Source organism: Fundulus heteroclitus, chromosome 5 (genome assembly GCF_011125445.2).
Source record: "Fundulus heteroclitus isolate FHET01 chromosome 5, MU-UCD_Fhet_4.1, whole genome shotgun sequence".
NCBI lineage: Eukaryota > Metazoa > Chordata > Actinopteri > Cyprinodontiformes > Fundulidae > Fundulus > Fundulus heteroclitus.
In genome coordinates this window covers 43,841,188-43,963,154 of record NC_046365.1, presented here as the reverse complement: position 1 = coordinate 43,963,154, position 121,967 = coordinate 43,841,188, and the positions used below count along the sequence as shown (strand labels likewise).

General features: G+C 48.9%; 8 protein-coding genes across 17 annotated transcripts in view; 6 read left to right on the top strand and 2 right to left on the bottom strand.

The window, feature by feature from the left end:
* The first annotated feature begins 483 nt into the window (after positions 1 to 483).
* Positions 484 to 30,405, top strand: LOC105920162 (CSC1-like protein 2). Of its 5 annotated transcripts, none has more exons than XM_036137714.1 (25): positions 484 to 718; positions 8,031 to 8,248; positions 12,248 to 12,327; positions 15,800 to 15,838; positions 16,855 to 16,945; positions 17,483 to 17,520; positions 17,639 to 17,781; positions 17,871 to 17,933; positions 19,301 to 19,352; positions 19,500 to 19,608; positions 19,674 to 19,744; positions 19,820 to 19,900; positions 19,986 to 20,109; positions 20,208 to 20,341; positions 21,879 to 22,016; positions 22,200 to 22,353; positions 22,449 to 22,555; positions 22,712 to 22,798; positions 22,870 to 22,935; positions 24,116 to 24,278; positions 25,191 to 25,296; positions 25,366 to 25,533; positions 28,431 to 28,546; positions 28,618 to 28,701; positions 28,790 to 30,405. In XM_036137714.1, exons 2-25 carry the CDS (start codon positions 8,057 to 8,059, stop codon positions 28,988 to 28,990), a joined length of 2,607 nt encoding a protein of 868 aa, XP_035993607.1. In that variant the 5' UTR covers positions 484 to 718; positions 8,031 to 8,056; the 3' UTR covers positions 28,991 to 30,405. The 5 variants fall into 5 exon arrangements, with proteins under 5 accessions (XP_035993607.1, XP_035993606.1, XP_035993609.1 ...); XM_036137713.1 differs by lacking the exon at positions 15,800 to 15,838 and adding an exon at positions 13,092 to 13,130; XM_036137716.1 differs by lacking the exon at positions 15,800 to 15,838 and adding an exon at positions 13,092 to 13,130 and having other exon boundaries at positions 485 to 718; positions 28,793 to 30,405.
* Positions 30,406 to 32,598: 2,193 nt separating this feature from the next.
* On the top strand, positions 32,599 to 33,696 carry LOC105920170 (protein PET117 homolog, mitochondrial). Of its 2 annotated transcripts, XM_036137712.1 has the most exons (3): positions 32,600 to 32,781; positions 33,440 to 33,520; positions 33,581 to 33,696. In XM_036137712.1, the coding sequence occupies exons 1-3, from the start codon at positions 32,686 to 32,688 to the stop codon at positions 33,647 to 33,649; spliced, it is 246 nt and encodes an 81-aa protein (XP_035993605.1). In that variant the 5' UTR covers positions 32,600 to 32,685; the 3' UTR covers positions 33,650 to 33,696. The 2 variants fall into 2 exon arrangements, with proteins under 2 accessions (XP_012711139.2, XP_035993605.1); XM_012855685.3 differs by having other exon boundaries at positions 32,599 to 32,781; positions 33,440 to 33,676.
* On the top strand, positions 33,646 to 39,979 carry kat14 (lysine acetyltransferase 14). Of its 2 annotated transcripts, none has more exons than XM_012855684.3 (10): positions 33,646 to 33,921; positions 34,006 to 34,127; positions 34,200 to 34,321; positions 36,373 to 36,545; positions 37,046 to 37,471; positions 37,548 to 38,122; positions 38,233 to 38,366; positions 38,444 to 38,619; positions 38,716 to 38,906; positions 38,987 to 39,979. In XM_012855684.3, exons 1-10 carry the CDS (start codon positions 33,669 to 33,671, stop codon positions 39,158 to 39,160), a joined length of 2,346 nt encoding a protein of 781 aa, XP_012711138.3. In that variant the 5' UTR covers positions 33,646 to 33,668; the 3' UTR covers positions 39,161 to 39,979. The 2 variants fall into 2 exon arrangements, with proteins under 2 accessions (XP_012711138.3, XP_035993601.1); XM_036137708.1 differs by having other exon boundaries at positions 37,548 to 38,153; positions 38,192 to 38,366.
* Positions 39,980 to 41,892: 1,913 nt separating this feature from the next.
* On the bottom strand, positions 41,893 to 55,133 carry dzank1 (double zinc ribbon and ankyrin repeat domains 1). 3 transcript variants are annotated; one of them, XM_036137709.1, is made up of 20 exons: positions 54,958 to 55,133; positions 54,635 to 54,788; positions 54,389 to 54,536; positions 54,186 to 54,291; positions 54,052 to 54,103; positions 53,795 to 53,922; positions 53,644 to 53,714; positions 51,811 to 51,928; positions 51,557 to 51,736; positions 51,355 to 51,477; positions 51,088 to 51,249; positions 49,776 to 50,010; positions 47,658 to 47,761; positions 47,426 to 47,509; positions 47,227 to 47,332; positions 45,840 to 45,898; positions 45,696 to 45,773; positions 43,284 to 43,411; positions 42,596 to 42,670; positions 41,893 to 42,524 (listed from the first exon to the last, which is right to left on the bottom strand). In XM_036137709.1, exons 2-20 carry the CDS (start codon positions 54,774 to 54,776, stop codon positions 42,380 to 42,382), a joined length of 2,244 nt encoding a protein of 747 aa, XP_035993602.1. In that variant the 5' UTR covers positions 54,777 to 54,788; positions 54,958 to 55,133; the 3' UTR covers positions 41,893 to 42,379. The 3 variants fall into 3 exon arrangements, with proteins under 3 accessions (XP_035993602.1, XP_035993604.1, XP_035993603.1); XM_036137711.1 differs by having other exon boundaries at positions 54,668 to 54,788; XM_036137710.1 differs by having other exon boundaries at positions 54,635 to 54,784.
* A 286-nt stretch (positions 55,134 to 55,419) lies between these two features.
* On the top strand, positions 55,420 to 61,871 carry polr3f (polymerase (RNA) III (DNA directed) polypeptide F). Its single transcript, XM_012855688.3, has 9 exons — positions 55,420 to 55,629; positions 56,035 to 56,152; positions 56,670 to 56,737; positions 56,807 to 56,874; positions 56,946 to 57,058; positions 57,665 to 57,808; positions 60,701 to 60,808; positions 60,888 to 61,079; positions 61,188 to 61,871. The coding sequence occupies exons 1-9, from the start codon at positions 55,568 to 55,570 to the stop codon at positions 61,263 to 61,265; spliced, it is 951 nt and encodes a 316-aa protein (XP_012711142.3). The 5' UTR covers positions 55,420 to 55,567; the 3' UTR covers positions 61,266 to 61,871.
* A 985-nt stretch (positions 61,872 to 62,856) lies between these two features.
* On the top strand, positions 62,857 to 100,423 carry LOC105920174 (spectrin beta chain, non-erythrocytic 1). Of its 2 annotated transcripts, XM_036137706.1 has the most exons (36): positions 62,857 to 62,973; positions 70,486 to 70,712; positions 76,047 to 76,198; positions 77,788 to 77,961; positions 78,911 to 79,002; positions 79,076 to 79,156; positions 79,230 to 79,345; positions 79,426 to 79,538; positions 81,669 to 81,856; positions 81,936 to 82,053; positions 82,144 to 82,302; positions 82,397 to 82,699; positions 82,768 to 82,921; positions 83,080 to 83,950; positions 84,027 to 84,164; positions 84,245 to 85,001; positions 85,248 to 85,450; positions 85,585 to 85,675; positions 85,772 to 85,918; positions 86,390 to 86,653; positions 86,722 to 86,946; positions 88,153 to 88,242; positions 88,419 to 88,697; positions 88,778 to 88,908; positions 90,057 to 90,261; positions 90,337 to 90,711; positions 90,801 to 91,045; positions 92,803 to 92,941; positions 93,354 to 93,438; positions 94,159 to 94,355; positions 94,434 to 94,540; positions 96,284 to 96,335; positions 97,413 to 97,624; positions 97,700 to 97,873; positions 98,472 to 98,514; positions 98,707 to 100,423. In XM_036137706.1, the coding sequence occupies exons 2-36, from the start codon at positions 70,559 to 70,561 to the stop codon at positions 98,929 to 98,931; spliced, it is 7,059 nt and encodes a 2,352-aa protein (XP_035993599.1). In that variant the 5' UTR covers positions 62,857 to 62,973; positions 70,486 to 70,558; the 3' UTR covers positions 98,932 to 100,423. The 2 variants fall into 2 exon arrangements, with proteins under 2 accessions (XP_035993599.1, XP_035993600.1); XM_036137707.1 differs by lacking the exons at positions 62,857 to 62,973; positions 70,486 to 70,712 and adding an exon at positions 75,062 to 75,547.
* A 2,995-nt stretch (positions 100,424 to 103,418) lies between these two features.
* LOC118563248 lies at positions 103,419 to 106,095 on the bottom strand. Its single transcript, XM_036137705.1, has 3 exons — positions 104,593 to 106,095; positions 104,461 to 104,496; positions 103,419 to 104,363 (listed from the first exon to the last, which is right to left on the bottom strand). The coding sequence occupies exons 1-3, from the start codon at positions 106,077 to 106,079 to the stop codon at positions 104,297 to 104,299; spliced, it is 1,590 nt and encodes a 529-aa protein (XP_035993598.1). The 5' UTR covers positions 106,080 to 106,095; the 3' UTR covers positions 103,419 to 104,296.
* A 4,791-nt stretch (positions 106,096 to 110,886) lies between these two features.
* The window catches only part of LOC105920164 (echinoderm microtubule-associated protein-like 6), a 40,724-nt gene continuing 29,643 nt past the window's right edge, over positions 110,887 to 121,967 (top strand). The window contains 9 exon segments of the mRNA XM_036137704.1: positions 110,887 to 112,156; positions 116,591 to 116,750; positions 116,873 to 116,971; positions 117,044 to 117,112; positions 118,126 to 118,311; positions 118,398 to 118,533; positions 118,842 to 119,043; positions 119,132 to 119,269; positions 119,357 to 119,613. Coding sequence (XP_035993597.1) covers positions 111,960 to 112,156; positions 116,591 to 116,750; positions 116,873 to 116,971; positions 117,044 to 117,112; positions 118,126 to 118,311; positions 118,398 to 118,533; positions 118,842 to 119,043; positions 119,132 to 119,269; positions 119,357 to 119,613 — 1,444 coding nt within the window. The 5' untranslated portion in view covers positions 110,887 to 111,959.

Here is a 121,967-nt window from a genome sequence, read left to right as displayed (position 1 = left end):
GAGGGAGAGGGGAAGAAAGGAAGGGAGGAAGGGAGGGAGGAAGGAACGAGGGGAGGGAGAGAGGAAGGAAGGTAGGTCTTGGTCTGGACACACGTGTCTGGAAGGTTTTCTGTTTTGTTTTTTTTTTTTTACCTGAATAATCTGAATAAAACGTTTTCTAATAAAAATAGACAGTCATCAGAAAAGGTCAGTAAACAAGGTTTAATTGGATCTGAGCTGAGGACACGAGGTGAAGACGTGAGGACACATGAGGACATGAGGACACGATGAGATGTCCAGTGTCTCTCAGAAACACCCATCACACCCTCATGGCCGCCAGCGGCCCTCTTCTTCTTCTTCTTCTTCTTCTTCTTCTTCTTCTGCGCGGAGCCTATGGTTGTGTAAGTTGAGGGTGAGCCGCAGCCTGAAGGTCAGCTCCTGCTGCCCCCTGGCGGCGGCGCGGCGCCACTGCCCCGCCTCTCCTCCATTTTGCCTCCGACAGCCGGCGGAGGAGCAGCGGAGGAGCAGCGGCTGGCGGCGGACTCTCGGCCCGGTGAAGCACGGCGTCCCCCGGCGGCGTTTGGAGCTCTCTGCGGCCCGAAGCGGCTCTTCAGCGGGATGGCGGCGCCGCGGCCGCTCGCAGTCGGGACGGAGCGGCTTTTCTGAGGATTTGTTTATTTGACGGCTGTTTTCAGAGCGCAGCGGCGGAGGAGGCGTCGGTTCGGCTTCGGACGGTCAGGTACCGGCTTTGTTCTAATTCCCGGTGATTGGCTTTGGGCCGCGGTTCCGCTGATCCGCTCGGCGGCCGCAGCGGCGCAGGCAGGCCGCAGCGGCGGTCTCCCTGGCGGCCTGGTACCGCGGCTTCCCCGGCCAGCATCCATCCGGCCCGGTGGGGGGGGTTATATAATGTGTGCGCTGTGCACGCGCCCAGCGCGCGCCCATGTTCCTCCGCATCTGCGAGGACCACATCCACGCAGATCCACGCAGATCCACGCAGGTGGGAGATGTGCGGGTCTCTGCGGCTTTGTGTGGCGCAGCGGCGGTTCGGTTCGGTTCGGCGGCAGGTGCAGCGGCCCGCACGGCCCGCCGCAGGAACCAGGTCAGTGAGTCACAGAACCTCCAGAACCAGAACCGACACCGGGCTCGGTTCCGTCCTCTGGTCCCGGTCCAGCTGGGGCTGCAGGGCTTCCAGAACATTCCCGGGATGATGGGAGGAGATCCTCAGCATCCCGGTTCTGGTTCTGGCCCGTTGAGTCGGGCTGGCCTCCTCGGAACCATCGGAGCTACTCCGTGGGGTTATATTGGACCGAGCCGCACATTCTTTCTCATCAGAACCTCCTCTGTTGGCTAAACAGTCTGCAGAAAGAGAGCCGCTTCTTCCAGAGTGACAATGTTCTGATGGTCCAACTGGACCGGCTCAGGTCCAAAGCGGAGAGAGAACCCACCAGAACCTCTGGGAAGACGGGACGGGTTCTCAGTGGACCGGGTTCTGTCCAACTCAGGTCCAGAACAAACAACTTCCCTCAATCCCCTGGATCTGACGGTTAGGGTTCTGGACCCGGGTCAGAATCCTGGACCCGGGTCAGAATCCTGGACCCGGGTCAGAATCCTGGACCCGGGTCAAAATCCTGGATCTGGGTCAGAATCCTGGACCCGGAACCAGGTCAAAGCTAGGATGAAGGTCAGGAAAGTTGAAAAAGTTCTAACCGTCTCCAAAGTTGTGGGAAAACTTCCCGTTTCTGAAGTTCCCAGCAGACCCGCTTTGCTGGTTCTGACCCGGTTTGCTGTGAACGGTTCTGATGGAAGGTGAGCAGCTGATTTAAGGAACCGTCCTGCTTCCATGGTTCTGGTGATTTCCTTAATGACGACTTTGTTGCTGCTTATAAATAAAAACCTGAATATTTATAATTTAAACGTCTAACTTTTTGCTACTGTTAACTTTCTTTATGGAGAAAAACTTGTTTCCACATTTAAATCATTTCTCAAACTCACTTTTCACTAATGTAGGATTTATGTCTCGTATTATTCGTGTTTTTATCTATTATATTGCTTAACTGTCCTTTTTGTAATTTTACTGGATTCTTGTAAAGTATCTTTGAGACTTTAGAACAATGCTATACAAATAAAATAGATTATTATTATTATTAGTCTGCAGTATTAATGTAATGTTTTCAGACATTTGTAAATCAAATGTAGATGAAAATAATCCCAGAAAACAGACGTAAATAGTTAAATTGCAGATTAAATTGAACTATAATGTATTTTACACCCTTCCTGTCTAAACATTTTCTCCTGTTTGCCTCCAGGAGCAGTAACTAGTTAAACCAGCAACCTTTGCTGGTTTAACCCACTGAGCTATATAATACACTGGAGTGCTGATTAAGGTGAAAAACTGAAGTCACTGGCCGCCATCTTGCTACTCCCTACTCTCCCAGAATCCCACAGGATTTGGTTGCAACAACAAGCAGTTTTCTGGCTGTGTGAAAACGTTTCACAGGTAATTCTACAGTCAGTGGATGTACTAACACTATCAACTACTAGGAAATTAGCTGCTGAAATATTTTACATGTTATTCATATTAAATATATATATATATATATATATATATATATATATATATATATATATATAAGTATGTGTATATGTATATATTTATATATATGTATACACATATGTAAATATATGTTTTTGTATATTGTTATTTATATATTTATAAATGTTAAACATATATATTTAAATGAATAAAATGCAAAATATTTCAGCACATGACTTTCTCACTACTTGATAGTTTTAGAACATAACATAAAGTATATGGCATTTGACATTTTAAAAGTCTTAAGCCCCCCCTGAACATGAGAAAATCCTCGTTATTCGATGCTGTAGCGCACATATTCCCTAGTTACTGGGGGGAAATAGGGAGTACCAATATGGCGGCTGGTGGCTTCAAAGCGACTCGTTCTAACAGCGGCTATTAGCACTCCAGTGTATAATAGAGCTCAGTGGTTTAACTAGTTACTGCTTTGGAGATGTCAGACTAGCGGAACCACCGGGTTCAGTAAAAAGGTTAGTTAGTTAGTTAGTGGGTTAGTTAGTTAGTTAGTTAGTTGGTTAGTTAGTGGGTTAGTTGGTTAGTTAGTGGGTTAGTTAGTTAGTGGGTTAGTTGGTTAGTAGGTTAACGGTTAACCGTGACTCCTCCTACTTTAGATTTGTGGACTTTGAGTGAAGTCGGTGTCTTGGGAATGTTGCCAAAGCCAAACGGGTTCCTTCGGTTCTGTCTGCGGTTCCTTCACCTCAGGATTGGTACCTGAGCGGGTTCTAGGTTCCAGAACCTTTGGATCCAGACAGAACCTTTGGATCCAGACAGTGTTTGTAGTTCTGCGTTTAGTTTAGACTTTGAAGGTCTCCATCCAAGCTGTCTGGGTTCTCCTGTAGGAACATCTCAGCTGGGTCACACTCCTCTCTAATCCAGGAAGAGACGAGGAACGTTAGCTCCACAGCTGGAGATCAGAGTCCAGTTAGGTTCTCTGGAGGTGACTGACCAGAACCTTTGACCAGAACTTAGCCCAGTGCTGTAGTTGGAGATGTTCTCCAGTGGAGATGTCTGAAACCAGTCCACCTTCAGACCGTTCCCACTGACTGGGCTGGAACCGGACCTGATACCAAGACCAGAACCGGACTTACTAGGACTGAAGGTCTTGGTCAGTCCCGTTCTCTGTTAGAGAGGAAATTCAAATTATATTTTATGCAGAACCTTCAGAAGGATCTCCTGGACTGGATCAACCTTCTGAGCTGGTCCAGAACCAAACGAGGAACATCAGAACTCGTTCTTCACCACCGTCCATTCTTCTGTTTATCTTCTGGGCTCTGGCTCTGGATCTTCTTCTCATTCATGGTGGACCTTCACACTTTTCCAGGATGTCAGCTAGAAACCTTCCTGAGGTTCTGCTGATGTTCTGATGGACTCTAAAAGTTCTGGACCAGCTTGTTCTCCGTATTCTGGATCCGGTCCAGAATACAGAGGTTCTTCTGCAACTTTGCCCATTTCTTCCAAAGTATTCAGATCATTTCTGTAAATAATATAAAACTTTATATATATTCTTTGTACATTTCTCCACTTTTATTCATGGTTATTCATAATTGTTCCTATTATTTATTTATCCTGAATAAACTTCCGTCACTAGAGTCGCTGTTAACCAATCAGCTCCCTCTGTTCATGAGGATCAGCCAATCAGCTCCCTCTGTTCAGGAGGATCAGCCAATCAGCTCCCTCTCCTCCTCTCGTATCAGCAGCAGCTCTGGAGGCCTGAGATGCTCTGAGAACGAGGAGAACGTCTCATCACTAAGAGCAGCTTTCAGGTTGAGGAACCTTTCAGTCTGAGGAACCTCTCAGTGTGAGGAACCTCTCAGGTTGAGGAACCTCTCAGGCTGAGGAACCTTTCAGACTTAGGAACCTTTCAGTCTGAGGAACCTTTCAGTCTGAGGAACCTCTCAGGCTGAGGGTTCTGGTGAAAACGGGTTCTGCAGTTTGTCGGGTGTTCTCCTGGTCCGGTTCTTTTTCTTTGTTTTCCTTCTAGACTTTAAGCTGCTGGCAGTTCTGATCCGTAACTCTCTGTTTGGTTCTGGTCCGGAAGGTTCTAGGCCTTCTGAAGGTCCTGAGACGGACCGGGTCCAGATTTAGTCCCAGACCGGCTCAGCAGGAACCGGGTCGCCTGTCCCTGTCTGGTTGAGGTTCTGTTCTCCTGTTTATTATCTTTCACTGAGACAACAGAACATTTCAGAACCTTTTTGATGCCAGAGGGGAACCAATTAGTCCAAAATGAAATTAAATGGATTAATTTTTAGACTTCTGGTAAAATGGGTTCTTCTGTCAGAACCTTTGGAAAAACCCGAAGAATCAGTAGAGAACCAGATAGATCCAGGAACAGTTACAGGAACCATCTGAGTCCTCAGTCAGGTTCTGTTCAGAACCAGGCGTCCAAGTGTTGCTGGGAAACGGGTCTGTGGCGCTGATCGGACCTGCTGGGCCCGCTGCAGAGGAAAGGCTGACGGGTCGGGTCATGTGACGCTGCCTGCAGCGGCGCCGCCTGCAGCGGCCTGATAAAGCGTCTCTGCAGCTGCTGATTATTCACCACAGAACGCTGCGGCCCGGCCACGTGGTTCTGGAGGTTCTTCCCGTCCTACTGGGACGCACGGACCCACCAACACCTGGGCGTCCTTTAGCGGTTCTGTTTGGACCCGATCGGCCTGGTCTGCAAACCAAGCGCCACGGAGGCAAACTTTGGAAATGTTCTGGACCCAGCAGGACCACCGGGAAATGTTCTGGACCCAGCAGGACCGGTTTCTGGTGTTCTCTGTGGTTCTGAAGGTTCTGTGGTGCAGGAAGGACTTTGGATCCAGCAGAAACTCAAAGAAACCAGAGACTGGTTCTGTTCCTGTTCCAGCAGGACCAACCAGAACCACCAGAGTCCAGCCTGCTGGGTGATGCCTTCAGGGACCAGAAATTGTGGGAATTCTTAGTTTTGATGCATTTAATGATCAAACTGCTCTTTCCTGTCCAAGCTTCTCAGAACCGGTCTTTGATCCATTCAGCACCGCCAGTGACCAGAACCAGAGGCCGGCTGCACACATCTGGACCTCGGTGTCAGGGTAAAGGCTGCACAGGTATCGCCATGGCAACCAGCCTGTGACACCTGTTGCTGAAGGCAGCAACTTTTTACAGGTGATGAGCAGCAGAAGCTTTTCCTGCTCTAGTTGCCAGCGGCTGGAAGGACGACCCGTCACCCACAGTCAGATGGCGGTTCTGGAGCCGACCCGTCGGGTCAACAGAACCAGAGGTAGTTTGGGTCTGTGGACGGCGAGCAGCCTGGAGGGGAAACCCGCTGCTGACTCACTTCCTGTCAGCTGGTCTCAGGCGGCTTATCGTTATCTCCCAGCTGCAGACAGCAGGGCTGCGCTCTTCAACGAGTTCTGGTCCAATCAGAACCGTCTGAACCGATGCCGGACCGACCCGTCAGGCGGCAGGTTTCACAGGAAACCTCCCCATCAGCTCCCCCTGCAGACTGCTGGTTCTGCTGGTTCTGATGGGGCCCAGAGAGGAGCAGCAGCACCAGCAGAGCCCTGTTACCGGGTCGGAGCTGCAGAACTCTGAACTGTTCTGAATGCCAGGAGGAACCAAACAGAACCTGTGGTCAGCAGCACCACGTCTGGAGTCCAGTGCCAAGGCGGGCTGGTCTTCCTGTGTTGGGCCACAACCGTCCACGGTTCTGGAGCCTTGCAGCACGGATAACGCCTGCAGCCACAGACCCAGAGGTCCAGTAGGTCCAGTAGGTCCACACAGCCGGGTCCGCCCATCTGACCGGAAATGACGATCCAGAATCTGGTCGGTTCAGATTCCCTGGACTGGTCCTAAATGTTCTGATGCAGGTTCCCTCTTCTCTGCCCACGGGACCTGCAGAACTTCTCCAGTTCTTTCACCTTCTGGGGACGTGAGACGGTTCAGGTGAACCCACAGACTTCCTGTCAGGGAACCTCCTGTTCAGGCTCTGGTTCTGGTTCTGGGCTCTGGATCTGGTTCTGGGCTCTGGATCTGGGCTCTTGACTCTGGTTCTGGGTTCTGGTTCTGGGCTCTGGATCTGGGCTCTGGTTCTGGATCTGGGCTCTTGGCTCTGGTTCTGGGCTCTTGGCTCTGGTTCTGGGCTCTGGTTCTGGGCTCTTGACTCTGGTTCTGGGCTCTGGATCTGGGATCTGGTTATGGGCTCTGGATCTGGGATCTGGATCTAGGCTCTTGGTTCTGGGCTCTTGGTTCTGGGCTCTTGGTTCTGGGCTCTTGGCTCTGGTTCTGGGCTCTGGTTCTGGGCTCTGGATCTGGGATCTGGTTATGGGCTCTGGATCTGGGATCTGGATCTAGGCTCTTGGTTCTGGGCTCTTGGTTCTGGGCTCTTGGTTCTGGGCTCTTGGCTCTGGTTCTGGGCTCTTGGAACTGGTTCTGGGCTCTGGGCTCTGGATCGGCTCTTTCAGAACTTCTCATGAAGTCCTGTTGTTGATCTGGATGGATGTTTGGACTCGCTGTGATTCAGCAAAAAGTAATTCAGAAGGGTTTGGGTCAGAACCTTGACAGAAACTCAAGCTCCATGTGTAGGAGGGTAACCCAGAGCATGATGCTGCCTCCACCGTGTCTTACTGTGGGTGTGGGGTTCTGTTGGTGATGCTCGGTGCCGTTTCTGAAGCCAACATTGTTGTTGCAGTTTGGCCCAAATGGACCTCAGCGTCAGAGAGACCGGTGACCATGACCAGGCTGCACCATCTGTCATTAACAAACAGCCATACGGTTCTGATCAGATGGAAGCCGGCCCGTTTATGTTGGTCCAGAGCTTTTAGCATGAGCTACCTGCTGTCTCTGCTGGTGTGGGGTTGGCGCTGGTTGTGAGGGATCCGTCATGTTCTATGAGGACGGATGGATGGCCTGGACCTTCTGCTCCCACCTTCTCCATCCTCGTTCCCCACGACTCCTCCTGGCCGCCGCGCTGCAGCGGTTTCAGAGCTATTACCAGAGCTATTAGCTGTTAGCTCTGCTATTAGCTATTAGCAGAGCTATTAGCAGCTGGTCCCTGGTGTAAACGTTCACCTCTCCGGTCCCCACAAACAGATGCAGGATAAACGTAACGAGCAGCAAACTGACTACGGCGCGGTCACAGAGTAGATGAGAGGATGATGCCCACAGTCACTGCAGCCCAGACCTTCTGCTGTGGCGTCATCAGCCTGGAGGGATGCCAACCGTTTTTAGCTAAATTCAAGTGTCCCGTATTTTGCCTGCAGCCTGAGAACACGAGGTGGCGCTCCCTGCCTTGGTAAGCTAGACCTCAGCGTGGGCAGCGCTGTGGTTTCCTCACTGCTGCTTCAGCTCCTGGCCTTCTCTGCGTTTACTGCATCATTTTACAAATTACTACCACAGAGGATGAAACACTGACTTTTAAATTTCTCGCAGAAGATCACCTTAATTGGCCTTTTTAGCTTTTTGAACATAGCCAACGTGTGTGCTCTCTCTTCTGCAGATCCCCAGCAGGATGTGGCAGTGAGCATGCTCAGTGCGCTGATCGTCACTATGGCGTTACTGGGCAGCGGCCAGGCCTGCAGCGGTCAGGAAAACTGTGCAGCCAGCAATGAATCCAAAGACTACTGCTACTCAGCCCGCATCCGCAGCACGGTGCTCCAGGGGCTGCCGTTTGGAGGCGTGCCCACCGTGCTGGCCCTCGACTTCATGTGCTTCCTGGTAAGTTGGCCGAGTGGCAGCTCAGTCATGAAGGCGTTTGACCTGCAGCTCTGTCCGTGCTGCTGGTTCTGCGCTCAGACACAAGGACAGACTTCTTAAATAGCTTCAGCAGGTTAACTCTCTGCTGACACAGTTTGCCCACATTAAACGTACATCATGCAAGAATTAGAACCAAGAGATTTTATTGTCATTATCTGACCATAATAAACATTTGGTGAGAGCGTCACAGGTAACACGCAGAGGCCCTGAAAAAGCAGCAGGAGAGACTTATCAGGGGAAATATGGTGCAGTTGTTAATAGTTTATAAGCTACTCAGATAAAAAATAAAGCGTTCAAGTTTAATGTAGCAAACAACACTTCCTGAAAGGCTCAAAAGTCTGCAGCTAGTCCTCAGCTAGGACGCGTCTCCTCAAGGCCAGGACGGTTCAGAAACCTGCTGGGATGAAGAGTATGGCTAGGTACAGTAAGCATGCTACAGTCCATCAGAACCAACTGGGTCCGGTTCCTCAGGACCATCTCTCTATGTGTGAAGTCTGAAACAGGACCAGACATCAGCGTTACACCTACGATCCCCCAGAATGCATCTGTTCCCTCTGCATTACGATGCAGGAGAAAACCTCTCCAGATCACTAAAGGAGAAATAACAGAAACCAGCAGAGTTAAATCCAGTGTCCTGTATTTAAATGTTAGAATAATCGCCCGTCTAAAGCAACCTCAGACTGAAGAACTGGCTCTGCTAAATATAAGGTCATTATCAGCAAAAACACCTACATAAACACCTAAATATGGATGTTATGCTTCTAACTGAAACATGGTTGGATGACCAGAACAAATCACCTGGACTAACTGAAAGTTTTAAGTTAAAATAGAAAAGATTAGAAAGGCGAGGGGTTGCAGCAATATTTCATGATTCACTGAACTGGAAGAAAGTTTTCCTTAGAAAATTTGGCTGTTGAATATTTGGGAAAATTAGATAAAAGCCATAAACAAACTCTGATGCTATTTAAAGGTATACTATGCAACCGGGGTTGATTTTCCAGCGAGGCTCCCCCCAGAGGGCGAAAGTAAAAGTGCACTGTCGTAAAGATGCTCAGTTGTTCTGGTTTCTCCGTCAAACCAGGCGCTTTGGTTGTTTTGATCTTAGCAGACAGGCGAACGCAACGAAAAGTGGAAAAAACGGCAGTACAAACAATGACTAACACAGTGAAGGTATGAACATCAAGCTTCCCGCAGCGCTATCTTGGTGAGGCGGCCGCCTCGCCAAACTCGCGCTACCGCCTCGCCAACATTCAAAATAATAATAATAATAATAATAATAATAATAATAATAATAATAATAATAATAATAATAAAAAATAAAAAAAACTCAATATGCTTGCATGTTTATTTGACGTTAACACGCGGTTCTTTGTTGTTGCTTTCGCGCGTGCATATAGTGAATGGCAGGGCAAAAACACATGGAGTTCTCACCGTAAAGCGAGACTTCTGTGTGTGCGGGCCGTGAGCTCTTGCAATTGCAAGTGCGGTATTTCCCCCACAGACCCCCAGGGCGGCCGAGAAAACCTTTGTTCAACCTGAAATGACTCATTTAATCATCCAAAACGGTATGGAACACATTAATTAACTGAAAAATGTTGCATAGTATGCCTTTAAGAAAAAAAAGCCTTTTCCATGATTCTAACGAGCTTTTACTGTTTTATGCACTGATTTGGCTTTTTAACAATTGTGGGATGTTTCAACATCCCACAATTCAACATGTTGATGAGCTAAAAGATGCAGAAAAGCTGCGTGATAAACTTGATAACTTTGGTCTGACTCAACATGTAAACCAGCAACAAAAACAGTTGAGGACACAGTCTGGACTTATCAGCAGGGTGTGAATATTTCCACCGTCTCCGTAACCTGTCTGATCATTTCTGTTATCTTTGAAAGTAGAATCTCTATCAGGGCCTGCAGGCAATTTACCAACTAATTAATAGAGAAATCAAAAAACAATTAGTGGTTTAATCTGCTCATCCACACCAAATCCAGTACCATTGTTATCCTAAAAAATAAATGCAGAGTAAATGACTACATTTCAGCCGCTCAACTCTAAAAGCTCAGAATAAATGATAAATCAGTTTATCTCCTCCTTCTGTCTTGGTATCCTACCTACAACCTTCCTTAAACTCCAGCTTCTCATTACATCTGACCTGATCCACTAAATTCATCTCATCAGGGGTTTTAAAACCAGCACTTATTAAAAACATCTGGATAATTCACATCTGCAGAACTACAGGCCCATCTTTAAGCTGGCATTTATCAGTAAAGTTACTGAAAAGAAGTTTCAACAATTAATTAATTCACCTTCTTAACAACGACCAGCCGCTTTGATGTTCTCCAGTCAGGTTTCCTCACCACAGTACAGAGACCGCCCTGATCAAGGTGCTGGTTCTGATGGACCTCAGTGCTGGTTCTGATGGACCTCAGTGCTGGTTCTGATGGACCTCAGAACCTCAGTGCTGGTTCTGTTGGACCTCAGAACCTCAGTGCTGGTTCTGGTGGACCTCAGAACCTCAGTGCTGGTTCTGGTGGACCTCAGAACCCCAGTGCTGGTTCTGGTGGACCTCAGAACCTCAGTGCTGGTTCTGTTGGACCTCAGTGCTGGTTCTGATGGACCTCAGTGCTGGTTCTCATGGACCTCAGAACCTCAGTGCTGGTTCTGGTGGACCTCAGAACCCCAGTGCTGGTTCTGTTGGACTTCAGTGCTGGTTCTGGTGGACCTCAGAACCACCGTGCTGGTTCTGTTGGACCTCAGAACCTCACTGCTGGTTCTGTTGGACCTCAGAACCTCACTGCTGGTTCTGTTGGACCTCAGAACCCCAGTGCTGGTTCTGTTGGAATTCAGTGCTGGTTCTGTTGGACCTCAGAACCTCAGTGCTGGTTCTATTGGACTTCAGAACCTCAGTGCTGGTTCTGTTGGACCTCAGAACCTCAGTGCTGGTTCTGTTGGACCTCAGTGCAGCATTTGACCCTGTTGACCAGGATTTATTATTAAACAGAACTGAGTTGGTTCAAATCGTCCCTAAAGAACAGAGACTTCTTTGTGTCAACAGGAAACTTCTGACTCACACCTGAACCTCCATCTGAAGACAAAGTGGACCTTCTAGAACCTGGAGAACATTTCCAGGATTAAAGGACTGATGTCTCAGCAGGATCTGAAAAACTAATCCATGTTTATCTTGAGTAGAATCTGCTCTGCAGAACCAGAACCAGAACCAGAACCAGACATGGAGAAGCAGCATTTAGTTCCTATGCTCCACTGATCTGGAACAAACTCCCAGAAAACTGGAAAAGTGCTGAAAGCCTGAGTTCCTTTAAATCAAGATTAAAACACATTTGTTTAGGATTATCTTTGACTGTTCTAGTTAAACTGTTTTACTGAAACATCATTAGTTTAAGTTTGTATTCCAACTGTTCATAAAATCATTAATATTTGATTTTAGTTTGTATTTCCCTGTTTTATTTTGTTTACATTTTTATACATTTTATTCAATCCGTTATTATTCAGTTATTATTGTTCTATGCTTTAATGCTGTAAAGCACTTTATGTGTCTTTCTCCTGAAATGTGCTTTGCTAATAAACCTGCCTAATCGGATCAGAACCAGTGGAACCAGCAGCATGTTTGTAAACAGACCAGGAACTGGGCTGCTGCTTTATTGGTTCTCAGCAGGCGGCGACTTCCACGTTAACACGCTATATTTCTGGTTCCTGAGGTTGGGTTCCTGAAGAACCTCCAGAACAGAATCGTTTTGTGTTGGAAGAAGGAATGAGAAACGTTGAATTGGAGGAATAGCTGGAAACGAACAGATGAAATGAACATAAAGGAGCTAAAACAGGAGGTGTTTGATGAGATGTGGGACCCGACCCATTTCCAGAACTATTCTGCTGTTTCAGTAAAAGGAAAGGCTGTGAGTGTCACGTCTTCATGATGTCATAACGCTGCTCCTCTTCTTCAGGTACTCCTCTTCGTCTTCTCCATCCTGAGGAAGGTTGCCTGGGATTATGGCCGCCTGGCGCTGGTCACCGATGCCGACAGGTAAAGGTGTTCAGGAAATGAAGGCTGCCATTATTCATTGCTGTTTTCTGATCACTGCCCCCTAGTGGCCGCTGTCCTGTAGTCGCCACACGGGGCAGCGTGGAGCTAACTGTCCGTATCACACCTGTGAAGGTGTTGCTGTTGCTCTGATGCCCTCAGGTTAATCAGATAATCACTATTACCACTTATTCCTAAAAATACACGATCTGTTCGGATCGGAGCCAGAACTGGTTGAAATAAAGTTTAGTATCCACGCTGCAGGAAGAGGTTCTGGTTCTGGAGGACAAACCTGATCATAGTTACCAGACCTGGATGATAAATTCTGGTGGTCGGGCTCATGATCCATAGATGTTCAGGTATGAAGCGGGCCTGTTGGCGTGTTCAGTTCTGACTGAGGAACTACAGCCATCAGAGCAGCAGGTGGCGCCGTGGCAGAGCTCCAGAACCCAAAGTTTATTTTCTCAGCAGAAATAAGTTCTGTTCTTACAGCCGGACTGAAATAAAACCCGAACTCTACAGTCAGCCATTAAAGGGATGCTCCTGGTCTAGAACGCTGCTGGACTCTGGGAGGAAGACGTTTGGTTCTGATCCAGGACAGATGTTCAGGGTTCAGGCGTCCGGGTCCAGTGAGCCTGAAGCTGCCGTTCGACAGGAGAACATCTCTGGAGAACCATGAGCATCTCTGAGTTCAATGTTCTCCTGCTGCTTCCTGGACAGTAACTTCTGCTCATCTTCCTGTTTTGTTCTCCTTCTGCTCTCTAAAGATTGAAGAAGCGTTTCAGCGACCTGGAGGAGCGGGAATAGTATGTTTCTGTTTGGTTTATCCGCTAACACCTTCTCTGCTTCTGCCGCCTCCATTAACAGCTGCTGCACCTCCTCCTCCTGGTGTCTGTCTCTGCAGACGTCCTGCAGACCACTAAGAGTCATACTCCTGTTTCTGGCTCCGCTAACCCTCCGTCCTCCATGCTCTGAGTGTGTCTGTAACAGTGCAACAGGTGTAACAGTGCAACAGGTGTAACAGGTGTAACAGTGTAACCAGGTGTAAAAGTGTAACAGGTGTAACAGTGCAACAGGCGTAACAGTGCAACAGGCGTAACAGTGCAACAGGCGTAGCAGTGCAACAGTGTAACCAGGTGTAAAAGTGTAACAGGTGTAACAGTGTAACCAGGTGTAACAGTGCAACAGGCGTAACAGTGCAACAGGTGTAGCAGTGCAACAGTGTAACCAGGTGTAAAAGTGTAACAGGTGTAACAGTGCAACAGGCGTAACAGTGCAACAGGCGTAACCAGGTGTAAAAGTGTAACAGGTGTAACAGTGCAACAGGCGTAACAGTGCAACAGGCGTAGCAGTGCAACAGTGTAACCAGGTGTAAAAGTGTAACAGGTGTAACAGTGCAACAGGCGTAACAGTGCAACAGGCGTAACCAGGTGTAAAAGTGTAACAGGTGTAACAGTGCAACAGGTGTAACAGTGCAACAGGTGTAACAGTGCAACAGGCGTAACAGTGCAACAGGTGTAGCAGTGCAACAGTGTAACCAGGTGTAAAAGTGTAACAGGTGTAACAGTGCAACAGGCGTAACAGTGCAACAGGCGTAACCAGGTGTAAAAGTGTAACAGGTGTAACAGTGCAACAGGTGTAACAGTGCAACAGGTGTAACAGTGCAACAGGTGTAACAGTGGTAACAGGTGTAAAAGTGTAACAGTGCAACAGTATAACCAGGTGTAAAAGTGCAACAGGTGTAAAAGTGTAACAGGTGTAACAGGTGTAACAGTGCAACAGGTGTAACAGTGGTAACAGGTGTAAAACTGCAACAGGTGTAACAGTGCAACAGGTGTAACAGTGCAACAGTGTAACCAGGTGTAAAAGTGTAACAGGTGTAAAAGTGCAACAGGTGTAACAGGTTTAACAGTGCAACAGGTGTAACAGTGGTAACAGGTGTAACAGTGCAACAGTGTAACCAGGTGTAAAAGTGTAACAGGTGTAACAGGTTTAACAGTGCAACAGGTGTAACAGTGGTAACAGGTGTAACAGTGCAACAGTGTAACCAGGTGTAAAAGTGTAACAGGTGTAACAGTGCAACAGTGTAACCAGGTGTAAAAGTGCAACAGGTGTAACAGATGTAACAGGTGTAACAGTGCAACAGGCGTAACAGTGCAACAGTCTAACAGGTGTAAAAGTGTAACAGGTGTAAAAGTGCAACAGGAGTAACAGTGCAACAGGTGTAAAAGTGCAACAGGTGTAACAGTGCAACAAGTGTAAAAGTGCAACAGGTGTAACAGTGCAACAGGTGTAACAGTGCAACAGGTGTAAAAGTGCAACAGGTGTAACACTGCAACAGGTGTAAAAGTGCAACAGGTGTAACACTGCAACAGGTGTGACAGGTGTAACCAGGTGTGACAGTGTAACCAGGTGTGACAGTGTAACTGGTGTAACAGGTGTGACAGTGGTAACAGGTGTGACAGTGGTAACAGGTGTGACAGTGGTAAGAGGTGTAACAGTGCAACAGGTGTGACAGGTGTAACAAGTGTGACAGGTGTAACAAGTGTGACGGTGTAACAGATGTAAACAGGTGTGACATTGTAACAGATGTAACAGGTGTAACAAATGTAACGGGTGTGACAGGTGTAACAAATGTAACGGGTGTGACAGTGTAACAGATGTGACAGGTGTAACAAATGTGACAGGCGTAACAAGTGTAATACGTGTGACAGGTGTAACAGGTGTGACTGTAAACAGGTGTAAGAGTGTAACAGGTGTAAATAGGTGTAAGAGTGTAATAGGTGTGACAGTGTAAATAGGTGTAACAGTGTAAATAGGTGTAACAGGTGTAAATAGGTGTAACAGGTGTAAACAGGTGAGACAGTGTAAACAGGTGCCACAGTGTAAACAGGTGTAACAGTGTAACAGATGTAAACAGGTGTGACAAATGTAACGGGTGTGACAGGTGTGACAGTGTAACAGATGTGACAGTTGTAACAAATGTAACAGATGTGACAGGTGTAACAAATGTGACAGGCGTAACAAGTGTAATAGGTGTGACAGGTGTAACAGGTGTGACTGTAAACAGGTGTAAGAGTGTAACAAGTGTAACAGATGTAACAGTGTAAATAGGTGTAACAGTTGTAAACAGGTGAGACAGTGTAAACAGGTGCAACAGTGTAAACAGGTGTAACAGGGTAACAATGTAAACAGGTGTAACAGGTGCAACAGTGTAAACAGGTGTAACTGTGTAAACAGGTGAGACAGTGTAAACAGGTGTAACAGGTGTAACAGTGTAAACAGGTGTAACTGTGTAAACAGGTGAGACAGTGTAAACAGGTGTAACAGGTGTAACAGTGTAAACAGGTGTAACTGTGTAAACAGGTTTAACAGTGTAAACAGATGTAATAGGTGAGACGGCGTAAACAGGTGTAACAGGTGTGTGTGACTCACCAAGCCTAACGCCTCGCTCCTCTCTCCGCCTTTAACTCAGCCGCAGACGAGACACAGATAACTATGAGCCGGTGAAAAGGTAACGGCTGTGCGTAGCTCAGTGTGTGGTGACCCTGTGACGTGTTAGTCAGTAGGTGAACGTCGGCGCGCCTCGTCCGGATCCAGGTAGACCAAACCAGGCATTTTCAACTTTCCCGCAGCGTCACTGCTGCCTCCAGCTGCTGAACTAACCCAAATGTTCTGCATCAGGAGGAGCTGTGGCACGGACTGCCTGGCCCATTCAGCCGTTAGTCAGGCAGCGCCCCCATCTGGTCAGAAATGGGACAAGACGGCGCCGTTTATAATAGTTTATTCCAGGAGGAACCCGGTTTGGGTCCCCAACCACCAGAACAGTCTTGGTTCTGTGTGGAGGACCAGCGGCGCCGCTCCTCACTCCCCCAGATGGCGGCGCTGTTCTCTGAGGCCATTCTGGCACTCTTATCGGTACCGGCGTAAAGCAGCACTAAGTCACGTTTTAATGCATCTTCTACGTCCATCTGACTCTCTCTCTCTCTCTCTCGCCCCGCTGAAGGCAGCCATTGTTTCCTACAGTCCTATTTTCAAACGGTCCAGTAGGGGGCGCACCGTGTAAAATGACTTAGTGCTGCTTTAATTCACACGTCGTGATCCAGTGGTGGTTCTGGTTCTGGACTCAATGTCGCTATCTGGAAGATTGTCTCTATTTCTGGTGAATTTCTAAACTTTAACTCAACATTTTGGTGGCCTCAGTCTTTGAGGGGCTTGAGATTTGGTCAGTTTCGTGAAGATGAGGGGACCAGTAAGGGCTCAGTGAACACCGGCCTGTTGGTTCCCGTCCCTTCCTGGCGCTGGTTCTGAGATCCAGCTGCTGGTTCTGAGATCCAGCTGCTGGACTCAGCCTTGATGATGTAAAGCTGATGATGACTGGTTTCCATCACCCTGAAGCAGCTCCGTCTGTGTCTTCACCTCCTGTTAGTTATTGTTGTGTCAAGGAACCAGCTTTCAGACGTAGAGGTCAAAGGTCAGAGCGGCTACATGGTAGCATGCTAACTGTGTCCTTCCTGTCTGTTTTGGCAGCGTTGCCTCAGCGATGCACTCAGAGACTCCAGATCGCTACGAACGCCTCACCTCGGTGTCGAGTTCTGTGGACTTCGACCAGAGAGACAACGTAAGGACGTCTGATCCCTCCTCCTCCTCCTCATCTGCTCTTCCTCCTCTTTCATCTGTCAGATCTGAACATCCAGATACTCACAGGGATCTCCTGGTTATTCAGAGCAAACATCAGCACCTGGTTCTGAGTTCTGTCCAGGTTCTGATCTATTCTGGATCAGGTATCCGTAACCATCCAGGATGTAGCCTAGCCTTCAATAAAGACCGGAAACACGTAAAAGGAACGTAGCCTAACCTCCAGGCTAGCTGTTAGCTTAGCATAGGTTAGCTGTTAGCTTAGCATAGGCTAGCGGTTCATTCAAAGGCTAACCCACCCGATGGAAAAGCAAATGTTGAAGGTTCCACCAAAACTGGGGGGGGGGGGGGGTTAGTGCAGTGGAGGACAGGACAATTATATATATTATTTTTATTATTATTATTATATTTATATTATTATTATTATATATTATTCCCCCACCACCCCCCACCCCGGCGGGGCTGAAGCTGCTCTGCCTCCTCGTCTCGCTCTGATCCTAACAGACGCTTTCTCTTGCAGGGCTTCTGCTCCTGGCTCACGGCCATCTTCAGAATAAAGTAAGTTTGGACTCAGCAGCTTCTCTGCTTTTTGGGGCCGACCCGGTTAATCGGTGACCCGGTTAATCAGTGACCCGGTTAATCGGTGACCCGTCACCATGATCTGATTCCTCTCCAGGGACGAGGAGATCCGTGAGAAATGCGGCGAGGACGCCGTGCACTACCTGTCCTTCCAGCGCCACATCATCGGGCTGCTGGTGGTCGTCGGCGTCCTGTCCGTCGGCATCGTTCTGCCCGTCAACTTCTCCGGGGACCTGCTGGGTAAGGGCCGAGATCAGAACCGGCCCGCGGACTCTGATGGACTCTGGTCTGTGGGTTCCTGTCACATGACGTGTTTCTGGTTCTTTTAGTCCGAATTATCAGTGCAGATGCGTTCCTGAGCCGGGGCGCTCCTGGCCCTCCGTCCAGAGAAGGTAACGGTGACGCCGCGGGGCGCTAGCCGCTCTGTGGCGCTAGCCGCTCTGTGGCGCTAGCCGCTCTGGGGCGCTAGCCGCTCCTTGGCGCTAGCCGCTCCGTGGCGCTAGCCGCTCTGGGGCGCTAGCCGCTCCGTGGCGCTAGCCGCTCCGGGGCGCTAGCCGCTCTGTGGCGCTAGCCGCTCTGGGGCGCTAGCCGCTCTGGGGCGCTAGCCGCTCCGGGGCGCTAGCCGCTCCGGGGCGCTAGCCGCTCCGGGGCGCTAGCCGCGGGGCGCTAGCCGCTCTGTGGCGCTAGCCGCTCTGTGGCGCTAGCCGCTCTGCGGCGCGTAGACGTGCTCTGACTCTAGAAGGTGGTTCTAGACGTAGACCCGGGTAGAGCTGTGAGTCCAGAACCGGCTGTGGAGACCCGGTTCTGGTGAATCCTCACTGCAGGAAAACGTGTTTCTGGTTTCCCCTGGTTTAGTGACTACTTGGTGTTTCTACAGCGGAGGCCACAAGTTTACATACGCCACATGAAGTCTGAGGAAACGTTGTTCAGTCCGTCAGAACTACCATAATTATTTCTGCGTTCTACATGCCAGAATAATTCATCATCTTTAAACATCGTTTCCTTCAGGGTCAGAAGTTTACATACATCATTGTCAGTATTTGGTACTCTTTAAAGTTGGGTCAAACGTTTTGGTTCTGCTTCTCACAAAGGTTGGCAGGAACGTTCCTCCTGACAGAACCGGTGGAGCTGACCCAGTCTGGAGCCGCCGTGCTAATGTTCTTTTCTGGTGTATTTAGTGCAGCAGTTCCTCCTGCAGCACCACAGGCCCACAGCATGACGCCGCCAGCCGTGTTTCACAGCGGGGACGCCTCCGCCTTCCTCCACATGTAACCATGCTCGTTATGGTCTCATCAGACCACTGAAGCATTTCCCCGTCTCCTGCAAACGGATCTCTGATGCCGTCTTCCTGCTGCCTCCCCGTGTCGGTCCTCGTTTCACAGAAGCTGCCTCCTTCCTGAGCGCTGGGCCCGCCGGGCGGTCGCTGTCCACAACGGTTCAACAGATGAAGGCGGCGTCTTCATCCGAGGGGAACCAGACCACCGTTCTCTCCCTGACATCCTGATGTTCCTGTCAAAGAGAGGCCGAGTGGTTAGAGCAGCGTGCTTGTGCTCTGAGAAGGATGCAAGTACCCGGTTCAATCCCGGTTCAATTCCTTTATTCAGATTTCACGTCTGACAGCAGAACCGCCGTCTCTCGTGTGGCGTATGTAAACTTGTGGTTCCGGCCGTGACGACGGCAGCAGCAGGAATCTGGAGACTTAGTTCACCTTAAAGCCGCCTGTCGGGTTTTCCTACAGCGTGACGTGTTTTTGTTGCAGAGAACAACGCCTACAGCTTTGGACGAACCACCATCGCCAACCTGAAGTCAGGGTGAGTTGAAGGTTCTCCTCTCAGGACCGCTTTAGACGGGTCCATTTGGGTTTACGGCATAAAGCTTATTTAGCTCTGATCAGCCTGAGGTAGAAGCAGAGGTGATCGGATCCTGGTGAACAGAACCTGAACCCAAATGTGTTCCAGGACCAACCTGCTGTGGCTCCATACGACCTTCGCCTTCATGTATCTGCTGCTGACCGTCTACAGCATGAGGAGACACACGTCCAAGATGCACTACAAGGAGGACGACCTGGTAGGACCAGAACCTCAGCAGAACCTCGGAGCTTAGACCGGGTCTAACTTTGTTGTGTCTTGCAGGTGAAACGCACTTTATTCATTAACGGCATCTCTAAGTATGCTGAGGAGAGTCAGATCAAGCAGCACTTTGAGTACGTTCCTTCTTTCCTCTCGGCGGGCCGACTGGTTCTGATCCGCTGGGGTTTTAATGCTGTGTTGCTCTGCAGGCAGGCCTACGAGAACTGCGTGGTTCTGGAGGCGCGGATCTGCTATAATGTGGCCAAACTGATGGCGCTGAGCGCTGAGAGGTGAGTGTGTTCCTCTTCTGCCTTCTGGACCTCCAGGAGTTCTGGACCGGTTGTCTGAGCAGAACCTTTCCTGGTCGGGCTGCAGGAAGAAGACGGAGCGGAGTAAGAAGTTCTTCACCGACCTGATGGCCAAAGAGCACGTTCCCACCATGATTAACCCCAAACCGTGCGGACACCTGTGCTGCTGCGCCATCACGGGCTGCGAGGAGGTGACGTCTCTCCTTCTGCATGTGGCAGCGTCTGCTGGGGCTCAGCGGCGCTCAGCGGCCATGTTGGTTCTGTTTCATCGGGCCTGTTTTCCCCACAGGAAGAGGCTGTGAGCTACTACACCAAGAGGGAGGCTAAGCTGAAAGAGGAGTACAGAAAGGAGAAGGAGAAGGTCCACACCAAACCCCTGGGCATGGCCTTTGTCACCTTCCAGAACGAAGCCATGACCGCCATGTAAGCGCTGACCATAACCGTGACTTAGAGATATTCAATTCAGTCCAGCTTTATTCATACAGCACCAATTTACGTCATCTCAAGGTTCTTTCTAAAGTCAGACTCCATCAGATCCTCCAGGTTGGTGAGAAAGTTTCCTCTCTAAGGAAACCCAGCAGGTTGCATCAAGTCTCTCCAAGCAGCATTCACTCCTCCTGAAAGAGCGTAGAGCCACAGTGGACAGTCGTCTGCATTGTTGATGGCTTTGCAGCAATCCCTCATACTGAGCATGCATGAAGCGACAGTGGAGAGGAAAACTCCCCTTTAACAGGGAGGAGAACCTCCAGCAGAACCAGAACCAGGCTCAGTGTGAACGCTCATCTGCCTCCACCCACTGGGGCTTAGAGAAGACAGAGCAGAGACACAGAAAGCACAGAAGCTCACATTGACCCAGGAGTACTTTCTATGTTAGAGAAGACAGAGCAGAGACACAGAAAGCTCAGAAGCTCACATTGACCCAGGAGTACTTTCTATGTTAGAGAAGACAGAGCAGAGACACAGAAAGCTCAGAAGCTCACATTGACCCAGGAGTACTTTCTATGTTAGAGAAGACAGAGCAGAGACACAGAAAGCTCAGAAGCTCACATTGACCCAGGAGTACTTTCTATGTTAGAGAAGACAGAGCAGAGACACAGAAAGCTCAGAAGCTCACATTGACCCAGGAGTACTTTCTATGTTAGAGAAGACAGAGCAGAGACACAGAAAGCACAGAAGCTCACATTGACCCAGGAGTACTTTCTATGGTAGAGAAGACAGAGCAGAGACACAGAAAGCTCAGAAGCTCACATTGACCCAGGAGTACTTTCTATGTTAGAGAAGACAGAGCAGAGACACAGAAAGCTCAGAAGCTCACATTGACCCAGGAGTACTTTCTATGTTAGAGAAGACAGAGCAGAGACACAGAAAGCTCAGAAGCTCACATTGACCCAGGAGTACTTTCTATGTTAGAGAAGACAGAGCAGAGACACAGAAAGCTCAGAAGCTCACATTGACCCAGGAGTACTTTCTATGTTAGATGGTAATAGAGGATGATCTGCCTCCCCTGATGATGTCACAGCTAACAGAACACCAGACCAGGTGTACCTTCTATGAGGAGAAAAATGACAGAGAACTAAAAGTTAAAAGCCGGAATAACAACAAACAATGCAGATTGGAGAGCAGTAGGAGAACTGAGGTGAAAAAAGGAAACTCTGGAAATCTGTTTAATATGGGATTTAAATGACATGTCTTGGTCAAAAATAACACTAAGATTTTTTACTTTATTACCAGAGGCCAAGTTAATGCCATCCAGATTAAGTGATTGGTTAAGAAGTTTATTTTTTATAGGGTTAATATTCCAGAGGTGAAAAAAGGAAATGTTTCAAACTTTTGAGTTGGTCAGCTGACCTGCTGGGTTTCCAGAGGAACTGTGGAAAGATCCTGGAGGTGACGTGATTTGGTGCTGTAGCGGTAAACCTTCATCACAGCCATGACTCCTCCTCCTCCTCCTCCTCTCCAGCATCCTGAAGGACTTCAACGCCTGTCAGGTTCAGGGTTGCCACTGTCGCCAGGAGCCGTGTTCCTCTCAGTTCAGTGAAGTCCTCCACGTCCACAACTGGAGCGTGACGTACGCTCCTGACCCGCAGAACGTCCGCTGGTAGGTGCCCCGCCCACCTGAGACTCACCTGAGACTCACCTGAGACTCACCTGAGGCTCACCCGAGGCTCACCCGAGGCTCACCTGAGACTCACCCGAGGCTCACCTGAGACTCACCTGAGGCTCACCTGAGACTCACCTGAGGCTGAGCAGCCGGCTGACACGCTGTGCTTACTTCCTGCAGGGAGCACCTGTCGCTGGGCGGGATCTCCTGGTGGATCCGCTGCTTCATCATCAACTGCATCCTCTTCATCCTGCTCTTCTTCCTCACCACGCCGGCCATCATCATCTCCACCATGGACAAGTTCAACGTCACCAAGCCTGTGGAGTACCTGAACGTAAGCAGAACCCTCGGCTCCTCCGTCCTCAGAGCTTCTCTCTCTTCTCTCTGCTGCTGAGCTTCTGGTTCTGATTCTGTTTGTGTTCTGGACAGAACCCGATAGTCACTCAGTTCTTCCCCACCCTGCTGCTCTGGGCCTTCTCTGCTCTGCTACCCACCATCGTCTATTATTCTGCCTTCTTCGAAGCTCACTGGACCAGGTACCGCTGCTTCCTCCCCCCCCCTCGGGTCCGGCCCGTCTCGGTCCAGTCAGGCACCGGTGCATGAGTTCTGGTGACCGTAGCAAACGGCTCGGTCCAGTCAGGGCTTTGGGCCTGAAACCAGAACCGTGTTGACTCGTCTGTCTGTCCCTGCAGGTCCGGAGAGAACAGAACCACCATGCACAAATGTTACACCTTCCTGATCTTCATGGTTCTGCTGCTGCCGTCTCTCGGACTCAGCAGGTGAGAATCGTTTGGGGCGGCGCCGCTGCAGCGCTGCTCTGGTTCTGATCCGTTTCTGTCTCTGCTTTCAGTCTGGACGTGTTCTTCCGCTGGCTGTTCGACAAGAAGTTCCTGGCCGACGCCAAGATCCGCTTTGAGTAAGTTCTCCAAACATTTAGGGGAACGATTGACTGAGGCCTTGCGTTGCCAAGGAATGCAGCCAGTCAGCTGCTGCTAAATAGCGCAGCCGTCAAGGCCACATTCCTCCTAACAGCCCCGCCTACACGGAGTTCACGAGGCGCTGCCCTTCAACTGTCGAAGGAAGAGCAACAACATGGGGGAAAGAGGGGGGAGAAAAAAAGAGACAGATGTTTGCCAATTTATGCTCTCACCTATAAAGAGACAAACAACCGACACAAAAAACCCTCATAGCATGAAAAGCACAAATAACACAAGACAACATGTATGCAGAAGGTAAACATTTGAGACCTGTCGCGTGTAAATTCAAGTTTTATGAGTATCAGTTATGCGTGTGTGTATGGGTGAAAGTGTTTTATTTCCGTGAACACTCTCCAGAGGCCATTGTCCTCGATGTTATCAGCCGGCCCACAGTTCAGAGAAGCATCCTCAGGTGTCAGCGGGGGAGGGGGGAGTGGGGGAGAGTTCTGAGCTCTACGCTATAACAATCCAGTGGTTGATAGGGAGGGAATCCAAATATGTTATTTGTTATGAGACAAGCTGCACTGCCTTTCCTGTCAGCTTTAAGTCTTTTGCTGGCTCCACATAAATCCAATTTTCCAAATTATTGGGCTTTTTCGCGCTTCACTCCCAGATTTTATCCCATTTCCCCTTGAGTTCAACCACCAAAGTCAGTCTGCGTTCCAACACAGGCAGCTTTTCGGCTTCGCTCCATTCACCTGCCAGGTTTGTCCGTTCACAGCCATAGTGAGCGCGTCATGCAGCCGGCAGCCTGATCAAGGCCAAATGGCTCCGACATCCGCTGTATTTGCCGATACTTCAAAAATCCACAAAAACCAATGAGTAGAGATCCCAGTATCCTGAATCCAAACATGCAAACGTTTCAAACGTCCAGGAATAACAAAGTCAAAAGACGCACCGTTTTCCTCCAGGAATTTAGGATGAATCCCACAAAATGAGTCAAATCAGGACCTGACGGGTCCCCCTTTATGCTGCCTACCTGTCGAGAAAATTTGCTAATAGCAGAGCATGCTGGGAGAACTGAGACAGCTGAGGAGACGTTGGGGGTCAGGAGGTCTGAAGGCGTTCTGCTGGGTTCCATTCACGGTTCTCATGTTCTCACACGTGTTTTCCCTACAGGTGCGTCTTCTTACCGGATAACGGAGCGTTCTTCGTCAACTATGTCATCGCCTCGGCCTTCATCGGGAACGCCATGGACCTGCTGAGGATCCCCGGGCTGCTCATGTACATGATCCGGCTGTGTCTGGCTCGCTCCGCCGCCGACCGCCGCAACGTCAAGAGGGTGAGGCCGCCGCCGCCGCTCTGACGCGCCGTTTAAAGCGTCTGCCAACTTCCTGCTTTGCTTCACAAAGTGTCAGAGACGACAGAATACCCAGAATGCAGTTTGGAGACAAAGGTTTTTATCATTAAGGCAAACGAATCCAAAGCTGCGATTTGAGGCTTTCCAGGAGGAACGGCCTTATATGGTCATTCCTCAGCCCCTCAGTGGCATTCAGGTCAGGACTTTGACTAGGCCACTCCCAAGTCTTCATTTAGTTCGCCTTCAGCGATTCAGAGGTGGACCTGCTGGTGTTCTGCTGCAGAACCCATCCTGGTCTCAGCTGGAGGTTCTGAGCAGAGGTCAGAATGTGAGGTGATGCTCCGGACCTTCTCCTGGTCCGCAGCAGAACTCCGCTGATCGTTCCCTGAAAGGACCAGATGGACCGGGTCAGTCCACAGAACATTTTCCCAAAAGCCTCAGGGACCCAAACATGGCGGTGCTTCAGCTCAGCAGGGTCTCAGACCTCCGCCCTTCTAGCCCCGCCTCTTTCTGACACTGGAGGCGGAGCCTCTGACCATACCTGAGGCAGGTGAGGTCTGCGGCTCCCTTGATGTTGTTGTGGTCGCTGCGCTCTCAGGGTCAGTTTGGCCGGCCTACCTGGGGAGGTTCCCCGCTGCTCCGTGCTTCCTCCCTCTGTGAGGCGGTGGTCAGGCCTGGCTGGAACAGGTGAGCTCAGGTGTGATGAGCCACCGTCAGGTTTTAATGCAGGTTTGTTCTTCTGCCTCAATGATAAAACCTTTGTTTTGTTTTTACCTGTGTTGCCTCAATGTTTCTGTTTCTGATGTCCTGAGACATTCTGACAAAGTCAGGAAGCGGCGAGCGTCTTTTCTCGCCGCCATGTCTGCTCTGACCGTAACGCCGCCGTCTCTGCAGCATCAGGCCTACGAGTTCCAGTTTGGCGCCGCGTACGCCTGGATGATGAACGTCTTCACGGTGGTGATGGCCTACAGCATCACCTGCCCCATCATCGTCCCCTTCGGTCAGTGCGCAGCGTCGGTGTCGGCAGGTAGCTGCCTGAGCCGTGCACTCAACTCGCCTCTTCCTACAGGTCTCATGTACATGCTGCTAAAACACCTGGTGGACAGGTACAACATGTACTACGCCTACCTGCCCTCCAAGCTGGACAAAAAGATCCACTCAGCCGCAGTGACTCAGGTGGTGGCCGCGCCGATCCTCTGCCTCTTCTGGCTGCTTTTCTTCTCCACCGTCCGCACAGGTGAGCAGTGACCCACTGAGACGCACACAAACACGCCCCTCTGTTCTCTGGACAGGCTGCAGACAGGTGAGGCTGCAGACAGGTGAGGCTGCAGACAGGTGAGGCTGTAGGCAGGTGAGGCTGCACGCAGGTGAGGCTGCAGACAGGTGAGGCTGCAGGCAGGTGAGGCTGCAGACAGGTGAGGCTGCAGACAGGTGAGGCTGCAGGCAGGTGAGGCTAGACAGGTGAGGCTGTAGACAGGTGAGGCTGCAGGCAGGTGAGGCTGCAGACAGGTGAGGTTATATAAGAAAGCTGGTACAGTCAGACATCTCTGCAGCCAACATGTTAGTTGCGGTATCGGATCCGTGTCGGTTGTGGTGTTGTGCTATTACACACGGTTTAAAGTTATTTATTGCAGGAGTTAAAGTTCTCTGTCGCTGCGACGGATTTGTCATTTGGAAAATTAGCGCAAATTGTTCCTTCTACACTTTTTATTCAAGATTTTAAACTGAAGCTGCTCTCAACCAATGAAACCTGGCAGAGCCGGGACATTAGCCAATCAGAAAGAGAGCAGGGCGGGTCTTTGCAAAGCGGACCTCTGCCAACGAGCTTCATTGATGTTCAATCATAACTTTTGGAAGAACATCTCAAACTGGCCACAGATGCATGAATGAAAGTAGTGATGGTCAAAGATTTTCTTTGGGTTTATGCAAACCAGCAGGTCAGAAAGTTGAGCGGATTGAACATCTGACAACAACTTCCATCAGTAAAGGGGGCTGTCGCTGCTCCTACAGTTAATTAATGAGTTATTTCCACCTGTGGCCATGTCACCTGTCAGCATTTATTCCCAGGCTTCCAGCAACTCAGCTGATAAACCAACCAGGAACCTCCTCATGATTCGCTGTTACGTTTTATTTAAAACTTTAAGAGTAAAGCGCTAGCTCAGGCTAATTTAGCATAACACGCTTTTTTTTTTTTTGGACAAGGGTGGGAATATAAAACAATGTCCTGCATTTGACTGGGTCCGTTTTGGAAAAAGTAGAAAAATAAATAATTTCTCCTGTGCTTTTCTGAACCAAAGAAGGCAGAGCTGCAGTCAGAGCGGCTATCAGTCAATAAGCAGCGTTCATCTAATGAGCCGCTGCGCACCTGGACACTTAATAAAATGACAAGGATTTTGATTTGTTTAGATTATTAAGGAAACTACATAAAAAAAACTGCAGCTACAACATGGACTGGAGAGCGGGTTCTAACTGGCTGAGGCCAAAGGTGATTCTCAGATTCTCAGAGAGCTTTTATGAAGTTATTTTACTTCGACCCTAAAACACCTGCAGACAGACAGACTGCAGCCAAGATTACCTTCAACAATATTTAACTTTACAAAATACATTAATAACATTTTGCTCATTAAAAATGTTCATATTTAAAAGCAAGTTATGTTTTTTCTGATAAACTTTTAATTTTATTAAACTTTTAAAAAATTTAACATCCCAGCCTTCATGGATTTTCTATACCGGCTTTTCTCTACAGTTGTTACATCAAGCCGTATCTGATAGGGAAACGCAGCTCGACGTCACACAGGGTCGTGGGGGGGGGGGGGGGGGGGGGGTGACAGGTCTCCAGTCACTGGGCTAGGATTTAACAGTTTTATTAAACTTCAAAAAAGCTAAAAAATGCCTTTTTATAAACTCATGAGTTGTGATAATTAATTGCTGGGCAATAACTGGCAAAGCAGAGAGTGATTATTGTAATGAGCGATCTGTGGTAAACTAAAATGTATGACATCATAGTGTTATGTGTCCTGCATTGTCCAGGCTGTGGTTGTATGATCATAAGATTAATTTATCCTGAATGTGACAGGGAGCCAGTGGAGTTAATATTCAGATGTGAAGTAGATGATGTAATGATGAAGCTGCTGTCTGTTGTCCTAGTTGTAGTTTATAGAGGATGATCTGCCTCCCCTGATGATGTCACAGCTAACAGAACGCCAGACCAGGTGTACCTTCTATAAAGAGAAAAAAGACAGAGAACAAAAAGTTAAAAGCTGAAATAACAACAAACAATGCAGATTGTAGAACAGTAGGAGAACTGAGGTGAAAAAAGGAAACATATGGGATTTAAATGACATGTCTTGGTCAAAAATAACACTAAGATTTTTTACTTTATTACCAGAGGCCAGGTTAATGCCACCCAGATTAAGTGATTGGTTAAGAAGTTTATTTTTTGAAGACTCTGGCCCAAAGATTACAACTTCTGTCTTGTCAGAATTTAAATGCAGGAAATTTAAAGTCATCCAGCTTTTGATGTCATCAAGACATGACTGCAGTCGAAGTAACTGATTGGATTCATCAGGATTTATGGATAAATATAGCTGAGTATCATCAGCATAACAGTGGAAATTAATCCCATGCTGTCTGATAATTTTGCCAATCGGAAGCATATATATAGTAAAGAGAATTGGTCCAAGGACTGAACCCTGTGGTACTCCACAGGTGACCCTAGAGTTTGAGGAAGATTTATTATTAACATGAACAAACTGGAATCTGTCCGACAGATAAGATTTAAACCAGCCTAATGCTTTCCCCTTAATCCCTACAGTATGCTCAAGTCTTTGTAGGAGAATATTGTGATCAACTGTATCAAATGCAGCACTGAGATCTAACAGGACAAGTATAGACACAAGTCCATTATCTGAGGCCATGAGAATATCATTAGTGACCTTCACCAGAGCTGTTTCAGTGCTATGATGAGCTCTGAAGCCTGACTGAAACTCCTCAAGTAGGTCATTACTTTGTAAATGTTCACAAAGTTGATTAGCAACTACTTTCTCAAGAATTTTAGATAAGAAAAGAAGATTAGATATAGGTCTGTAGTTTACTAACTATATCTGGTGTTCATAACTGAACTGTGTGCCCCAGGCTTTGAGACGCCCACCTCCATGTTCACATTGGTGGTTCTGGTCGTCACCATCGTGGTCTGTCTGTCCCACGTCTGCTTCGGACACTTCAAGTACCTGAGCGCCCACAACTACAAGGTGAGCTTCTCGCCGCAGGTGTGGCTCCTGATTGGCCAGCGGTCGTCTCACGGTGAATGTTTCTGTTTCAGATCGACACGAAGGAGAGCGAAGTGGATGCTGTGAAGAACGGACGACCCGCTCGCTCTTCGTCCTCCCCAACCACCAAGTCTCAGGTGAATCTTCCGGGTTCTGGCAGAACCGCGTGACTCTGATGTGGCGAGGCGCCAGCGTGTGCTGACCCACTTCTGGTTGTGTGCCCAGCAGCAGCCGGCGCCGCAGCAGCAGATGTACATCGCCCAGGTGCTCCAGGACCCAAACTCTGACGAGCCGGGCGGAGGCAGCAGCGAGGAGGACCGCGGCTCGTCGCAGGACGAGGAGATGCTCAACGGAGGCAGCAGCATCAACGAGGCGGATTTCCAGTCGGGGGAGGACAGTCTGATCGCCAACGAGGTCCACCAGTAGCTGGAGGCGGAGCCAGAGGGAGGGGCGGAGCTAGCCGTGCCACCGCCACCAATAAAGCCAACTGGAGGTTTACTGTTCGCACGCAAACCGTGGTGTGGCTAGGTTAGCCCCGCCCCCTCTCAGCCTGAAGACTCGACCCTGACCTTTGACGCCGGCGCCGGATCGCCACCATCCAGCCCTCCGCAGGAAGTCACTGTACATACCCACCACGCCCAAACTGTCCGTACCGCGGGGAGGGAGGGGCTTAACTCGTGCCTGGGCTGGTTTCCGTTCGTTCGCACTTGTCTTGATCCCTGATGATTCCCGAGTCGTGTGAAGGTCGTCAGGAATCAACCTTTTCCCTCGCCGCCGTCTGGCGGCGCCCTCGGCATCAGACCGCTAACCTTCCCAGCCGTCCGTTCTTGTAGCCGTAGAAGCTCGCTTACGCAGAACCGCCCCTCCGTCCTTCTGTTCCCCACATTAGTTCTGCACATCCTCCCACTTTCTGTCCGCCCGCCAAGCTTCTCGCTGCATGTCGTTCTCAGGGACGTCGCCACCTAGCGGCGCCGTCCTTCATCGCAGGAACAAGCGCCCGTTTTCATCCGCAGCTCGTCCTGCTGCGGCAGAACTGTTCGGAACCGACGGACCGGGCCCACGGATCCTTCCCTCCCGGCTTCTGTCACCTGGACTACCTTAAGATGTGAATAAGGCGCCGTCTGTAGCTTAGCCCTCCAACTCTTTCTGAGACTCTCGGACTCTTCTGGCGGCAGCAGAGAGGTCGGACGTCTGGAAACAAGGAAGAGCAGCGCTTTTCGTCCGGTCCGGTCCGGTCCGATGCCTGGAGCTGCCCAGACTCTGGGGAAATGTCTGTGTGTGTGGCTGATCGTTCTCCAGCATTCACCTCCTTCAGCTCCGTCTCCCAGTAACAGCAACGCCATGACAGCATCGGTTCTGGTTCCGTTTCCCGGCCCGGTTCAGGTGGTACCAGTGGTTCTGGACCCGGTTCTGTCAGACAGGTGATGGGTTGCTATCTTCAGCCTGACCACCAGGTGGCAGTAGTTGTTCCAAACGTCATTTAAAACGTTTCAGTGATCTGGCGGGTCAGAACTTTCTGTTGGCTGGATGCTGAGAACCAGTGGAACCGGACCGACACCGCGGCCCGGTTCCCTCAGATCCAGCACCTTCCAGGTCTCATCCTGACGCTCTTACAGAACCACACTTTCATTACTGGTTCCTGCTGACCCGGTCTGGTCGACCGGCTGGTTCTGACCCGGTCCAAGTGATTCGGTCCAATTGGGTCGCAGCTACATTCCTGCTGTTGATCTCAGAACCAGAACCAGAATGATGGAGACGAAGCTGAAGGTGGAATCTGTTCCTCTGAGTTCATGTTTACATCAGTTTGTTTTAGTCTGTGTGTGTGTGGGGGGGGGGGGTCACTGAGGGGGGGGGGACACTGAGGTCATTGGGGGGGTGGGTCACTGAAGGGGGGGGTCACTGAGGTCATTGGGGGGGGGGGGGACACTGAGGGGGGGAGAACACTGAGGGGGGGGGTTACTGAGGGGGGGGGGACACTGAGGTCATTGGGGGGGGGGGGCACTGAGGGGGGGGGGGACACTGAGCTGGACGATGAAAGCTGCAGCCGCCGGTTCTTGGCGGCTGCACGCCGGAGAACCTGCAGCCTTTGTGTTCGTGTCGTTGGGTCTCCTCGGCGCTGATTGTATTCTCTGGAACCAGAACCCGCAGGAGGTCGTTGCAGCGGATCTGGGTCAGAATCTGAGGTTCCTAGTTCAGCTCAGAACCTCCAGAACCCGCTGGTCTGTTGATTCAGCCCAGGAACCAGCAGACTCCCGGAGGTTCTGCTGGGAACCCGTCCAGTGGGTTCTGGTTCTGAGGAGCTGAGCTGAACCCGGATGCGTGGTTAAAAAGTCTGTGTGATATTTTTGTATCTTGCCGATTGAAGTATTTGATACCGAACTGTGTTAAAGAAGAAGCTGTGACGACTGGAAGGTTTTTAAACGCCACACTTTTTGCTTTTCTTAGTTTTTTAACTGGTTGCTATAGCGACTGAGATGTGAAGCAGCTGAAAGCTGCAGGAACGGCGCTGAAGAACTGTGTAAATAGCCATGGACTGCACCGTCTGAGACGACACGGCGCTTCATGTCAGGCTTTATTTATTGCTGTGACACTATTTATTTTTACTTTGCTCTCCGGGTGTACCGTGAAACCTTTGTCCTGTTTATGTTCCACGATCAATAAAGAAGCTGGCTCCCATCCGCTCCGCCGTCTCTTTGTGGGAACAAACGGCGACATGACCCACTGTGGACATGACCCACTGTGTGTGTGTGTGTGTGTGGGGGGGGGGGGGGGGGGGGGGGGGCGTTGTCCCGGGCCCTAGCAGAGCTGTCAGCTGGCCTGCTCAGAAACACCAATAATTAAAGGCCGATGAGGCGCAGAAGTGACCAGAAGGATTTTTAACGTTTCAGCAGAACTGTTGGCGCAGCTTGGAACCTTTTTAAATGGTTCTGAAAGGTTAAATGTTCCAGGTTCTTTCTCACTGGATGGAAGAAATGTCATCACATCGGCCCCAAGGTTTGGAAACTGACCGAACAAAATGTTTTCCACCTCACCTTCATTAGGCTGTTCCTCAGGGCTCCATATTGGGTCCAGTTTTATTCACTATTTACATAAATAACTCGCCGCCATGTAACTGATGCAAAGTTTAATTTTACAGCTTTGTGCTGCAATCAGCCTTTCATATTCCTTAGATAAACCTCAACAAACTGAAACTCAATGCTGAGAAATAAAGAGAGGAACTTTTCTACCTGGTGGTGGCGCTGTTTCATACACTAAGGTGTCCTTTTAGAAATATTGGATTTTTTATAAGAAAATTAATCTTCTTAAAAACCAGAGTCCTGTAAAATCTCAGGTTTGAATAATTTTTATTCCAGACATTTTTCTCTGACTGCTATTTTTATATGTTTGCTGTTTGAAAACAGACTTTCTGTTATAGCGCCATGCTGTCCTAACCTGACTAGAATCAGGTTAATGCTGTCCTGCATGTTGACTCCCAAAACCACCAGGAGAAATAATCTGAACGTTAATCCCCAAACACCTACTGATTCTGTAAAGTATTCACACCCTCACCTTGCTGTTTGGGGTGGGATGGGGGATAAATAAAGTGTTTGGGTTACTTCACATAAACTATGTAAAATCTATACTAGCAAAGAACATAGCAGGTGTTGGGAAGTTGGCTCCTCTTAATTATAAATCACTGACAACGCTTCACCTCCCATAAATGACCTGCTGTGCAGAGATTTACACACATATAAGTAAAGAGTACGTGTATTTAATATTTTGATAATATAGATTGCTGCAGTTTAATGATTGCACATTGAAGTCCATTGTATATTAAAGCATATTTACAGGGACATGTAATATTGCAGTAATTAAGTGTGACCAGGGGGCATAAATGTAAACTTCTTCCTCCTTTTTGGTCTGATTTCTGTTCTTTTTCTCTCGTTTTTAAGTCTTTTTGTTCAAAGTTATTGTTCGAAATAAACTTTGGTTCATTCTTTCAGAGAAAGGAAGCCTGGCGGGGAACCCCGCTCCACCAGCAGAGGGCGCTGTGGTTTAACTCCGCAGAAGAAGAAGAAGAGGCGGAAGTAGCGTCACCGTTAGCTGTATGCTAGCTGATGCTAAGGCTTTAACCTAAAGGCATGTCTACAGCCTCCAAGGTGGTTCTGACGGCGTCTGTGGTTCTGACTGTGGGCACGGTGGCTGGGGTCCACCTAAGGCAGGCCTGGGACCGAGAGGTAAGCGTCCAGAACCGGGAAGGTTTGGGTCCAGAGAGGTCAAAGCTGGACGGGTCGCAGGTTCTGGTTCTGCTCTGTAGAAGCTGATGGACCGATGAGACCCAGTAGAGATGTCCGAGCAGAACTCACAGAACCACGTGTGCAGGTAGAGCGGTACCGGCAGGCGCGGTGGTGCAGGCTGGAGATGAGGAACATGTGGGTCGGGTCAGAACCAGCACCGAACTGGAGGTCAGGTCAGCAGGGATCTCTTTACAGGAGTTCGCCCTGGAACCGGTGGGTTGCTGGTTTGAATCCCCGCTCTGCCCATCAGAACCCTCAGTACATTTACTGTGTTCAGATAATAGAACCAGAACATCCGGGTCAGAAACAGCAGAATCCAAACCCAGCATCTTTCATTTCAATCCGGACAGAACCTGCCAGACGTTCCATCAGGAACCCAAAGGTTCTGGAGCTGATTAAAGCTGGTTCTGTCTGGAGCCTCAGAACTTGGGTATCAGAAAACGGTCATCGGTCCATTAGCGCCCCACACTGGGCTGGTTCTGGAATAGTGAGCTACAGAACCTGCAGAACAGAAGCTCAGAACCATGTGGGGTTCTGTGGGATCAGAACCGGCTGTTTGTGGTTCTGTTGGACTCTCACGGCTCTGGTGTCTCCGCAGCGCCTCCACGAGGGCGTAGTCCGGGACCTGGAGCGTCTGCAGCGGAAGAAGGAGAACCTGCGGCTGCTGGAGGAGCAACAGGTTCTGACCCGACAGCTGGAGGAGCAACAGGTTCTGACCCGACAGCTGGAGGAGCAACAGGTTCTGACCCGACAGCTGGAGGAGGAGAGGCAGCGGCGAGAGGCCAGGCTCCGCCCACAGGACACCTGAGGCAGGTAAACCCGCGCTGATGGACAGCAGCGGGGAGCAGCTGGCGGCGGCGGAGGAGGAGGCGGCGTGCACGTCGGCCTCGGAGGGGCTGGAGGAGGGGGAGGTGGAGGGGGAGACGCTGCTGATGGTGGAGGCGGAGGGTTCTGTGGACCTGTCACATGACCAGAGCGGAGACTCTCTGACCAGCGACGTGGGGGAGGAGCCGGACGGAGGCTGGGCCTGCGAGGACATGTCCTTCTACTGCGACCGCTGCCACAAGTGGGTCCCTGCAGGTGAGCCAATCAGAGCGCAGGGCGGAGTCACAGACTGAACGCTGCTGGTGCTGGTCCTGAAGGTTCTGACCCGGTTCTGTGCAGCTCAGCTCCGCGGGGAGCAGCCCAGTTACCTGAAGGGAGACAACTTCTTTAAGTTCCTGTGCTCCGACTGCGCCGAGGATGGGAAGGAGAGCTTCGAGAGGATGAGGCTCACCTGGCAGCAGGTAAGCCCCGCCCCCCCAGGCGCTGCACACCTGCCTGACACCTGCAGGTAGAAAGCTGCTCCCTGTGTGCAGGTGGTGATGCTGGCCATGTACAACCTGTCGCTGGAGGGAACGGGGCGGCAGGGATACTTCCGCTGGAAGGAGGACATCTGCGCCTTCATTGGTCGACACTGGAACTTCCTGCTGGGAAACAGGTGAGTTTGTCTCACCTGACACATCGCCATGGCAGCGGCTTCAGTCTCTGTGTGAACGCCGTCACTACCTGATCCGTTCCATCAGCTCATTTACGCTAACAGAATAACTTCTTTTGTCCTTTTTCTGGACGCGGGTTTCTTTTTGTATATCTTTGTATTTGCGTAAATGTTGCATATTCTAAAACTTAAACAGAAATGCATAAAAATACATGATTTTTGTTTTTTTCAATAGCAAAAATGTTTCCCAGTTGTGGTTAGGGAAATAAAAATATATACACCTTTTCTTAAAGTTCATAAACCCCCAGCTATAAACACACATATGAGTATATGTCACTGTAGCTTTTACTGTTTGTCCCTGTGCTGCTGACAGCTCAGCAAGAAGCTTTTAAATAAATATTTTAATTTAATCTGTGATCATAAAGTCAGCAGCAGGCGCCACGAATTAAACTCTCAGAACAGCAGGAACCCAAATGTCTCCACGGACCAACGACGAGCTGTTGCCTCAGGCCGCCTGGTGCCGGACATTCCCCACACAACCGGGTCAGTGACCCGCATGGTTCTGAATCGTCTCTAGAACCCGGTCTCAGGTCGTGATGAAGACGAACAGCAGAAATGCAGTTTTCATGTGAACAGGTTCAGGTTGGGTTATTCTTTCCTGGGTTGGTTCTGACCAGCGATGCAAACAATCGATTTACTATTAATTGTGGATTAATGGTTAATTAGGTAAATTTGTTCCTCTGCTTAGACCTGTCAGTGTTGTAGTACGTCTGCCATCCAGGAGATGGCGCTGCTGGTCATTCTAAAGTGGAACCAGACCACTGTAGTTCTTAGAGAAAAAAGTCATGACGGAGGTCCCAACCTCCGTCCCAACCTCCGTTTGGGACGGAGGTTGGGACCTCCGTCCCAAACGGAGGTTGGGATTATTTTTTCTTTAATGATAAAGATGGAAAATGGTCTCTATGTGGTTCTGTTTTTAAATATAAATGCTGAAAAAGGTTGTTAAGTTGTCAGATAAACGTCTCCATTCAGCCGGGCTGCCTGGCAGAGCAGAGTCAACCCCTCAACCAGAACTCTGATGTGCTCAGAAGGTCAGGATGGTGAGGGATTTCATGAGGATTATTAGTGTTATATTTTATTCCCTTCAACCTCTTTCTTTCTATTCAGTAACCTGATGGGTTCCTGAATGATTCACTGAATTTTATTCCCACACACTTATTGTGCCTCTGATATCCGTCTCTTTGGTTCAGTTTGTTTTATGTAGTGTAGATTCAGGCAATGTATTAAAATTCATAAATCATTTTATAAAGATAATTTTAGTTCCAAACACATTGAATCACTATTTTAATACTTTTCCTAAAAAAAATAAAAATAAACCCATGGTGTAACGCAAAGACCTTTAATACAGGAGAAAACTCTAATCAATTAACAGTCGACCGATGATCAGACGGCTTTAGATTATCTCATTAATCAATAACTTGCATCCCTATTATTGACTAATAAGTTAACCTAAAAATGATTGAACTGAATAGAAACAAATAAGATGAACAAAATATGAAACACTGATAATCATCATGAGTCGTACTTTTAGCTTCATGTGGTTCTGAGTCAGTCTGGTTGAGAGGTTGACGTCGCTCCGCCAGGCAGCACGGCTGAGCTAGTTGGGTGTTTATGGTTAAAATTGTTGGATGAGGAGTGGCGCCCTCTGTTGGATGGTGGCCATATTACCTGAAAGAGGCCGTCTGGCGGAGGTTATCAGTTAATCGGACATTAATGGACAATCGTACGTCAGTTAGCTGTTAGCATCCCTGGTTCTGAGCCATCTGTGTGTGAACCCTCCAACCATCAGCCGGGGATGAAGATCCTACGGCGACCCGTCTCCCTTTATGCCGCCGTAGGGTCGCCTTCAACATGAGAGCTGGTGGCCTCCATAAAGCTCAGTGGTGATTGACCACCAGGGGGCGCCGGAGCGCACCGAACCTATTTATGTGATAATAAAGGTTCATCGTGAGGTTCTGTAGGAGGATGATGATGGGTTGATCGGCGCTTCGCAGGAAGAAGACGTCCACATGGTGGAGCACGGTCGCCGGCTGCCTGTCGGTCGGCAGCCCCACCTTCTTCCGCTCCGGAGCGCAGGAGTTTGGAGAGCCTGGCTGGTGGAAGCTGGTCCAGAACAGGCCCCCCACCCTGAGGCCCGACGGGGACAAGTCCAGCTCCAAGACTAAAGGTGAACCGCCGGCGCCAGTCGCTCTGACACCTGTGACACCTGACACGTGACACCTGTGACACCTGACACGTGACACCTGTGACACCTGTGACACCTGACACCTGTGACGCCTGACACCTGTGACACCTGTGACGCCTGACACCTGTGACACCTGTGACACCTGACACCTGTGACACCTGACACCTGTGACACCTGTGACACCTGACACCTGTGACACCTGCCACATGTGACACCTGCCACCTGTGCTACCTGACACCTGTGACACCTGACACCTCTGACACCTCTGACACCTGTGACACCTGTGACACCTGTGAAACCTGACACCTGACACCTGTGACACCTGTGAAACCTGACACCTGTGACACCTGACACCTGTGACACCTGACACCTGTGACACCTGACACCTGTGACACCTGTGACACCTGACACCTCTGACACCTGTGACACCTCTGACACCTGTGACACCTGACACCTGTGACACCTGCCGTGTTGCTCTGCAGCTTCCAGGCCGCCCATGGATCCCATCATCACCGTAGAAGGTCTGAGGAAGCGAGGCGCCAGGAACCCCGTGGAGAACGCCATGCAGCTGAAGGAGAAGCGTTCTCGCACCCAGGAGGCCAAAGACATCCGGCGGGCGCAGAAGGAGGCGGCGGGCGGCTACATGGACCGCAGCGCCTCCTCCACGCCCGTCAAGCTGGGCGTGTGTCGCGGCGGGCGGCGCCCTGATCTGGTCCTGGAGCGAGGCGAGGTCATCGACTTCTCGTCCCTCAGCTCCTCGGACCGCACGCCGCTCACCAGCCCGTCGCCTTCGCCGTCGCCCGACTTCTCGGGCCCGGGAACGCCCGCCTCCCATTCGGCGACGCCCAGCTTGCTGTCGGAGGCGGACCTCATCCCGGACGCCATGCCTCCTCAGGCGCTGTTCCACGGTGAGTCCACGGCGCGCAGGCGGCGCTTTCCTGCGGTGAGGAGAAGGCTGATGTCACTTCCTGTCTGTTGCTGCAGATGATGAGGAGATGGAGACGGAGGGGATGATCGACCCGGGGATGGAGTACATCCCTCCGCCCAACGTCGGCCACGCGGGCCGGAAGAAGCTCCGCCCCCCTCAGCTTCTCATCAAACAGGAAGCTGACAGCGAGGACGACGACGGCCACCAGGACCGCTTTGAAGAGCCGGCGGGCAGCAACGAGGCTCCGCCCCCTTCCTCCCGGGCGCTGGCAGCGGAGCGGCGGAGGATGGCGCTCCCTGAGAAGTCAGACGGCGGCGGCGCCCCACGCAGCCCCCGCTTCTCGGCCCTCAGCCTGTACGAGGAGCGGCTGCTGCTGCGGCGGCTGGACGCCTGCCTGCTGGCGCTGGCCGTCACGCCGCAGGGCAAACGCCTCCACAGGAAGCTGCTGCTGCGCCAGGCCAAGCGCCAGAGAGGGCTCCCCCTGCTGGACATCGACCGGGCCGTCAGCGCCGCCCTCAGCCTGGTGGGAGGGATCTGCGGCCCGCGGGAGGCGGAGTCACGTGGCGGGGGCGGAGCTAAGGGCCAGTTTGGCACCGGCAGCCAGGAGCAGCGGATTCTGGATCGCTTCCAGGTACCGGTACCGCCGGCGGTTCTGTGGGGCGGTTCTGTGGGGCGGTCCTGTGGGGCGGTCCGCCTGCAGGTCAGAACCTCCTGCTCACGTTTAACCGTCTCTCCCTGCAGACCAACTTCTCCAGCAGAAGAGGAGTCCAGCAGCGCTCCGTCTCCTTCTGGCATCGCCTGATGGGGGCTGAGGGCCGCTTGGAGCCCAACATCAAGAGTCCGTACACGGCCCGCATCCTGAAGCCCTTCATCAGGTGAGAAACGATGGCGCCGCACCACAGCGGCCTATGAGCACGGAGCGCCGCGTCTCACCCTGTCTTCCTCTTCCCAGGAGGGACTTTGAGTCGCGGCCCCTCAAGCTCCGCCTCCTGGCGGAGATCAGGGCGTATCCTCACAGGAAGGATCCGGACTGGACCCCCCAACCCGAGGCGCCCATCGACTACTGCTACGTGCGTCCCAACCACATCCCCTCCGTCAACGCCATGTGCCACGACAGCTTCTGGCCAGGTAGCCCCGCCTCCTCCTGCCGTTATTAGAACAGTGATCATAGAACCAGCACAACAATAGAGATAAGGGGGGCTGACCTCAGGTGTGCTCCTCCAGGTGTGGACCTGTCTGAGTGCCTGCAGTACCCGGACTTCAGCGTGGTGGTTCTCTATAAGAAGGTGGTGGTGGGCTTTGGCTTCATGGTGCCGGATGTGAAGTACAACGAGGCGTACATCTCCTTCCTGCTGGTCCACCCTGAGTGGAGGAGAGCCGGCATCGGGACCTTCATGATCTACCATCTGATCCAGGTGAGTCCTGCTGGAGCGGCAGGTGGGCGGGGCTCAGAGGGCGTGTGGCGGCGCGCTGACCGTGTGCCGCTGTGTTGCAGACCTGCATGGGCAAAGACGTGACGCTGCACGTGTCGGCCAGCAACCCCGCCATGCTGCTCTACCAGAAGTTTGGCTTCAAGGCCGAGGAGTACATCCTGGACTTCTACGACAAATACTACCCGGTGGACAGCAGCGAGTGCCGGCACGCCTTCTTCCTGCGGCTCCGGCGCTGAGCGGCGGCTCTGCTGCTTTTACTTCTCTTCTAAATAAAGGCTTCAGTGCTGTGGTTCTCCTGGTCCTGCTCTGATGGTTCTACTGGAGGCTGCTGGTACCACCAGACCTCTCCAGCTCTGAAACGTGGTAAACGTGGTTAGAAGCAGGTTCAGAGACGGCAGCAGGACGCTTTTAACGGACCCTCCTGGTTCTTCTGACTGGAAGTGATACTCTGGAGTCTGGATCTGTGGAGGAAGCTACTGGTGGTGATGTTAACGAGGCCTCCAGTTAGGACGAGCTGCTCCGCTCTTAGAGGAAGGATCTGATTGGCCGTGATGCTAATTATCATTTTTCATTATCAGAAAAGTGATGAAAAATCAGGGAATTTGTAATAATATCTAAGAAAGTCGCTCATGTTGTCAAACTGATCCGCCTTTAACACGTTTATTAGTTTTAGAGAGATCTCTGCCTCATTTCCACGCCGAATCAAACTTCTTTCTTTAATGAAAAGAATCACTGAGTCATTGAATCATTCTGGCTGAACAGTTCACTTTGGGCTAGCGATTCTTACATTTCCATGTGTGGCCAGCAGGAGGCGCTGTTTCCCCATATAAGATATGCAGGTTGGATCTGGTTCCTGTAAAGGTTCTCTGCTGCTGCTCCTGCTGGACTAAAGACAGAAAATATGTCCAAAATATCCTTAATGCTGCTCTGAATCTTTTGGCCTGAAGTTCATTTGAAAAATTGTTTAAAATTAAAAAATCCTTAAAAAAATTCACTTTTTGCCGCACTCTAATTTCTCACCCTAATTATGAAAGTCAAATAAAATCCTGCGTGAATATCAGTGTTTCTGCTGATTACTGATGTTTTATTTCCATAAACTGGAGTCAGATCTGGATACTAACCTTAAAACCTGTGAAAAACCTCTAATATAGAAATGATTCCTGCAGCTTTGGCTGTGGGGGTTTAACAGGACCGCCTCAGAGATGATTCCTGGAAAACGCCTGAACTCTTCACCCTGTTTTCACCTGTAGAAATCAGACCAACTGAACATCCTGCTGGGGGTCCAAAGTGAGGCACCTGGCACTGGTTTTCTGCGCGCCCCCCCCCCCCCCCCCCCCCCCCCCAGCACAGGTTGATGCAGATGTAGACTTTTTTATTACAGCAAAGTTATTACAGGCAACTTCAAATCTTCCAATTTAAAATGTTACAAATAACACCAATTTCTTTTATTAACCACACTTTTTATATTCCGTATATTTTCATAGTATATAGAACCACGTCTATCCAATGACCTTTATTCAAATGCAGACTTTGATGCACAAAAATTTGCTTATAATTTGTCTAGTAAAGGAGGCCAGATACAGCAAATGTTTTCAAAAATAATTAGTAAACTGGATGACTTTTCAATGAGGTAAATGTGCAAAAACCTTTTCACGGGTTGTATCTACAATGATTTACACATCCCCGTCCCACAGAAAATGTGACTAATCACTAATTAAAATGAACCCGACTCTGGCCAGATGGATGAAGTTCTGCTGAGCTCCACGCTGGTCCTCCAAGTCCTGTTTTCAGTAGTTCATCCAAACATGTCACAGAAAGTTAAACATTTATTTTCCAGACTAATCATGCCCGTGTAAATCCTCAAATATCGGCTCATCAGCAAACATAAATCAGAGGCAGCAGGACTTTCTCTCAGTTCTCCTGAAAACGTTTCCTCACCTGTCCAGGAGTCTCTGTCAGTTCTGGAGGTTCTGATCTGCCTGCAGGTGGAGCGCTGCTGGTTCTAAGCACATGGAGGTCCATCCTCCTAGAACCAGTCCGGGTCAGAACCAGTGAGCCACCATCACTGTCCTGGTGGTTAGAAGCTGCTGCTTGGTGTGAGTGGAGGACTTGGGAAAGTTTAGAACGGTTTAATGTGTTTTCACTGTTTTTAAAGCTTGACTGAGCTAGCAGGTTAGCTGGCGCTAGCTGCTTTGAAGCCATGCTTTGCTGACGTAGTGAGTGTGTTTTTACAGTTAGAACAAACTTGATGATGGGATAATGTTCGTGTTTTCCGTTCATTACGACCAAAATAAGGCCTTTTAAAACTAGCGCCGAATGTCCGCTAACATAATGCTATTAGCTTCCGGGATATCATTTGTTTCATTTTAAACATAAGGTTTGTTTCACTTCACTCCATTATCGTTTGATAGTGCTATGATTGTTATTGACGCATTAATATGGAACGTTAATGTCAATTTAATGGTGTTTTTGTATAACTTTAGGATTAACCCATTCAGCGACTGATTACTAGAGCGACCCCTAGCTTCCCAGAGGAATAATCGCATTAATAAAGTTATGGATTCTACTGAGAAAATCTTAGATCTTAAACTTTCTTTAAAATGTTATTTGGTCAAATAATGTTTTGTTTATCCCAGGATTTGCATTGTCAATTAGTTAAGCTAATTTAATCTAATTCAATGTTCTTTAAGATGAACTTTGGTTCTTTAACTCAGATCGGCAGTGAACCAGGATTCATCATTCTGATGATGATCAACCATTTAATTTTGTCTTTTGTTTCTAAATAGTTCCTTAGCTTAGGTTCTTTTTTATCTTCATTTTGCTTAGTAGTTTAGTTAAGTTTCACTAGCCTAGTAGAGAGGATTTGTTAATAGAAATATAGTGTTAATTCAGATAAACAGCGTTCTATAGTGATGTTCTCTGGATATTTCTGTTATTAAATAATTTTTTTTACAGCACTAGTGGCTTGTTTTTGTATAGTGGGCTGACAGGAAAGGGGTTACAAGAGAGCGGAGAGACATGTGGCAAAGGACCACAGGTTGGACTGGAAGCTGGGTCGGCCACGTCGAGGACTAAGGCCTCCATACATGGGTGGTGCGCGCTAACCAATGCGCCACCAAAGCACGCCCTGTTGATAAATCCTTGAACTTGAAGAAAAGTTGTCACTAATTTTTTCTATACGTCTGCAGAGTTTGCTGTTAAAAGATGGCATGAATGTTAAAAGATCATTACTTTCAACTATTGTCCTGATTTCAGCTGTTAGGGCTGATATTCAGTGAACAACACCTATCAGACTGTAGAGTTATTTATTAAACATTAAATAACAATGAGTAATAGCACATCAGGTAGTTTTGCTTGATGTGGTAAATGACCACCTGTCACATCAGCTTTGAAGAACTGAAAGCTGCCGGTCCAGCCAGGTACTTCAGACAAACCAATCAGAAGACGTCTGGGTTTTACTGGGACCTTCCTGGGTTACCCGGTAAATCTGGACCAGTCTGAGCGTCCAGCAAGGACACCATGTCGCTGCAGCCCGACGTCACCGCCACATCGTACGCAGTCTGACCTGCAGCGTTCCTCCGCCTGACGCTCGCCTTACACCTACAAGCAGGCAGACATCACGAGGTGGGAGGGGCTACAGCAGCAGGTGTGCAGTCTAAGGTGAGTTGTACCTGAGCAGGAGCTTGGCGCTCTGCAGCCCCTCAGAGCCCAGAGCTGCAGCTTCATGCAGAGCAGTGTTCTTCATCCTGAGGAGGAAAACACCTGTGGTCACATCACCTGACTGCTCCTTCTTTTCTCATATTTACATCAAATGTGTCAAAACAGAAGCAATCCGGTGTGGGCGTGGTCAATGTGTGGGCGTGGTCACAGACTTTATTGTCACGTGTTATGAGCAGTGAGACGCACACCTTCCCTGGAACACCTTCAAGTTGAAACATAACTCCGTCCACATAAGCTGTGTAAATTCACAGGAAAAAAACACCTGTACATTAACACCTGGGAGTGTGACCCTTCAACGTAGCTCCGCCCACCCACTTGTATCTTTTTACAGGAAACAAGGCACACCTGTAGTTTCAGAGCAACAAAGTAATTTAATTTTGTTCTCACACCTTGTTCTGGACACATACTGGCCAGAACTATTTGTTGTGTGGCGTCTGGACCTTTGAAGAATTCATGAGTTCTGGGCTTGAGTTCTTGTGAAGTATGAAATATGAGAAGGAATTTTGCTCTGGTTCAGTATGATCCAGCTTTCTCATGCTTGAGTTACAGCATAGCTCCGCCCACACGGCATAGTAGCCCCGCCCACACAACATAGCCCCGCCCACAGTCTCAGGTTGTTTAATTTATCATCTTTCTTACGGTCCAGACTGCTGGTCCACGTCGGCTCCTCGCTGAACCAAAACAGGAAGTACATCACAGTGACCATTTACCACGGCAACCGCCAAGGCGTGTCGGCTGTCGCTCCCACAACTGGACACATCTGCCCCCTGGTGGACAGACAACCTGTCTGGTTAAAATGGGTCAGGTAACACAGAGGCTCCATCCGAATACCCTTAATAACAGCTCCTAACTCCTAGCTCCTGCTCCTAGCTCCTACATCCTATATTCTAGCTCCTTGACCTTTCCTGGGTCAGCAGAACTCCATCAGGGAGGAAAGGAGCTTCATCTGCTGAGCTGATTCCAGACTTTAACTCTGACGTCATTAGTGACGGAAACATGGAGGATGGAGTCAGAAACATGGAGGATGGAGTCAGAGACATGGAGGATGGAGTCAGAAACATGGAGGATGGAGTCAGAAACATGGAGGATGGAGTCAGAAACATGGAGGATGGAGTCAGAAACATGGAGGATGGAGTCAGAGACATGGAGGATGGAGTCAGAAACATGGAGGATGGAGTCAGAAACATGGAGGATGGAGTCAGAGACATGGAGGATGGAGTCAGAGACACGGAGGATGGAGTCAGAGACACGGAGGATGGAGTCAGAGACACGGAGGATGGAGTCAGAAACATGGAGGATGGAGTCAGAGACATGGAGGATGGAGTCAGAAACATGGAGGATGGAGTCAGAGACATGGAGGATGGAGTCAGAGACATGGAGGATGGAGTCAGAAACATGGAGGATGGAGTCAGAGACACGGAGGATGGAGTCAGAAACATGGAGGATGGAGTCAGAGACATGGAGGACGGAGTCAGAGACACGGAGGATGGAGTCAGAGACATGGAGGATGGAGTCAGAGACATGGAGTCAGAGACATGGAGGATGGAGTCAGAGACATGGAGTCAGAGACATGGAGGATGGAGTCAGAAACATGGAGGATGGAGTCAGAGACATGGAGGATGGAGTCAGAGACATGGAGGATGGAGTCAGAAACATGGAGGATGGAGTCAGAGACACGGAGGATGGAGTCAGAAACATGGAGGATGGAGTCAGAGACATGGAGGACGGAGTCAGAGACACGGAGGATGGAGTCAGAGACACGGAGGATGGAGTCAGAAACACGGAGGATGGAGTCAGAGACACGGAGGATGGAGTCAGAGACACGGAGGACGGAGTCAGAGACACGGAGGATGGAGTCAGAAACATGGAGGATGGAGTCAGAAACATGGAGGATGGAGTCAGAGACACGGAGGATGGAGTCAGAGACATGGAGGATGGAGTCAGAGACATGGAGGATGGAGTCAGAAACATGGAGGATGGAGTCAGAGACATGGAGGATGGAGTCAGAGACATGGAGGATGGAGTCAGAAACATGGAGGATGGAGTCAGAGACACGGAGGATGGAGTCAGAGACATGGAGGATGGAGTCAGAGACATGGAGGATGGAGTCAGAAACATGGAGGATGGAGTCAGAGACACGGAGGATGGAGTCAGAAACATGGAGGATGGAGTCAGAGACATGGAGGACGGAGTCAGAGACACGGAGGATGGAGTCAGAGACACGGAGGATGGAGTCAGAGACACGGAGGATGGAGTCAGAGACACGGAGGATGGAGTCAGAGACACGGAGGACGGAGTCAGAGACACGGAGGATGGAGTCAGAAACATGGAGGATGGAGTCAGAGACACGGAGGATGGAGTCAGAGACACGGAGGATGGAGTCAGAGACACGGAGGATGGAGTCAGAGACACGGAGGACGGAGTCAGAGACACGGAGGATGGAGTCAGAAACATGGAGGATGGAGTCAGAAACATGGAGGATGGAGTCAGAGACACGGAGGATGGAGTCAGAAACATGGAGGATGGAGTCAGAGACATGGAGGATGGAGTCAGAGACACGGAGGATGGAGTCAGAGACACGGAGGATGGAGTCAGAAACATGGAGGATGGAGTCAGAAACACGGAGGATGGAGTCAGAAACATGGAGGATGGAGTCAGAAACATGGAGGATGGAGTCAGAGACACGGAGGATGGAGTCAGATCCTACAGTCTTCTGGACATGAGCTAAAAGAGACGCTCTCTGGTCTACGGAGGTTTTAGTTGGTTTCTGTGAGGAAGCTGTGCTGATATGTCATGTCACGCAAAGGATTGTGGGATACCTTATAGCTCCTTAGTGCTGGTAAGGGACGTTGCAAGGTTCCTATGCTAATTTAGCCATGAGAGGAAGCATCCAGGCTCCTTCTACTACCTCCTTCCTCACTGACTGCTCTATTCAGACATTGATCATGGAGACCACTGACACATTTCTGGCTGAAGTGTTCTGACCCAATAAGGGTATTCGGATGGACAAAGAGGTTGAGCCTGACTAGACATGGTGCATCTAGGTTGTACCTGATCCAGAAGCTGCTGGATAATGCTGATCTGGCCTCGGTCTGGACCCAGCTCCTTGTGCAACTGACAGTCAGTCACCTGCAGGCAAATAACCAATCAGAGGACACTTCGGACAGTAGGTTCAGGTGGAGACTTGGTTCTTACCGATGGTTCGGGTTTTGGGTTTGCGTTTAGCTGTCTCCAACCTGATGCCTCAGCACTTCCTGGAAGACAAACCAAAGTAATGACCTGCAGGTTCTTCTGTGTTTATTAGAACCTCCACAGACTTCCAGGAGGAGAACGTCCTGCAGGTTCCACAGGTTAATGCTCAGGGGTAGTGACATCACTTAATGGCGGTGGAACCTGCTTTGTTTAAATGTTTGGAACAATCAGAAGGTAAAACTGAAATCTGTTTTGGTGAATTGATGCTGCCGCACCACCAGGGGTCACTGTCACACAACAATTCAACCTAACATTTCATTCTCTGCCTAATATCCCTGATTCTCTGTACCTTCACCTTAGACCAGTGGCGGCTGGCCCATAGGGGGCGCTGCCCTCCCTAGATGTGGAGGGGAAAAGTCAAAATGTATATAGATTTTAAAAGTATTATTAATGTCAGTTTTTACTTAATAGTAAGTGGCTACATGTAATAAGAATTATTAAAACACTCCTACTAATTGACTCTCATTTAACAGCGCATTTCCACCAACAGAACGTATCATTTCTCTTCTACATTTGTGGGGCTGTGACTCAAGGAGCCCTACAAGTGTAGCGAAATAACCAATCGGATTCTGTTGCTAGGGAAGATTTATAAATATTTGGCCAATCAGCATCGCTAAATGAATGGCTTTGGGGCTCCTGGAGTCATTGCCCCTGCTACACAGTGATAGGTGTATAGACCAGATCACGTGTGACGTCACGAGCTACATCGGGTCACGGTAGTAGACAGAAACAGTACTGTTCTCACTTACCAGTGTGACAAAACGGGTGAATTAGAGCGTGCTTTTAGTTTATTTGTGGAATCTAAACAATACCTACGACTTGTTGTGCTCCCGGTTGCACACAGAGGCGTTCCAAATCGTTGGATCGTCGGAAAGACGAAAGAAATGGATAATTTCAATGAAAAGGATGCAGGCAGACAATCCCAATTGACTGTGGGAACCATCATACCACCACAGACTTTGCAGTCTACACTTCATTTCCAGTAAATACAACTTAATTTTGCACTAGTCATTTTTCTACTTAAATCATTATATAAATAAAAAATTAGGATATATATTTAAGTCAGGAAGTAAACGTTTGTTTCGTAATAATATACGTACATGTACAATGTATGCAAACCCTCTGGCATAAGTCTGTGAAAAGGATTAATAACACAAAAACACCAAAATAAACCTTTGTGAACAATGTTTTTTTATTAAGTGCTTCTTGTGGAATCATAGTAATTTTCCGACTTTAAATTTTTTTTTCACCAGCCGCCACTGCCTTAGAGCATAAAATCAGAACACAGACGGAAACTAAAATTGGTCCAGATTGAAACTGTGGTTCTTACTGGAATTGGTTCTGTCTGCAGATTGCTCTGTGACGCTGCTGAGAGTCTGGGCCTGACCCACTAATCCTGCCCCTCCTGATCCACCAACGTGTTCATTAGGTCCAACCTGAGACCAAACACAGTTCTGCTCATTTAAGGTCCGTTCTCACTTTGTCTCTTAGAGCTTCAGCCACGTTCAGAGTTCCCATCTGAAGCTCACCTGCTGTTGCTTTGGTGGGGCCACCATGAAGCTTAGGGTCAGGGTGACTTCATCCTGGTCCTCCTGAATGGCAGCTGAGATCATCTGAACAAGAGCAGGAACCCAAGACAGCAGGTGAACACAGGCTGGAGGACACCTGCTCAGGTAATGTTTCTAGACTGATCCGGACACATTATCCATCCCATATTCATCTGGATCAGATGAGGTTCAGTCACTTAGGAGAGAGGTTTACCTGGCCTAGACGTGGTTCTGCCAGCAGAGTCCTGAAGGAGGAATTATTCTGGGTGTAACTTCTTAGATGAGCACATATGTGATCCAGCTGCTTCCTCCAGAAACCTGAAGATTATCAGCCATTCAGAATCAGTTAGAACTTCTCACATCAAGGAACAGAAAGAGAAACGGAAAAACAAAGCAGGAGTTTTAATTATAGACGATCTTTCTCTCTGAATGAGCCTGACCCACTTTATAAAAGGACTCTGCTGATAATTACGACGTTCTGGAAGCTGCAGTTCCTCCTATTGGGTTTTTTTCTGACAGCAACAGATAATTTTTGGAGAAGGAGCAACACACGCAGCTCATGACACTGGCTTTATATTTTTATTCTACTCTAGTAGTTTGTGTATTTCTCTGTATTTTTGCCTTTCTGAGTCATAAGATGGAACTAACCGTTTTGTGGTCAATTCTGCTGCTCATAATATTTTATACAGAGTTTGTTTTCAGTGGAGACACTGGAGGGCAGCGAGTGGCTATTGTTTATACCACGGATCAGCATCTACCCTTTGCCAACAATCCAACCACTGCATCAGCAGTAGCTCGGCCCAAAAAGAGTCGTCTGAGATGGGAGGGGAGAAGCCGACATACCTGGAGGAAAAGCTATAGACCAGCGTTTCCATCTATCATCATGGAAAACACAAGATGCATCACAAATTAAGTGGAGTTAGCTGCACTACCCCGGCATGGGCGTCGCATAGAGAGGCTAGTTTATTACTGCTTACAGACCTGGCTGACAGAGCTAGACCCCAGACTCCAGTGTTAACATTGACAGGTTCTGTCTGAGCTGACTGAGGAACAGCGGTAAGAAATGAGGACGGGTATTGCTGTGTTTGTTAATAACAGATGGTGCAGCTCTGGTCATCTTACAATTAAAGCTAGAGTTGCAGATTTTTCCAAAAGTTTCACCAAGTCCCTTTTTGAATAACTGCATATGCGCAAAACTATCTTACCTGCTCTACTGCTCTTCAGGGGTTTGTGTGAAATAAAAATCTCCCAAATCCACTCAGGTCTTATTTCTTTCTTCTGAGACCTTCCTCTTCTTCTCATAAACATGAATGTGGTGCACTTCTTGTGACTCTCAGTCATGTTCAAAGTCTATGGTGAAGCAGTGGAGCTAAAATGAAAGCTAATCACCAAGCTAGCCTTTAAGCTAACAGCTAGCCTAGCTGCTAAGCTAACCAGATACATAAACAGTAGAAGTGAACTCGAAAGGAAAGAGCACGGACGCTGAGGTTACGTGAGCATGTCAGAATGATGGCATGTGGGACAACCAGTAGATAAGAACCTGAGGGACAGGGTGGAGTGAGTATACGTCTGACAGCAGGAATAAAACTTTGACAGATCCATCCCTTCGGACCGAACAGCAGAGATTGGTTATAATTTTTACAGGCCTGCACCTCCCACAGAGGATTATTTATTTTAACCTTCTTTTTGTGAATAGATATTGTATTGGCTACTATCAGGGTGGAGGGACGATTTTACCCAGTACGACAGAAAGTGTTTTTGAACAGGATTACCAACTATAGATTTAAACAGCCGCTTTGCACTAAGGATGGTCTGGTCTTTCATGGTCCCTAGGGATTTCTCGCGATAGCAGCATATGTGCCCCCCATCTGCAAACAATGAAGCAGCGTGTACTGTTATCCACTCTGTTGTGAGCAAAATGCAAACCCAACACCTCCAGCCTATTTTTTTTATCTCAGGGTACTTTAACCATGTATCCCTGTCCTCCACCCACCCCACATTTAAACAGTATGTTACCTGTAGCAGTAGAAATAATTTCTGAAAGTTTCTGAACGTGAATTTGCTTTTTTGGGCTTCACTTTTTTCAGACAGAACACCTTTTTCTGGTTATTGCGCCTCCCAACAAAAGCTATTAGCAACACCACCACCAGATTAGACGGAGAATTCTGTGATACTGGAACAAAGTTTTTTTTTTACTATACTACCTTGCCTCCGGCTGACCTCCATCAGTACTGAGAGTAGTAGTAGTAATACCGTACCTGATGGTGGTGGGCAGTCAGGAGCAATACCTGCAATAGTGTCTGCAGTATTGGTAATAGTAATGGTACCGTACCTCGTCCTGGGCTGATGGCGGTGAGTGGTGGTTGGCGGTCTCGGGTCGCCAGCTGTTGAATGACGGCTAACGTCCTCTGCTGTTCCTTCTTCTGCAGCTCTGTTGCTGATGGATAATAGAGTCCTATGGTCTGCGTGGACTTATCCACAGAGGGAAGACTTACTTTTAGTCTGGGAGCAGAGTTTGGTGGAGGTGTGGCCTTCCAGGAAGCATCATGGGGGGGCAAGGCTGAAACCTGCATGCAGAGGAGTCATTGTCACTACCCGATCCGTACCGGTAGCGCGATCCGTTCCATCAGCTCATTTGAGTGAACAGAATAACTTCCGGTAGACAATATTTAGTTTTTCTCACTTTTTTATTCTTTTGTCTTTTTTCGGGCTGGGTGTTTCTTTTTGTATATCTTTGTATTTGTGTAAATATTGCATATTTTACAAATAAATACAGATATATATATATATATATATATATATATATATATATATATATATATATATATATATAGCAAAAATGTTTCCCAGTTGTGGTTAGGGAAATAATAAATATATAAACCATTTCTTAAAGTACATAAAAAAACCCAGCTATAAACACATTTGGGAATATAGAAACGTATTTTATTTAGAATATTCTTCAGGTTTTTTTTAAAAATGTATTTGATTTGCATTTGTATTTGTGTATCTTGTACTTAATAAATGTACAAAAAAAGTATGCCTTGGCTTTGTTATGTGTTCTTTGTTCTATTCCCTGTTCGTTTTTGTAAGAAATAAACAATGCGGGTAATTTTATGATGAGGTCTTCTCTTGTTCATGATTTGTACACCAGAGGGCGCTAAAATCTCAATCGATAATTTTAACTTTCTAATAAAATAAATGTTTAGAACAAGATTATTTGTATAACGAAATTCACCGAATAATTAAGGATGAAATATTTTTCCCCAGTCCTGTTTGAACAAGCAATAAAACTAACAGAGTGCATTCAGACAATACAGATAAACGTTACGCAATGATATCTTCCCAGACTTCTGAGCATATCCGATGATGACGTCAAGCAATACAATGGAGAGACTGTAAAACGTATCAATTTCTTTCAGAAAAGTCTTCAATATTTTATTTATATAGTTTAGCATTATTTAATGATTTAAGTATAGAAATAAGTACATAAGTTATTGACCGTACAGAAGTTATTCTGTTCGCGCGTTCGCAAATGAGCTGATGGAACGGATCGTGCTACCGGTACGGATCGGGTAGTGACAGTCCAGCTGCTTAACTTGGGAAAGGAAATGTGGGGATCACAGGAAATTGGAGGGGCTTTGTACCTGACTGTGGGTGGTGCCCTCTACAGGTTGCATGATGTCATTGCAGGGCTTTGTCAGGGCTTGTCCCTCAAAGAACACGCCACAGGCCATGCAGTAGAGACCGTACCAGGGTCCGCTCGCGCCACACTGCCAGCACGTCACACGGCTGACGGCAGGAACAGGCTAAACATACATGGCACATCGTTACATATCCCACAATGTTTCACTGTAAACAAACTGAGCATGTGCAGAAACGACCAGTCCCTATTGATGCCACAGGCCTTTCACCTTTCTGCCGCACCGGTCACAGAATTTGGCATCACCGCGGTTCAAACGTTTACAACTGGAGCAGGACAACATCTTGCCATCTTCTGTCTGACCAGTGGGGGTGCTGCTTCTACCCTGACCAACCTGCGGCCACACAAGAGAAACTCCTGCAAGTAAAACATTGAAGCAGCACATATCTTTAAAATTTTAGTTCCAGACGTACCCGCTCCAGGCGACTCTCACAGGTTACACAGCTAGAAACCTGAGCTGGATTCCAGCTTCCACAAGAGGCACACACCACATGATCCTGAGGTGCCCAGTGTCCATCTATGGACTCCTCACAGACGACACAAGTTCCAGTATTGAAAGGAACCAGAGAGTGGCAGGAAGCACACAGCAGCATCTGACAGAAGAACATCCACATTCATTCAGTGCGTCTGCAACTTCCATCAGCTGCACGGTGAATCAGTGCAATACCTGTTCTGTCTCAGCAGGGGGGGGCTTGTGAACAGGTAACGGGGGAATCACAGCGCCACAATGAGGACAGAACCGAGCAAACGGGTCTGAAGGACGGACGCTGGAACACTGAGGACACCTGAGAACAGAGCGAGTCGAGGACCAGGACAACCATGAGAAGTGGGTGTGCAAAAGTCTCCCAGTGGATGGTTGAGGACGTGTTAATATGTGTAATGATCACATGACCCAGAAACAATCCGTCCCTATTGATGCCACGAGCCTTTTAACTTTTCTGCTGCACCAGTGACAGAATCTGGCAGCAATGTTAAAAACCAAGTAGAAATATGTTTAATGTTGTTTCGTGTTTTGATTCTGGTATCGTCTCAGGTACAGTGGGTGTGAAAGTAACTATGAGTTTGATCCTGTCAGTGGGTGTGTCTCTGATAGTGGGTGTGTCTATGATAGTGGGTGTGTCTCTGGTAGTGGGTGTGTCTCTGATAGTGGGTGTGTCTATGATAGTGGGTGTGTCTAGGATAGTGGGTGTGTCTATGATAGTGGGTGTGTCTAGGATAGTGGGTGTGTCTCTGATAGTGGGTGTGTCTATGATAGTGGGTGTGTCTAGGATAGTGGGTGTGTCTCTGATAGTGGGTGTGTCTATGATAGTGGGTGTGTCTCTGGTAGTGGGTGTGTCTATGATAGTGGGTGTGTCTCTGGTAGTGGGCGTGTCTCTGATAGTGGGTGTGTCTATGAAAGTCGGTGTGTCTCTGGTAGTGGGTGTGTCTAGGATAGTGGGTGTGTCTCTGATAGTGGGTGTGTCTATGATAGTGGGTGTGTCTAGGATAGTGGTTTGTGTCTATGATAGTGGGTGTGTCTATGAAAGTCGGTGTGTCTCTGGTAGTGGGTGTGTCTATGATAGTGGGTGTGTCTCTGATAGTGGTTGTGTCTATGATAGTGGGTGTGTCTATGATAGTGGGTGTGTCTATGATAGTGGGTGTGTCTCTGATAGTGGGTGTGTCTATGATAGTGGGTGTGTCTATGATAGTGGGTGTGTCTCTGGTAGTGGGTGTGTCTCTGATAGTGGGTGTGTCTATGATAGTGGGTGTGTCTATGGTAGTGGGTGTGTCTATGATAGTGGGTGTGTCTCTGATAGTGGGTGTGTCTAGGATAGTGGGTGTGTCTCTGGTAGTGGGTGTGTCTATGATAGTGGTTGTGTCTCTGATAGTGGGTGTGTCTAGGATAGTGGGTGTGTCTCTGATAGTGGGTGTGTCTATGATAGTGGGTGTGTCTATGATAATGGGTGTGTCTCTGGTAGTGGGTGTGTCTATGATAGTGGGTGTGTCTATGATAGTGGGTGTGTCTCTGGTAGTGGGTGTGTCTCTGATAGTGGGTGTGTCTCTGATAGTGGGTGTGTCTATGAAAGTCGGTGTGTCTCTGGTAGTGGGTGTGTCTATGATAGTGGGTGTGTCTATGATAGTGGGTGTGTCTCTGGTAGTGGGTGTGTCTCTGATAGTGGGTGTGTCTCTGATAGTGGGTGTGTCTATGAAAGTCGGTGTGTCTCTGGTAGTGGGTGTGTCTAGGATAGTGGGTGTTTCTCTGATAGTGGGTGTGTCTATGATAGTGGGTGTGTCTATGATAGTGGGTGTGTCTATGGTAGTGGGTGTGTCTATGATAGTGGGTGTGTCTCTGATAGTGGTTGTGTCTCTGATAGTGGGTGTGTCTATGATAGTGGGTGTGTCTATGATAGTGGGTGTGTCTAGGATAGTGTGCATGTTCTGGGCAGTGGGTGTATCAGTAACGGTGGATGTGCCTCTTGTGGGTGTGGCACAAAATGTGCGTGTTACTCTGTGTCTGTACCACAGGAAGTTGCCGTCTCTCTGCACACGAGGCACCTGTTTGCCGCCTAGCTGCTTCCGCTTATGTGAATTCTAGCAGACGGGAAATAGATGAAAACATGCTTAGACTAGAAGTTCGCAGAATTTACTGCTGACTCTGTCTGTTTGTTTACCGCAGACTGGACACGCTGGCCAGAACCCTTCCAGACAGCAGAGGCTGTGATCTTGGGGCCTTTGGAGCCTAGACGTCTGTTTAGAAAGCGTGGACCTGAAGGAGGGCTGCACCCATTCTGCCTTGGCTCTGAGTGTAGACAACAGCACAGGAAGCTGCATCAGTTTCAGAATGACTATTTAGCTAAGTTAAGGTCTGTAAACCATTTGGAATAAACATTTTATTTACCCTACTTCCATGTGAGTTGTTTGAACATACCTGAAGTTCTTTGAACAGAACCAGCAGAACAGGAGCTTTCTTCAGACTGGTGCTGATAAAACAGACGTTTTCAGACCAGATGGGTGAGTAATGTCACAGGCTGACAGGGAAGCTGCAGGTTACTGTTTAATTACCTGCTGGTAGGTTTGCAGACCATCCTCCTTATCCTCTGTTGTGGTGTCTGATTCCGCCTGATCCACAGAGAAGATCTTTGTAACCACTGAACTCTGTCTGCCATCCCTACGCCACACAGAGGTACACTCAGTTAAGGTAAACAGGAAACGGTTTCCTTGTGTTTCCTGTCTCTGCCTCACCTGTTATCAAGTGATCACATTACCTGGTGACAGCCACAGCTCTGACAGCCACTCTACCAGCAGGAAGCAGGATGGGATCTGTGTACATCCTGCTTCTACCACCTGACCTCCTCTGCCCTTCCACTGGCTTTGAACCATCCAATGTGAAGAAGATCCTCACACCTGCAGAATCTATAAAAAAACCACACACCTGTTAGCTAAACACAACCAGAACCTTTCATCTGCAGGTCAGTATTGTCTGATAGGGAGGGATGATGGGTGGACTGTACCTAACTTGATTATGAGCAGGTGTGTGCTGGTACCTGACTGGATGGAGACGAGTGTTCTGGTATCGATGTGGTTCTTGGTTTTGTGAGTCTCAAGGTTGGTGATGGGAATTATAAAGGGAGCTGAAATGGCTCCTGCTGCCATGGCAACCACTGGCTGACAACAAAGAAAATTAAATAAATGTATAAATGCAGCTGGCTAAAGTCACTTAATGGCCTGGTGCTGTCGATCATGCCCTTGGAGAACGACTAAGTCTCGATCTCCATATAAACAACCTGTTGCCTCATAAAGTTTGATTTCCAGCACAACTATCAATGCTTGTTACCAGTTAACAGGTTCTGCTCCTCTGCCGGCCCAGGTCCACTTCACATCCAGAATCCCCGCACAGTTCTGGATGTTTCCTCTGGGCAAACGGAGCTTTGATCCGGACAGGACACAAACCGACCCAGTCTTTGATTTGGACCGGTATCACCATGGCGACGGGACCGCAACAGGAAGTGGCCGCAGCCACCGCAACAATAAAAACCATAGACATTATTTATCTTCAGATTATGTCTATGGTAAAAACACTCAAACCAAAATAAGCCGTGGGGAATCGGCAGCGTTGTATGCATTTAAAACGATTTATATCACGTCTGGATTTGATCAGATTTCGTGAGTTCAACTCACCAAAAATAAGTAGCCTAATTAAAATAGTTTAACATGACTATAAATGCGTTAAACCGGAGCTAGACTTGTTAGGAAGAGACAAACTGTCGGTTTATGTGTGTACGCCAGAATCTGTGTGCAGGACTCATTCTGATCAGGCATCGTACGGGACACCTCAGGCTAACAGATACAGCTTTAAGGACCCCACCACCTAGCATCTGGTCAGTCACGTTAAACTGTTTCCCACTACGGTTAGCGAAGAACCGGAACCACAGAACTGGGTCAGGATGGCAGAGGTAAAGGTGAAGAAGGAGACGAACCTTTCGGAACCGGCAGAGGTTGAGAACAGGTGAGCAAACCTGTTAATTTGTCACGTTTCAGTAAAGTTCGGTCAGAAGTTCTGACACAGCGTCCAGTGGTCCAGTTTAAACACCGAACCAGAACTGGTCCGGACATTCATCTGGACCCCCGAAGGTCTGTTGGTACCGCTCCGTTCCAGCTTGGTTCTGTTGAGGTTGGAATTAATAATTTCGTTTGTCTGGCTCAACAAACCTCATCAGAGGTTCGGTAACAGCTCACAGAACCGAGCCAAAGGTTCTGAAACATGAAGCAGGGGAAAAAATAATGAAAAGCTGTTGTTCTGATGAGAAATGATATAAATACAGTTATTCTTGGGATGCAGTCAGAGTTCGGTTCTGACCCGGTGGGGCTGGTTCTGGTGGGTTCGTCGCTAATGATGGTGTGTGTTTTCCAGAATCAAAGAGCTGTGTCAGCAGTTTCCTCAGGGAATCACGGACCAGATGATCCAGAACGTTCTGCCTCACCTGGAGCCTCAGCAGAGAGCCATGGCCATCAACAAGCTGCTGTCTCTGGTCCGTACCCCTCCCCCTCCTGTCCCCCCACACTTCTCCTGCCCCCCCCCCCCCCTCCTCCCTCCCTCCCCTCCTCCTCCTCCCTCCCCTCCTCCTCCTCCTCCTCCCTCCCCTCCTCCTCCTCCTCCTCCTCCTCCTCCTCACCTCCTCCTCACCACCAAGACGTTAGCTTCACTGCCCCTCTTACATCCCTCTTACATCCATCCATCACTCCCTCCATCCATCCATCCATCCATCCATCCATCCATCACTCCATCCATCCATCTTCCACCACGTCTGTCCCTCATGGGGTCCTGAGGGGTGCTGGTATCTCCAGCTGTCATTGGGCAGAGGTGGTACACCTGGACAGGTGTCCAGTCTGTCTCGGGGCTAACCCCTGTTCCACTGACAAACATTAGCTTCACTAGCGCTAATCGGAGAAACAATTCAAGGCGAAAGCTGCCGGCTCAATAAAAATCGGCGCGGTGCAGCGTGACGGGTGCTTTCTCACGGTTCTGTAACTGTTATCTGGTTTCAGGGTCAACTGGACCTGATGAGGAACAGTTCTGGTCTCCTGTACCGACTGAAGGACACTCAGGGAGCCAGGTAAACCTTCACGATGCATGCAGGCCCGGTTCTGTTGGGTTCTGCCTCTCTGACTGTCCTCTGTTTCAGTAAGATGAAAGGTTCTGATAACCAGGAGAAGCTGGTCTATCAGATCATCGAAGATGCAGGAAACAAAGGTATCATCTCAGCAGCCTCAGTACAACTGTGTGATCGGATCAGAACCTGACCGCTGGGTTTGTTGCTGCAGGAATCTGGAGCAGAGACATCCGCTTCAAGAGCAACCTTCCTCTGACCGAAATCAACAAGATCCTGAAGAACCTGGAGAGCAAGAAGCTCATCAAAGCTGTCAAGTCTGTGGCTGTGAGTCCAGAACCGCAACCAGAACCGGGCTGAACGCGGCTCTAAAAACGGACCCGACACCTAAACAAACCCACAGGAGGAGTTTGGCCCAAAAAGTTTTTATTTATGGAATCTACAAAAAATCTGATTAAATTACAACCAAAATCTGAAAAATATTCAATAAACCTAAAAACAGAGAATTTAAATGTATTTGATGTTTCTGTTGTTTCACTAAAATATTACACGGCTAATAATTTACAATATTACACAGTTAAATCCACAAATATCTCCAGATTGAATTAAATATTAAAGAAGTTAAACATGAAGTAAATTTAAAAATAAAATATTTTAGTTTCTTTAAAATATCAGATAATTGTTGCATAAATGAGTATTTTATAGAGTTAAATAATCAGATGAAGTGAGTAAATGAACAGACAGTAAATGGTTCTGTCTGAACCAGGCTCAGCAGAACCGGGTCGTCTCAGAACCAGCGCTGTGTTTTATTCTCTGGCTAAACGTAGCAGACATGCAGGCCTGTAGTTTCCAGCTCAGCTGTTAAACCTGCTAGTGGTTGGGTTCTGGTTCTGGTCCGGTTCTGTCCTCCTGACTCTACCTGTCCGTCTCCAGGCGTCCAAGAAGAAGGTGTACATGCTCTACAACCTGCAGCCGGACCGCTCGGTGACGGGCGGCGCCTGGTACAGCGACCAGGACTTTGAGTCTGAGTTCGTGGAGGTTCTGAACCAGCAGTGCTTCAAGTTCCTGCAGAGTAAGGTACCAGCAGAACCTCTGCCAAGCAGCTGGGGGGTGAAACATGTAGAACAGCTTTCTGCTTTATTCAGATAATTTCATAGCTTCACCTTTACCGAGCTGCTGTTGGAGCTCTGTCACTTTGGTCCCAATAAACTGCCCCCCCCCCCCCCGGGTTTGTGTCTACTTACACTTAATACACGTGGAAATGTCTGCACACTGTGTGTGTGTGTGGGGGGGGGGGGGGGGGGGGCGTTTGTAAAGTTACGGGTCAACAATAAACTATATTCTGTGTTATTTTATTTCCTTTTCAGGTCATATTTTCACCCAGCTCCGGCTTCAACCGAACCACAATGGTTCTGGCCAATCACGTTGCAGTATTATGGTTTAAGGCGGGACTTACCGGCTGAGCCCACATAAACATGGCAGCTCAGGACGCTGCAGCTCTCATCTGATTGGTCAGAATCCACGAAAAGCATCTTGACCAGCTTAGCTGCTGCTTACCGTGATTGGCTGAAACCAGCCTTTGGTGTTGCCTCGTCCAATCAGAGAGCAGGATGTGGTGGGAGGAGAACCAGAACGTAGAGCTACACAGGCTCAATCTGGCTGGCCTGGTTCACTTTAACCATGTTAATGCATTTATAAATGTTACTGACGCTTCAATCTAAATGTTTAATGAGCAAAATGAACACTCAGCTCCGTCTAAATGTTTAGCTAATATGCTAACGACTTGCTGGACTACCAGAACCCAGCTGGGTCCTGCTAACCTCTACATGAGCTGCTGTGGCTGATGGAGCAAAATGAGAACGTTGTCATGATGGTTGAAGGAGCTGCAGCGGTTCTGGGGGGGGGGGGGCGTTCTGCCCCGGCACCAGAACACCGGCACCAGAACCCCAGCATAGCTGCTGAGCCGCATTTGCTTCTGGTTCATTCAGTCAGGAAAGTTTCTGCCTCCATGACACGCCTCACCAGCAGCAGGAATTAAAGAGGCTCTTATTTTGGCAAGTCGATTAGTATATTAATGAAACATTTAGATCTGAATAAATAGTTTGGAAATTAAAAGTTTAGTTTGCTGACAGATACGAGGAGAAGCTTCTGAACTGAAGCGGCGGTGGAAAGTGGACCAGAAACTGATGGAGTTAAGTACTGAGAAGTGCTGGTTCTGAGCAGGTTCTGGTGGTGCTGAGCAGGTTCTGAGCAGGTTCTGGTGGTTCTGAGCAGGTTCTGATGGTTCTGAGCAGGTTCTGATGGTTCTGGTGGTGCTGAGCAGGTTCTGAGCAGGTTCCGGTGGTTCTGAGCAGGTTCTGGTGGTGCTGAGCAGGTTCTGGTGGTTCTGAGCAGGTTCTGGTGGCTCTGAGCAGGTTTTGGTGGTTCTAAGCAGGTTCTGAGCAGGTTCTGGTTGGGGTTCAGTTCTACATGATGATGACTCAGTGTTTGCCCTCAGCTGTGACTGCCAGGCTCAGGAATGTCTCCTCCCGCTGCTCAGGCAGCCAGTTGTCCTCTGGGCGGGGTGTCCAGAGGTCCTGAGTGTCTCTGGGGGACGTGTTCACGGCCCAACAGCTGCAGGTCCAACTGTAGTTCTGCTTTGGACCCGCTGAGCCTGAGTCAGAGCGAGTGGAGCGTCCTGCACAGCCGGCAGAGATGCAGCTGCTGGTAGTGTCTGAAACCCGACCCACGGTCAGTAGTTCCTGCAGCGCTGCCAGAGAGGTCCAGAGCCACTGTGAAATGTTAAACTGTCCTGACTTATCAAACCGCTCCTGTAAATATAAATGAAGCACAGCTGGTAGAGGACGTGGTGGGGAGACCAGTCCTTCAGATGGGACGCTTTCTATGTAGGATAAAGGCTGTAAGCAGAGCTGAGCAGGTTCCTCCTCCTCCACAGAGTGAGCCTGCTACACAGAGTGGTTTAAAATTAACTCAATATGCAGAAAACATCCAGCCTGGATTTTCCCATTTGATGTTATCTGAGATATTCTCCAGACTCAGTAAAGCCTTATAGTGACTGTTCAGCCACGGCGACCATGATCCAGTCAGCAGGAAATCAGACGGTCAGCGCATCTCTGCCGCCCCAGACACGTCCGATCAGAATGAAAATGGTCAGAATCACAATCCTAAAGTCATCTTATAACAGCTTGTGATGAATTCAGGTTATAACATCCATAGGTTTGTAAACTCATCTCGTCCTTAAGGCAGATTTTCTGGCAGTTTTACTTCACTGAGGTAGCTAGTTAATGATGATGATGATGATGATGATGATGATGATGATGATGATATAATTAACAATTTAAAAAAAGCCCGCTGATTGTGAAGTAATGTTTTTGAAACGGATTGTTTTCACCAACAAAACAGTCGGTTCTTGCCGCACACAGCTGAATGTTTTTTTTGTTTTTTTCTGTAGTTCTTGGACTGTTTCTAGAACCATCAGAGACCCAAATGGAAGTATAAAAACCTGTCGCCTTTAAAAGGAAGTGGTGGGATGCTACAGGCCAGTAGGGGGCAGCAGAGGTCTGAGGGGGCGGGGCTTCTGGGATGCTACAGGCCAGTAGGGGGCAGCAGAGGTCTGAGGGGGCGGGGCTTCTGACGGACTAACCCCTGGACATCCAGGGACACCATGCGCTGCTCTGAAGCTGCTTTAGCGTCACGCTAACGTCTGCAGAGGGACGCCACGGTTCAAATTAAACATGAAATCAGAAATCTGCCTAATCTGGTGTAGAAAATGTTTGCGTCTGATATTCAGTTCATTTCATTGTGAATATTAAATGTCGGTTTAAGATTAACGTTCAGAGGCGTTGTGAGAATGCTGAAGCGTTAAGGTAGCAGCAGGATGTGCAGGTGAACGCGTAGAAACGGGCAGAAGCGACGGGTCAGGTGTAACACCTGTCGAGCCTCAGGTCATGTGACCCTCTGTGTTGCCAGGCGGAGGCGGCGAGGGACGGGAAGCAGAGCCCCATGGTGCAGAGGAACAGCTCCTTGGCCACGTCCCACGAGGTGTGGAAGTACATCTGTGAGCTGGGAATCAGCAAGGTGAGGCCGGCCTCCTCGTCCAATCACAGGCCTCCTGCAGGTGACCTCCTCTGGGCTGACAGGTGTGTTTGTGGCGCAGGTGGACCTGTCCATGGACGACATCGAGACCATCCTGAACACCCTGATCTACGACGGGAAGGCGGAGATGACGGTGATCGCCGCTAAGGAGGGGACGGTGGGCAGCGTGGACGGACAGGTGAAGCTCTACCGGGGGGTCAACGCCATCCTGCAGCCCACCGGCCTCGTCAAGACGCCCTGTGGCCTCTGCCCGGTAACCACGCCCACCCCCGCACCTGTGTGCCCTACAGGCCGTACCTGCAGGCCGCACCTACAGGCCGTACCTACAGGCCGTACCTGAGCTCACCTGTCCTCTCCGCAGGTGTTCCACGACTGCCACGAAGGAGGAGAGATCTCGCCGTCCAGCTGCGTCTACATGAACGAGTGGCTGGACTTCTGAGGTCCGGTTCGGTCCGGCCCGGTTCTGCCCGGCGGGGCCGCAGCTCCAGCCTCTGGCCCGGGTCACAGCTGGGATGGCTGCAGGTTCTGGTTCCACTCAGACCTGCTGAGGGTTCTGCAGGGTTCTGGGGTTCCTGATGCGGAGCGTCAGCAGGAGCGTTCCTGATGGGATGCGCGGATCGATGCGGGTCCATCAGCGCTGGTTCCGGCCGTAATGGACCGCGTGCTGACGGTCAGCGGATCGTCTTACACAACATCATGTTTCTGTATCGACCCGACAGGAAGTGGCTCATCAGCCGCTTCACTCAGGAGGAAAACAAACAGGGAGAACCCGTCTGAAGGACCCGGCTCAGCAGAACCGGTCTCAACTGGATCTTCAGGTTCTGATTATTTGTTCTGGAAGCTGCCGGATGGACCAGAACCAGGATTTTAGTTTCTCTGCATCAGTGAATAAGTTCGGTGAAGCTGGCAGTTCTGTTGGGTTCTAGGAGCTGCTCAGTTTGGTTCTGTTTAAAGACTGAAATCACTCAGGCGGTCCAGTTTTATCAGAACCGATTACTTTGACTGAAGATGAAAACGTTACTATTAAAAACTGATTTAAACTCAACTAATTGAATTATTTTTATTTCTTTAAACTGTTTTCCTCTTCAGCGCCTCCTGCATTAACAGAACCGGACCTCAGGTAACAGAACCAGAACCAAATCTGCAGGGAAACCCATTAGAACCAGGTTGGCGGAGAGGAAACTGGATAAAAGAATAAAGTAAAAATCTGGACTGAGAGAAACTGCAGGGGGCGCTGTGGGTCCGGCCCATTGGGTCAGAACCGGTCCTGGTCTGTGGGGGAGATGAGAACCCAAACACTGACATGGACAACAGAACTCCTGGCAGGTTGGGATTCAAACCCGAGACCTTCCAGCATGGCGCCGGTTCTACAGCCAGACCAGCAGAGAGCTGCATTTATTTTATTCTATTTTATTCTAATTTATTTTATTCTATTTTATTATAATTTATTTTATTCTATTTTATTTATTTATTCTATTTTATCTTTAGTCACATCTGCGTTCATAGAGATTAAAAATGACTAAATCTAAAAGTGCATGAAAATGTTTATTCTCCATAAAGCTCAGGGGAACAGTTCAGAGGGCAGTTCTGGTTCTGGACCCGGCAGCCAGGCCTGGTGGTTCTGATCCAAACCCAGGATGGAGCAACAGAACAGGAACCAGGGTCCAACTGGGACGTCTAGAGTTCTGCTTCAGTTTCACCTTTGGCTAAAATAAAACCCTGAATGTCTCCAACAGAACCAGAACCCGTCTGCTGCGGAGGCCCACGGTTCTGGTTCTGTGTGAAGGGTTCTAGAAATGTTCCTGAAGATAAACCGGAGTTCTAATAAGTTGATGAAAACAACCAGGCCCCCCCGCCCTGGTGCTGCTGGTTCTGCAGCATCTAACATGGACCCAGGTTCTGGTTCTGGTTCTGGTTGTGTGGGATGCGCTGATGTGTCTGGGTCTGGGTCTGTTCTGGTTCGGGCTGATGGAGGAGGAGGAGGAGGAGGAGGAGGAGGGTCAGTGCGGATGTTTTCCCGTCATTCCCTGCAGCAGGAGCCCCCCCTCCTCCTGCTCCTCCCCCGGTTCTCCTCCCCGGTTCCGTCCGCTCTGCAGACGCTTCGCTCCGCAGCCGAAGTTTGGACCGCGCTGTGGACTTCTGAGCAGGTAAGCGGCGTGCCGCTCCGGTCCGGTCCGGTTCGGTTCTGTTGGGCTTTGTGGGGACCGTGATTGGAGGAGGGGGGGGGGGCTGGGTTTGTGACGCTCCGCTAACTTCGCTTCATGTCGGCCAGTCCGGGCCCAGCCGGACCGATTAGGCTCCGGATCCGAACCTAAAACCTCCGGAGTCCCCGAAGCAGAACCCGGATCCTGTCCCGGGGCCCCGCCGCGCTGTGGCCGGGCCGCGGCGCCTCCCCGCCCGCCTGGCCGCCTCCTGCCCCCGCCCCGCCCGCAGCAGCCGGAGGATGGAGGATAATAACGGTGCGCCATCCGCGCACAGGCGTGGCCGCGGAGGAGGAGGCGGTTCCGACCCGGACAACAACAACAGCCGCCGCCGCGGCTCTGCGGACATCCGCCGGGGAGTTTCGGCGGCCGCTCGGCCAGCCTGTGTCCGGCTTCCAGCCTCCCCTCCCCGGCTGCCCGCGGCTCCGCAGGCCGCTGCGCAGACCGCAGAAAATGCTGGAAAACAGCAGAGGAACGTTCCTCGGAGAGCCGAACCCAACAGCTCCGGGTTCTGCGGAGGAACGTTCCTCTGAGAGCCGAACCCAACAGCTCCGGGTTCTGCGGAAGAACGTTCCTCTGAGAGCCGAACCCAACAGCTCCGGGTTCTACGTTCAACCCAACCAAATCACAACCCTACTGCTGTTGAAACCGCAGAACCGTTCCACAAAGCTGCAGAACCAGATCAACAGAACCTGGTTCTGAGCGATTCGGACTCAGTTCCCAGAACTTCCATCGCAGCTCCAGCTCTGGGTTCTGGGTTCTGTCTTCAGGCCCGATTCGGATCCTTGGACTCAAATCTGTTTCAAACGCTCCAGACGTTCCAGTTCGGTTCTGTCCGATAACCTGAGAGACCCAGAGAACCGGCACCAGGTCCAGGATGTTCCTGCAGAATGTTGGTTGTGGTTTTGAACTGTTTGGGTTTTCTGCAGATCCGCTTCAAAATGGATCCTCAGAACAGGAACATCAGCTTCTGGTGTCAGGAATGTTCTGACATATTCCTGGTTCTTGTAATTCTGATGTCCTGTTCGGTCCTCAGCAAACAGAACCATCTCCTGAAAGAACCTCTCTGGAACATCCCTTCTCCAGAACCCGTCCCCGTGTTCTAATAAACAAGAACAAATTAAGATTCTGGGGATCTTGCATGAGGTTCTCTTCGGGTCCAAACCATGAACAGCTGTCTTCCGGTCCAGTTAGGTTGCAGGGTTCTGCCCCAGACTCCCGTAGGATGTTCTCCAACAGTTCCATTCTGAGGAAAAAACAGAACATTGATCCAAACATCCAGGAACGTCTGGATTGGTAAAATCTGGAAATGCCGCTGTAGAACAGGTTCCTCTGACGTTAAAGAACTTCAGGAACGTGATATTCTCCTGGTTCTAACCTTTCAGCCAGAAGTGGCTGATGGACTCTGGTTCTGATGGTTCTTCCTGGCAGTTCAGTGTTTCTATGAAGTTTGGAGTTAGTTTCTCACTCTGCTTCCTTTTGCTTTGGTTCCAGTTTGGCCCAATTGATCCCGTCTGGATTGGGTCTCCTGATGAGACCAGAACAGGTGTTGGACCTCCTGGTGCTGCTTGGACTTATTCTTCATAAAAGCAGAAGTCCATTTAGCAGACTGGGCTGGCTCTGACTAAACGTTTGGCTGTGAAACAAAGTGTGGCCCGGCCCGGTATGAAGTGACCCGGTGTCCGTTTCATCTCTGAAACAGAACAAGGGGAGGGAAATGGGTTCCCAATCTAAATGTTTATTCTCATATCTTTTACTCCATGTTTTGGACTAAAACCTGTTTGACCCTAGTGGCTGGCTCTGGTTCTGGTTCTGTTCCAGTGGCCGGTTCTGGTTCTGTTCCGACAGAGGCAGCTTCCTCTGGTCTCTGCTCTTCCAGTCAAGCGGGCCTCTCCCAGTCACATTCACTTTCACCAAGTTAACTTGGGGTTAAGTGCCTTGCTCAGGGGCACCTGTGACAGGGGAAGCTGGAATCAAACCCACAGCCTTGGGCCCCATTAGGGCTTTTGTTTGTAGGGGAACCCAGAGGGAAATGAATCCTTTGCAGGTTCTTGATTGGATCTGGACTGAGATGAAAACATGGCGTGGTGTTTATGATCCGGGCCAGCGGTACCTTGGTGGTTCTGGTTCTGGTTCTGGTCGGGGAGCACGTTCTCAGAGGAGTCATTAGATGTGTTTTTATTCCAGAAGCAGCAGCTGTGCTGGTGGGCGGGGCCTCCTCTCCTCTATTCTCTGACATCGCCTCTGAAGTTAGGCGGCTCGCTCTCCAGGAAATGACTGTTGCTGAGTGTTGAGTAAATCCAATAACTCCACCCTGCCTGCAGCCCATGAGCTCATTGTTCTGCAGCACCGACACCGGCGCTGCTCGTCGGAGGTCCACTTTCCCTCCCCAACAGAACCTTAGAGTAAACTGGGTCTTCTGGACCAGAGCGTCTCCTCCAGGGACGCACGGCGCCATCCGCCCTGAGGCCCGAAGCCATTCCAGCGTCAGACTGTTTAAAATGAGCGGCTGAAGGTCTGAGGCAGCAGTTAATGACCAGCAATCTAACAACAAAGTATTAATACTTTAACTATTTAAGTATTAAATTATATAATTATTAAGTAAACTGCAGCACCATGCAGGGAAATCATCTCAGATGCATTTTAGCTGCATTTGACAAAATTCTTCAGATTAATAAAGCAACATAATTACTATAAACCGATTAAAGGTCAGATCAGTGACTCACCACCAAGCTTCAGGTCAAACTTAAAACTTACATTATCCTAATTTTTTTTTTTTTTTAATTTTTACATTAAAAAACGTTAAAATGTTTTTTTTGTCTTGATTACCTAATTCTATACTTAGGCGATGTGAAATATGACAGAAAATATTATTTTCTGAGATTAATGAGACTAACTACAGGCCTAACATCTGATGACGTGTCTATTTTACATGATCATACTTTTACACAGAAATAGAAAATACTACTTAGCTTACATGTCTCACATTTAATGCATTTTAATAAAGGAGTTATTAGTCAATAGTTTTTGCCATAAAGCCACATAACCAGACAGAACTCATAAGAACCATTATAGCGACTGTAATAACTCCATCTGGGATACATTTAAATGTATCCCAGATGGAGTTATTACAGTCTGGGATACATTTAAATTATTTTTTTCTAGTTTTGGTACATTTTAAATGTTCTGCGCCTGGTAGCCGTAGCAGGAAGACTTCTTCAGCTAGCTTAGAAACATTTGATGCAAGTGAAGTTTAAACTTTTTCATCTGAAGTTTAGGAAGCAAATGCACGAGTTTAGTTTGTTACCTGGAAGGTGAGATAGGGCCTCCACCAGGACTCTTATATACAGCGGGGGAGAGGAGAGGAGGTGCTGCAGCGGCACCAACGCCTGTCTGCCAACCTCCCCCTATTGGTATCAATAGTGATGGGTAAATTATCCGTAAAAACTGTAAAAAGCGGGATTCTCCGTTATTACGCTGCAGCGCGTTCACTGAGGCGCACCGCACGGTGGTGGAGGGATGATGGTCTGGGCTCGCTCTGCAGTCAGAAACAGAACTTAAAGAATTCTCCATCTGAAGCTTGGTCCAAGATAGGTCATCAACAGAACCACGATCCCAAACACATCAGCAGAACGACTGAAAAGAATCAAGGTGTCTGAATGGCCTAGTCAAAGTCCACATATCAACCTGATTGCTGTGCTGCTGTTGGGCCTCCAATATGAGCTGAAGCTACGGAGAAAGCAGAGTGTACCAGAACCTGCTGCTGAGCAGGTTCTGGTGGTTCTGCTGGACTCTGTTGGGGTTTAGTTCTGCTACATGATGATGGCCTAGTGTTTGCTCTCAGTTGTGACTGCCAGGCTCAGGAATGTCTCCCTCCCGCTGCTCAGGCAGCCAGTTGTCCTCGGGGCGGGGTGTCCAGGGGTCACAGCCCAACAGCTGCGTAGAACCTGTCGGCACCGGCTGGACTGTGGCCAGAACCAGGAGCTGTTCTCTGTGGGTCTTTAATATTTGTAATGTTTTCTTTACCTGGTAAAATGTCTGAGCCAGTGGTCATGTACCAAGAGAACCTGGAGGTGTTGGTAAAGGATCAGGAGTCTAAGTTCTGCCTGTGGTTCTGATGAGGTCATGGTGCTGGAATGTGGATCCAAACAGACTGAGGGTGGGAGTGGTCCAGCACTTCCTGTCCTCCCATTCTGCTCCCTTCACTCCAAACAGCTAATTTCTGGGTTCTGGTTCTGTTTTCACAAGCTGGTGGTTCTGCTCGATAGAAACAGAATTTAGTCTTCAACAAGGTTAACGTCACACTTAAAATTTCAACCCTCAGTTTCCCCCAGAAACGAATCCATGCATCTGATTCAAGAATCACCAATCTTTATTGTCACCATGTGTTACCATGGTAACGTCACCTTAGAGTTCGACCCCGGCAGTGAGCACTAGCGCCCCCTGCTGAGGGGTTTATGGTCCATCATGTTACAATCACTCTGTTATTGCCTATCCGCACATTTCTGTAAACAAAGCATCAAGATCACAGCACAAAATGAGCTCATTACCTGAGATCCGTGAAGGAGGGACTGATCGAGGTAACACCACTGATCTCTATTCTACACTGGAGTGCTAATCGCCCGCTGTTAGAACGAGTCGCTTTGAACCCACCAGCCGCCATATTGGTACTCCCTATTTTCCCCCAGTAACTAGGGAATATGTGCGCTACAGCATCAAATAACGAGGATTTTCTCATGTTCAGGGGGGGCTTAAGACTTTTAAAATGTCAAATGCCATATACTTTATGTTATGTACTAAAACTATGAAGTACTGAGAAAGTCATGTGCTGAAATATTTTGCATTTTATTTATTTAATATATATATATATATATATATATATATATATATATATATATATATATATATATATATATATATATATATATATAAATAACAATATACAAAAACATATATTTACATATGTATACATATATGCATATACACATACTTATATGTATTTTTATCCCTCCCTTTTCCCCCATGTTGTTGTAATCTTCCTTCTACAGAAAAGGGCAGCACCTTGTGGACAGTATTGTCCTTGGCTGTACGGCCTCAGTGAACCGTCTCCCCCCTGAAATGTTTGTGATGTTTATGTAATGGTGATGGTACTGAAACAGCAATTTCCCTCTGGGATTATTAAAGTATGTCTGATTCTGATATATACACATATATATATATATATATATTTAATATAAATAACATGTAAAATATCTCAGCACCTAATTTCCTAGTACAGGGGTTCCCAAACTTTTTTAGCCACGCACCCCCTCCCATGTCCCAGCCGGGTTGACGCACCCCCAAGATTAATATATATATATATATATATATATATATATATATATATATAGTACTTATAAATAAGTACTTTATATATACAGTTATATATAAAATAGTTGCAGTTACAACTTAAATGTTGTAACAAAGCTTCTAAATCTGAGTCTGACGCACAATTTTTGCCACAAAATACAAACACAAAGCAGTTTGATTTATGTCCGATTTGTGTAACGAGCGAGCGAGAACTGGTAAAGCAGCACAGAGTAACAATAAGTCTAGCGCTCCATAAAGATGTTATTATTCAGAGAAATCTTTCTAATTGTTTCACAGCGGTTACCTTCAGCAGGTAAACACACCCACGGCAACACACCTCGGCTCCCCCAGCCCGTTTCTGTCTGAATATGCACTAAAACTGCCTCTTTAAAATGAACTGAACGGTGCAGTCTGCGCCTGTCCAAATCGCAATGAGAATTACTACAGCTCTGTGCATGAACATAGTCAAGAAATCGCGTCTATCACCACTGATCCCCCCCAGGAGTAGCGGTAATGTCTGAAAGCAGAAAGACTCTTCGGTCAGAAGTTGTTTGAGGATTGCAGGTTTTCCTGGTCCAGAGCGGTTCCTTCCTGGCAGAACTTTGACGTGAAGCGCCGTGATCAGGTTGATCTGTGAAGACCCTTCAGGGAGGTTCTTCACCCAAGAACCTCGGGAAGAATGGGATTCTGTCTGATTAAAGCATCTTCACCACCAGGCGAGAGTCGCACAGACGTCCTGAATGAGCTCCTCAGACCCTCTACTCAGGCACCCCTCACCCGGAGGCACCGACCCCCAAGCACCCCCAGGGGCCCCCGGACCCTGAGGGAAGTCCATGTGCAGAGGGCAGCAGATTCTGACAACGTTCCTGGACCAGCGGGCTCAGCTTCTGCACCTCTACCTCCATCGGTCCAGTTCCTACAAACCTCCATCAGCAGCCAGCCTGACTCCGGCCCAGTACCCCCGCCCCCTCTGCTCCAGGCTCCCCTTCCTTTCAGCCCTTCTGGTTTGCTTATCGCTCCCACCATCCAGAATCACTGAGCCAAAGTACGGTTGTCTGCGGTTTAGGCCCGTTTGCTGTGGCCCCGACCCAGATAACCGAGACTTTACTCAGGCTTTGCTCCAGAGGACGCTGTCCCTGATTAGGGCTGGACGATAAATCAGTGACAATGTATATCGATTGGTAAAAAAAAAGGGTCAATAAAAAGTTCCCTGGGATGAAAGTTTTCCTTCCTTTAGCGTTGTGGCCTGTGGTGCAGATTAATCTCACCTCCTCCGCCGGCAGCAGCTCTCATCGAGGATGAGGATGATGGAGGAACGCTGGAGCTCAGTCCGCCTGGAACTCGGCGTCAGCCAAGCAAATGAAGTTGAGGAGAAGTCCAGCAGCAGAGATGCTGAAACCTGCTCACCAGAACCAGAACAGGTTCTGGTGAGGAGGGGACAACAATCAACCCCCTCCCTTTTCTATTTGTTTTTATTTCTTTGGTTAATTTGTTCTGTAGGACCAGAGTCGGTTCTGGTTGTAGTTTTAGGTCCGTTTAAATTCATAAGTGCTGAAGTGACGACATTTTGCCCACTGAGTGACAGAAGTCCGGTTCGTCGTCTGAACTCCAGACAGAAGCATTCAGCCACCGTCTTCTCTGCATTGTTGCTCTGCAGGAAAGTTTAATTTTCCTGCTTTTCTCAGGTCACATTTTGCTCCTTTTCTGAATTCCTCCACTGAGACGGTGAGCTGGAGTTGTTCCACCTGTATGATGCGAACGGGGACAGATACCCTGATTCTGACCCGTTAACAGCAGGAACTGGAGTTTCCTGGGATTATTGATAAAGGAAAGTGGATCCTGGTTCAGGTGCCTGTGGAGGTCATGCTGGTGTTGTCCAGCAGGTGGAGACATTGGCCTCCAGCAGCAACACACACAGGTTCAAACTTCTGGTGACAGGAGCCCCTGGGGGCCACGTCCTTCTTCCAGCAAACTAAAACGCAGTTTGTTTTGGTTCTAGTTTAGATTCAGACTTGGGTGCCCTGATGGTTTGGCCCCAATACTCTCTGGCCCCTGGTCCCCTGAAGGACAGTTTTCTGTGTGCCTCTGATCCATATTTCTGCTCTGCAGGTGTCGGTGGCCCTGAACCCGCCGGTGTGGATGTGTTTCTGCTGACGTAGAGGCGTGTGTCAGCTGACCAGTCATGATGACGACTGTGGCCGCCGAGTACGACCCCATGGAGCTGCACGGGCAGTACAGCAGCAGCGACACGGTGAACAACCGCTGGGACGACGAATGGGACAACGAGAACAGCTCGGCCCGACTCTTCGAGCGCTCCCGCATCAAGGCGCTGGCAGGTAGGAGCCGGTCTGCTTAAGACGCGCGGATCAGCAGTAGGGCTGCATAGAAAATTCATTTAATCCATTCTGGATTGATTTAAATTATGCAATATCGATTTATAGGACATACCGATTCTGCAGTTATTGTCTTGAGGCAACAGTGACACCTGCTTCCCTGAGCGCTGTCTCACAGGCATCTGCTGCCTCGTCCTGAAACCTGCCTGCAGTCAGAGCAGAGAGGAGAGCCTCTCTGTTTCCACATATCAAAAGTATCCCTCCCCTGGATTACAAAGCGGGATAAAATATTTTTTAATATAGTCTCTTTTTTGTCTATAATTGTTGCTTTAAATAATTCCCAGAACTTTGTTCACCTTATTCACTCTTTGCCTCTGATCACTGCTTTAGGTAAAAATTCATTTTATGTGCTGTGGATTCAGGCAACGTATTAAAATTCATTATTTCATAAGTTTCCTTTGTAGATTCAAACAAGTTTATATGTTGAGAACTGAATATGTTAAATTGAAAATGTTGAGTTTAATTATGTTTGATTATTAAACATTTATTACTACGTAAACACTCAAAAGTACTGAAATAGGCACCTTTGAGTACTGGTATCGATTCCCCGGTACAGTATAAATCGGTACCATCCCTAGTCCCATGAAAGGGAGGAAGCCCTGTTTGCTGGCCCCGTGTCCCATCAGGGGCCCCTGATGGGACACGGGGCCCCCGATGGGACACGGGGGCCCCTCTGCTGCTTGTCACTGCAGGAAGGAGCTGCAGAGCCCAGATCAGGTCATTGATTGTTTTCTTCACTACAATCAGCTGTGATCACAGTAATTAGACAGGTTCCATTAATTTTGAGTTTTGTTCCCATTATTGTTTTTGCTCTTAGAGAAATTAAGCCTTTAGGCAATTTGCACTGATTAAATGTTGCATTTCAAGTATAATCTGTATAATCTGACTGAATTTAACTCTGGAAAGTGCCAAAGTTAAATGAGATGACATGTTTCATGAATTGGTGCTATATAAATACAGTTAAATTCAATTTCAAGTACATCTTCACTTGTAATATCTACTTATTTTAACTTGACAGTTTTAGTTTAAACTTTCTGCATTTTGTGTTTTTATGGTGCAGAGAAAAAAAAAGCACATTTGTATTTTATAACACAGCTGAGTAATTTCCATAAATTTAGAGCCGACTGAATTGAAACAAAATGAATTGATTCAGATCTTTGGCTGCAGTACCGAGCCCGACTCAGCAGCGCCCCCTGCAGACTAGATCTGGGCCAGCTAGCAGCTCTCAGGCAGACTTGAACTAAGTTTATTTTAAAGAAAGATGAAAACTGATGAGAAAGGTGCTGGTCAGGAGAAGGTGCCTCGCTGCACCTCAGCAGCTTCCCCGTCATCAGACACGCCGGCGTCTGATTGGTCAGATAAACTCTGAGCGTCTACGGCAGAAACTCATCCGTCAGAACCCGCTTATCCAAAACCATCCCAACATGAAGCTGTTGCACTAGCTGAGCTGAACCCTGGGATCATGGTGGTGAACTGCACCTGGGGGATGTAGTACTCCTGCTTCTGGTCCCCGGGACCTTAAACAGCCTCCATGTCTGGGTCCAGACCAGATCCTGGGGTCCAGAAGGGGTCCGGGTCGTTTGGGGTCCAACCTCAGGAACGTGTCTGCAGGATGTTTGTTTCTTGCTTCCTGTCCTTGAGTCTGGAATGTGAAGGAACAATGGAGGGAAGCTGATGACATCATGGTGAAGCTCTCACCTCATTGGCCGACACACACACACACACACAGGAAGCGGACTACACTGTAAAAAGCAGCTCTGTTGTGTTTTTGGTGTAAACATGTCTGTTTGAGGACAAACCAATCCGCCCTGCTGGTCCGACTGGTTTTTGGCTCATATTAGAGATTAAATGAATTGTTTATGCTTCGCTTTGCAGCAGCTTTGATAATACAAATAAACATAATAATTCAGTTTATTAATACATCTGTTCTCTTCCTTTAAAAGCACAGAGTAGCTTGTGTTCGTTAAACAGTTTTAATTTTTAATAGTCTTTATAGATTCTATTCATATGAGAAGTTTATAGCTGTTTTTTATTAGTTTTTATTTTTGCCAGGTCTTCCTTGAAAAAAAGATTTTTAATCTCAATAGTTAAATAAAGGTTTAATAAAAATAAATAAAAATCCCTGATGTTTTGCAGCTAAGAACCTAAAACGGACCTCACAGAGACCGTGATGGTCCACATTAATGCCGGTTCTGGGTGTGGTTCTGGAGTCAGAGCAACAGGCAAAAGCAACGAGCTTTGCTTAGAACAAAAGGCTTTATAGAAACATTAAACCGTTCATCAGTGAACCAACTTCAGGGGAATTCACTTAAAAACTACAAAAATGTCTTCAATATTTGGCCGGTGCGATTCAAACAGTGCCCCCTGCAGGCCAAATGTGTAACGATCAGTTAAATTAAGCTCAAAGTGAATTTATATATGTAATTATGCAGACTGTACAGAAAGAGGCTGAGCAGGACGTGTCAGCTTAAAGGCCTAAATGGTCTGTATGAACACCGCCAGAACAGCCGCAGAACAGCTGCAGAACAGGTGCAGAACAGGTACAGAACAGGTGCAGAACAGCCACAGAACAGGTACAGAACAGGTACAGAACAGCCACAGAACAGCCGCAGAACAGGTGCAGAACCACAGAGCGCCTTGGTCATCTCCACCCTGACGGTGGGGAGCTACGCCTGCAGCCACGCTGCCCTGGGCGGACTGACAGAGGCGGCCAGGCGTCGGCGCCACCGGATCCTCTGACCACCGCCAGCAGGCTGACCGGGTGACGTGTCCTTGAGCAAGGACACAACGACAGACGGTCAGAGCAGGGGGTTGAACTGGCAACCCAACCATTACAGTACAAACGTCTGCGGATGGGCCACGTTTTAAACGTTCCTTCTATGTAAAAGCTGAACCTCTGGCAGACGGCTGAGCAAAGTGACCCGGTCCTGCAGTGGGCCGGCTCAGGGTGGGAGTGGACCTGAGCCTTGGAGCGTGACGGGCCTTCATGGGCCGCTGTGGCCGGAGCAGCGAGGTGGAACCATCCTGCCAGCTCTGACCAGAACAGGCAGAACCAACCAGCAGGGAGACAGTCGCACCGCGTAGATCTGGTACCGTTAAACACGTTTGGGGAAAAGCTTTAGAACGAGCAGCAGAACCAAGACTCCAGAACCAAGACTCCAGAACCTTACTGGACCGATAAATGAGCAGATGACCCTCCCTCTGCCGTGTGCTCATCTCCATCATTTCTCCATCATTCTCTCTGGGTGACGACAAACCCAGAGGAAGGCCTCACATGCCCCCCCCCCCCCCCCCCCCCCCCGCTGGTCCATCTGATCTGCTTCACTCTGGACCTTCTAGGAAGCTCAGGAGAACCATCTGCCAGGCTTTGGACAGGGTGCTTGCGCAAGTCTTGAAAGTCTTAATAAGTATGGAATTTTGAAACACAGTTTTCCAGACCTTGAAAAGTCTTGAATTTTGTGTGAAAGTCTTAATAAAGTATGGGGAAAAAATGTATGGTAGAATTTTACAGTATGTTCAAAGGTATTGTGAAATGAGAAATAGGAAGGTAGGCTATAAAACTATAATTTTACTAACTGGTCACGTACTGTATTAGCCTAATGGAATCAAACACTTGTTTGATGTGAAATTCATGTACTTGTTATTTTCATGTTTTGAAACGTTTTCATCAGTAAAAGCATAATTTACTGTGAATAATGCATTTGTTCATTAAATACTAGCCTATAAAAATTAACATTTCTAATAAACACAGTTTGTACAATCTCAACCAATGAAGTAGGCTGTAGGCACACAAGTATACAAGTACATAAAGATAAAAAAATATCAGTTTTAAAAAAGTCTGGAAAAAGTCTGGAATTTTAATTTGGAAAAAGAGCAAGCACCCTGTTTGGACCTTCCACTTAGGTCTCAGGTTCTTCTGGACCTCGCTCCTCCATCCTGCAGGTCTGCAGGTTCTGATCCTCTCAGGAACCTCTGACTCTGAATGTTCTCCAGGTCCACTCTGGCCTTTTATTCTGGTTCTGTTAGGACGGGCCTGGAGTAGCTCTCCATGAACTCCTGTGAGCACGTCAAACCCGGCTGAACAGAACCGTGGAGCAGCAGGAGGTCCGGTTCTGTTCAGGTTCTGGACAGGAGCGTGTTTCTAGCTCTGCGCCACAGACCTTCACTTTTTACAGCGTGGGCCTCTCCTGGCACGGCGGCTGTTTGCAGTGGGCGGGGCCGCCGCCTGTGCCTGGTGTCCCTGACCAATGGGGCGCCTGGGTCAGCGGCAGAAGGAGCGCCTGGAGCTGCTGCCTTGCTGCGAGTGCAGGGCAGGGCCGGGCTCGGCCTCCTCTGAGCGTCACTGTGACCTCTGGACTCTCTGGTCCACTGCTGGCGACACGAGGACGTCTCTGTTTCAGGATCCTGTTGTTCTGCAGGTCGGCAGAGATCCCAGGACCGGGTCCAGCCTGGCTTTGGACCTTCTGCAGGTTAACGTTTAATCCGGGTTCTGGTTGGTGAAGGTTGAAGTCCGGCCGAAGCAGCTTTGCTTCCAGAGACGTTTGGGAACCGTTCTGTGTGTTCTTGGGTCTGCCTGAGCCCAGGTTCTGCCCAGGTTCTGCTGGGATCAGCTGGACGGTGTGCAGGTGTACTGAAGTGGACCCGGGCCTGGTACCGTCCGGTTTCCTGGCCTCTAAGGAGCGCTAACTGGAGGATTGTGGACTTGGCAGGGATGGAGGCGGACGCAGCGCAGCAGGTCAGCTGCAACCTGCTGGAGGGCCGCTTCAAGCAGCTGCAAGGTAGGAGCCAGAACCAGAACCAGAACCAGAACCAGGGGCAGCCCGGCCCGGTTCCCAGCCCGGGGGCGTGTCCCTGGGTAAAGCTGCGGGCCAGGACGGGCCTGAGTGGGTCAGGTGTTCAGATAAACACCCGTGGTTCTGAGGTCCGGTCCAGGCGTGGAGCGCCTCTTTGAACTGGGCTGAGTTTGTCTGTAGGAGTTCAGCAGGATTTATTCTGTCAGTTCAGAACCGGTTCTGATTGTTCTGACCAGAGCAGCTCCTCCCTCAGTTCAGGCTCAGAAAGTCCAACTGCTGGTTCTGATGAAACCTGGAGCCTAACGAGCCTCCTCGTTAACGTCTAACAGACCCTCAGAACCTGAACAGTTCCACAGATTGGTCCCACCAGAACCTTTGCTGGATCAGGATGCTGCAAAGTGCCTCTATCCTCCTGTTGTCCCTCCAGAACCGGCCCGTTTCTCTGGCGCTCGCCTCAGTCTGACTCTCCTGTCTCTCTGCTCAGATGAACGTGAAGCGGTGCAGAAGAAGACCTTCACCAAGTGGGTCAACTCCCACCTGTCCAGAGTGTCCTGCCGGATCACGGACCTCTACCTGGACCTGAGGGACGGCCGCATGCTCATCAAGCTGCTGGAGGTCCTTTCTGGAGAGAGACTGGTAAGATCAGAATTATTCTGACCCGCGGGCCTCAGAACCGGCTGCTTTCCTCACATCCCATCATTTCTCTATCGTCTCCTTTCAGAAACTCCAGTTTGTACAGAACCATTCAGAGTTCACATTCAAAAGGTTCTGGATATTTCACTGGGTCAGAACATTCTGGGGGAAAATTAGAGAAAATTCTCAAACTTAAACTGCGATTGTGGGAAAAGGGATCAGATTGATAACTGGATCAGGTAAAGTCCAGCTTCCTGTAACCCGTTTAAAGTCTGACTGATGGTTCTGATGGTTCTGGTGGAAGTGACCGCTGGAGATCCAAACAGAACTGGGGCTGAAATCCTCTAATCAGTGGGAAAAACTTTAATTTTAGGATCTTTTCGAGCTCTAAATCCCTCCCAGAACTCTGTACTGGCCTTTCGAGCTGCTTGTTCCAGTTTTTCTAAGCTGTGGATCAGAACCGTCATGGAATCAGAACAGTGGTTCTGCTCTGCTGCCTTTACTTCAGAAAGTGTTCTGTAATAATAAAGCAGGCTGCAGCGGAGCGTGGACCGGTTCTCATGTGTCAGAGGTCCGATCAGCTCAAAGGTTCTAGAGACTGTGAACGGGTTCTGCAGTAGAACATTTGTACCATCTGAGGAGCTCCGGTCCAGTTCATGTTACAAAACTTGAAGTCAACAGTGTTCCAGTTTCCCACTGATTAAAAAGCTCCTGAAGGCCACTAAGGTTTCTGGGTAATGTAGTCTGATGGCAGCAGAGCCCTGTTGGTTCTGTTTTCTCGGGATTATGGGAGTCCAGTCGTTTCCCTGGAAGCTGTACTTACAGGAAGTGGGCGGAGCCTAACATCCTCCCGCTCTGAATAAAACGCCGCTTGGCGTGTGTCCCAGCGTTTTACCAGGTGTGTCCCACTTCCTGTTTTCCTGCTGCTAGAGGTCAGAGCGGGGATTCTGGATCCAGAAGTCCAGATAAGGTGGCTCTGATCCAGTCCCCCACCCAAGCCTCTCCTGAGGTTCTAGGACACTTTACTTCCTGTGTTGCATTCAGGGTGCAGCAGAATGAGCCGTTTTATTGGCCTCTGACAAGCAGAGCTCTGTTACTGAACATCTCTTCTTATCTTTACGGCTTTAATCAGGAAGATCTGGCAGGAATTCAGCGTAGGAAATTAAAGTCTCTGAGAACATTCAGGTCCTGACCAGGAACCCGTTAGTCCTTGCTTCAATGAAGCACTCGCCTTGAGAACAGCTGGAGAACTGGACTGAAAAGTCCTTTTATTTATGCAAATAAACCCAGAACCTTCTGGCTGAGATATCTTCTCCCCCCTGAGGGAGCAGGGATTCAGGAACCGGTCCAGGATCCAAAATCTATCAAACACATTCAGAAGCTCCTTCCTGATTAGTTAGAGCCAGTTTGGCCCCTTGGCTTTCAGAGCTGAGGGCCTCTGGTTTTGGTCGTTAGAGCCAGAAGAGGAGGTGAAGCTGAGGAGGTGAAGCTGAGGAGGTGGTGCAGCTTTAACGATGTCTGGGGACCCCTGGTGGGCAGCAGAGGGACTGCAGGGCGGTTTCTGGGGGCCTGACTCTCCTGTGTCTCCACAGCCGAAGCCCACCAAGGGCCGGATGCGAATCCACTGCCTGGAGAACGTGGACAAGGCTCTGCAGTTCCTGAAGGAGCAGCGGGTTCACCTGGAGAACATGGGATCCCACGACATCGTGGATGGAAACCACCGACTGACTCTGGGGCTCATCTGGACCATTATTCTGCGGTTCCAGGTAAGATCTTCATGCCAGAACCCACAGACATATATACTAGACGCCTCATTGGGTGCAGGTTTGTACGTCGCCGTCACCGCCATGTTGTGTGTGTGAAATATATATAGATTAATTGATAGAGATTGGCTGCCAGATTGGCTTTTGATCAATGTGCATATATAGACTTTGAAGTATTCTAAATAAATAGGTGCGTGTTTATACATAAGTATATGTCCAGATTATTGATATGTATGTATATATATATATATATATATATATATATATATATAATGTCACATGTGAACCTTTTAAGATCTGGTATAGAAGCAGATTAGCAACAGACTTTATGGGGGAGTATTAAAGAGATAAAATTACTAATATGAGGAAAAAGTCACAGGAGAATAAAATTAAAAAAAGACAAAAGTGGTAATATTATGAGAAAAACGTCATATTATGAGAATTAAGGGGGAACATTTCCAGAATAGTCACAGTTTGCAGAACTACTTTAGTCCTGGAGTAATAGGGCCAAGTTAGATTCTTATAATTATTTTTGTTCTTTATGAGAATAAAGTCAGGAGAATGAAGCCCAAGGGATACGAAAATAAACTTGTAATATTACAAAAATAAAAAAATTACGAATATAAAGTATGTTCTGAGATTAAAGTCCCTCTGATGCTGTTTAAGTGTCTGAGTCTAACAGCAGATTTGCCTCATTCAACATGGCGGATGCTCTGACGCATCAGCAGCAGGCAGACCCCGCCCACTGACTTTCCTTCTCTATCTGCTCCTGATGCTGCGTCCTGCTCCCCTTAGCAGAGTGGGTTCAGAACCAGAACCAGCACTGCGACAGGATCCTGGCGGTTTATCAGTAGATTGTTCCTGAGTTTGTGACAAAGACGGAAGCTTTGAGAGGAAACAGGCTCCTGGTCACCCTCAGGTGGAGATGATGCTTCTGGCTTCTCTTCCTCAGATTCAGGACATCAGCGTGGAGACGGAGGACAACAAAGAGAAGCGATCGGCCAAAGACGCCCTGCTGCTGTGGTGCCAGATGAAGACGGCAGGGTGAGTCTCTGCAGGTAAGGCCGCCGCTGATGAGCGAGACGGACGCTCACCTCCGCTGCTTTGTCCCCTTCAGGTATTCCAACGTCAACATCCACAACTTCACCACCAGCTGGAGAGACGGCATGGCCTTCAACGCGCTCATCCACAAACACAGGTACCATCCTGCTCATCCTGGAACATGTGCTGCTGTGAACAGATGTGCTGAGCAACGTGTTGGCTGCTTTCAGACCTGATCTGATCGACTTTGATAAGCTGAAGAAGTCCAACGCTCACTACAACCTGCAGAACGCCTTCAACCTGGCCGAGCAGCACCTGGGCCTCACCAAGCTGCTGGACCCAGAGGGTACTGCCCGCTGATCGAAGCTTAAATACCGTTAGGTTCTGATTCGGAGAACCTCGCTGATCTCATGGTCTGTCCTGCAGATATCAGCGTGGATCATCCTGACGAGAAGTCTGTCATCACCTACGTGGTGACGTACTACCACTACTTCTCCAAGATGAAGGCTCTGAAGGTGGAGGGCAAACGAATCGGGAAGGTCAGTGAGGAAATGTCTTTAGTGTTCAGAAAACTTTTACACCACCTTTCTGTTTCCTGGTGTTTTTGAAGGAAACTTTGGGAACCATCTAGATGGTTAACTTCTTACTATTTTAAGGTGCTTTTGTTACGCCCATCAGGCTCGTTTGGTGGGGCAACATTAAGGGAGACCACACAAGGATTTTCTGGTTAAATTAAAATTACACTACATAAATAAAACCTGAAGAGAGAATACCTGGAAAAATTAAACAAAATTAATTAATGCAAAACCCATAACTAACCAGAAATAAGCAAATGCAAAACAAACCTAACAAAACCCAACCAAAAGATAAGCTACAAACCAAACCAAACGGGGTTCTGAGGATGGAGAGCAGGAAGAGAGCCTCTCCTCTGCTGCATGCATAACAGCTTTAAAGCAGCAGAGCACCAATCAGGGAAATGCATCCCTCCTGCAGAAGGCCTGTCTCTCAAACCCTACAAGGAAAATACGTTCCTGTGGTACAGAGACATAATTTCTTAGCTTAGAGTGGTGGAATCTCACAGCTGCTCAGGCTAACAGCGTCTCAAGCTAACAGAGTCTCAAGCTAACAGCGCCTCAGGCTAACAGCGTCTCAGGCTAACAGCGCCTCAGGCTAACAGCGTCTCAGGCTAACAGCGTCTCAAGCTAACAGCAGCTCAGGCTAACAGCATTTCAGGCTAACAGCGTCTCTAGATAACAGCGTCTCAGGCTAACAGCGGCTCAGGCTAACAGCAGCTCAGGCTAACGGCAGCTCAGGCTAACGGCATTTCAGGCTAACAGCGTCTCTAGATAACAGCGTCTCAGGCTAACAGCGACTCAGGCTAACAGCGTCTCAGGCTAACAGCGTCTCAAGCTAACAGCAGCTCAGGCTAACGGCATTTCAGGCTTACAGCGTCTCTAGATAACAGCGTCTCAGGCTAACAGCGGCTCAGGCTAACAGCGACTCAGGCTAACAGCGGCTCAAGATAACAGCGGCTCAGGCTAACAGCGTCTCAGGCTAACAGCTGCTCAGGCCAAAAGTGCCTCAGGCTAACAACGTCTCAGGCTAACAACATCTCAGGCTAACAGCATCTCAGGTTAACAGCGGCTCAGGCTAACAGCGTCTCAGGCTAACAACGTCTCAGGCTAACAGCAGGCTAACAGCGGATCAGGCTAACAGCGGATCAGGCTAACAGCAGCTCAGGCTAACAGCGACTCAGGCTAACAGCGACTCAGGCTAACAGCGGCTCAGGCTAACAGCGGATCAGGCTAACAGCGACTCAGGCTAACAGCGTCTCAGGCTAACAGAGTCTCAGGCTAACAGCGTCTCAAGCTAACAGCGGCTCAGGCTAACAGCGTCTCAAGCTAACAGCAGCTCAGGCTAACGGCATTTCAGGCTTACAGCGTCTCTAGATAACAGCGTCTCAGGCTAACAGCGACTCAGGCTAACAGCGGCTCAGGCTAACAGCGGCTCAGGCTAACAGCGGCTCAAGATAACAGCGGCTCAGGCTAACAGCGTCTCAGGCTAACAGCTGCTCAGGCCAAAAGTGCCTCAGGCTAACAACGTCTCAGGCTAACAACATCTCAGGCTAACAGCATCTCAGGTTAACAGCGGCTCAGGCTAACAGCGTCTCAGGCTAACAACGTCTCAGGTTAACAGCAGCTCAGGCTAACAGCGTCTCAGGCTAACAGCAGGCTAACAGCGGATCAGGCTAACAGCAGCTCAGGCTAACAGCAGGCTAACAGCGGATCAGGCTAACAGCAGCTCAGGCTAACAGCGACTCAGGCTAACAGCGACTCAGGCTAACAGCAGCTCAGGCTAACAGCAGATCAGGCTAACAGCGGATCAGGCTAACAGCGACTCAGGCTAACAGCGTCTCAGGCTAACAGCAGCTCAGGCTAACAGCGGCTCAGGTTAACAGCGGCTCAGGCTAACAGCGTCTCAGGTTAACAGCAGCTCAGGCTAACAGCGTCTCAGGCTAACAACGTCTCAGGTTAACAGCAGCTCAGGCTAACAGCGTCTCAGGCTAACAGCGTCTCAGGCTAACAGCAGCTCAGGCTAACAGCAGCTCAGGCTAACATAAAACATAAATTCCCAGTTCACCTGGGTCATACTGATTCTTTGTTGTCCAGGTGTTGGATAACGCCATCGAGACCGAGAAGATGATCGAGAAGTACGAGTCTCTGGCTTCAGACCTGCTGGAGTGGATTGAACAGACCATCATCATCCTCAACAACAGAAAGTTCGCCAACTCTCTGGTGGGAGTTCAGCAGCAGCTACAGGCCTTCAACACGTACCGAACTGTGGAGAAACCTCCCAAGTAAGAGGCACTTCCTTCATCGGTCCTCCATCCATCATCCTCCTGTTTAGACATCTGATTCTATCTGCGTCGCTCTCAGGTTCACAGAGAAGGGGAACCTGGAGGTTCTACTATTCACCATCCAAAGTAAGATGAGGGCCAACAACCAGAAGGTGTACATGCCCCGGGAGGGAAAACTCATCTCAGACATCAACAAGGTGAGACTTGTCCCTGTGCAGTCGTCTCATTCCTCTGAAAGTTTCACCAAACGGGACAGAGTTGGAGTTTTGCTCTGCTCCTCCCAACAGGCCTGGGAACGGCTGGAGAAGGCAGAACATGAGCGGGAGCTGGCTCTGAGGACGGAGCTGATCCGACAGGAGAAACTAGAACAGTTGGCCAGACGCTTTGACCGCAAGGCGGCCATGAGGGAGACCTGGCTCAGTGAAAACCAGAGGCTCGTGTCTCAGGTGAGCTGAGTGGAAGTCTGCATCAACTCACCTGTAACTCACCTGTCCTGCTTTCTTTAACTCTGCCCCCCCCCCCCCCCCCTTCTGTCTCCAGGACAACTTTGGCTTCGACCTTCAGGCTGTGGAGGCAGCCACCAAGAAGCACGAGGCCATCGAGACAGACATCGCGGCGTATGAGGAACGCGTCCAAGCTGTGGTGTCTGTGGCGAAGGAACTAGAGGTGGAGCATTACCACGACATTAAACGCATCACGGCCAGGAAGGACAATGTGATCCGGCTCTGGGAGTACCTGTTGGAGCTGCTGAAGGCTCGCAGGCAGAGACTGGAGATGAACCTGGGCCTGCAGAGAGTCTTCCAGGAGATGCTCTACATCATGGACTGGATGGACGAGATGAAGGTGAGTTGAGCTTCAGCCACAAACCTGGAATGTGAGGGAACCGCTGCTCTAACCAGTCTGTTTTCCAGATGTTGCTGCTGTCTCAGGATTATGGGAAGCATTTGCTGGGCGTGGAAGACCTGCTGCAGAAGCACGCTCTGGTGGAAGCCGACATCGCCATCCAGGCCGACAGAGTGAAGGCCGTCATCAACAACGCCAACAAGTACTCAGTGACTGACAGCGGTGAGCAGCTCTCTCCTGACTTCCACATCCAGCTGCAGGAAACCAGTCTGAGTCTCACAGCATGATCCCATTAAGAGCCGTTATTCAAGTTAAATCACCCAGAGGTCAGCACATAAGCTTAAGCAAGAGTCCTAATCACAAAACTGTCTCCTTTCCAGGCTACAAGCCCTGCGATCCTCAGGTAATCCAGGACCGGGTGGCTCACCTGGAGTTCTGCTACCAGGAGCTGACGCAGCTGGCCGCCGAGCGCCGCGCCCGCCTGGAGGAGTCTCGCCGACTGTGGAAGTTCTTCTGGGAGATGGCAGAGGAAGAGGGCTGGATCCGGGAGAAGGAGCAGATCCTGTCCTCCATGGAGCACGGTAAGGACCTGACGGGGGCGGTGCGGCTCCTGAGCCAGCAGCGGGCCCTGGAGGACGAGATGAGCGGCCGGGCCGGACACCTGCAGCACACCGTGGCCGAGGGCCGGGCCATGGTGGACGGCGGTCACTTCGGAGCCGCTAGAATCCAGGAGCGGATCTCAGACCTGCAGGCTCAATGGGCGGCACTGGAGCGGCTGGCGGCGGCCAGAAAGAAGAGGCTGGAGGAAGCGCTGGCCATGCACCAGTTCCAGGCCGACGCCGACGACGTGGACGCCTGGACGCTGGACGCTCTGCGCATCGTCTCCAGCGGAGAGACGGGCCACGATGAATTCTCCACCCAGGCTCTGGTCAGGAAGCACAAGGACGCAGCAGCGGAGGTGGCCAGCTACCGTACGGTGATCGACTCGCTGCACGAGCAGCTTTCCCTGCTGCCCAAAGAGGAGGCGGAGTCAGAGCAGGTGAAGGGCCGCTTAGCTGGTATCGAGGAGCGCTACAAGGAAGTGTCCGAGCTGACGAAGCTGAGGAAGCAGGCGCTGCAGGATGCTCTGGCCCTCTACAAAATGATCAGTGAGGCCAATGCCTGTGAGGTTTGGATCGACGACAAGGAGCAGTGGTTGAACAGCATGGAGATCCCTGAAAGACTGGAGGACCTGGAGGTGATTCAGCACAGGTAACACCTCAGCCTCCACGTGTAGCTCTGGTCTGTCAGACTGCAGATCTGATGTGGAGCTCTGATCTCTCTTCAGGTTTGAGAATCTGGAGCCGGAGATGAACAACCAGGCGTCCCGTGTTGCTGTGGTGAACCAGATCGCCCGGCAGCTCATTCACAGCGGCCATCCGAGCGAGAAGGACATCAAGACTCAGCAGGATAAGCTGAACAACAGGTACAGTTTGGTAACTGGTAAAAGACAGAATGCAGGCCTGAAGCTGGACACACCTTCACACCCTGACCCTCTATCTGCAGGTGGAGCCAGTTCAGAGACCTGGTGGACCAGAAGAAGGAGTCCCTGAACTCTGCTCTGGGTGTGCAGAACTATCACCTGGAGTGCAATGAGACCAAGTCGTGGATCAAAGAAAAGACCAAACTCATTGAGTCTACCCAGGAACTGGGCAACGACCTGACTGGCGTCATGGCTCTGCAGAGGAAACTCACCGGCATGGAGCGAGACTTGGTGGCCATCGAAGACAAGCTGGGTGACCTGCGAGGTGAAGCCCAAAGGCTGGCCGAGGAGCACCCTGACCAGGCCAGAGCCATCACAGACCGGCTGGCTGAGATCACCGCTGTCTGGGACGAGATGAAGAACACCCTGAAAACGCGAGAGGAGTCCCTCGGCGAGGCCAGGAAGCTGCAGCAGTTCCTGCGCGAGCTCGACGACTTCCAGTCCTGGCTGTCGCGCACGCAGACGGCCATCGCGTCCGAAGACATGCCCAACACGCTGTCTGAAGCCGAAAAGCTGATGGCCCAACACGAAGGCATCAAAAATGAGGTCCAGAACTACGAGGAGGACTACCAGAAGATGAGGGACATGGGAGAGATGGTGACGCAGGGCCAGGCGGACGCGCAGCACATGTTCCTGCGCCAGCGGCTGCAGGCGCTCGACACCGGCTGGAACGAGCTGCACAAGATGTGGGAGAACCGGCAGAACCTGCTGTCCCAGTCTCATGCTTACCAGCTGTTCCTGAGGGACACCAAGCAGGCCGAGGCCTTCCTCAACAACCAGGTAGGTCCAAAGAGTCAGGACCTGCTATCTCTGACAGTCTCAGCTGTTTCTGCTCTCTGAAATAAAACCTGATTCTGCTCTAACAACCAGTCGCCAGTTTCTTAGAACTCCTCAGGACCTCCTATAGGTCCTTCCTGACCTTCAGACACTTTGATGCTGCTGATGTTTTAGATATCCCGTTGGTTCCCACATGATGGACCTCCATGTTCAGAGTTATCTTCTAACCAGGCCTAACGCTCTCTGCAGGAGTACGTTCTGGCTCACACAGAGATGCCAACCACCCTGGAGGGCGCCGAGGCCGCCATCAAGAAGCAGGAGGACTTCATGACCACGATGGACGCCAACGAGGAGAAGATTAACGGAGTGTTGGAGGCGGGCAGGAGGCTGGCCAGTGATGGGAACATCAACGCTGAGCGCATCAACGAGAAGGTGGTCTCCATCGATGACAGGTAGCTTTCTCACCGTTTCCTGTAGCATCAGCAGTCGGTGTTCAGCATCTTCATCGTGTCTGACTGGTTCTGGAGGTTCTGAAGGTTCTGGAGGTTCTGTTTGTAGACCTACCTACTGGTTCTTCTTGTTCCAGGCATAGGAAGAACAGGGAGGCTGCGGTGGAGCTGCTGATGAGACTGAAGGACAACCGTGATCTTCAGAAGTTCCTGCAGGACTGTCAGGAGGTGAACACGTTTCCAGATAACCGCTCCTTCCTGTTAACGATGGCGTGTGACGTTCTGACACGACGCCAAGGCTAAATGGTTGTTGTGTGTTTGCAGCTGTCTCTGTGGATCAGTGAGAAGATGCTGACGGCCCAGGACATGACCTACGACGAGGCCCGGAATCTGCACAGCAAGTGGCTGAAGCACCAGGCCTTCATGGCTGAGCTGCAGTCCAACAAGGAGTGGCTGGACAAGATCCAGAAGGTACTGAAGGTTCTTCATGAGGTACTGAAGGTTCTTCATGTAGCTGTGAACTCCAAAGCCTCAGAGTCAGAATAGTTCTCAGTTAAGTTCTAACGCCTTATGCATTAAGTCCAACAACCATGTTTTCACTACCACCACATGTTGGACCTTTAAAATAGTTCTGATGTCGACACTTTCTGAGCATCTCCAACACACTCCATGGAGTTTTAGGTACTTTTCCAGTGATTTTTCCCCAACAGCTCTCTTTGTGTTAGGAGATGTTCCACTAGGTGGAACCTCATCATAGAGGCCTACTGTCTGTTCTGACCCATAAGGTGAAGGTAGAACTCTAACCTACCAACAGTAACCAGCAACATCAGGTCCAGGTTCTCAGTTCCCAGAATTCATCATGGAGGCAGCCTCCACTAACCCTGCAGAGATGGTGAGGGGACAGATGTCCGTGACTCTTTCCTTGCTTCCTCCTACCGTCAGGACGGCATGCTGCTGGTGTCAGAGAAGCCAGAGACGGAGGCTGTGGTGAAGGAGAAGCTGGAGTCGCTGCATAGCTTGTGGGAGAAGCTGGAGTCCACCACGCAGACCAAAGCTCAGTGTCTGTTTGACGCCAACAAGGCCGAGCTGTTTACGCAGAGCTGTGCAGACCTGGACAAGTGGCTGGGCGGCCTGGAGGGCCAGATTCAGTCTGACGACTACGGCAAAGATCTGACATCTGTCAACATCCTCCTGAAGAAGCAGCAGGTAAAACCGCCTGGGAACATGACCTCATCCTCAGCGAGGGCGGGGCTTAAAGTCTGACTCCTCCTTAGATGCTGGAGAACCAAGTGGAGGTACGTCAGAGGGAGGTGGTGGAGTTGCAGAGCCATGTGAAGGCCCTTGGTCAGGAGGTGAAGGACACAGATGAGGTGGATGGGCGGAGGCAGGTGGTGGAGAAGAAGTTCCAGGAGCTGCTGGAGCCGCTGCGACGCCGCAGAGACTTCCTGGTGGCCTCTAGAGAAGTCCATCAGTTCAACCGTGACGTGGAGGACGAGATTGTACGTACACACCGCCCCCCACCACACCCGCCCAATATTACATTTTCTGTTTGCAGAACCTGACACCTCCTCCAGAACATTAACGCTGACTGTTCTACCACCAGACAGTAACCCTACCCTGCTGACTCCTTCATGACACCTTCCCTCACCTCCATGCCAGCAAGCCCCCAAACTGAACACCTCTCATGTGCCCCTGACACAACCCCCCCCTGACAGAACCCACCTGACAGAACCCACCTGACAGAACCCCCCAACTCCCTGACAGAACCCCACTGACAGAACCCCCCTGCTCCCTGACAGAACCCCCCCCCGACAGAACCCACCTGACAGAACCCCCCCCAGCTCCCTGACACAACCCCACTGACAGAACCCCCCTGTTCCCTGACAGAACCCCACTGACAGAACCCACCTGACAGAACCCACCTGACAGAACCCCCCCCCTGACAGAACCCACCTGACAGAACCCCCCCCCCCCAGCTCCCTGACACAACCCCACTGACAGAACCCCCCCCCCCCCAGCTCCCTGACAGAACCCCACTGACAGAACCCCCTGGTCCCTGACAGAACCCCCCCCAGCTCCCTGACAGAACCCCACTGACAGAACCCCCTGGTCCCTGACAGAACCCCCCCCCCTGCTCCCTGACACAACCCCACTGACAGAACCCCCCCCAGCTCCCTGACAGAACCCCACTGACAGAACCCCCCCCCCTGCTCTGTGACAGAACCCCCCCCCCGCTCCCTGACAGAACTCCCCCGCTCCATGACAGAACCCCCCCGCTCCATGACAGAACCCCCGATCAATGATAGCCCCATTGTTCCATGACAGAACACCACTGACACAACCCCCCCCCCTGCTCTGTGACACAACCCCCCCACCGTACCCTGACACAACCCCCCTGCTCCCTGACAGAACCCCCTGCTCTGTGATAGAACCCCCCAGCTCCGTGGCAGAACCCCCCTGACAGGCCGTATTGTTCCATGACAGACCCCCCCCCCCCCGTTCCCTGACAGAACCCCCCTGCTCCATGACAGAACCCACTGTTCCACGATAGAACCCCCCTGCTTCATGGCAGAACCCCCCTGCTTCATGGCAGAACCCCCCTGCTCCATGACAGAACCCCACTGATAGAACCCCCCCCCCCCCCTCACCAATGCTGGGGACTTGGGGCTGATTCCCGGTGGATCTTGTGTGCTTTCCTCCTGCAGCTCTGGGCTCATGAAAGGATGCCTGTGGCTGCATCCACCGACCATGGACACAACCTGCAGACGGTCCAGCTGCTTATGAAGAAGAACCAGGTGACGTATTCTTGTTTTGAACAAAGGTTCTGGGTCTCCTGAAAGGTTGTGGGGTCTCCTGAAAGGTTCTGGGTCTCCTGAAAGGTTCTGGGTCTCCTGAAAGGTTCTGGGTCTCCTGAAAGGTTCTGGGTCTCCTGACTGCTCCCTAACCTCTCTGGGCGATGTTGGGTCCTCAGACGCTGCAGAAGGAGATCCAGGGCCATCAGCCTCGCATCAATGACATCTTGGAGCGCAGCCAGAGCCTCCTGCAGGACAAGTCCTCCAACACTGATGTGATCCAGCAGCGTCTGGCTGAACTGCAGCAGCTGTGGAAGCAGCTGATGGAGGAGGTGGAGCAGCGGCACGCTCGGCTGCAGGAGGCCCACAAAGCTCAGCAGTACTACTTCGACGCTGCCGAGGCCGAGGCCTGGATGAGCGAGCAGGAGCTCTACATGATGTCAGAGGAGAAAGCCAAGGTGGGTGGGGGCAAACCAAGCAGGCTGTGAAGCTCCTGGATTAATGGCGTCACGTTTAAAGCTGACTTTGTTGTGCTTAGGACGAGCAGAGCGCCGTCACTATGCTGAAGAAGCATCAGATCATGGAGCAGGCGGTGGAGGACTACGCAGAGACCGTCCACCAGCTGTCCAAGACCAGCCGGGGACTTGTGGCCGACGGACACCCTGAAAGGTTCTCAGTGTTACTGCATCCTATCACAGCTCCTCAGGTGTAGGAACCTGAGGAACACCTGGAGATGTTAGAGCTCTGAACACATCAGCTGCAGTGAAGTCACCAGGTGTGTTTGGGGTTTTCTTAAGGCTCCTGCATCCTTGTGAGGACACGACTCTGCGCTGACAGGTACGCGCAGAGTCGTGTCCTCAGGGGAAGAAGTCTTCACACGGTTACATGTGACCCACTGAGCCGCTACAAGCAGGCGGTCCTGAGGTCCCTGTGTGCAGCGACAGGTGTGTGCAGCGACAGGTGTGTGCAGCGACAGGTGTGTGCAGCGACAGGTGTGTGGAGGGACAGGTGTGTGCAGCGACAGGTGTGTGGAGGGACAGGTGTGTGCAGCGACAGGTGTGCGCAGCGACAGGTGTGTGCAGCGACAGGTGTGTGGAGGGACAGGTGTGTGCAGCGACAGGTGTGCGCAGCGACAGGTGTGCGCAGCGACAGGTGTGCGCAGCGACAGGTGTGTGGAGGGAGCTCCAGGTGTGTGCAGGGAGATCAGGTGTGTGCAGCGACAGGTGTGTGCAGCGACAGGTGTGTGGAGGGAGCGACAGGTGTGTGCAGCGACAGGTGTGTGCAGCGACAGGTGTGCGCAGCGACAGGTGTGCGCAGCGACAGGTGTGTGGAGAGAGCTCCAGGTGTGTGCAGGGAGATCAGGTGTGTGCAGCGACAGGCGTGTGCAGCGACAGGTGTGCGCAGGGAGCGACAGGTGTGCGCAGCGACAGGTGTGCGCAGCGACAGGTGTGCGCAGGGAGCTCAGGTGTGCGCAAGGAGCTCAGGTGTGTGCAGCGACAGGTGTGTGCAGGGAGCTCAGGTGTGTGCAGCGACAGGTGTGTGCAGGGAGCTCAGGTGTGTGCAGCGACAGGTGTGTGCAGGGAGCTCAGGTGCTCTGCTAGCTCATCACAGGCTGCAGGCAGCAGGTGCTCCAGTGAAGGGTGAAACACCTGAGTGAGTGGGAGCCTGGGTCAGACTGATTAATACAGCCGCCGGCAGGTTTTACCTGAAGCTTTAACAGTAATGAAAAGAGAAAGCTGCCAGGTTCCAGGGCAGGTATGCAGGTATGCTCCTCAGCAGCGTTCTGTAGTGACTTCCTGTATCTCTGTGTCTGGCAGCGAGCGCATCAGCATGCGGCAGTCCCAGGTGGACAAGCTGTACGCCGGCCTGAAGGACCTGTCTGAGGAGAGGCGAGGCAAGCTGGACGAGAGGCTCCGCCTCTTCCAGCTCAACAGGGAGGTGGACGACCTGGAGCAGTGGATCGCTGAGCGGGAGGTGGTGGCCGGGTCGCACGAGCTGGGCCAGGACTACGAACACGTGACGGTAGGAGGCCGGAGAGCCGCACCTGCTCCGGTTCTGCTGCTTCAGGTGGAGCTCACCGACGGCCTGTGCTTTCAGATGCTGCAGGAACGATTCCGGGAGTTTGCGCGGGACACGGGGAACATCGGGCAGGAGCGGGTGGACGGCGTGAACCGGCTGGCGGATGAGCTGATAAACGCCGGCCACGGCGACGCGGCCACCGTGGCGGAGTGGAAGGACGGCCTGAACGAGGCCTGGGCGGACCTGCTGGAGCTCATCGACACGCGGACACAGATCCTCGCCGCCTCCTTCGAGCTCCACAAGTTCTACCACGACGCCAAGGAGATCCTGGGACGCATCGCAGACAAGCAGAAGAAGCTGCCGGAGGAGGTGGGCCGGGATCAGAACACGGTGGAGACGCTGCAGAGGATGCACAACACCTTCGAACATGACATCCAGGCGCTGGGAACGCAGGTGAGACCGCCGTAGACCTGCAGACGTCTGCTGAGCAGAGCTCCGCCCACCTTCAGTCGGAGGAGAGTCACCGGCTTTCTGACCTGCAGGTGAGGACGCTCCAGGAGGACGCCGCTCGCCTGCAGTCGGCGTACGCCGGAGACAAAGCCGACGACATCCAGCGGCGGGAGGGCGAGGTGCTGGAAGCCTGGAGGAGCCTGCTGGAGGCCTGCGACGGACGCAGGATCCGCCTCCTCGACACCGGAGACAAGTTCAGGTTCTTCAGCATGGTGCGGGACCTGATGCTCTGGATGGACGACGTGATCCGGCTCATCGAAGCCCAGGAGAACCCCAGGTAGGCCCGCCCTCTGCAGGACGCCCGCTGCAGGACGTCCGCTGCAGGACGCCCTGCTGCAAGACGTCTGCTGCAGGACGCCTGCTGCAGGACGCCCTCTGCAGGACGCCTGCTGCAAGACGTCTGCTGCAGGACGCCTGCTGCAGGACGTCTGCTGCAGGACGCCCTCTGCAGGACGCCCTCTGCAGGACGCCCGCTGCAGGACGCCCTCTGCAGGACGCCCTCTGCAGGACGCCTACTGCAGGACGCCCTCTGCAGGACGCCCTCTGCAGGACGTCTGCTGCAGGACGTCTGCTGCAGGACGCCTGCTGCAGGACGCCCTCTGCAGGACGCCCTCTGCAGGACGCCCTCTGCAGGACGCCCTCTGCAGGACGTCTGCTGCAGGACGCCCTCTGCAGGACGCCCTCTGCAGGACGCCCTCTGCAGGACGGCCGCTGCAGGACGTCTGCTGCAGGACGTCTGCTGCAGGACGTCTGCTGCAGGACGCCCTCTGCAGGACGCCCTCTGCAGGATGCCCGCTGCAGGACGCCCTCTGCAGGACGCCCTCTGCAGGACGCCCTCTGCAGGACGCCTGCTGCAGGACGCCCTCTGCAGGACGCCTGCTGCAGGACGCCCGCTGCAGGACGCCTGCTGCAGGACGCCCTCTGCAGGACGCCCGCTGCAGGACGCCTGCTGCAGGACGTCTGCTGCAGGACGTCTGCTGCAGGACGCCCTCTGCAGGACGCCCTCTGCAGGACGCCCGCTGCAGGACGTCTGCTGCAGGACGCCCTCTGCAGGACGTCCTCTGCAGGACGCCCGCTGCAGGACGTCTGCTGCAGGACGTCTGCTGCAGGACGCCCTCTGCAGGACGCCCTCTGCAGGACGCCCGCTGCAGGACGTCCTCTGCAGGACGCCCTCTGCAGGACGTCCTCTGCAGGACGCCCGCTGCAGGACGTCTGCTGCAGGACGTCTGCTGCAGGACGTCTGCAGCAGACGTCCTCTGCAGGACGCCCTCTGCAGGACGTCCTCTGCAGGACGCCCGCTGCAGGACGTCTGCTGCAGGACGCCCTCTGCAGGACGCCCGCTGCAGGACGCCCTCTGCAGGACGCCCTCTGCAGGACGCCCGCTGCAGGACATCCTCTGCAGGACGCCCTCTGCAGGACGTCCTCTGCAGGACGCCCGCTGCAGGACGTCTGCTGCAGGACGTCTGCTGCAGGACGTCTGCTGCAGGACGCCCTCTGCAGGACGTCCTCTGCAGGACGCCCGCTGCAGGACGTCTGCTGCAGGACGTCTGCTGCAGGACGCCCTCTGCAGGACGCCCTCTGCAGGACGCCCTCTGCAGGACGCCCGCTGCAGGACGTCCTCTGCAGGACGCCCGCTGCAGGACGTCTGCTGCAGGACGTCTGCTGCAGGACGCCCTCTGCAGGACGCCCTCTGCAGGACGCCCGCTGCAGGACGCCCTCTGCAGGACGCCCTCTGCAGGACGCCTGCTGCAGGACGCCCTCTGCAGGACGCCTGCTGCAGGACGCCCGCTGCAGGACGCCTGCTGCAGGACGCCCTCTGCAGGACGCCCTCTGCAGGACGCCTGCTGCAGGACGCCCTCTGCAGGACGCCTGCTGCAGGACGCCCGCTGCAGGACGCCTGCTGCAGGACGCCCTCTGCAGGACGCCCGCTGCAGGACGCCCTCTGCAGGACGCCCGCTGCAGGACGTCCTCTGCAGGACGTCCTCTGCAGGACGTTCTCTGCAGTCAGACTGATGGAGGTCTCTGTGGTTCCAGAGACGTGTCGTCGGTGGAGCTGCTGATGAACAACCATCAGGGCATCAAGGCGGAGATCGACGCCCGCAACGACAGCTTCACCGCCTGCATCGAGCTGGGCAAGGCGCTGCTGGCCCGCAAGCACTTTGCTTCTGAGGAGGTGAGCTCACTGCATCCGGACTTTAACTAGGCCGTTCAGAAGTGGACCTGCTGACGGTTACTGGGCAGAACCCGGCCAAGTCTGACGTCTGCAGCCAGAACCGTTCCAGGCTGGCAGAGACGCTGTTCCTCGTCTGTTCTTCAGACTTCATGCTCCCTGACAGGTTCTGTCAGGGGGGGGTCAGAGAGCAGGGCGCTGTGAGGTTCCTAGTTCAACTCCCACAGACTCCATGTTCCCAGAGAGTCACTGGGATGTATGTTGCTTTGACAATAAAGATTATTAGGTTTCTTGATAATTTTACCAAAAATGATGACCAGAGGAGATTTGTCAGGGTGTGAATAGTTTTTATGGCTCTGCCTGGCAGCTCCTGGCAGCTCCTGGACTCACCGCCGTTCTCTTCCCTGTGGCTCAGATCAAGGAGAAGCTGCTGCAGCTCACCGACAAAAGGAAGGAGATGATCGATAAGTGGGAGGACCGCTGGGAGTGGCTCCGCCTCAGTAAGATGCACTTCCTGTTTAGCCTCCATACCAACCAGTGTTGTAGTACTTGAGTCCGAGACTCAAACTCGAGTCCGAGTCATTAGCTAAATTTAGAGACTCGTGACTTGACTTGGACTTGAGCACTGATGACTCGAACTTGGACTCGGACTCCTACATTCAGATCATTCTGACTTGGAAATTGAGAAAAAGACTCAACTTTTTTTTATATCATTAGGCTATAATTTTAATATGTCATTAGAATATTATTTGGTGTATGATTTTAATATCTAAATGGCGCGGCGGTGGCCAATAGGCCGGAGTGCGCTTGGCTGCGAGGGCCGATCGACGCCGCTTGCGGCTTTAACATCCTTCATATGCGGCCTATCAGCGTACCTCGAGTCGCTGTTGCGCGTTCCATAACAACAATGTTTAAAAACCATGGTTAGGAGACGTCTTAGACTTGGAAAAAGCGGTAGTTTTACCGAGTAAAACCAGGGTAACTACAGCGAAAGAGTTATTAGTGCAATGGAATGTTACTGATTCATGTCATACATCACACGTCAATAGTGACTCGACTCGGACTCGACTCAGATTTTTTTTTTAATGACTTGGACTTGACTCGGACTTGAACACTGGTGACTCGAACCTGGACTCAGACTCGAGGCATAGTGACTTGACTACAACACTGATACCAACCAATCAGGTTGCCGCTCTAATCCTCCTCCTCCTCCTCCTCAGTCCTGGAGGTGCACCAGTTCTCCCGGGACGCGGGCGTGGCCGAGGCCTGGCTGCTGGGCCAGGAGCCCTACCTGTCCAGCAGGGAGATGGGGCAGAGCGTGGACGAGGTGGAGAAGCTCATCAAGCGCCACGAGGCTTTCGAGAAGTCCGCCGCCACCTGGGAGGAGCGCTTCTCCGCCCTGGAGAGGCTGACCACGGTGAGCAGGCGAGGTGAGGCGGGGGGAGACGGTGGGGGGGGGGTTCTGATGATGGTGACGGGTTGTCCTGTTTTCCAGCTGGAGCTGCTGGAGGTGAGGAGGCAGCAGGAGGAGGAGGAGAGGAGGAGGAAGCCTCCGACCCCTGAGCCGGCTCTGGTCCAACAGGACGACGCTCAGCAGCAGAGGTGAACTTCCTAAAACACAGACAGGGACCGGGTCACATCAGGGGGCTCGGTTCCTTAGAGAACCTGGTTCTCCAGAACCAGGTTCTCTGAGGAACCTGGTTCTGAAAGTCTGGGCTGCTTTACAGCTCCATGTGGAGGCAAAGCTGAAGGTTTCAACACAAAGTAACTGGACCCGATTCCTTGCTATCCAGTCCCCTTTAGAAGGGAGGGAAGAAGTCCAGCTGGTTCTGAAACATCTGAGGTTCCCCTCTTGGTGTCATTCCATAATGACAGTTGTTCCACATTTATTTCCATAGAACCTTTAAAAACATCACAAGCTGAGCAGAGCTCTCTAAATCAGATAAACCAGACAGTAAAGCAGAGGATCCACTTCAGAGACAGCCTGGTTCTGATGAACACTTCTTCTATGGTTCCATCACAGCCTGTGGTTTCCAACATTAACACTGGACCTCAGTGATGAACCCAGACCAGTTCATACCTCCTTAGCTCAGCCTTCAGGACGGGTTCTTTGCAATTCGCAGATGGTTCTGGACTTTAGGGGTTCTTGCTTGTAGGTCTAAAGAACCAGTGAGTCAGATAATTAGTTCCCATTCATTCTCTGTACTTTTCATTATTTACAGTCTTCTTATCGGCGATATCTCCCAGATAGGTACACCTGGTCTGGCTACCAGAACGCCAGACCAGGTGTACCTTCTATGAAGAGAAAAATTAAAGAGAACAAAAAGTTGAAATAACAACAAACAATGCAGAATGGAGAGCAGTAGGAAAACTCAGCAGAGAGAGAGAAATATACCCTGATGTCCTCCAGCAGCCTAAGCCTATAGCAGCATAACTATAGAGGTAGCTCAGGGTAACATGAGCCACTCTGACTAGAAGAAGCGTTTGATGTCATCAAGACACGACTGCAGTCGAAGTAACTGATTGGATTCAAAACTCGAGTCAAGACAAACCTTCTTGACAAAAGTTCTGCTACAGTCCAGATGTTGCAGTGCGTAATGGAGAACCCTGCATGGTCCAGTCATCTGTTAGCACCGTAGACGAAGGTTCTAATGTGATGAAGCAACAGCTTTTCCTGACGCTTCATCACATCTGCTGGATGTTCTGCACACGTCTCTAGACCTGCTGCCCCGGGTTGACCCGTGTTCAGCTTAGAGAGTGACGATGGTTCTGACCCGGTGAAATATTCAGAACCATTTGGATTTGGCCACAGCCTCATCTCCACAGGTCCAGTAGGTGTTTCTGTTACCTTCCTAAGTCCTATAGGACTTCCTGTTTTCTGTCCAATCAGAGCCCAGAGTGCAGACAGACTTATTCACCTCTGGACCTGAAGGTTCTGTTTAACCTGTCGGACCTTCTACAGAAAGCATGGTCGACAGGTACAGAGCTACATGTGAGGGCACCAGAAGGTTCTGATGCTCCCAGCTCCAGATTTATTCTGATCCGACGTCGTTCTTCCAGCACTCAGCGTCAGAGAACCGTTCCTGACAGGGTTCCTCGGTAAAAGGTGGAACCATCATCTCTCTCTTATGTGTCATTTTGTGCCTGCTGCTGGTTCTGTTGCTGGTTCTGCTGCTGGTTCTGCTGCTGGTTCTGCTGCTGCAGGTGGGGGATCAGTAATAAATAGCAGAAATAATGAGCTCAGTCATAGCAGCTAACGAGGACAAGCAGACCCTGTGGACGCGTGTCTCTCGTTCTCCTTACTGTTAACGAACTTTAAGCCCTTCGTGTGTCTTTCTCCTCCAGCGCCATTAACCACAACGGACTCCCGTCGGATCAGGACCAGGACTCCCCTCAGGTCAGTGCTACTCCTCCTGGTTGCTTTGCCTCAGGTCGGTCTGCAGGGGGCGCTGTATTACTTCACAGAAACAAAATGGCTCTTCAGAATAAGAGCCCAAACATTCTCGTTCCAGAGTTCTCTCACTGAAAGCTAATTATGAGGCAGAACCTGGTACTGGTGTCCCTTTTTAAAATGTCCTGCTGAAACGTAGAGTAGAACACTTAGTTCCACACATTAAAGTTCTGCATAGGTTCTGGTTCAGAACAGCCACCTGTGTGGTACACGCGTGTTCTGAACCGAACAGTATCAGTCCATGTTGGTGTATTGTTACACCCTTTCCTCTGGTTCTTGTTTCCATTTTCAAACCCTAAACCAGAACCGGCCCAGCTCTGATCAGGTTCTATTCAATTCAATTCAATTTTATTTATATAGCGCCAATTCATGAAACATGTCACCTCAAGGCTCTTTCCAAAGTCAGCTTCCATCAGATCCTCCAGGTTGGTGAGAAAGTTTCCTCTCTAAGGAAACCCAGCAGGTTGCATCAAGTCTCTCCAAGCAGCATTCACTCCTCCTGAAAGAGCGTAGAGCCACAGTGGACAGTCGTCTGCATTGTTGATGGCTTTGCAGCAATCCCTCATACTGAGCATGCATGAAGCGACAGTTTTCTTCCAGCAGTTTAAATCAGAATAAAATTACAGATTTTAAGCTACTTTAACTTTATTAAAGCAGCACCGTGTAACTTTTAGCCACCTGGTGGCCGCTGGCAGCACTGCACCGCTGCCAAATGAAACAGCTTCCTGTCATATCGGTTCTGTTCTGTTGTTACGTCAGTCTGAGCTCAGGGTAACCTAGAATGGGTCATGTGACCTAAAGCGCTGCTCTAGGTCACATGACCCTCTCAAGTTACATAGGCGAGCAACAAGGGCTGAATATTGACCAGGAAACTCCTTTAATATATCTCAAACTAAGCTAATAGTTGAGTCAGAACTGACATGGTGCTGCTTTAAAATGAAATATATTTAATATAATCACTACAAACTTTTTTATCTGTTTTAAAATCCGTTCCCTTCTGATTGATCCGATCTGAACTGGCAGGATGCTGTGGATGGCGGGACTCTGGTCAACGGGATTGTTGAGCGCAGCTCCAAGGAGCCAAGCCCCGCCCACTCGCCGACCTCGGCCAGGAAGGCTAAAAACAGCCAGTCGTCCACTCTGCCCACCAAGAACCAGGACTCACCCTCGCTGCTCGAAGGCTTCCTGCACCGCAAACACGAGTGGGAGGGGCACAACAAGAAGGCCTCCAACAGGTGAGACCTGTCTGGCTGTCTGGCTCCGCCCTCTGACGGCACATCACCTGACCCCTGCTGCTCCCTGATTGGCAGGTCCTGGCACAATGTGTACTGCGTCATCAGCAACCAGGAAGTGGGCTTCTACAAGGACAGCAAGGCGGCGGGTCAGGGCGTGCCGTACCACGGCGAGCTGCCCGTCAGCCTGAAGGACGCCGCCTGTGACGTCGCCTCCGACTACAAGAAGAAGAAACACGTCTTCAAGCTCCGGTGAGGATGAGACCAGAACCGGGCCCAGACCAGAACCAGTAACAGCCGGTAGTCTGCGGTCTCTGTGATGTTCGGTCCATAAACGTTCTAACAGAACTAGCTAACGCTAGCTTCAGTCAAGACACAACTCAGTTCAGAACCAATTGAAACCTTTCCACGCTTTATTTGCTTAAATGTGAGTTTTAACGTTTAGATACGATGCTAAATTCTGTAGTGTTCTTTAAATGTATATTAATGTCTTACTTGTTGTCTTAGCTCCTTTGTTCTCCTGTGAAAAATGATCGTTGAACGATCTTCTGTATGAATGCAGCTCTAAAAATGTATTGACCTTGCCCTAGAACCGGTTTAAACCGGTTTGTGCCTGTTCAGTTCAAACTAACTGAAACAGGCACAAACCGGTTTAAACCGGTTGCAGTTTAACGCTAATATGACCCACAGACGGTGAGCTGGGCTCTTATTGGTCGTTCAGAGAGTAAACGCTGTTCTGCCCGACTGAACGGGTCAGAGCCCACTAACTGACCATCAGAACCGGAAGGTCCAAACGAACCAACTTCCTCCATCGATCTGAACTGTCCTTGCTATTCTTCTTTTCTTCCAGAGTCTCCGATGGAAATGAGTTCCTGTTCCAAGCCAAAGATGAAGTGAGTTTCCCGTTTCCCTGAAGTAAAACAGGAAGTGTCCGAAACAAAAAAAAATCCAACCAGCCATCTTCAGAGCAGATTTTAACCGACAGCTTCTCGTGAACTTCCACCAGAGTTGACCGTTCAGATAAATATCCAGATCTGCTTTCATGTGGTGTGAACATGTTTCCTGTCCTCCGTCGCCCCCTGCAGGAGGAGATGAGCACCTGGATCCAGGCCATCCTGAACGCCGCCACCGCCGCCGCCGAGCGCCCGGACCTCCAGGGCAGCAACCCCGGCACTCCATCCACGGGGCGCGCTCAGACGCTACCGGCCACCGTGTCGCTCACCACCGAGTCCAGTCCCGGGAAGAGAGAGAAGGACAAGGAGAAGGAGAAGGAGAAGCGCTTCAGCCTGTTTAGCAAGAAGAAGCAGTAGAAGAAGAGCCACGAGGCGGCGCGCTGGTGGAACTGGACCCGGCGCTCCAAAGCAAAACGCATCCTGACCCGCTTTGGAGCGCCGATCCATATTCAGGTTCCGTCAGCTTTAATGAGATCCAAACTGCACATCCAGAACTTCCCCGATACCGTCATTAAGTCTGACATCACTTCCTCAGCTGTTCACCTCTGCTACAGAACCGACCCGTGACTGGGATCCAGGACTTCCTGCAGAACACCTTCTGGATCCCAAAGTGAGATCCAGAATTGGCTCTAGCAGAACTAGTCCCAGAGAAATGTCCAGCTTTGGTTCTGCTGCAGAACCGACGCCAGACCAAGATCCACACAGTTTTTTGTAAACCTGATCTAACAGCAGGACAAAAAACGATTCTGATGCAGGACCCAATGTAGATCTAAAAACTGGTTCTTGCAGAATTGATCCCAGACCAGAACCTAAAAATGGTTCTGCTGCAGAGCTGATCCAAACTCGGATGTAAAACTGGTTCTGCTGCAGAACCAAGCAGTGGCTGGAATATAAAACTGCTTTTGCTGTGAAACTAATCTGAGTCTGGGCTCAGAATCTGGTTCTATCTGAGACCCGATCAAACACTGGGATCTAAAACTGGTTCTGAAACCATCTCAGCAGCAGAACACAGCAGAACACTCTGAACAATAGGAATTATTCCAGGTCCACTGATCAGACAAATCAGAACCATGTTTACTAAACTTTAGCAACCAATGAGCAACTGCTGCTGCTGCTGATGTCACTGGTGATGTCACAGTGACCGACCAATTGGAGAGGTGGATAACTGATGAGGTTCTGGGGAACTGAAAGTTTCACCGCCGTCGGCCCATGTTGTCGGTTCTGAATGTTTCTGATTCTGTTCTGTTGTCGTTTGTTTCTTCTCGCGGTCGGAGAGGCGCCGCTCTGCTCTCTGATTGGTCAGAGCCGCGCCTCTTTCTGCCGGCCTCTGATTGGTTGTTGTTTTTGGTTAATGCTGACAAAAGGAGCACTTGGCCTTCCTGGTTCTGATTTTCCTGAACTTATTTTTGTATTTTTGTTTTTTCCTCGGTTCTGAAGGGACGTTGCTGAGAAACTGGACCAACTTTTTACGGCTTCCGAGTTAATCTTTTATGTTGAGTGTAAAGATGTTCACCTGCATGCATCACGTAAGCTCACCTGACCCGCAAGCTTCTTCTTCTTTGGTTCCGTCGCTCGCTCTGCGTCAGCGTATCCGTAATGTAGCGAACATGTATGGAAGTTCGTGGTTCTGCACAATCCGAGCTGCATCACTAGGATTGACCTATTTAAAGCTTTTCTCATGTATGAAGCTGCACCTGTTAAAGCTGCCAACTCATTAAAGCTTTTAAACTATGACCTCACTTCCTGTTCTGTGATGTCATTTCATCACATTTTGTTGAATTCACTCAAAAACATATTTCCTTTTTTTAAGTTGTTTTAATTCACAATAAAGTTCTCTGATTTTATTCTATTTTTTACTTTCTCAATTAAATTCCTCAAAACACTGAAACTTATTTTCCTTCATGTTTTATTTTTTCCCGTATAACTTATTTTATTGTGACTTTTCTTTCGGATATTAAACATTTTATCAATAATTCAGCCTTTTTTCTTGAATTTCTTTCTTGGGGAAGCTTCAAAGTTGAAGTGGGTTTTTTTTTTCAGTTTAACTGAATATTTTCTTCAAGCTTTATACATTTTCAGGGATTTCTTTTGTTTTACTGTTGCTTTTATTTGCAATATTTAGCTTTTCAGTTATTACCCTTCCACAGTTGCTTGAGTCGTTTTATTTTTTGTACATTAAAAGCTAAAGAAATTAAATGTAATTAAGTTTAGCTGTTTTACAATAGAAAGTAAAAGAAATGGTGAAAAATAAACGTGATTAAAAATCTTAATGTAAAACATAGAAATATGAACAGATGACAATTCAGTTAAAATTAACATTAAATTAAAATGTCATTGCATTCACGTTTGTTATAAGTAAAATATTTTCTAAAGATGGTATTGATAGTAAATTACTTGGTTTGAGCTGGAACGTTTTGACGATTCGTGTCTGTTTAAAAATGAAAAGATCAGAAGCTGATGCTCACACCTGATTGGCTCAGAGCGAAACCTACAAAAGGAAGAAAAAATAATTTAAAAAAAAGGAGATTAAAATGTCTAAATGTCACCAAAGGAATAATTCACAAAATATATCCCACATATCACCGTGCGATGCAGGCCACACGATGGCTAGTCTGGTCGCAGCCCGCTTCCACACTTTGTGGATGTCGAGTCATCCCCAGTTATGACCGCCTAGTCATGATAACTGGGGATGAGGGTGAATGCCATCTTCATCATCGTCCTCATTCGTTCCTTCTGGGTCATCCTGGTTCATGTCCCCTTTATTCTCCTCTCCACAGCTCCACCACATCCCCCCAGCACAACCTGAATATTTAGCTTGCTAATGAAATATTTAATTTGGCTATTGGTATTAAGTCAAGTACTATTATTTTAACATTATGATGGAAGCCTATACCATCATTACCTTTATAATTATCCATGTGGGCTGGATATTCTAAGTTTAACAGAAAGGCTTTAATAGACCATTGCATGCAGGGATTCAAAACATTATATTCAACCTGCTTTGTAATCCAGGGTGGGATACGTTTGCAATGTGGAAACAGAGAGGCTCTCCTCTCTGCTCTGACTGCAGGCGGGTTTCAGGACGAGGCAGCAGCTGCCTGTGAGAGACCGCTAGGAGCAGGAAGAGGCTCACAGCAGCTATTTTATATAAGCTAAATGTGATTTAACTTTTATACATAAAATTACAAATACACTCACTCATATTGTTCATCAATCCTTTAGTGAGACAGCAAAGACAACCAACACTAGATGGTCGTACGCTAGCTGGCAGAACGTAATTGTATCGTCTGCATTTCCAGCATTCTGATTGGACGATCTGAGCTTGGGGCCGTAGGATTTGTGCCCCACAGCCGTCACTGAGAGCGTACTGGGCATGCTCACTGCGATTTCAGATGTTCATTGTTTAAACAAACGTTGGTGGGTCGGCCCCGATAACAAGACGAGGATTTAGCTACTGAGCTGTGAGTTTTCTGCCAGACTTAGATATATAGACACAAATGTTTACAACTGAATTTTATTGGTAAGAGAACCTGTCTTTTTTTATATATATATATATATATATTACTCTATAAAAAACGATCCTGTCCCACTGATTATTGTGAACATAGAGCTCCACAGCGCCATCTGGTGGAGCTCCACTGGCCCCAAATGCAGAGACGCCACAGTTTGTTTCATATCAGGTATCTGACATCAACTTCTGTCAGTTTATTTCAGATTCAGTATGTTTTTTTAAAGCAAACAATATCTGTATTAATCATTAACGCCACTTTTTAAAATCTGACAGCAGGTGAGCAAAGCGTCTCCTGAAAAGCTTTCATCCTTCAACTACTTTTCTCTCAGGAGTTATGGAGGGTCAGCGAAACAGCGCCCTCTAGAGTCACAGGATTTCACAGGTGAGAGGAAATGGTGGAACACCTGTCGGCCATAGAAGGAGCTCCAACACGTCTTCTCTAAAGCAGCAGCAGCGTTTCCTTCATTCCTCATCAGCCTCCATCTACAGATGCTGCTGCTTTTCAGCAGAAGCGCCTCCAGCAGCTCCTCCATCGGAGCATCAGTTAATCTGGGCTCGACCTCATGGTCTGGAAAAAGCTGCAGACATTTACCTGGACCACTGACACCTGGCTGGACGCATGGAGCCAGGACGCTCTCAGTAGGAAATTCTGCTTTTGTCAAACAGCCCTCAGGAACCATTCCCATCAAACCACCAGTTCGGCTCAGCTGGACCTGTACTGACAAGAAGGCATACCAGCAGAACCGGAACCAGTAAAGGTCCAAGGTGTGCGCAGCGTCTCACAGCTCACAAAACACTATAGCTCCCAGAATTCACCGCGCAGAGCTGATTCAGATCCCCCGCTGCGCTAAAACCGCACCTGAGCTGGAAGCGCGCACAGGTGGCGCCAGTCAGACCGGAAGTGGGAGGTGGTCACCAAAGATAAATCCTCATAATACCAAAAAAAAAAAAAGCTTCCCAGGTGGATGGAGGTTAAAGGAGGTGTGGTTTGGAGAGGCCAAGGATTCAAACGCTCACCCAGGTTACTAAACGATGGGGGAGCAGGACTGAAGGGAAGTGGGCCACTGGAACCAGAGATGGAACCAGAACCTCAGAACTCCCTTCAAATAGGAGGAAAATGGAAGAAAATGGAGTCCCTTGATTCAATCAGTAGTAATAATAATAATAATAATAATAATAATAATAATAATAATAATAATAATAATAATTAATAATAATTGTAGTGGCGATTGTTTGTCAAACCAAACTTTCAATAAAAGTTCCTCCAGCCACTAAGAGGCAATGGGGTCCAGATTCCATACGCAGGCAAAAGAAGCTGTGATGTCCAACTTTGTTGATTGTTCAGAAAGGTTTATTTGTGTTTCCTTTCAGCCACAATTACAGACTTCAAACTTTCCTTTGTTCTCATTCTGTCAATCACACTCTGCTCTCTTGCTCTGGTAAAAACCATAGGCCCCAAACCCAAATGCCTTGCTGGTCCTTTACCAGGCCCCTATACTTATAGAAAAGTGGACTAACCCACATGACTTCCTGTCTAACTCAAAGAATGAATAAGAAGAAAAAATAAAATAAATAAATAAATAAATAATAAAACAAAAAATTAAACAAAATCCACAATTATTAACCTGCAAATAAATACTGTAAATAATACAAAAAATATACATTTAAGAACTATCTAACAAAAATTCAAATGAATAAAGAAATCAAGAATAAATAGCTCCAACACCCCGGCCCCTAATTGTGAATACTGTCACAATTACTTTAAAAGGAAAAGGAGCTATTCCTTCAAACATGTCCTCAATTCCTCAGGGTGATGCTTCCAGTAGCAACAGAAGTTTGGTCACAGGTCTTTCCAACAAACTGGTCTTGGTTTGCAACTGCACGGAACGCACCAAGCCCTGTCCGTCCTGGTTTACAGTCAAAACTTTGGCCATCATCCATGATCCTCTTGGAGCTGTAGAGTCTGTTTCCACCTTTTCCTGACATAAAGATCCTTTTGATTGAACAATCCTGGTGGCAAAACTGGTTTGTTTTTCATCAACAACAAGTGATTGGGGGTGAGTGCCTCAAGATCATTTGAGTCATCTGAAACTTTAGTAATGGGTCTGTCGTTTAATATAGCTTCAACTTCACAAAAGACTGTTTGAAGCCCTTCATCATCCAAAACTTGTTCTTTAAGAACTGAGACTAAAATACTTCTTATGGAACGAATCAGACGCTCCCAAACTCCACCTTGGTGAGAGGCTGCTGGGATGTTAAAGTTCCATTTGATTCCGTCCTGCACAAAAGCATTTTGAATTTTAGCATGGTTCAGTTCAGCCAAACTCTCTTTCAACTCTCGATTTGCCCCAACAAAATTTGTGGCATTATCAGACCTGATGGTTGAAACTGGGCCTCTTCTACAGATAAACCTGCGGATTGCATTTATACAGGAATCTGTATTGAGGGTGTAAGCAATTTCCAGATGTACTGCACGGCTGGTAAAACAAGTGAACAGAACTCCATACCTTTTCAGGAGACTTCGTCCTCTTTTAACACTTACAGGACCAAAGTAATCCACTCCAACATTTGTGAAAGGAGCGGTGGCTGGCAGAACTCTTTCTTCTGGCAGATCTGCCATCTTTTGTTCAACAAACTTTCCTCTGTTACGTTTGCAAACAACACAATGAGAGATGATTTTTCGGGCAGCTGAATTAGCATTTATTATCCAGTATTTTTGTTGTAATCTTGACAGCATATGAGCTCTTCCTGCATGTCCCAACTGTTGATGAATATGGCGTAAAATCAGGATAGATACATACATATCCTTTGTCAAAATTACAGGATGCTTTGCTTCAACAGGCATGGCTGTTTTACTCAACCTGCCACCCACTCTGAGGACCCCAGCATCCAATACTGGGTCAAGTTTGTATAGAGAACTTCTCATGGATACTGCTTTAAGCCCACTGTTGATTAAAGCAATTTCAGTTGTAAATTTCTGCTGTTGTGCAAACCGAACAATAGATAGTTCTGCCTTGGCCAAGTCTTCAGGAGTCAGATTTTCTTTCTTCAGAGTGGTCTTGAACCTTTCCATCTGCTTTTCCAATTCTTTCTTTTGATTTCCTGGATTATTGTTATTCAGATCTGCAGCAGCAAACTTTTTCCTTTTCTGTTGCAACAACATCAAGATGTTCTTCAGCTTTAAAAACCAGGCAACAGAGGTTTTAAGCTTTGTCCAAGATGAAAAATAATGAATCAGATAGTTTGTAGCATTTTGTGATTCATTCACAATAACACTCACTGTTAGGTCCCTTTTGACCTCTGGATCATCTGCAGAAATTGCATGGTGATCCACATCCAGTTTAGGCCATTCCTCTTCTGATCTGTGGAGAAATTCAGGCCCATGTATCCACCTCCTGCATTTGAGGAACTCCTCAGCTCTCATACCTCTGGATGCATCATCTGCAGGATTCTCCTTGGAGGAAACATATCTCCACTGATTCACGTCTGTTGCTTCTCGGATGACAGAGATTCTGTTTGCAACAAATGTGTGAAATCTTCTGGTTTCACTGGAGATGTATTTTAGTACCGTTGTACTATCAGTCCAGAAAACAGGTTTTTCCAACTGTATTTGCAGCTCCTTTTGCAACAGTTTATTCACTCGGACAGCAAGAACAGCAGCTGTCAGTTCCAACCTGGGGATTGTTGTTTGCTTCATAGGAGCAACTCTTGCTTTTCCTAGAATAAAAGCAACATGTGAAATGTTATTGTTTTCCAGTTTTAAATATGACACTGTTCCATAGCCATCTTGACTTGCGTCAGAGAAATGATGAAGTTGTGCTTTGTCTGGTTTTCTAATGCAGCTTGGTTTGATGCAACGGTCTACTTTAAAGCTGGATATCAGCTGGAGATCCTCCAGCCAATCAAGCCACTTCCTAGAAAGAGAATGGGGAATAACTTCATCCCACTTCAAATTCTGTCGACAAAGATCTTGCAGTAACAGTTTAGCTGGCATACTGAAGGGAGCCAGGATTCCCAAAGGATCATACAGCGAGCTAACTACAGACAAAATGCCCCTTCTGGTGTGTGGGCGGTCCTGCACAGATGTTCTGAACTTGAACTCATCAGTTTCAATGCTCCACTGTAAACCCAGTACTCTCTCAACTGGAAGTTGATCTTTATCCAAGTCCAGACTTTTAATTTCTTTTGCTCTCCTTTCCTCTGGGATTGACATGAGCACTGTGCGGCTGTTGCTTACCCACTTTGAAAGCATGAATCCTCCTTTAGAGCAAAGCTCTGTCAGACTCTTCACCATGTGCACTGCATCCTCTTCTGTGGGAACAGATTTTAAACAGTCATCCACATAAAAGTTATTTTTGATTGCATCAACCACTTCAGCTGGAAACTGTTGTACGTTATCATCAGCAGTTCTTTGCAGAGCATAATTTGCACAGCTTGGTGAAGACACTGCTCCAAATAAATGAACCAACATCCTGAACTCCTGTGCAGGTTTTGAAGTGTCACCATCTTTCCACCACAGGAAACGGAGAAAGTTGACATGTTTCTCAGAGACATACACTTGGTGAAACATGGCATCGATGTCAGCCATTAGTGCAACAGGTTCTTTTCTAAATCTGATGAGAACTCCAACCAGAGAGTTTGTGAGGTCAGGTCCCTGCAGAAGCTGACTGTTCAGTGATGCTCCTTTATAAGTTGATCCACAATCAAATACAACTCTTAACTTGCCTTTTGTGGGATGATGCACTCCATGATGAGGAATGTACCACAGTTGTCCATTACCTTTCTGTAGCTCATCTGCTGGTACAGCCTCAGCATATCCCTGTTGCAGCATGTTGTTCACACATGCAGTATATTCCTCCTTGTACTCAGCATCCTTTTCAAATCTCCTCCTGAGGCTCTGGAGGCGCTGCTCTGCAACACAGATGTTATTTGGCAAGCTGGGACTTTCACTCCTGAAAGGTAAGTCAATATGATAATGACTTCCAACAAGTTTTGTTGAGTTATTAACAATCTTCATAAAATGCAAATCCTCTCTAGACATTTCAGTTTTCTCCTCTGATGATCTTTCATTAAAGTCATGATTGTACTGATTGACCAGCATTTCTTTAAGATACTCCACAGAGATCCTGTTGGCTGTTACAGCAGTGCAGATATTTTTATTTCTGCTGTTTCCACTGCGCAGAGGACCATTTATGACCCAGCCAACTTTAGTTTTTACAGCATAAGGCCCACCATCCACACTGTTTATCACCTCCCAGGGCTCTAAAACATTTGAAGAATCAGTTCCTATCAGTAGCTCCACATCTGCATTGATGTTATGAAGCTGTACAGGTTTAAGATGAGGCCACTGATCAATGTCCTTTTGCTGGGGAATATTCAGTGTAGAAACTGGCATAGTCCTTTGAGTCAAAACATCTGGCAATGCTATGAAGTCATTTGTTTTCAATTCAGAGATTTCCAAACCAGACACAACTTGTACATTAACAATCTTATTTTGATTCATTGTTCTCAGCAGAACATTTGTCCTTTTGCCCTTTAAGTTCAGACTTTTTGCCAGAGTTTCTGTACAAAACGTACCTGAACTTCCTGGATCAAGAAATGCATACGTTTGTACAACTTTGTTGCTCTTTTGACTTTTAACTTTAACTGCAACAATAGAAAAAACAGCATCATCATTATGACCGGCCCCAATATGCCCACATGTCTGAGTGGTTGCAGTTGAGAAGTTGACATGAGACCTTGTTGTCTGTTGGATTTGTTCTGAAGAGGCTCCTGGCTCCTTTTGCTCAATGTGAAGAACCCCTGGATGATTTTGGTGACACACGTTGCAATCCAAACGACTCCTGCAGTCTTTGCTTGTGTGACCAACTTTCAGACAACCGAAACAAATCCCCTTTTGTTTAATGAAGGTCAACTTGTCCCGATGCATTTTTGCTTTAAACTGCATACAGTTTTCCAATAGATGATTTCTTTGTAAACAAAACAAGCAGCTGTGAAGAACAGTAGACTTGGTCTTGTTTTCAGTTGACTGAGTTCTGGCTTCTGGAATTGTGCTGACATTAGTGGCAAAACTGCTTCCTCTTTTCCTTTGCTTGCTGGAACTTGAAGCTTTAGAGTTGCTCACAGTTGGTGGGTCTTGGATGTTGCCAAACACTGGATCTGAGGCTGCTTTTACTTCTTTTACTATGAAAGCAACCAGATCAGTGAACAACGGTCTGTGGCCATTTTTTTCCTGCAGCTCAAATGCCGTAACTCTCCATTTTTCCCTCAGTTTGTATGGGAGTTTCATGACGATCATTCTCATATTTAAAGGTAAATCCAACTCTTTCATGTGAACAATTTGTTGTGTTAAATTCGAACAACCTTGAAGGAAAAGAGAGAATGATTGAAGACTTTTCACATCATCACCTTTTATCGGTGTCCAACTCATAATCTTCTCCATATATGCAGAAGCAATTTTATTTTCGTTTCCAAAATGTTCTTCAAGAAGATATTTGGCTTTAGAATAACCTTGATCAGAAGGTAAGTGCTGACAGCTATGCACCAGATCTTTAGGCTGCCCCCTAGTGAACTGCTCTAAGAAGTGCAAACAGTCACTCGAGTTGTCAGTTTTAGCTTCCACTCCGTTCTCAAAAGCATTCATAAATGATCTGTACTGCAGGGGGTCCCCATCAAACACAGGGATGCTTCTGGATGGGAGAACAGACGATAAGTTTTGTTTTACAAGTAAGGCAGTGATGTCATTTTGTCTTTGCATGATGTTCACCATGTCATTCTGACAGTCCTCGGTCAAAGAAGGAAATTGCGTTTGCTGTGTTGCTCGAGTTGAAAAATCAACTTTTACTCTCGTCTGGTCATTTTGAAATTGTTTCTGCCTCTGTTTAGGTCTAACGACAGGAGCGTCAGATGAAGGATTTGCTCTTTCATTCGGAACAAACTCATTAACACGAGGATTTAACAGGGGCCTGTCCTTTACTTGGGCTCTGTCAAAATAAGAGTTCATGCCATCGGATTGTTTAGAACCAGCAACTGAATTCATATTTAAAACATTAAGTTTTGCATTAGTTGCTGCCAACTCTGTTTCCAAATCTAATTTTTCTTTTTCTCTTCTCAGTTTTTCCTTTTCTTTTCGCAGTTCTTCCTCTTGAGTTTCGATCAGATGTCTTTTGTCCAACGCGGCAAATCTCTCCATGAGCGCTGCCTTTTCAGCCGCGGCTTTAATGCGTGCAGAGGAGGTAGATGAAGTCCGAGACTGCTGTGAAGATGTTTTTGAACGTGGCTTTACACTTGAAACATTAGAGACACTGTCTTCCGGGTTTATTTCATCCTGATCAGCAACAACCTGATCATCATCAACATTTTTCTGTTCAGTATATGGATATCCTGCTTCATGCAACCAAACCTTTACATTGTCCATAAAATCAGAGAATGCCGTCAACTTGGTCTGAAAATACACAGCTTGTCTTTTCACTTCTTCTTCTGGTAATGGCAAGCTTAAAAAGGATTTATGTAAATCGGTTGCATCTTGATAGCATTTAATAAATTTGACAAAGTCAGAAGACACTTTTTTAACATTTTCTCGTGACGTCATTGATGCGGAGATTTTCTCCATAAATTTTGAAGCTTGCTTACACTTTAAACTTCGGCTTTCTTGACATGTTTTTATGTAAAACTCCAAACCCTTTTGTGTGAATTTGATGTTTCTTTTCTCTTGCGGCATCTGAGTGTCATCTTCTTTGCTCTTTACATCAGACATTTTTAGCGATCCTTTTGCTTATTTCAAACATTCAACAACAGCATAATCCACAAGGAATCCACAGGATAAAGCACAAACGTGTCTCTTTGTTTAAAGAGGTTGATTCGTATGAACAAACATTTCCATGATGGGCGTCGGCACACGTCTTAATCCAATTAAGCGTCAACTTGTCACATGAAACTCATCTCATCAGTCTTTGCAGTGAAATAATGTCTTTAAACTCCAATAGTTTCACCGTTTTCCTTTACAGCTTAAACAATATTTCCACGTACCAGTTTGATGAATGAGTGACGTGTCAATCCAGGCCTGACGCAGCAAGTCGCTTGATTTCAACAAAGATGATCCAAAACCTTTTGTTTGATGGTAATCCTTGAGATCCATAAATCCAACATGTCCATTGATGAGGGATTATTCCTTTTGGTCCACGAGCTGGTTTCTAACTTGATCCAAGGGGAGGTTTTTACTTGTTGTAGTGGCGATTGTTTGTCAAACCAAACTTTCAATAAAAGTTCCTCCAGCCACTAAGAGGCAATGGGGTCCAGATTCCATACGCAGGCAAAAGAAGCTGTGATGTCCAACTTTGTTGATTGTTCAGAAAGGTTTATTTGTGTTTCCTTTCAGCCACAATTACAGACTTCAAACTTTCCTTTGTTCTCATTCTGTCAATCACACTCTGCTCTCTTGCTCTGGTAAAAACCATAGGCCCCAAACCCAAATGCCTTGCTGGTCCTTTACCAGGCCCCTATACTTATAGAAAAGTGGACTAACCCACATGACTTCCTGTCTAACTCAAAGAATGAATAAGAAGAAAAAAAAATAAATAAATAAATAAATAATAAAACAAAAAATTAAACAAAATCCACAATTATTAACCTGCAAATAAATACTGTAAATAATACAAAAAATATACATTTAAGAACTATCTAACAAAAATTCAAATGAATAAAGAAATCAAGAATAAATAGCTCCAACAATAATTAATAATAATGTTTGGCGGCCAGGTTAGGAAGCTTCAGCGGCTTTTATTCTGAAATTCCCCAGAGGAAGACCTGCTCGCTGGTTTCCGGCTTGACTCGGCCAGGGATGCCTGAGACTCCCGTTAATATTCCACCTTGCTTCTGATTTCGGGTCCAATGGGCTCTCCGGGTCCGTCGGCACCGCAGGGGGAGTCTGCCCGGCGGCCTGCTGCAGCGGCACCTTTCGGTTCGGGCCGCGGAGCCGCTTTGGAGCGACTGGGTCAGATTCTGGTTCTGTAATCTGCGGATTTCAGGCTGGACAGACGGCGCAGGGATTTTCTCTTATTCCAGCCTTTGCGGACTTAAATCATTGGAATTAAATGTGCAAATTCTGATCGGGTTCGTGTCCACCGCTGATTCGACCGGACCAAGACCCAGTGGACCCAGTGGGCTGATCCGGTCCGCTGAGGATGCTCTTGTCCGGATTACTGATCCAGGAACAGCTGACAGAGCCGCTGACGGACTCCGACCTCCAGCCGGACCCTGGTTCTGCAGGAACTGGTTCTGCAGGTCTAAACTGGGTTTCATGAGAACCGGGTTCACACCAGAAAGATAGAAAACCTGACAGACACTTTAAACATAGCTGCTCAGGATTGTAATAATAAAATATTATTTCATGATTACCTGAAAAATCTGGATTTATGATGAATACATTGACAGAAATTACATTTAAATACTGAATATAAATTACCTCTTAATTGTTTATTGATATGACAAACCTTTACTTTCACACCAAAGCCTTGCAGAGGTAATAAATGTGAGCTTTGACCTTCTGAATATGAAACTATGCAAAACAGCTTCTTGCCTCAGAACCAGCTTCTTCCAGGGAACCCGGAAGGTTCTGAAGGAACTCTGGAAGTTCTGAAGGAACCACACAGACTCTAAAGGAACGGTGATTTTAAATGGGAGGATTTGATGAGCGTTTCTGGGTTTCGTTTTGCTCCAATCAGGATGCTACAGAATGGAATTATGGGAAGTGTAGTTGGATGTTGCTCAGTTAAAAGAACTACAGAGAGGGACTACAGCTCCCAGCATCCATAGCAGCAGCGGCAGGCTGAGACTGAAGGTGCTAAGGACTTGCTGAAGGCTGCAGGAACCCGGGATGTCGGATAAAACGGCGCCGCGCTGCCAGCTGCGGCTGGAGTGGATCCACGGCTACCGGGGCCACCAGTGCCGGAACAACCTGTACTACACCGCCGGGAAGGAGGTGGTGTACTTCGTAGCCGGGGTGGGCGTGGTCTTTAACACCCGGGAACACACCCAGAAGTTCTTCCTGGGCCACAATGATGACATCATCAGGTGAGGAGGTGTGGTCTAAAAGGCCGTAGAGGAAATTTGTCTTAACAGCACTATAAGCTAATATTAAAAAAAAATGTTTACTAAATTTGTACTTTTTCAGTTTCAAAGCGCTACAATATAAAAATGACAAAAAATAGAGCAGAGTCCTGTCATGAAACTGCAGTCTGTGGTGGGGGGTGTTAGACCCAACCTTATCCCAAACCCAGAAGGCCCGGTCGCCCCGGGGGCCAGTTTAGTCCTGGGGGGTTACAGCTGGGAGGAATGAGTGAACCATACTGGAACCACATTGGTCTCTGAGCAGTTCTTTAAGGCGGAGCGTTGCTGCAGACGGACTGGTGGTGAAAAGGGAAACTTTGTATTCAACGCTGGGAGTGATGGGAAGCTAGTTGGGGGGGGGGGGGGGGTTCAAGGATTGGGTGATGTTATTTAAACAAAGACCCCCATGGGCTTTACAGACATCCTGTACTCGTCACATCTTTCTGTACAGGAGTACATACCATCTTCTTCTATAACTATTCTTCATGGTCGTTCACGCTACATGCAGCAATTTTCCGTGTGTGACGTCAATCGTCTCTTCAACCATTTGCGTACTGCCTCCCTGTGTTTTTGGAGAATGCTTGCAGCTACGTCTAATACAGATGTTTACAGCTCTTCTGTGGGCTCTGCCCAGTCCGTACTGACCTGCGTGACACGCCTACGTGGAAGAAGTGGGCAGCTTATAGCGCCTGGGGAGCGGTCTTGCTCAGAGACCCATTATGGCAGTCTGTGGGATTTGAACCGGGTACTCGCACCATTCTCACACCCAGGCACACTGCTCTAACCACTAGGCCACCAGTCCAAGATCGCGGCCCACGGGTCACCACCAACCTGTCCACGTTTCTCAGGATGTTTAGGTGCTACTGGCCCTTTTCTTTGACAGCTGTCAGGCTTTCAGGTTGAGAGGAGGGGGTATGGGGCAAAGCTCCATGGACCGGGACTCAGTCCTGGGAAGGCCACCTTCAGGACTGGATCGTCTGAACACTGGTGCGTGCTCTACCGCTGCACCACCACATCGCCCCTCTACACGTTTCTAACAGACTTTCCCCTCTCAACGACACACCCACTGAGAAGCCGACCCTGGTGATAGGCAGCTCCATAATAAGAAATGTGGCACTAAAGAAACCAGGGACCATAGTTGAATGCCTACCAGGGGCCAGAACGGGCGACATAGAATCTTACCTAAAACTGCTGGCTAAGGATAAGCGTAAATACAGTAAGATTGTTATTCACGCTGGCGGTAATGACACCCGATCACGCCGATCGGAGGTCACTAAAGTTGGTGTTGCTTCGGTTTGTGAGTTTGCTAAAACTATGTCGGACTCTGTAATTTTCTCTGGTCCCCTGCCTGATCTGACCAGTGATGACATGTTTAGCCGCATGTCATCATTCAACCGCTGGTTGTCTAGGTGGTGTCCAGAAAACGACGTGGGCTACATTGATAACTGGAGAACTTTCTGGGGAAAACCTGGTCTGATCCGAAGAGACAGTGACCTTCCAACTCATTGTGTAGTCAGTTCAGAACCTGCCGATAGTCTGAGTTTTATGTTTTCTTCAGTCTGATAGTGATCAGTGATAGGCTAAGGTTTAGATTTTCAAACGTTAATTCGCTGCTTCAGATGAAAACAGAGCAGTAGACAAATATGACAGATTTCTGTCCTTCAACAGAAGCTGAAGAGTCAGAAAGTGCTTGCAGAAGAGAAAATAAACATCCTGCCTGCTCAGCTCAGAGGGACCTTGATGTCAGGAGCCCACAGAGTTAGCATCATGACAGTTCGTCAGGTCATCAGCACGCAGGAACAGCTGCTGACACAGACGTTTGCTGAGTTGTGATTGGCTAGCATGGCTGTTTCCAGATGAGCAATGCAGCAGACTCGCTGATGCTGGTGTCCTGCAGGAACACCTGTCTTACTGTGTACTTGGTGCCTCAGCAGGACCGATTCTGGTAGAACCGCTTCATGGGAATGTGGGAACCATTCCTAACAAGTCAGAATCTCATTGTTTGGTCCTCACTTTTCTTCCTTAGAAACCTTAGTCTACCTTTTAGGACTAAGATGTCTGTTAGGTTTAGGTCAGGATGAGCTATGTACGGGTAAAGTTCGGCTTAGGGTCGGGTTCAGGGTAAGGTACCAGAAATCAAGGTGCTCAGAGAGTATTTAAAGAAGGATGTGAGAGCGGGGCTGAGACAGCCCAGTGAGCATGCACACCCTGTGTCACAGTCCCTGCAAGCTATCCATGGATCTGGACCCTGAAGGCATCACTGAGCAGCCTCAAGGTTCCATACTGCATCCAGTGGAGAGAAGATGAATTACTCATCAGGACATCATTAACAGATAAAATGTTATTAAATTACATCCCAGGATTCTAGAGCCACTTTTCTGATATCAGGGGATTTTAACCATGCAGACCTGTCCTCCACCCTCCCCATGTCTAACCTATGTGACCTGCCACACTAGAAACCATAAAACACTGGACTTACTGCATGTAAACTGCAAAGAGGCATACAGTTCATCACCCCTCCCTCTCCTTGGGGACTTAGACCATAACCTAGTTCACCTTCAGCCAATGTACAAACCCCTGATGAGAGAACCAGTTATAACACACATGTTGAGGAAATGTCTGAGGAGGCCGAAGAAGCCCTGAGTCTGGTCACGCTGTTGTAGAGGTGGAAAAACCTTGAATAAGCAAAACATGTGAATTAAACATCACAGTCAAAATCACTACATTCAGGAATAGTTAAATAGATGTTAACTATTTCACCTTCTCCCCCATTTTTTTGTCTTTGCTTTTCAAGATAAGACACATAAGAGGAGATTTTACTCCTTCCTCGATCCAACGAGACCTGCAACAAATAAACGCCCCTTTGCTTTTTCAGACACCTCAATTCATTGAGATCATAGAAAGTTACTTTTTTAAACTTCCTCCACAGATAGTTTGGTTTTAGCACACTGTGTTATACCATTAGTGATTTCTCTCTGTTTTTGTTTTTAACTGGGAGACATATTTATTTAGTCTCACACTAAATTTAAACCATTAAATCAACTCAGTGCTTCATTAGATTTTTTTACAAAATGCGTAATTTTCTAAAAGTTGTTTAATTTCCACACACGATTACGTTTACATTTGTCATTACTTAAAGAAGCAATAAGCAAAATTTAATTATTTCAAATAGAAAGAAATAAAAAATAGTTTTCTGACGAACTAAACCTATCGTTGTAGACGGACTATGGTTAAACCTCACACACCGTCTCTCTGAGTTGTTCTCCTTTCTCTTGTTTACATTGCCGGGCCGGCCGGGCGTGCACATAGGTGCACAGCTGTCCCCTCCCTGCCCATAAAATGCAACCGCCTGGCATAAAATGGTGGCGAGCACGCCCATTGGATCGAAACGTTCTATTGCTAACAGCTTTATAAACTTATGAGTTACTTCTTCACCAGAAGAGTGTTCCTCTGAGAAGTGATTCTGTTCTGCTGAGTTTTTATCCTTCACTAACAGGCTCAGAGGAGCCGATAGGGGACGAGGGGACATGGGTGCTGGAGGAGGTAGGGAGGCGTGGCTTGATGCACGTCTTGTTTTGGTCTACAGGCGGCGCTCAGGCTCCACCTAGTGGTGAAAAATCACTTATTGCTCCTTTAACGAGACGGATATTGTAATTGAACATATCACACTTAGATGCAGTATTTATTAAATTACTGGGTATCAACCACTAACCTATCATTGTGCATTATTAGAGGAATTAAACCAGTTAAATAGTCTTTTAGAAGGATTTATCATCCTCCAGTAATCAGTCAAGCATACTTTGGTCACCAGATTAACAATAGATGTATTATAAAGGCACGTTAAACTTTTATCTGTTGTGTTGGATACTTTCCGTTAATTTATTAGATCACCAAGGGTAGAGAAAATAAGATTATTGTGAGATGTTTGGTTATGACCACCAATGACCACTGGTTTCACTCCTATGGGTGATTATCTTCACAGGAAGCCTTTTAATAACACAAAGTCCGGATCTGTTCCACGGAAATTTCTTGGTCCATACCAATATCTTCAGTGTTCCTATCTCCACATCCTTTCAGGTCATAATAGTGGTCGTCCATATTTTCAGTCACTTCTGAAAAGGAAAAAAAGAGTTTTTCAGGCCAAATTTATACCAGAGTAAAACAGAAACTGTGAAATTGATGAGTTATTTCACGCAGGGTCTGAACTCAGGACTCCTGCAGAGAGTTGAGTTTTCTCCTGCGGTACGGTTTTCCTGCGGTACGGTTTTCCTGCGGTACGGTTCTCCTGAACAGATCAGTAACCATTGACATGAGGTGTTCAGAACCTCAGTGTTGGTGAACTGGACCCGCTTTGGCCTCTTTCAACCTTCAGGTGAATGTTGTGGTTTGTGTCGGCAGTCTGGCCATCCACCCTGATAAGATCCAGGTGGCGACGGGTCAGGTGGGCAAGGACCCGTACATCTGCATCTGGGACACCTACGCCATGCAGACCGTCTCCATCCTGAGGGATGTCCACACCCACGGAGTCGCCTGCCTCGCCTTTGACTCAGACGGACAGGTAAAGCCCCGCCCCCTTACAGGAGACGTAGATTCCAGTAAAAATGGTTTCCACGTTGGAGGCGAAGTGTCAATGGTTCATGCAGGTTAACTCAGGATTGGTTTATGTCTCTGTTGTCACAGCGATTGGCCTCAGTGGGACTGGATGCCAAGAACACGATGTGTATTTGGGACTGGAGGAGAGGGCGTGTCCTCGCCATTGCAACCGGACACTCAGACAGAGTAGGTTGACCTGTGAAGGTGCCTGTGCTGTAAGATGGTCCACCCATAACGCTGCTGTCGCTGTTCCCACAGATCTTTGACATCTGCTGGGATCCGTTCCAGACCAGCCGCCTGGTCAGCTGTGGAGTCAAGCACATCAAGGTGAGACGGCGCCCTCCAAGAATCATGATTTCTGCTTAGAGTTCAGACATTATGAAGCATAAAATAATTCTATGATGATAAAGTCTCCAAAAAAGACAAAAGTTTAATATTTTAAAATTAAACTTTAATTAAATTCCTCGTTAATTTAGTTCCCACAGCCCTTTTTGTCCTGTTCTGTGTCTGAAAGCAACACGTTTTGGTGCCGTCTCTTCAGGCCCCGCCCCCTCCAGGTGACAGAGCCTTTATAGACATTATACAGGTAGACGCCTCATGGACTGGCGCTGGAGCTGCGGCTCAGCGGCAGCCATCTTGGATGGGTCCCTCACGCGCCCTCAGTGCTTTTATTTATACGAAGGAAACCGTACACCCGACTAAAATAAATCATAACTCCCTGAATTTTTACCCGATTTACCCGACTGGTTAGCTGGAAGTCCGTGATCTTGTGTAGCAGCTCCACAGCAAACACTGAGATGTAATTGTTCAAAAATGTAATAAAGAACAGAAAAAACTGAACGGCTTGAAACATACGACCCAAAACGATTATAAATTTATCTACGCTGCTCCTGGAGAGACTACATTCATCGTTTTCTCTTTTAGGGACACAACAAGGTGTAGAGGCCAAAAAAGTGAATTTTGCAGGAGGTGTCCCCTTTAAGGCCCAATTTATACAGTTTATCTTTAAAACAAAGGTGAATTTGGGGATTAGTAACTCTTCCTGTCTACGACGGGGAGAATAAAAAGTTTAAATCGGTCCAAATTAGATCCAGTTAATTCCAGTACAGTTCAGTCATACAGTGTCATTCAGATGCGACTCACACAGTCCAGTTTAGTCCTGCTATATGAGGAAAGATCAGTCAGGTGAGGAAATAAAGAGTTTCTGTTGAAAGGATCCTGGTTGGTGCATTGAGTCGCTGACTGATTCAGTTCCTCAGCTGAAACGCGGCTGTTGGGACAAAATGTTGGTGAACTAAAGCAGGTTTGCAGGTTCTGAAGAAGTTTTCTCCTGACTGCAGTTCTGGACTCTGTGTGGAAACGCTCTGACGCCGAAGCGAGGCATCTTTGGGAAGACGGGCGACCTGCAGACCATCCTGTGTGTCTCTGCAGCCAAAGATGAGCTGACCTACTCTGGCGCTCTGAACGGAGACGTCTACGTGTGGAAAGGAATCACTCTGGTCCGGACCGTCCAGGCAGCACATGGGGTACCAGCAGACTCTCCAACATCTCTGTAGCAGGACCAGAGCGGGCCTGTTCCTAAACCCCAGCTCTGTTCCTCCTCCCTGTGCAGGCCGGCATCTTCAGCATGCACGCCTGCGAGGAAGGATTCGCCACCGGCGGGCGCGACGGCTGCATCCGGCTGTGGGACGTGGACTTCAAACCCATCACCAAGATCGACCTGAGAGAGACTGAGCAGGGCTACAAAGGTGTGCTGCTTGTCTTTTTACTACGTGCTTGGTATAATTTAGCTCTTTAACTTCAGCCATAAACAGAACTCAATAATTATACGTACCAGGATCCGTACCAGCACATGAATTCTGCTGGCTCCGCCTGGCTGCAAGGGACCGAGAACCCGCTTGCTTTCAGGTGTCTCAGTCCAGATAGATCTGGACCAGGCCTGGTTCTGGAGGACCCTGGGTGGGCCTGGTTCTGGAGGACCCAGTAAGCCCTGGGTGGGCTCATCTGGTCTCATCTGTACCCAAGCCTTGTTTCACTTGAGCTGTTTTCCTTTCAGGACTCTCGATTCGCAGCGTGTGCTGGAAGGCTGACCGGATCCTGGCCGGGACTCAGGACAGTGAAATCTTTGAGGTGATGGTCCGTGACCGGGACAAGCCGGTCCTGCTGATGCAGGGCCACAGTGAGGGCGAGCTCTGGGCGTTGGACCTGCACCCCAAACAGCCCGTGGCTGTCACCGGCAGTGACGACCGCTCAGTCAGGTTGGTCTGGCCTGAAAACATCCACCATCTTCTAACTTTGTGCGACTGGACCCGTCTGTGTCTCACCTGTCCGTCTCACCTGTGTCAGACTGTGGAGTCTCCCGGACCACACCCTCCTGGCCCGCTGCAACATGGAGGAGTCCGTTAGAAGCGTTTCCTTCAACAACGATGGCTCTCAGCTTGCTCTGGGCATGAGGGACGGCTCGTTCACCGTGCTGCGCGTCAGGTGACCCTCCTTCGTTGTTTACGCTCATCACTGGCGTCGCTGCACCTTTAAGGTGGTTTAATGGCTGGTAAACACCGTTGTCTGCAGGGACATGACGGAGGTTGTGCATATTAAGGACAGGAAGGAGGTCATCCACGAGCTGAAGTTCTCTCCAGATAGTTCCTTCTTGGCGGTGGGTTCTAACGACGGCTTGGTGGACATCTATGCCGTCGGTCAGCGTTTCAAGAAGGTGGGTGAGTGCAGCCGTTCCACCTCCTTCATCACCCACCTGGACTGGTCTGTCGACAGCCGCTTCCTGCAGACCAACGACGGTGCCGGCGAGCGGCTCTTCTACAGGATGCCAGGTATGGACCTCAGAGTCCAGACTGGACACAGTTCTGGCTGCAGATGATGGAAGATGGACTCTAAAAAGTTTAGCCTAACACAGTTTCACCCAAACAGTTCTTCACTATTGTGATTTGACACCTGAGGATCAGGATTGGGTGTGTCCTGCTGCCCGAGTTTCTTCCTGACTGCCTGTGGCAATAAACAGAGTGGATGAACCCTGCTGTGCCGGCCGGACGAGAAGCTCGTCTGTGTGAGGAATATCTGGCCAACGTCCAGAGTCCTGGCCAACGTCCAGAGTCATGGCCAACCTCCAGAGTCCTGGCCAACGCCCAGAGTCCTGGCCAACGTCCAGAGTCCTGGCCACGTCCAGAGTCCTGGCCAATGTCCAGAGTCCTGGCCACGTCCAGAGTCCTGGCCAACGCCCAGAGTCCTGGCCAACGCCCAGAGTCCTGGCCAACGCCCAGAGTCCTGGCCACGTCCAGAGTCCTGGTCAACGTCCGGGCACGAGGTGACTGGCTGACAATGATGGCACGGCCAACTGCAGGGTGGATGGACGGGGTTTGGTCCCTGCTCACCTTTTTCCATCCAGGGGTTGAGGGCCCTCAACAGAGTCACACATTAATGTTCTGGAGCTGCGGAGCATGTATTTGGTACCAAGGCACTTCTTGCAAGGCAGCGACTAGGCCAGAGGAACTCAGTGGTGGAGTACTTGTCCCACTAGAGACCTTCCCTGGGGAATGGAGGTGGCTTCTTGGGTAGTACTACAGATCTGGGATCAGTTCAGAAAGATGGATCTCTATGCCTTGATGGGGACAACGCGTTGTCCTTTGTGGTCTTCCCTGGCAGAAGCCTGTGAGAGTCTGGATGCTTCTCCTCCTCCTGGATACGGAGCCTTGGAGGCTTCCAGTGAGAAGGGACCAATGGTTTGTTATGCCAGAAAGCTGTTTGAATATGATTATTATTTTTAATCAAGTGAGAATGCTGTATATTCTCACTTAAGTTCCTTCAGGTCTTGATTATTATTCCATACGTTTTTCGGCTTCTAACTACTCCTGCATACTTCAACCGATTTAAACAATTTTCGTATCAAAACGTTCAGCTCATTCACGACATTACTGCTATGTCTTTTGGTAATTATAACTTTTATAATATTTAAAATATTTAACTTTTTGTGAGTTTTTTGCTCTCATTGAAATTGAATGGAGAATCCTTCAAATTCTTCAAATATTTCAGCTTTTTGACAACTTACTGCTTCAGCCTACTTTCGGCTAGAAACGCCATTCAACTTTTAAAATGTTCAAATAACCTTCAGCTATCTTCAGCTACTTCAGCTTTTTCATATCCCCCACCATTTTCATATAGTACCTCCTTAAAATAGTTTGCATTTTCATAAAATTCAGAAAAATGAATGCGTTGCTATGGTTGCTAGGGAGTTAATTTAGAGTGGCCACTCTGCCGTTCCTATAGATTTTCCTTCTCTGAACAACTTCTTCTCACTCGCTCAATTTTCACTCTATTCAGATAAATTATACATCAAAACGTAGGAATTTTTGTCTGGATTCTGGAAATGTAATCATCATTGGTGTGGGATTTATAGATTTTTCGCAAATTACCCCAGAGCACCACAAACCCTAAAAGCTCTCCATTGATTTTCTATGGAGGTGTGGTGAAAAATCACACCTGACATTCCCAGGCGACACATGTTTTCACATCGTCGCTACTCCTAAACCGTTTTATGTACAGGCATGAGACTTTCACACATTCATGTCCCGACCCTTCTGGCGCTCACAAAAAAGGAATTTTGTCGATAAAAGTTACGGTTTTGCCGCAGGAACAATTTGTTCGGGAGTAGCGTTTTGGGAAAATGCTAAAACAGGATCAGACTTCCATTCCCCCAAATGAGGCACTTTTCTACATCGTCACTACTCCTAAACCATTACATGTACAGGCATGACACTTTCACACATTCATGTCCCGACCCTTCTGGCACTCACAAAAAAGGAATTTTGTCGATAACTGTTAGGGTTTTGCCGCAGGAACAATTTGTTCGGGAGTAGCGAATGTGCAAAATTCTGAAAACGCTTTGGAACTCCATCCTTCTAAATGATGCACTTTTTTTCATCGTTGCCATGCCTACACTGATTTTTGTACAAACATAAAAATGAGCACCACAGTCCTCAAAAGCCTGCTGATATTTACGCTGAAATAAATATTTTGATATATCTTATACTTTTTCAGCTAGAGCGATTTGTTCGGGACCGATTTTAGAGGATTTTTGAATTTGTCAATATTCCCCTTTATTTCATGATTTTTTGCACCTACATTAAAATATTTTAAGAAGAAAATGATAGTTTGACTTGTTTCCCTATCC

Coding starts and splice junctions, on each gene's coding strand:
- LOC105920174 (XM_036137706.1), top strand. CDS start 70,559: ATGATGACGACTGTGGCCGCCGAGTACGACCCCATGGAGCTGCACGGG. Junction 81,857..81,935: donor ACTGTGGAGAAACCTCCCAA/GTAAGAGGCACT, acceptor CGTCGCTCTCAG/GTTCACAGAGAAGGGGAACC. Junction 82,303..82,396: donor ACCAGAGGCTCGTGTCTCAG/GTGAGCTGAGTG, acceptor TTCTGTCTCCAG/GACAACTTTGGCTTCGACCT.
- LOC105920162 (XM_036137714.1), top strand. CDS start 8,057: ATGCTCAGTGCGCTGATCGTCACTATGGCGTTACTGGGCAGCGGCCAG. Junction 20,342..21,878: donor AACGAAGCCATGACCGCCAT/GTAAGCGCTGAC, acceptor CCTCCTCTCCAG/CATCCTGAAGGACTTCAACG. Junction 28,702..28,789: donor CCCCAACCACCAAGTCTCAG/GTGAATCTTCCG, acceptor TTGTGTGCCCAG/CAGCAGCCGGCGCCGCAGCA.
- LOC118563248 (XM_036137705.1), bottom strand. CDS start 106,079: ATGCCAGCTAAACTGTTACTGCAAGATCTTTGTCGACAGAATTTGAAG. Junction 104,497..104,592: donor GGACGAAGTCTCCTGAAAAG/GTATGGAGTTCT, acceptor TGCAATCCGCAG/GTTTATCTGTAGAAGAGGCC. Junction 104,364..104,460: donor GGCCCAGTTTCAACCATCAG/GTCTGATAATGC, acceptor GCTTTTGTGCAG/GACGGAATCAAATGGAACTT.
- LOC105920170 (XM_012855685.3), top strand. CDS start 32,686: ATGTCTACAGCCTCCAAGGTGGTTCTGACGGCGTCTGTGGTTCTGACT. Junction 32,782..33,439: donor GGCAGGCCTGGGACCGAGAG/GTAAGCGTCCAG, acceptor GTGTCTCCGCAG/CGCCTCCACGAGGGCGTAGT.
- dzank1 (XM_036137709.1), bottom strand. CDS start 54,776: ATGGCAGCAGGAGCCATTTCAGCTCCCTTTATAATTCCCATCACCAAC. Junction 54,292..54,388: donor AGAGCTGTGGCTGTCACCAG/GTAATGTGATCA, acceptor TGTGTGGCGTAG/GGATGGCAGACAGAGTTCAG. Junction 47,762..49,775: donor CGCCATCAGCCCAGGACGAG/GTACGGTACCAT, acceptor GATAATCTTCAG/GTTTCTGGAGGAAGCAGCTG.
- polr3f (XM_012855688.3), top strand. CDS start 55,568: ATGGCAGAGGTAAAGGTGAAGAAGGAGACGAACCTTTCGGAACCGGCA. Junction 57,809..60,700: donor TCAAGTTCCTGCAGAGTAAG/GTACCAGCAGAA, acceptor CTGTGTTGCCAG/GCGGAGGCGGCGAGGGACGG. Junction 61,080..61,187: donor CGCCCTGTGGCCTCTGCCCG/GTAACCACGCCC, acceptor TCCTCTCCGCAG/GTGTTCCACGACTGCCACGA.
- kat14 (XM_036137708.1), top strand. CDS start 33,669: ATGGACAGCAGCGGGGAGCAGCTGGCGGCGGCGGAGGAGGAGGCGGCG. Junction 38,154..38,191: donor GCCGGCGGTTCTGTGGGGCG/GTTCTGTGGGGC, acceptor GTCCGCCTGCAG/GTCAGAACCTCCTGCTCACG. Junction 38,907..38,986: donor TGATCTACCATCTGATCCAG/GTGAGTCCTGCT, acceptor GCTGTGTTGCAG/ACCTGCATGGGCAAAGACGT.